The 106,350-nt window shown below is 44.0% G+C and overlaps 3 protein-coding genes across 3 annotated transcripts; 2 read left to right on the top strand and 1 right to left on the bottom strand.

Moving 5' to 3' along the window:
• Positions 1-1,083: 1,083 nt before the first annotated feature.
• Positions 1,084-15,249, top strand: klhl8 (kelch-like family member 8). Its single transcript, XM_061261901.1, has 10 exons — positions 1,084-1,163; positions 3,281-3,500; positions 3,632-4,180; positions 5,429-5,615; positions 6,008-6,151; positions 9,275-9,386; positions 9,719-9,887; positions 10,440-10,599; positions 11,483-11,684; positions 12,303-15,249. Exons 2-10 carry the CDS (start codon positions 3,303-3,305, stop codon positions 12,424-12,426), a joined length of 1,845 nt encoding a protein of 614 aa, XP_061117885.1. The 5' UTR covers positions 1,084-1,163; positions 3,281-3,302; the 3' UTR covers positions 12,427-15,249.
• Positions 15,250-19,722: 4,473 nt separating this feature from the next.
• Positions 19,723-50,785, top strand: LOC133141865 (macrophage mannose receptor 1). The gene is made up of 50 exons (XM_061262660.1): positions 19,723-19,765; positions 21,544-21,689; positions 21,992-22,104; positions 22,252-22,379; positions 22,920-23,143; positions 23,490-23,599; positions 23,701-23,819; positions 24,108-24,243; positions 24,979-25,061; positions 25,272-25,391; positions 25,745-25,846; positions 26,916-27,074; positions 27,342-27,421; positions 27,947-28,091; positions 28,886-28,927; positions 29,051-29,218; positions 30,079-30,198; positions 30,389-30,499; positions 30,616-30,648; positions 30,765-30,917; positions 31,345-31,491; positions 32,040-32,174; positions 32,982-33,136; positions 33,538-33,682; positions 34,246-34,300; positions 34,750-34,816; positions 34,898-35,031; positions 35,507-35,550; positions 35,739-35,912; positions 36,371-36,525; positions 36,642-36,755; positions 37,240-37,355; positions 37,846-38,000; positions 38,150-38,370; positions 38,947-39,121; positions 39,828-40,049; positions 40,669-40,838; positions 42,061-42,131; positions 42,248-42,348; positions 43,063-43,182; positions 43,594-43,749; positions 43,997-44,148; positions 44,379-44,478; positions 45,165-45,400; positions 46,328-46,508; positions 47,038-47,286; positions 48,221-48,391; positions 48,949-49,008; positions 49,442-49,563; positions 49,692-50,785. Exons 1-50 carry the CDS (start codon positions 19,723-19,725, stop codon positions 49,725-49,727), a joined length of 6,474 nt encoding a protein of 2,157 aa, XP_061118644.1. The 3' UTR covers positions 49,728-50,785.
• A 4,085-nt stretch (positions 50,786-54,870) lies between these two features.
• aff1 (AF4/FMR2 family, member 1) lies at positions 54,871-96,648 on the bottom strand. Its single transcript, XM_061262661.1, has 19 exons — positions 96,400-96,648; positions 83,808-83,925; positions 79,345-80,142; positions 70,969-71,010; positions 70,395-70,481; positions 68,850-68,886; positions 67,813-67,867; positions 64,214-64,379; positions 62,396-63,289; positions 61,198-61,292; positions 59,488-59,692; positions 59,162-59,253; positions 58,961-59,024; positions 58,716-58,852; positions 58,141-58,212; positions 57,865-57,958; positions 57,458-57,501; positions 56,291-56,505; positions 54,871-55,682 (listed from the first exon to the last, which is right to left on the bottom strand). The coding sequence occupies exons 1-19, from the start codon at positions 96,426-96,428 to the stop codon at positions 55,561-55,563; spliced, it is 3,366 nt and encodes a 1,121-aa protein (XP_061118645.1). The 5' UTR covers positions 96,429-96,648; the 3' UTR covers positions 54,871-55,560.
• Between the last annotated feature and the right edge of the window lie 9,702 nt (positions 96,649-106,350).

The following is a 106,350-nucleotide window of genomic DNA, read 5'->3' as shown; positions in this document are numbered from 1 at the left end:
AAAATCCTTTAAATTTACTAAACCTGTGGGCAGAGAAGGCCAATATAGTTAATGTGTAATAGGTTTTGTATCTTTAATGGCTGATACAGTTAACCCAAGTGCCTCATCATGTGAATCTAAAGGGTTGTTAGTGCACAGCAATGCACATTGCTACTTTACAGTCCTCATTGGTAGTAAATCATTTACAAATAAAAATGCCTGACATTTTCAGGTGATATAAAGAAATTGGAGAAAACCTGATACCTTTTTTTTTTTTTAACAGGGTATATTTACTTTTACTCCTTCGTATGCCATAAACATGCAATCAAGTTATCGCAACCTTTTTAACACTTGATGTCTTTGTGCATGTTTCATCATCTTACCAATATATTTTGTGACCTTGGAATTAAAATGTTCTATCTGCATTCTGAGTGGTTTTGAGACATTGAGCTTCAAAGATATATATAAGTCAGAAGGCTCAATATAGAAGTCAATAGGCTCAAATCGGACACAACCTTTTAAATGTAGCATTTTTGTTGTTGTTGTAATACTTCACACATATATTTAGTGCCCTATAAACAACAAATTAGTCATAAATGTCAGTTAGAACCTTGTAATTCTCAGGTCTTGATTCTTATCAGTAATTGAGTTTTTTTGAGCGTATACACTAGCTTTCAAGGAGCCTTGGGTGGTTGTGCAGTCATTTGACAGGAAATTTATGGATGTAGATTTCTATCAAAAATAAACTAATGCAAAAAGTATAATCCACAATTATTTTTACCATCCACATGCAAACACCTCTCAATTTGTCTTTTGGAAATAATTATCCACACACAAACACCATACACAGTTTTTTTTAAAGATTATATTTCTGTGCATGATCTAATAAATAATAAAATATGTCTGTAATCTCAATGCTATTATCTGAATTCAGTCATTTTATTTAAATTGTACTCTGTAACGGCTGTTTTCAATGCTGAGACAATAATGGAAACAAACATGAAACCACTGCTAACTGACTGAAGCCTTGGGAAATATGTATGGCTTGGCTGAACAACTTCATTTCCCATATGCCTGTGCAGTTTGCAAAGTACGTCCTAAGCGTGGTGACGCAATTAGTTATTTTTGTGCAGGCACAACTGGAATGGAAGGAGTAGCGGGATTGGAACCTTTAAAACAATGAGGTAATTTAGTGCATTGATTTATTGTATAGTAGTGTAACGTTAATTCATCTCAGTTCTCCAACTGACCTAAATTCAGTAAGAATCTGTGAAATGTTGAGCTAAGTGAGACCACTGTTATGAATCCGCTTCCTTTAGCTTTTCTGAGTTGCTATGTAACTTAGCTAGCGCTACGCTACCGTTTTGCTGAATGAAGTTTGGACTGGGGAGACGTCCGTCGTTCGCTAACTTGCGATACAAGTTTTGTGCTGTCAGGATTTGGTCAATACGCAGAAAACATGCAGGTAGCACGCAAGAAATGTGTCGTATTAGCTGTAGCATATGGTGAATCCAGAATTTCTGATTCGAAAGGTTTTCTGCCACTGAGTTAGCTAACCAGATGTAGCAAGCTATGCTAACATTTGTTTTTGGTAATCAACTGTAAGTTCCATGTTTGCTGGAGTCAAGTAGCAAACTGTAGAGAAAACCAAACTGAAAACAGACGAAAATTGGCTAATTTGCGTGTCGAATTATCGTCGCACTAGGTTTCAGAGAGGCTAGTTAGCCAACACATGCATTAACGTTATGGCCTCTAGCTGGCGCTAATGCTGATGTTGACACTGAGCCAGCTTATTGAAGTTAGCTAATGCTAACTCTTAAAGGATCAGTCTGTCGTGCAAACTACCTTTGGGTTCATTAGTGAATGGCCGGTCTGAAATTTCATGATGTTGTTATGACAGTTCAGTTGCGTTTATTAGCACTGTCATCAGCATTGCATGATAACGTCGCTTTAATCAAATATTAAAATATTGTGGGAGTGTGGTGGTGGTGGTGGTGGTGGGGGGGGGGGTCTTTATGGCAAGCTTCGTAGTTAGACTAGCGTTCACGTTCCTTCTATATTTAATACATGAATAACATGATGATGCAATTGCCAATATTGTTTTCCTTATTGGAATTGCCATTCAATGAAAATTGCCATGAAATTAAGCAAAATGGGGTGCAGAATTACGCTATTATAAACATGTAGTTTATGAGCAACTGTTAAACAGACGAGCCTATTCAAATGTAAAATTGGAAGTGTAGTACTGGGAGAACAGCTACATTTCTGTCTCGGCACGTTTGTGTTGCAAACGCGTATTAATCCAGTGCCGTGGTGGTTACAGTACACGGGTGCCATGTCACTGAAAGCTGATGATATGATTGTTCTACCCTTGGGGGTATTGGATAAAGCAATTAGGCATAACAAAAATAGGTTGCCATGGCCACGCACCAGCCAGCGGTACATCTCTTGATCGCTAATGCGGCATGACATTCATGCTGCGGTCCCTGATACTCTGGTGGGGGGGTGTTGGGAAGGCCTGGCACTTGTCCTTTACACAACCTCAAAAGGCAGTTAAACACAGACTGTAGGCAGTTTGAATTTTAATTACTTTCTGGCTGTATGTACCTGGCCGGATGTGCTATGCACAGTAAATTTTGCATTAACATAAAAAAGTATCCTTTATTACACCAAGACTGTAACATTTGCATGACTAGGAAAAATCTTCTATTGATTTAATGTTGGTTTATATTTCGGCAAGCCTAAATTAAGGTGCTGGCTTTGTCTTTTGGCTGTTGTTCACCTAACACAATGAATAGTTTTGTCTTCACTACTTCAAATAGCGTGGTATTTTTACTTTTGACTAATTTTCTGCATAAAAGGAAAAAAAACAAAAAAAACAAAACAAAGCACTGTAGCGAATTGCAAAATATTGGCATGAAAATAAAGGGTCTTTGACAGTGTGGAATATGAAATGTATGGATTCTGCCTACGAGGCTGAGGAGAATGCTAATGAAGGGCCCGGATCACATTGAGTCCATTCAGAGAGCCGGCTTGTACTTTCCATTGTATGGGCCTTGTTTTCATGCTGTGCCATACCATGTTGGCAAACGTCAAATGGGCTCCTTGCAGTTGTCAGTCCTGAGTAATGACGTCATTACTCTCCCCTCCCCACCAACACGTCCTTCGGACTGGATGGCTATAAACACGACCCCTCGCTTAGTTTTCGGCGGAGTTTGTTCGACGGGTGACGGCTCGCTCTCCGGCCTCTCGCGGCGGACGGGTTCTCATCACGGCCCCCCCCCCCCCCTCTCTCCCGCAGGTTCCAGCGTCTGTGAGCGGGAATGGCCCCGGGCGACATGGTGCCGGAGCACGCCAGGCAGCACAAGCCCCGGGAGAAGCAGCCCCAGCCCCGGCCCTCGGAGAGCGAGGGCGAGGCCGACGGCTCCTTTGTTTTCGAGGCCCACGAGGCCTGGAAGGAGTTCCACAATTCGCTGCGGCAGTTCTACGAGGCGGGCGAGCTGTGCGACGTCACGCTGAAGGTGGGCTCCCCCGGGGGGCTGGGGGGGGGGGGGGAGGGGCGTAACGCAGACGGAGCGAACACGGGCAGGGCTTCAGTTCGTAAATCTCCCCCCTCTCTCTCGCTCTCCCTCTCCTTCCCTCTCCTCCCCAGGTCGGGAGTCGGCTGATACCATGCCACAAGCTGGTGCTGGCGTGCGTGATCCCCTACTTCCGGGCCATGTTCCTGTCGGAGATGTCTGAGGCCAAGCAGGAGCTGATCGAGATCCGCGACTTCGACGGCGACGCCATCCGCGACCTGGTGAGCTTCGCGTACTCGTCGCGGCTGACGCTGACGGTGGACAACGTGCAGCCGCTGCTCTACGCCGCCTGCATCCTGCAGGTGGAGCTGGTGGCGCGGGCCTGCTGCGAGTACATGAAGGCGCACTTCCACCCCTCCAACTGCCTGGCGGTGCGCACCTTCGCCGAGAGCCACAACCGCGTGGACCTGATGGACATGGCCGACCGCTACGCCTGCGAGCACTTCCGCGAGGTGGTGGAGTGCGACGACTTCCCCTGCGTGTCGCCGCAGCACCTGTGCACTCTGCTGTCGTCCGCCGACCTCAACATCCTGTCCGAGGCGCAGGTGTACGGCGCCGCCGTCAAGTGGCTGAAGGCCAACCCGCAGCACCACGCCGCCTGGCTGCACCGCGTCGTGTCCCAGGTGAGCTCCGGGGGGGTACCCGCAGAGGTACCGGGCCGCTGGGGTCGCCCGACTGTTCCACGCTTTCTGCAGGGGAGCTCCTAAACTCTCCGCAGGATATGGGTTTTTTTTTTTTATTGCACTTTGTTGTGCGTGGCTCTGGATAAGAGCGTCTGCCTAAAGGTGTTGTTGCACGATGCAATTTCCACGGAACTTTGGTTGCAGCAACTGTTACATGGGGCAATTTAATCAATTTAAATTGCACGCAACGACCAATCAGACTCAAGTATGTATGGAGCGTTCGATATTAAGCTGGATCCGTTTATTCCGTTAGATACAAATATCAGGTCTTGATCGCAAAATTTTGCTAACGTTATTTGTTTTCTCTTGACGTTATATTTATTTATTTTCGCGATGTCTACAATACTACCAACAAGCAAACGCAAAGCCTTATGTGCGTTCATTTTATTGTACCACCTTAAGATCGTGTTGGAGGAGGAAACTGTCAAACGCCAAAAAAAGCACTTCTGGTTGCGCAGCCGGCTCCTCAACAGGCAGGAGAACTGGTGCTTTATTTAGTTGAGCCATTTCGTTGCGTTAACGTTACTAGCGTATATAGTTAGCCAGTTCGTTTAGCCAGTTATTGTTTATAATTTAGCTAGCTAGTAGCGTCATCGTAGCGTTCGCGTGTGATCAATATCTCACTTCTGATTGGTTATTGCATGCAGTCGGTTGCATGAAAGTTGGAACTGCTCCCAACTTGTTGCAACCAAGTTGCACAGAAATTGCAGGCAATGTTACACGAAGCAATCTATGACCAACTCAGCTGCAACTTAGCTGCTTCGTGTGACAACACCTTAATGTCTGTACATTGGCCTGTAATGTTTGTAACCCAATTTAATTGAGATACTTGCATGTAGCTGGAATTTTTTAAATGTAGTTATTTGCTGCTTTAAATATCTTTCTCATGAAGCAAGTTTTTTGCTGTGTCTGACTATGCACGTGTGTGTGTGCATGCATGTGTGTGTTTGTATGCGTGTCTGTGTGTGTGCATGCATTTGTTTGCGTGTGTGTGTGTGTGTGTGTGTATGCACGTGACTGTGTGTGTTTGCATGTGTATGTGTGTGCGTGTCTGTGACTATGCACGTGTTTGTGCATGCATGTGTGTGTTTTCATGCATGTGTGTCTGCTGTGCATCGTGAGTGTGTGTGTGAGTGTGTGAGTGTGCGCACGCACGCTCCTGCGTTCATGTGTCTGTCCCTCGTTCAGGTACGTCTGCCCCTGCTGCCGGTGGACTTCCTCACAGGGACGGTGGCCAAAGAGGAGATGATTAAGAGCAGCCTGAGCTGCAGAGACCTGCTGGACGAGGCACGGAACTACCACCTGCACCTGAGCAACAAGGAGGTGCCAGACTTCCAGTACTCCATCCGCACCACGCCCCGGAAGTACACCGCCGGTGAGAGGCACCGCTGCTCTCAGGAGCTTACTGTGTGAACTGCTGTGTGAAGCCTCAATCCGTTTGTGTTGGTATTAAATCATTTACCGTACAATTTAAGCATTATGTGTGCCATTAAGTCCTAATTTCATAGAGTAAATATTCCAAAAGTTCCGTTTTCTCTTCGTGTAAAGTTAATATTGCCTTTAGTGATGCAATTATCCATTGAAGCGGGGAATGGGATGTGTCTTGAAGCCCTGCGCATACACAGTATTTTACATTTATACGATGAGTGTGGATTAAAAGTGGCCTGGTTTTCGGCCTGGGGCAGGATCTTAACGCAGTGCGGAGTGGGTGGGGGTTTTCGCAGCGGGTCTTCTGCGTGATTGACGCGTCTGTCGGGCGATCCCCAGGCGTGCTGTTCTGCGTGGGCGGGCGCGGCGGGTCTGGGGACCCCTTCCGCAGCATCGAGTGCTACTCCATCACCAAGAACAGCTGGTTCTTCGGCCCCGAGATGAACAGCCGCCGCCGACATGTGGGAGTCATCTCTGTGGGAGGTGAGAACCGGGGAGCGACGGGGAGGAGAGGGGGAGGGGATGAGTGTAGCAGGGAGAGGGGGAGAGGATGAGTGTTGCAGGGAGAGGGGGAGAGGATGAGCGTAGCAGGGAGAGGGGGAGAGGATGAGTGTAGGGTCGAAAGTGTGAGCCTTGTAGCCTATTGGCTTGGGTACACAACTTGGACCTGGATGGTTGGTGATTCAAGTTTTGTCTTCTGCTTAGTCTAATCAACTGTAAGTCACTTTGGATGAAAAGCGTTGGCTAAGTAACTGTAAATAAGTACATTTGACTAGAGAAGCAGGGAGAGAGGGAGGGGGTGAGTGTAGCAGGGAGAGAGGGAGGGGTGAGAGGATGAGTGTAGCAGGGACAGAGAGAAGGGGTGAGTGTAGCAGGGAGAGAGGGAGGGGCGGAGCACAGTGGGCAAACGCTGGCTGGCAGGCAGCATTCCACACGCCCACCCTGGGTCCACTGGCACGCGAGTGCTTTCAAAATGGTGTCTTTTTTTTCTGCTGTTCGATTAAGCAACGTGCATTGTTTGTAGAATAGCTGTGTTGTGTGTGTGTTCTTTTAGATCAGTGGTTCCCAACCCTGTTCCTGGAGCTTTACTGTTCTGCAGGTTTTCACTCCAACCCCAATAAAACACACCACTGTAGATCTCATTGTGCTGCCCATTACTAGAATCAGGGTTGCCATATTAGGGTTGAAAACCTGCAGGATGGTTGGACTCCTGGAAAGGTTTTGGGATCCACAGAAAATGCACAAAACAAGAGATACAGCTTGAATTGAGTATATGGTTGCGTCTGGTTCAGCTGATGGCAGTGTTGTTTACGGGAGGGGAGAAATGACCTTTGCCTCCACACAAACACTGTTGTAAAGAAATTCCAGTGTAATAACAGTTCACTTTGTGGTCATGCTGCCGCCTGCCAAAGATGTGGGCAGACTGCTTTCTCCCAAGAATTTGATTTAATGTGCTGTCAGGGAAAGATCCATTCCTTTTAGCTGAACCCTCAGCAGTCAATACACTACGTTTATACCCATTTATACCTCGTCTTTTCAGCTCCTATCGCAGGGAAGCATGGTGTGGAGCAGGAGCAGCTAGGTAATGCTAGGTGTGTCTGGTGTGTTAGTGTCTTTCATGAGCCTGTCACAGGGTCTCATGAGATTACACTTACAGTTCTCAACATCGTACTCACCTGGTCGTAACTCTTAAAAACCTGGAAAATGAGAAGCTTGTAATTGGAAGACAAAAAATAGCACCTACTAGTTTTAAACAAATGTATGAATGAATCGAATGCAGTTAACCCCAGCATAACCACCTCCCACATAAGGGACCGGATTATCTGACCTGCTCATTGAAATGTCAATGTCTATTTCTTACTGGGATTGACTGCCAGGTGCCAACAGGTTATGTACTTGCATGACGGCAGTACATAACCGGTAGACCTGTACTTGTGCTCCTGGTGCATGCTGGGACTGCCGGACCTCCTGCTATGTGTGATTGATTGTGTATGCGCCCCATACTGAACCATCAAAGTAGTAACAAAGTGGATGTGTCCACCTCCCCACCTTTTGGTTATGCAACGGTTTACTGCGTCTCTATTTCTGATGTTTACTTTCCTATTTAATCCAACATATTTAACTTGCCAACATGGTTAACTTTCCATTAACGAGGAAGCAGAAATCAGGGTGGTCATGTCTCCACACCCTTGTGTGAACCCCCTTCCAGAAATAACACCACACCAGGGAGAGGTCATTGCCTTGTGTTCGGTCACATTACTGGAAGAAACTTTGATCTGGCACCTGACCAACCTGGAAATCCTTTTCCCAAACAGACTTTAACTGCGGTCAATTCAAGCGAGTGCGGTATCCTCCACTTGCTCTTTATGGCCAATTATATTTAATTGCAATGCTGCTGAACGTACCCTGAAATAACTAGGGTTCTACATCATCGCGAGGAGTGAATAAATACAGAATAGCAGAAATAAGTGTCATTCGATACGGATGTGGGAGCTGACACACTTTGGGAAAAGCTGCCCTCAGTGTTATTTCTGTCGCATTCGGTCATCATGCATTTCATAATGCGTCGAGATGGTGCTGCAGTGTACATTAGACAGGTTCTGGATGAGTCCTGACCTTTGTTTGAAGTCTGAGAAATGTAAAATGGGGCATATCCAGCTCCAACTGCCAGACCATCATGTAACCTGCTCCTGCCAAACGGCTGAAGCTAATTGGGTGTGGACTTGGTTTGCACTTCGATAGGAGCCTTCCTGGGAAAACTACGTCGCTGCTGGAAGTGAGGCCTGTCAGTTCGAGGTCCTGACTCAACCTGGCTCTTTCGGCCTGCTCCCGATTCAATTGGCAAATACATTTTTCTCTCCCTCTCCACCTCAGCAGGTGGGTGGTGGGCGTTCTGGTACAAAATGGCAGCCTTGAGTAACACGCAATGGGTGCTTGTTACGACCTCAAACATGACTTGCTTACCTTTGTGGCTCATAACGTTTAGACCAAGCTTAGGTGAGTTAGGAGGTGGTTGAGGCGAGTTTGTAATGCGTTTTGAGTGTCCAGAAAAGCGCTATATACATGCAGTAATCTATCTTGTGCCCTCATGTCCACTCTCCTAACGGCCTCATACCCGTTTAGCTGAACAGTGGCTACTGGCAGCCCCGGAGAATGAGGAGGTGGAAGCAGGATCGTATGTTATTTCCCACTTGCTTTTTTTTTAAGGTTTCCCTACACAGTTATTTATTCATTTTGCATTGTAGCTCTAACTAGTTAATTCAGTTGGCGATGCAAATGAATGGATGAGATCTGGTTAGTTTACTATTAGTTTATTATTCAGGGTGTTCTAGCTGCCAACTCTGGTATTGCTTTAAATATGTATATTGCTACTTGGACAGTTCTGATTATTCTACAAGGGTTTGAGTATCTACGGTATGTTATCGCTCTAGGACATGGAACCGTACTTTCCTCTAGGGCTTTCAGTGCACTTTTTCCCTGGTTATGGTTATGCACTTCATTGTACATCGCTCTGGATAATAGCATCTGCTAAATGACTATAATGGAATGGAATGGAATGTAATGTTAATGGTTCCTGGAGTCTGACCTGGAGTGCTCCTTCCGTAGGGAAAGTCTATGCAGTTGGAGGTCACGATGGGAGTGAACACTTGGGGAACATGGAGATGTTTGACCCTCTCACTAATAAATGGATGATGAAAGCGTCCATGAACACTAAAAGGTAGGCCGCAATCTTATTTCAATTTTAAAAATGACCTTTTCCTATAAGTATTTATCATAAGAATAATAATAATCTTTGGCTTTCTTTCACTCTAATTACCCGTTTTAATGAATAGGTTTTAAGAAAATTAATAATTTTGGAAAGGGATGTTCAAAGCCTCATTGAGGCAACACCTACCAAAAATGAATATAAGCCACACAGTTTTAAACCTTAGGTACATCAACAGATAGCGTTCATGGAAACGTTATGTGCTTCCGTTCCCTGTAGTTGATTTAAATGTGCCTGTAAGTGTGCTACACTGCGACTGTCACTGCTGTGTGTTCTCTCTGCAGGAGGGGCATCGCCCTCGCTGCCCTGGGAGGCCCCATATACGCTATCGGGGGCCTGGACGATAACTCCTGCTTCAACGACGTGGAGAGATACGACATCGAGTCCGACCGCTGGAGCGCCGTGGCCCCCATGAACACGCCTCGCGGGGGGGTCGGGTCTGTGGCCCTGGGGGTATGTACGGTGTCACGGGTCGTGGGGCTATACGCTTCCATTGCTACTAGGATGCATGCAGATTTCAAATGGAAATAATTCTAGGCAGCAAATTGTGCGTTTTTGAATTATCTATTGTCTATGCATTTTTTTTTGCTTTTCCTGTGTAAAGATGAACTATTTCATATCATTGTATTGTTGTAGATTTTTCATTATTTATCCATTGAGCTTGGCAGTGTTATGGCACTTTCTTATTTGTGGCTGTGGAATTTAACTGGATTCACATGGCTGTATGTCTTTATGTAAACTCGTCTTCTTTTGTGAATTAGGCCTCTAAATGATGTGTTATGTAATGTAGGCAGTACATACTAGATGTGTGTAAATATAGCAAATAGATGAGTATAATCATGATAATTATATAGATTCATGATATCGTACGTATTCGAACATCACTGGGAGTGAACATCTGAAACGCATAGCCTGCAGTACTTGGGGCGGAGATGAATGCGGTTGATGTTCCCGCTGTATATAGAGATGGCGTCTGACGGTGTTTGTTGCGTCCTGTCCGGTCAGAGCCACGTGTACGCGGTCGGGGGCAACGACGGCATCGCGTCCCTCTCCAGCGTGGAGCGGTTCGACCCCCACCTGAACAAGTGGAGCGACGTGAAGGAGATGGGCCAGAGACGGGCCGGCAACGGCGTCAGCGAGCTCAACGGCTGCCTCTACGTCGTGGGTGAGCGGCGTGCCTCAGGGGCCCGCGCTCGGGTCAATGTTCGCCCGGCTCCGCTGCTCCGGGCCGCTGTTCGAGCGTAGCAGTGGGATCACATGATTGCTGCCTTTTTACGGTTCTATGAAATGTGTTCGGGTGATTGGTGGCTGTAAACTCGTTTGGTATCTATTGCTCTTACGGAAGGTGTCATTTAAGGTTGCCTAAAGGCAGGATTGCATGAGTTGGCATATTTTTCCAAATGTTAAAACTTTGGTACGAGTCACGTACGTGATCCATTTCAGCATACTGTGACAGAGTAATTGTGCTCTACGGTGGCATTGTGGTGGGGAAGCTGTTGCTCACGAGAGACTACGAACCGGGCAGGCTTATACGGCGGTGTTCAGACTATCGTGAGCTAACATGGTCTTCCGAACACAGGGACGTTGTGCAGTTATTGTTGTTTTTTTCTATAATTATTGGACCAATTCACAGTCAGATAGTCAATAAGCAACCATAACCATAAACCACATTCCTCAGAAGAAAAACTACCATTGTACGGACGTTTACCGATTCCCTGTGTTGTGTTCGGAACACGTCGAGTCTAGGCCAGCGTTTTACACACACAAAACTGCATAATTTTCAATAGGCTTTGTCTTAGGGCATCTCATCAAGTTGTATCATTGCCTTCAGAGTCTATGAGCACACACCATGTCCTACTGTCTTAAGCTTGTCATGCTCTGAATGCTTTTGATGAGATGCTTTTTGAGAGGTGGCATCCTCTGCCCTGCTAAAGTCTGTGCTGTGAGGATGGTCACATCTGGGGAAGCAGGATCCGACGGGGGTTTTTTCCGGCCAGTTCCTTCCAGCATTTCTCATCTTCTCCGTGCTGTTTCCTCTCGTACCTCAGGGGGCTTCGACGACAACTCCCCCCTGAGCTCCGTGGAGCGCTTCGACCCGCGCTCACACCGCTGGGACTACATGTCGGAGCTGACCACGCCCAGAGGGGGCGTGGGCGTGGCCACCGTCATGGGCCGCGTGTTTGCGGTGGGCGGTCACAACGGCAACATCTACCTGAACACGGTGGAGGCCTTCGACCCGCGCATGAACCGGTAGGGCCGGGGGCGATGGGGGTAGGGGAGGTCACCACTACTTCATGACCAAGTGAATAAATTCCTACTGTTACAGTGTGAATTCTCCCTTTCAGTCCATATGACGCTCAAGCATAACTGCTGTAAAATCCAAAGGTACTCTCCACCGTATACCTTTTCAACTGATCAGAATGACTGCTGTACTATTGTTTTTGAGCCCCTAGTAAAACCCTACATAAGTTTCTCAGCTTTCTCACAATTCTCAACGAAAGTGTACAGCCCTTGGGTTTTGGGTGGAACCACTTCGTATTGGACTTGGGACTGAGAGGGTTAAGACTGGATAACATGATGTTGGTTGTAGGTAGACTGGATAACATGATGTGTTGGTTGTAGGTAGACTGGATAACATGTGTTGGTTGTAGGTAGACTGGATAACATGATGTTGGTTGTAGGTAGACTGGATAACATGATGTTGGTTGTAGGTAGACTGGATAACATGATGTTGGTTGTAGGCATCTCCGGTATCATGTTGTCCATATTGTTGCCATGTACAGGTGTTAAGACTGCAGGTATGGATTGGCTAGGTTTGTTCTGGCTGTGACGGTATGCCTGTTCCTAACGGGTGTGGCCTCTCCGCAGGTGGGAGCTGGTGGGGTCGGTGTCACACTGCCGGGCGGGGGCCGGGGTGGCCGTCTGCGCCTCCCACATCGGCCAGATCAGGGACGTGGGCCAGGGCTCCAGCAACGTGGTGGACTGCATGTGATCCCAGGAGCGGGGCTGCCCAGGCCGCGACCAAACACACACTCACACACTCACACACACACACACACACACACACACACACACACACACACACACACTCTCACTCACTCTCACTCACACTCACTCACTCACTCACTCACTCACTCACTCACTCACTCACTCACTCACTCACTCACTCACTCACTCACACACACTCACACACTCACTCACTCACTCACTCTCACTCACTCACTCACTCACTCACTCACTCACTCACACACACACACACACACACACACACACACACACACACACTCACTCACTCACTCACTCACTCACTCACTCACTCACTCACTCACTCACTCACTCACACACACTCTCACTCACACACTCTCACTCACACACACTCACTCACCCACGATTCACTCACATAAACACACAAACACACACACTCACACACTCACTCACATGCACACACACACACACTCATCCACGATTCAATCACATAAACACACACTCGCACACAAACACGTACACATGCACAGACAGGGCCACGTTGTATAAATCAAATGAGTTTTAGTGCTGCTTGCAGTAACCTGTGCCCTACTTGGGACGAAGTTTGACGGAGGACAATTCAGAAAATATACCACATTCCCACCTAATGTCTACTCTTGAACGATTGTTTGTTGTTGTGAATCAGTTGATGTTGTGGCCTGTTTGCTGGCTTTAAGAACTGTTTCATTTAAAAGCTACTGTGGAGAGGGAGTCTTTTTTGATGTCGGAGTGTAAGGAGTCACTTCTGACAAAACGCAGTCAGACAGATCTATACTTGTACTTAGGCAGGGCTGCTCAACGTTGTCCTTGGAGATCTACCACCCTGTCGGTGTTCACTCCAACACTAACAAAGCGCACCTTGCTCAACAGCTAGAGATGTTGTCAAGCGGCTCATTGGTAGAATCCGGTGTGCCAAATTTTGCTTGGAATGAACCCACGGGGGGAAGGTAGGTCTGCAGGAACAGAGTTTGCCAGCCCTGGACTGAGGTCTGAGCCTCAGTGCTGAACCTAATGAAGGCAGATGTTTAATCATCTCACAGATTAGTGCCGTGATCCTATAGATCATTTTCTGTAATATGAGAAAATACCCTTTAGGTAAGGTTAGTCGGTTGACAGACTAGCCAATCCTAACTAGGCACACGTCTGGATCGCGGTAGGCCCAATGGAACTGTCAGTCCTTTAAAGGAACACACTGACTTACTGTATGCTAGTTTGTTCTTGCGCGTGAACAATCATTCCCAAACATTAGGTAGCCACAGGACCATAAAGACTGGAGGCCTACAAGAAACATGTACCAAACATGCTAGACTTGAACTGACTGAAACGACCCTGTACATGTTGTTCACCTGCCTTAGCTGCTGCTGTGAGGCTCTTGTCTCTTTGTTTTCAAGGGCGGTATCCTGACGGTGTTTCTGCGCTTTTAGATGTACTTAAGCATTAAACATTTTTCTGCCAAAAGCCAACGGAGACTGCAGGGAAACAATGCTTCACCAGGCAGGATTTGTCCCGTTTTCTATAATTAGTCCAATATACAAGATGTTAGGTGTTATTCTTTAAGTTTCATTAAATATATATATCGATATATAGTTTACATTTATATAATAGATTATTGTGCACTATTTTCTTAGAGTCAAGTATATTTTTGTCTTTCGGGGGGGAAAAAGGTTTGAAGTGAATTAGATATTGATTATCGATGTATTGATATTTTCACAGTGACTACACTTTAATTGCTCATTGGGCTTCTGGCTGCTGTTTTATCTGTCAGTCATCACTGGTGCATGTGTTGGGGGGGGTTCACGTTATTGGGTATGAATGCAAATATCTAAAGAATTTGAATATTATGTTATTGTGTATTTATGAGTTGAGTTTGGTTCTGTACTGTATATAGGCTGATAGAGGATGAAAAATGTGCCGGATAGGTGTATGGTTTGTATTTGCATAACCAAAACATATTTTTGTACCCGTGTGTCCTTAAGGGAGACGTCCTATCACCCACATTTTGTACTGTACCTGTTTGTTTAATTAACAGTATCTTTATGTAATACTGTTGCAGGTGATTGTGAGTGTCAGTTATATTTTGCATATTCTACAGTGATGGAAATTCTTGACTTTTTAGAAAATTGCACTGTTTTGTGCCAGTCCTGTGCATGGCAGCACATGTGTACATGTATAATATTGATGCACTGTTCTGTCCCAGCACAGGAGTTTGCTGCTTGAGAACAGGACGTTTTCTGAAGTGGCTGTGTGTGTATTTATGGGGAGGGGGGGTTGGCAGTTTATTGGCAAAACATTAACCCTTACTGTCCATCCTGCCCTTTTCTCTGGGTAGTGATCGGACATATTTAAAGAGGAACTAATGCTGTAATCTGAGTCATTGGCTGAATAATTTTTCTAAATGTCTCCCAGGCTCCTAGAAACACTTTAATAGCATTAAGATGAATCTTGTTTCATGTTCTGACCGTAAATGTCTATGACCCGGCTCTACGCTGGTCACTGGTTTTAGTTTGTCCATGTGTAAGCCGGGTAAACTGTGTGTTATCACAGTTATAATGGAAATTATATTTGAATATTTGGGTATATTGGAATAAAGATACGAAAGAAGGTGGTAGAAGGCTTTAACATTTAAATTGTCTTGTAAATCAATTTCCCAGGGAAAATGTTTTTCTTTTTTCCTTTTTGGTGTAAAAATATTTGACTTGTCTTTACTTTCCCTTTTTACTACCAGACTGTTTCTTAAATCATACATTTAGTTTGTATTGTTAAAAAAATAAAATTCTCAATGTACAATTCACACTTGTTTTCTGTCAGTGCCTGTGTTGCTAGGAACTTAATTTCCCAGACTTAATTACATTTTTATGAAATTACAGTGATGTTTGGGACAAAGACATGATTTGGCATGATTTCTTGATTTGGCCCTCTACACAATTTTAGATTTGTAATCAAATGATTTCCAAAAGTCCACATTCTCACCCTTTATTTGAGGGCATTTTTATACCATGCAATTCACCATGTAGAAACCAACGGTTCGGATCATTACTAAGAAGAAAGAGCACAGTTGGTTTGGTTTGGCCCATGTTTCTGACTGTTTTTCCCACAGCGCACGTGTGCGGCAGAAAGCCACTCTCTTCAGCGTAGGTTCTGGATCCAGCATATCGGTGGAGAGAAAGGGTCCCGGAACTTCAATTTAGAGCCAAACCAGTTTAGATTAGCCGAGTACGTATTTGCGAGTGATATTAAAGTGATATTAGTCTGCGTTTTTATTCGTGTTTTTGTCACAATCGACGACATGGAAAAACCGATTATTGAACTTACTTCAAGTCAAAAATGTCCATCTTGTGAATTACTTTAAATGCCTAAAAAGCAGCTAGCGGAGTACGCGTATCTTATTTCAGGATCATTATCTTTTTTTTTGTTATGCAACGCTCAAATACATTGAAATGACCGACAATAAAACCAGAGTTGTGTTTTAAAACCATGCATACATTTCGCAAAATCTCGGCAGTTTCATCACCGGTAGTAGCCTACCAGCCAAAAGCGCAGAAAGAGCAGTCAGAACGCGACTCACTGGCGTGTAATTCTTCACAAACATGCATATAAGAAATCATTAGGAATGTAACTTCAGGCCATTCTATTAATGAGGATTATATTGCTGGAAGTGGAAGTAAAAGCGCACTTTCTGCTGATGAGACCTCTGTTTTCATGTGCTCAACGCAATTGCAGGACGGTCTGAATGCGGATGAATGCTACCTTCCATTTCGATTAGAATTAGCTTGCTACATAATTCACCTTATGCACAAGCCGGTCTTTTCTGTTATCTGATTTAAACCAGTGCACCCTGGGCCTCAACGTGTTTGTGCTTGTTTATTCTACGCCTCATAATGACTTGCTTGACTTTCATTTGACACTCAGGTCCCCATGTTGATTGTTATTAATGTTGTAAACCGGCTCCACCATGTAGAAATTAGAATGTGTGGGACAAATGGCTTCATGGGTGTGTTCAATTACTTCCTTAGGGCAGATATGAGGATGAGCTAATAAGCAAGCAAATTATTTATTTAATAATTCGACCTGCCTCTTCAATTGTAAGAATGGTGGCCCTCACTTCACGGGAGACAACCATGTGCATTTTTCCTCTGTTTTGTGGCCTTCTCGTAAGCATGCCACCATGCATCTTTACTCCTCTTCCTCTTCATCTTGGATAAGCAGGGTTGGACACCTGCCTCTGTTCAATGTTTCAATGATCAGGAAGTGTAGTGCTGTAATTGTGTTGCACCTGTGCCCTACAGTAATTTGTGACTGGGTGATTTGTGTCAAGATTCACCTGACAAGCAATTTAGTTGACATTACATCAATACCATGTCAATAACATTTAGGGAATATCTTCTTGACATATTATGATGGTTGGATGGAGCATTTTGCACATGATGCCATACATAAAGTGCAGTTGCATAGATGTGTTTGGGAGTAAAACTATTCAACAGAAAACAACATAATCTACTCTGATCAGCAAGATATGTGATTGATATTTGGGCCAATTGTTGACAATTATACTTAATCATTTGCATGAACGTGCATCACATTTGCAATTTATGAAAAGCAATGAGAAATGCTGTTCGGCTGTGAACAGGTGATGTTATGGTGTGGAGATTTTCATATGTTGTTTTGTCATTTGACAGTTGGGCCAAAGCGATGGAGGAAAACTGTCAAACCTTCAACATTTTAGGAACTTATCTGCGGCATTACATTCCAGTCCGATTCCAACAATTATCGGGAATTGGTAAAGAGTAAAAACTCATAAATTAATGTTTAATCCTCCTGTTATGTTCAACTCTAGGGAACAGCAATAATGTTCCCGGGTCAAATTGACCCGATGCATGTTTCACCATCTGAAAGTAGTTTAAAAATATATTTTTCTCCATAAACATTATCTTTAGCTCAATTAATATCTATTAAATTAATATTTAGTGTAATCACGTTTTTCACCTCTTACAAATCATGGTTTACTGATGGGAATTAATTTGCTTTCCATTAAAAAAAAAAAAAATTTCTGTACACTGGCAAAAATTTGTTTCAACACATTCTTATTTTATTTTGGGGTTTTTTCAACATTTTTGAAATAGTTTCTGTTATGGGGGCATGATTAATTCAAACAACACATCTCTTCTGTTAGGTGTGAAACTAACCCTTTAAATTCAAATATACATGTTGAAACTACATTTAATTTTTAACAATGTATACAATGTTTTATACAAAGAAGGAGAACATTTTGTTTGAGTGTGTGTGTGTGTGTTTGTGTGTGTGTCTATGAAGCACATGAGTGGCATTATGTCACCACATGTTTTGTGCAAATTAATTTAAATCTAATTTAAATAAAATAAAAAAGAAAACAATTCTATTTTTTGGTCTAATTTTGATAATTTGACACTTTGTATCCTGCATTATCACTGCCGGGTCAAATTGACCTGAACAGTATGTGTGCAATATAAACATGGGCAGGTTGTAAACATGTTAAATGAATCATTTTTCATTTTTCATTACCGTAATTAAGCCCAGCAGAAAAGGTTTCATGCTCCAAAAATGTTTTTTCTATGTTTTTCCTGGATTTTTAAACTTTGAAACAGGTCAATTTGACCCGCAACATAAACTGAAAGAGTAATTCATAATGAATAATAATTAAATGTTCACATCAAGATTTTCTATTTCCTCTTTGTCACGCAGCTTCATTATTACTTTATTCCGTTTATTGTATTGTTGGTGGTTTTGTAACATCATGTAAATCTCACCCTAAACCAGGTTAAAAAGTAACAATACATAATTCTGTGGGGTTTTATAGGACGTTTACAATGGCACAGATTCTGAGACCGTGAAAACTACTCCATTTTGTCTTTGTAGATTTTAGTGCTGTGCAATTTGACTTTGTTTTAGCTGAAAAACTAGGTTTTAGCTTAATCAGTGGCATAGTATGTACATTTTGTATAATATGTGTAAAAACGAAATATCTAAAATATTAGATATTAGATATTAATTAAATATAAAAATAAAATTTTACGTAAAAATGTTGGTGATGTGAACAAGTTGGTTGCATCTTGGAGTATCCACGTTTCCAAAAGTATTTCGATTCCACCTCCATGGCAAAAAGCGATTTAGAAAATATTTTTAAAAGAAGGCCTCCTGTTATCAAATCACAAATATAAGCGTTGGGAGGTCACTAAACACCACTGGAACTTTATTAGATGAGTATAGAATAAAGATTTTTGGCCACAGACACCTGCTTTAGACCAAAACCCGCCTGCCTTTGCAGGCTAAAACTGGGCCATCACTGGATCTTTCAGTAGGACACTAAAACCAAAGCATTGCTCCAAATCCACAAGACATGGCTAACTGACCACAAAATCTAGATTTCACAATGGCCATCCCAGTCCCCAGACCTAAACCCCGTTGAAAACCAGTCAGTTGTGCTGAAGAGGAGAGACCAATGATTGATGGTCTCGGATCCCTTGCTCTGTGGTTCTGTGTTCTCCCACCTCATTAATGGTGCTATTGTCCTGGCAATGGGAGGATGTCAGTGATTTTGGCCCACGTCATTATAATTGGTGTGCCCTGTAGTGTTTTACAGCAACCACTACTGTAAAATAATGCCCCAATATTCACTTGTTTCAAGTGACTGAAATACCCTTGTTTCATTTAATTTCGTTTATACACAAAATCCTACATAATAAACTTCACAGTACTAAGATCAAGGAACAGTATGTCTAATCTTGGTGTCAAAACGAATGATACAAAATGTGTAGTGGTAACGTTTTTATCTTTAACAAGATTTATCACATTTTTGTAGATGTGCTTCCTAGTTTCCTATATTGGTACTCCTGTTAGTAGTGCCATGTATATGGACACCCTTTTGGGGATACACTTTCTGATAATTAAATGATGTTTCATTGCACAAAGTTCCAGTAAAACAGGGCATGAGGTCCATGCCCCATGTTAACCTGTTTCTGAACATTCTCGCTTGCAGCTGCTTGCGTGTTGTTGATGGAGGCGCTTAGCTCAGCTCGTGGTGTCTTTTGGTTTTTACTGCCCTCAATCTTTGGACCTTGGTTTGTTGAAGAAAAGTCGGTGATTCACTCTGGTATTCTCAGAGCTCTACTGATTGACAGCTGGGTCAAAGCAAAGCTTGTGCTCTGGGAATTCAAGCAACAGCCACTGGAGGATGTACACAACTTGCCCCTGAGCAGAAAGGCTTTACCTGATGTACAGAAGACGCAGTATGCTGCTCGTACTTGTCATCTTGTCCGGGCTCTTAAGTTGTGGTAAGTCCAGGATAATGCATGGATCTGGTTTGGGCTGGTCGATGGGGAAGTTTGGATCTGTAAGATGTACTTTATTTTACCATCGTCTTTTACCTTTGTTTTCCTGGGCTCTAATATTCATAAATGTGATTTTAAGATGTCACTCTGCACTAGGACTTTTTTTCCAATCTGTCAAATACAAAACTTCAAATGGCAATGGAATTTTTTAATTCTACTAAAAATACATGAAGGTATGCAGAATTCTCTGGTAGAATAAAGCAAATTGATTTATTTATTTGTTTTCTCCTGTATCACGTTGTGCTTACTGTAAGAGTGTATTGTCATATAAAATATGCTGGATCCACAAATTGGGTAGTCTTTAGAGTCTTTGGACACAAATTAATTGGATATTGTTCTCAACATCCACATTGCATATTCCGATTTAGATTTATATGAACTATGGCAGTTTATGAAATGCCTGAAGTTATCCTTCTAGTCCAGGTAAAGCAGCCCCTGTCATTACTGCTGTGGAAGCAGGCATTTTTGCGGTGTTGTTGTGAGATATTTAGGACTATATATTTAGGAATAGGACCTGACACAATGGGACCACAATATTATTTTGTTAAGCAGCGTATTCATTTCCTGTGACCTTGCAGATAGCATGCACATTATTAAGTTCTTTGTTAGAGTGGACAAGCACTAATTCATACACACTGGGATCACATGACTTAATTTCGTTTAATGTTCCCAAAGTACGTATTGTCTTTGGTGACAAAGCTTTCAACTATGCTGCTCCCTCCAGCTTAATACGCTATATATACCTATATATAAATTTTATGATTTTATACATTTTAAACTGCTTATGGGCGACACATTGGACACTGTAGGAAACTTGTTTTACAGCCTAAATAGTTTGTATATTACCTATATTCTTCTGTGTCTTATTGTGTCTAAGGCGCAATATTTTTTTGTTTGTTAATTTTAAGCCATTTTGGCCAGGACTCCCTTGTAAAAGTGATCTAAATCTCAATGGGACTATTTCCTGGTAAAAATAAAGGTAAAATAAAATGGAATAAAATCAAGCAAAAGTTGAAATGTTGAAGTTCAATAACTTTGTGCCGGGGATTGAATAACTTGTGTATCTGAAGACTGCGGCACACTCTTAATGAAATGTAAATATCGCCGCGACAATATTGTCCAAGAGAAATGATTATACATTCCAAATTGGGAATACATAATAAATATATTTTATAGAAAAAAGGAAGGAAGCATAGGTAATAAAAATGTGTTTCTAGACAAGATTCCAGCACACCTGGGATCATATGTGCTATCACAAACAACAGACTGCACCAAATGGTCCACAGCAGCCATTAACCTGATTAATCCTGGAATACCCCAATTTCATTATGTCAATCACTGACACGCAAAGTCCTTTTCTCATAATATAAAATATTTACTGTACATCCACAAGTAATTACATTCCAGTACATTATTGGCACTTGGCAGACACTCTTATCCAGAGCGATGCACAGTTGATTAGACTAAGCAGGAGACAATCCTCCCCTGGAGCAATGCAGGGTTAAGGGCCTTGCTCAAGGGCCCAACGGCTGTGCGGATCTTATTGTGGCTACACCGGGATTAGAACCACCGACCTTGCGTGTCCCAGTCATTTACCTTAACCACTACGCTGCAGGCCACCTCACATATCTAGTTCAATGTTTCTGGAGAAAGTATTTTTTCTGAAATAAGGTATGTCGGTGTGACGGGTTATACTCTCCACTTCCCCCCCCTGTGTGCAGTGCTTAGCCAATGTGAGCCGGGATGGAGAGAGTATGAAAACAAATGCTATTTTTTCTCCACGGACGAGAAGACCTGGCATGATGCCCTCACAGAGTGTGAGCGTAAGGGTGCCAACCTCATGAGCATCCTCGACCTTCATGAGAGGGTAAGACCAGCGCTTATCACTGTACATAAAAGGAAATCTTCAGGGGGGTGTTAATTGGAAGGATAAGGAAGGACGATTTAACCTTTTTACTTCTGATTTGTGGAGGTTTTGGTTTTACTGAGTGCAGTTATCTGGCTAAGTCAGTAATCCTGCTTTGTGGGAAAAGGCCCCTGGCATACCTGTGCACCTCTGTCTCACAAAGTATAATTTCTGATCTGGAATACAGACATAAGTTTTGGGTAATGCACTATGTACTGCATAATATTTGGGCTATAATTGGCTGCATGTCTTTGGCTCTGTAGACGTGGGTGCGGACTCAGGTCGGTACAGGGACTTACTGGATCGGGCTGAATGACATCGCCACTGAGGGTGTCTGGGAGTGGTCAGATGGGAGTGTATACTACCCCTACCTCGAGTAAGTAGTGGAGCACCCCAAATGTGGATGACAGACTGACCCCGAATGGTCTCATTAACTGGCGTGCATTCATAAATGCTCCTATAGCCCCTTGCTTTTGTGTTGTACATTGGCAGCTGACATTCTTTTCTTGTTTGAACTTCTCAGATACTGGAGGCCAGGCCAGCCGGACAACTGGGATGACACTGAGGACTGTGGACAAGTAGGAGCAAACGGGCAGTGGAACGATGAGGCCTGCACCGTCCCACGCTTGTTCATCTGCAAGCGGCCCAACCGTAGGTTCACTTGCCCCTCGGCAAAGGCTCGATCAGTGGTCTTCACTCCTGGTCCCAGAGAGCCACTGGCTTTAGCTGTTACTCAGCACTTAATTGATCAATGAAAGCAGTTAATTACAGTTAACTCCTCTTGCCTGGTTTCTTGAGTCTGGCTTTGTTGTTGATATTAAGGTGAAAACAAACACCGCCACACCCTGCCACTCTCCAAGACCAGGTGTGAGGACCATTAGGCTAGACCAGGGGTCGGCAACCCTGGTCCTGGAAAGCCGCAGGGTGTGCTGGCTTTCGTCTCCACCTTAAAATAAGCAACCGATTCAGACCCAAGAAACCAGGTGAGGTGAGTTAACTCTTGCAATCAACGGCTTTCATTGATCAATTAATGCCAAGTAACAACGAAAGCCGGCACACCCTGCGGCTCTCCAGGACCAGGGTTGCCGACCCCCTGGGCTAGACCCTTCATCTGGAGAGTGCATGCGAACACATAATGGATCAGTGCAATGGATGAAAGGAAATGATTGGGTTCATGTTCACCTCTTTCAGCGAACCCGCCCATAATGTGTGACACGGCCAACGGGTGGGAGCAGTTCCAGTCGAACTGCTACAAGTTGAAAGCCGACACGCGAACGAACTGGGGCTCCGCGAGGATGGACTGCGTCAGAGAGGGGGGAGACTTGGTGTCCATCACGTCAGCCGGGGAGGAGCAATATGTGACAGGCCGCCTTGATCCCTCAAGCTACGACCTCTGGATCGGCTTTTCCACCCTGGTAATTGACTCACCGTAATTCAGTATATTCCCCATGAAAAATACCTTACTCACAAAGCAGTCTTAGACCTACACTGGTGCGTGCTGAATATACGGTGTGTTACGTCAACACAACGAATAAGCCAGTTGGTGTGCCCATCTTGTGTAAAATCATTCCTACAACTATCAAGTCCTTCACTTACTTTCCATACTTTCACTGTTTTACCACTTAAGTAATATTAAAATGGAAATTTGAATGAGACAAACAGACTGTACCTGTGTAACAGAAAGTAGAAAATCTCTTGTTGAACTGTTTTGCTCAAGCAGCAAGTCGCAAATGAGAACTAACTCTTGCGTTGATGTCACAGAGCTGTACAACATTTTCCTGCCAAGTTCAACCTGACAATGAGCTGTTTCGCTGGTCCGATGCCTCATCTTCAGACTACACCAACTGGGGAGCGGGAGAACCTGATGTCACGTAAGGCTGACTCATTTCAGCGACGGGAGCTGATGAAAAAATGGCTGTACGGCTGAGGTGAACAAGCGCATACGTGTGGTAAAGGCCCTGTTCTCCCGCAGGGCTAAGGCGAACGGCGTCTGTTCTGCAGTGATTAAAGAGGCGAATGCAGAATTTGGGAAGTGGAGGTCCCATGTCTGTCGTCATGAGCGCCCTTACATGTGCAAACGAGGAATGGAGAGTAAGACATTAACCGCCGGAAGAGCCACATTGTGACAATCCCGGAAGCCTTTTCCCCCCCAATATACGCAAACACCATTTACAGGACTTTTTTAAAGTGTAATATCTATTTGTATTGGACTTTATATCCCCAAGGGCTGACACTATATGATTCTCTTCCCTTGGGGGCAATTTGCAAATATACTTATTGCACTCGAAGTGAAAACCCATAAAGAGGGTTAATTTTTTCCTTTGAAGAATGTAGATTGTGGCGGAGAAAGTGAACTTCAGCTCTGTCTGATCGTTTCAGCGGTCTGTCCTGCGGGATGGCTCAGCTTCGGTGGTAACTGCTACTGGGTCGTCAGCAACCTCAACCTCCTCACCAGCTGGCACGAGGCTCACAGCAGATGTTCAGGCCGGGGAGCGAGCCTCGTGACGATCAAAAGGCGAGCGCCGCCTCACTGCTCAGGAAAACACATTACTGCTTAACACATTTACATTTTACATTTACATTTTTGAGGGCGGCACGGATGGTGCAGTGGGTAGCACTGCCGCCTCACAGCAAGGAGGTCCTGGGTTCGAATCCCCGTCGGCCGGGGCCTCTCTGTGCGGAGTTTGCTTGTTCTCCCCGTGTCTGCGTGGGTTTCCTCCGGGTACTCCGGTTTCCTCCCACAGTCCAAAGACATGCATGTTAGGCTGATTGGAGAGTCTAAATTGCCCATAGGTCTGAGTGTGTGAGTGAATGGTGTGTGTGCCCTGAGATGGACTGGCGACCTGTCCAGGGTGTATTCCTGCCTTTCGCCCAATGTATGCTGGGATAGGCTCCAGCCCCCCTGCGACCCTGATCAGGATAAGCGGGTTCAGATAATGGATGGATGGATGGATGGATTTACATTTTTGCCATTTGGCAGACGCTTTTAATCCAAAGCGACTTACAAGTGCATAGGTTCTACCATAAGTCAAAGCATCACGTCCAGAACTAGCAAAATACACATGAAATGCTGTTCTAAACGTAGTCGTCATCATAACATAGTCGTCATCATATCTGTAATTTATGCTCCTCAACATTTCCGTAGTGTCCGCCACAGTTTCACAGTTATTTCGCCAATTGCTGCACGTGTATATGATTCTTGTTCTTACTGCAGCACTGTACATATATTTTCATATATTGTCCTCCTCAGCCCGGAAGAGCAGTACTTCATCAATGCTCAGCTACCTGATCTGCACCAAGCTGATGTGCCTGATGTCTGGATTGGTATCTCAGGTAGAGATCTCTGAGCTTTGTTCATAGACTCTGGTAGGATAAGTTTTTTCAAATAGGAATACAGAATTCCTACATTTTTCCACTGTATTGATAACATGTAATATGATGTATTGCTATTGCTATGTACCTGGCCACATCAATTCTCTAGCATTTCTGTCATTTCTGTTCTTTAACTAGTTTGTTTCACTTGTTTCTTGGTCCTACTCCTAGATAAGAACCAGGACGGCACTTTCCAGTGGGTGGACAACACTGACATTTCTTTTGCAAACTGGAACCCCAATTTTCCCAGAAATACGCAGAACATGTGGGACTGTGGCCAAATTTACACAGGTGAGTAAGTGTGGGTATCTAATTCACAGCTGTGAGGAACACACAGGGCTTAATTCAGGACCATGAGGGTCACACAGAGCCTAATTCAGGACCATGAGGAGCACACAAGGCTTAATTCAGGACCATGAGGGTCACACAGGTCCTAATTCAGGACCATGAGGGGCACACATGGCTTAATTCAGGACCGTGAGGGACACACAGAGCCTAATTCAGGACCGTGCGGAACACACAGGGCTTAATTCAGGACCGTGATGTATAAAGCAGAACTGAGTTCAAAAGAAGCATAATATATTTTGAGTGATACCAGTGATAGTTTATTTCTCCTCTCATTCCTTGTTTTTAATATTTTGCAGGAAATTACAATGGAAAATGGGAAACAACCAACTGCTTCAAAAATCTGGGGTACATTTGTAAAATGATCGGGGGCCAAAACGTGAAACCAACTCAAGCTCCAGGTTAGAAGCAAACACTGGTCAACCTCTATTAACAATATGTGTGTGTATGTGTGTGTATGTGTATGTAGTGAGCCCCGTAATGTTTGACACATATACATATTTTTTTAAATGCGTCGTCAGCTTTTATTAAAGGGTATTTTTTAAAATATATTTTGCCCCACCATGTAGTCATTATGGCACGTTTTATACATTTCAGGGCCCCATAATATTTGGGGCATGTTAACATTATGTGAATGACTTTTGCTGTTGTGTTATGTTATGTAAATGAAAGTTGTTGTGTTTAGTACTTTGTAGTATAACCTTTGTACGTAATTACACAAATTTTATTATGGATACTCCAGCTCAATGACTTGAAATGAACCAATGAATATGAAGTTTCGGTGCAGACTGTCATATATGATTTATATGCATAGCCCCTCCATTTTAAGTAACCAAATGCACATTTCACACCTAGCGTGACCTCTAGACCTTTCAATAGCATTCTTGTGCTGTAGAACGATACGCCAATACAAAGCTTGCAAAGAAACAACTGAGCAGCCAAATGTACAATTACTTTTGGTCCTCCAAAATGACTGGACTGTGTATAAAAAGGGTTGTGTTTCCTACATGGTTCACCCAGTATGAATGTACCGTATATATACAAATTTAAGCTGACAGTCTGCACTTTAACCTTATATTCATTGGTATATACAGTATTCTACTGATATAGTACCATTATTTAGCACAAACTGCTCAACATGAATTACTGAGTGGTAAAATAAGTTGCCTCTTTAATTATGAATATTAAGGGACTCACCAGGTCACGTGGATTCTGTTGAAGTCATATAGTACATGCAAATACTGAGACAGGTCAGATTCCTTGAAGCTGGAAATGACCTTCCTGCCACCTTAAACAATGGTGGAGGCTCACTTAACCATCCACACCAGAGAATGACACCAGAGAACATGATTATTGCAAGCCCTGTTTTTAGTGAATCAACATTTAAGGCTTTATTTGTCATTTATGTAATTGTATTTATGACATATGGTATATAATACAACACCTTGTTTCCCGGTGGTTCTGGATCAGACTCAAACTGTGATACTGGATACATACTATTTGGAGAATACTGCTATCACTTTGAGAGTGAGTCAGTGAAAAAATGGCAGGATGCAGAGAACTTGTGTAAAAACCAAAATGGACACCTGGCTAGCTTTCATAGCCAGGAAGAGCTGAGTTTTCTGACCGGTGAGTCATTCAATCTTGATCTTACGCTCTTTGAAATAAAAGCAAACTGTGAGATGCAACATACTGTGAGAAGCAATATAAACACAATTGGATTTACTTGGAGATCAACTATGCGTGAGAATTGTTCTTAGTTGCAAAGCAGCAAGGCTTCATTCAGGTTATGGTGATCAGAATAGCAGTAATATTCAGAAAATGTTTCCACTTCTTATTGCTGTATATTATGCACAGATCTTTTTTTCTGGTGTCTAATGATGAATGTGTCTTCAGCTCATATGACACAATCATCGTGGATCGGTCTGAATGACATCACAGAGGAAGGGAGGTTTGAATGGTCTGACCAGACAACAGTGGAGCTGGTGAGTCTAGGCTTTGCACCTATTATATGCAGATATTTTCACACTTTGTGGATTATGAAACACATTAATGGACCACACACTAATACAGTACAACCAAGCAAACAAAGATTAGTTTAAGAATGTGGTCACATTTGAATGAAATACATGTATTGTATTTATCTAAGAATGTTGATAAGATCTCTTTTTCACTACTATGCAATTTCTTTATTAAGGCAGTTGAATTGTGGATTTGTTATATTTTACACCTCCACCTGCAGTTAGATAAAAATAGACAAAAACCCAACCCATTCAGGTGAATGTGATATAGACTAAATACAAAATATCAATGCTAATTAAAAGGCCTAAAGGTCAGATCAGTCAATAATATGCTGCCACAATTTTTTCAGATTGTGCAACCACGTAAACGCTGTAAAGGACATTCAGGGAAGTTCAGAGCAGTCTGCTCTGTTTTGAAAAGGAAAGGGTGCTTTACTGTTAACAAAATTGTTGTTATTTCTGCCTTGTGCTTGTGCACAGGATCTTCTTTTCTGGAGTGACGATCAGCCGGACAACTGGCAGGGAAATGAGGACTGTGTCCAGCTTCTGGGAGTGGATCATGGCCAAATAGGATATCTCAATGACCAGTTCTGTACCAGCAGCTTTCCTTTTGTCTGCAAAAAAGGTTGTCGTTTTAATCCTAGAAAAGTCATCTAGCACTCAGTGAGCACTTTATTAGGTCTTTTTTTTTAGACATAATGGTCTTCTGCTGCTGTAGCCCATCCACTTTTACGCATTGTGTCTTCAGAGATGCTCTTCTGCGTACCACTGTCGTAATGTGCGGTAATTTGTGTTACTGTCACCTCCGCAGTCTGTTATGCACGGAAATCCCAACAGATCAGCAGCTTCTGAGATACTCAAACGACCCTGTCTGGCACCAACAATCAGTTAGATCACATTTCTTCCCCATTCTGACATTTGGTCTGGAAAACGGTTGAACCTCTTGACCACGTCTGCATGCTTTTATAAATTTAGTTGCTGCCACATGATTGGCTGATTTAATATTTGCATTAACCGGCGGGTGTACAGGTCTACCTAATAAAGTGATCACTGAGTGTATAGTCAGAATGTTGTAGTCGACTTTTTACACTATTTGACTCCCATAAATTTGTGAAGTATTTACAGTACAATCACAATAATGTTTTTTTTTAATAAACCTTCATAGTGCTTTGTGTACCATGCGTCACATTTCTGACTTCCTTTTGGACCAGTGAAAACACTGAATCCCCTGTTTAATAAGTCTGTCTGTCGTGATGTTCACGTTCATTCCTCACTGTGGGTCACGTATGGGACACTTACACTCTTAATCCTCAGTATAATCATCATTAGGGCTCTGGATTCAGGCTTCACGCTTTTTCTTTCTCATCCTGTCCATGATGGTCCTTCACATCCTCATCTTACTCGTCTCTCTCTCTGTAGCAAAAGGCGAAGGCCCCCCGCCCCCTCCAACGTCTGGACCAGGTAAGCAGGATATTTCCACTTTGTCAGTCCGCTCTGAAAATTTAGATTGCCACGGGATACCATCTTGGGGGTTTCCTACTTCTCCCATCGGCTTATTTTAATTTTGGTTGTCCCCCCCTACAGGGTGGAATGAGAAGTGTGGCTCCTGGGTGCCTGATCCCTTCAATGACTACTGCTACCTGTTCAACTACCTGTCGATCAGAAACTGGGCGGACGCTCGGGCTGACTGTGTCAACCAGGGTGGCGATCTCATCAGTATCACGGAGCCCTTCGAGCAGGGCTTCATTCAAGGTTAGGCCTCGGAAAGACAATTGTGGATGGTATTTATGTAGCAGTGTGTCTCAATGTGCTATACCTTGAGGAGAAAATGCTCACCATACTTTAGTGGAGATGGAGAGGTAATTTATTAACCCATGTAAACTGGTTGGTCATTAGACTGGCAATTTGGCCGGGGTGCAGGGAAGCCTCTCACAGCAAGGAGGTCCCGGGTTCGAATCCCCGTCGGCCGGTGCCTCTCTGTGCGGAGTTTGCATGTTCTCCCCGTGTCTGCGTGGGTTTCCTCCGGGTACTCCGGTTTCCTCCCACAGTCCAAAGACATGCACGTTAGGCTGATTGGAGAGTCTAAATTGCCCGTAGGTATGAGTGTGTGAGTGAATGGTGTGTGTGCCCTGCGATGGACTGGCGACCTGTCCAGGGTGTATTCCTGCCTTTCGCCCAATGTATGCTGGGATAGGCTCCAGCCCCCCTGCGACCCTGTTCAGGATAAGCAGGTTCAGATAATGGATGGATGGACACTGATACAGGACCGTGCTTTAACATCTCACCTGAGAGATGTAGCCTCCTACAGCGCAGTCCCATCATTGCAATGGCATTCGGGAAAAGGCGTGCTCGTGTGGCCCTTACACGTTGATTGGGGGTAAGGCTGCCCTTTACAGACCTGCCAGCACCACTTAAAGCGGCAACACGGCTTTCTCTGGAGCCTGAGCCAAACTTAGCTTAGCCACAGCCGTCAGACAGGAGAAGTCTCGGCGTCAACAACCCGCAGCTCTTAGTGAATTGTCGACGTGTGTGCGGTTTGTAGGTTCAACTAATAACAGTATGCGCAACTTTGGGCGGGGCAATAGTTTGCTGTGTCTGTTTTTTGTTCCAAGCTCAAGTCCAACTGATCCCTACGGGGGTGGCTATGTGGATGGGCGGCCACGACTCCGTCGCTGAGGGAGGCTGGGAGTGGACTGACGGCTCTCCGTTCCGCTACATCAACTGGGCGGCAGGTGAGGGCTGGAAATGTGACTCTAATGAATTATTAAATAGGAATGCGATTGTATCGTGTCCAGCAATAATGTAAGTAGTCATTGATACGTACGTAGATTTGTAAGGATTACATTTTTATGCGTTGAAGTCATGACGCTTGTAATGGCTTGGTTGAATGACTTTTTGTAATTACCCGCTTTCTTTTCTCAGGCCAGCCAGATAACTACTATGGGGAAGACTGTCTCTCTATGCTGATTAACTCAGGCTACTGGAACGATGATAATTGTGCTAATCAAAGAGGCTATATCTGCGAAAGACGAGGTAAACTCAGCCAGTGGACTTTTATTACCAGAGTATGCAACCGAGTGAAAGATCATGAGATACTGCAAACTGTCATCAAAAGAAAACGATTGCTCTCATTTTCTTTTATATCACAGGAAATATGCCGGTACCCCCTCCACCTCACGACGGTACTGATGCCTTCACTATCCATTCAGTGTGTTTTATAGTGAGACCACATCATGTACATTTTTCTCTTACGTAAAGTCCCCGCTATTCAAGGTGATGATGGCCTTCATCTCCGCAGGCTTCTTCACCTCTTACACCTGTGAGATGTCGTCCGTAGCCCTTCACTGTCCGTTCAACAGCGTCATCAACATCCAGGCCGCATTCTTTGGACGCCTGAGTGACAAGATCTGCCCCTACGAGGATGGAGCCTCAGGTATGTTGAACAGGTGTGGTCTGCTTTCACACAGGCGCATCACCATTAGTCCCATGCCAGCTTCCGCGTTGACTTAAAAAGGGCTGCTTTTACAATAATGAGAAATAGCTGAAGCTTTCATCCAAAGCAGCTTCCAGTTGATTAGACTAAGCAGGGCACAATCCCCCCTGGAGCAATGCGGGGTTAATGGCCTTGCTCAAGGACCCAACAGCTTTGTGGATCTTATAGTAGCTATGCCAGGGCTTGAACCACCAACCTTCTAGGTCCCGGTCTTGTACCAGGCTGCACGCTGCCCACAGGGTTTTCAAAAGACTTGCACTTCCCATGTGCATGTTTAGCTATGCTGAAAGTAAGTGAACATATTGAATGATCATAATACGTGATATTTGTATTAATGTTTATGTTTTTTATTTCATTGTTAAGACCTCTGCTTTTCCCTCTCTAGAGACATGCACAGTGGAAGGTACTTTGCCATTGGTGCGAAAGGCCTGCGACAATCGCCCTTTCTGCTTCCTGTATGCTCACACCGATAAGGACACCTGTTCCCACATCTCCAAATACCTGGAGGTGGTATTCAGCTGTGAGCAAAATGGTACGTCTACCCTCGTGAATCACACAGCCCAGGAGGATTGCGCTGTGGTTTTTATATTGACAATTCAGTTCAGTTCAGTTCAGTTCAGTTCAGTTCAGTTCAGTTCAGTTCAGTTCAGTTCAAAGACGCTTTAAAAGTGTAATAGAAGGGAAATAAGTGAAATACCAGCCCTGAGTCCTCAGATATCACATGAGGTAAATAAACCCCCTACTGGGATGAAAAACCCTCAAACAGTGGCCAGAGAAAACTCCCCGATGGGAAGAAATCTCACGAGGAACCCGGCTATATGGGGGCGGCCTATCGTCCGCAGGTCAATAGGTTGAGTTGGTAACAGGTATTAACATCTACATTTTAATCATTTGGCAGACGCTTTTAATGCAAAGCGATTTACAAGTGTATAGGTTCTATTAAAGTCTTTTATTAAACGAACCACACATTTTTACGGTTCGTAAATTCTCGTATGGAGCCTGGGTTTGATATATTTTTGAATCACTGGGACGTTTTTTTTTTGGACGTACAGTATGCGGTGTGTTTGGTTTGGCTTTCAGTGTGCGTGAGAGGCGTGGGGGTGGAGGACGGCAACGTCACCGACGCACAGCTTTCAGCCTCCTCGTCCCGGAGCGGGATGGAGCCGCAGAAGGCCCGTCTGAACGGCAACTCCTGCTGGATGCCATCTACCCCGAGTACGACCCCCAGACAGACCTGTCCTCCCCGCTCTGCTTTCTGACCTCATTCGGCTACCCAAAGGCCCGTCCGCACCGAGAACTATAACCATAAACGATGTGAGCATCCACACTGCTGAACGATGACCTTCTGTATGAAGCCTTTCCGCTGTGTCACCAGATGGATTTTGATTGGCTGTCAGTGCTTATCGTTCACGCAGTTGGGAAAAAAAAGCTCTCTGGTTCTGAAATTGTCACTGTCGTTGTCGTTACAGTTGTGGTGTTGACTCCGCCATGTTAGAGCCTTTTTTTTAAATTACATGTTTATAGTTATTGTTATAGTTATCGTTCTTGGTGTGGATGGACCTTTGTTCTAGGATCTGTTTTCTGTAAAAAATTGTGCTGCATCAGTTTCCTCACTGAGGGTCACAAGCAAAACTGAATTTGATCAGGTTACTTGATCTTTTGAGTATAGAGTTTCTGCCCTCCCAGAGGCATATTAAAATAAATGGGAATTACTGATGCACCAAAATGAATAACTATTCTACCGTAAATATGATATGCATGACAGGTACCAAAATATTGACAAATAATAAATGTGTCTTTTTATTTTAACAATGGCCCAAATCAGAGTTTCTCTATAAAACCTCTCAGTCGACATTCTTCATAATAAACCAATGCTCCAAAATATAATGCATCAGCTGACAAACACAAAGTATAGTATAATGGTCTTTTCAGGATTGTCTATGTCAAAACCACGACATAGAATATACAGTGTAGTAATCTTTCATGTAATAGACCAAAACTTACTCTTTTCCCCAACTCAAGTGAACTCCTGGATCCAGGTGGACCTTGGTGAGGCCAAAAAGGTCACTGGTGTAACTATCCAAGGATGTCCGGGCACAGGAAATTGGGTGACGACCTTCAAAATCCAGAGCAGCATGGATGGGATCCAATGGACTGATTACACAACAGATGGAAAGGTAACTGTGAACATATGAATCTAGCTATCTCACAGTGCCTCATAGTAACATGGTACTAGTGTCCGTTAGCTAACTATCTAGCTATCTAGCTTACTAAAGGAGCATAGGCTTTTCAGCACACTGAAACCACAAAAGAGATTAAATGCATTTAACTAAATGTAACTATTCATGAAATTTTTAATTAAATATAAATCTATTTTCACCAATTAAGTCCAACTTGGGCAAAGTTGTTGCGTATAACATTTGAATGGAAAAAATAATATATGAGTTTGTTTTAAAGTTTTAGGTTTTAATGAATATCAGTACTATATTATATTAATCTACAGTTCATTTATTTTTGGTTCTCATATGTTTTCTGAAATAGTCTTCATGAGAAAGTGTTACTTCTTTCCCTCTAACAGACGTTCCCTGGAAGCACGGACAGCAGCACTCCAGAGATGCAGCTTTTTGGCACCCCTTTCTCCGCAAAGTACATCCGAGTTCTGCCTCTACAGTACAACGGGCAGGCAGGCCTTCGTCTGGACATCCTGGGGTGCAAGCCCGACTGTAAGCCAACCCAGACTATGACGGTGAAAGAAAACAGTTTAACCACACTATGACCGTGACAGCATTACATTCCATTATTGGCATTTGGCAGACTCAACGTACAGTTGATTAGCCTAGGCAGGAGACAATCCTCCCCTGGAGCAACGCATGGTTAAGGGCCTTGCTCAAGGGCCCAACGGCTGTGCGGATCCTATTGTGGCTACACCGGGATTAGAACCGCCGACCTTGCGTGTCCCAGTCATTTACCTTAACCACTACGCTACAGGCCGCCACTACATACCACACTATGACTGTGACAGCAAACCATTTAACCACACTATGACCGTAACAGCAAACCGTTTAACCACAGCCGACTGTGAAAGCAAACCCTTTAACCACACTATGACCATGAAAGAAAACCATTTAACCACACTATGACCATTAAAGCGAACCATTTAACCACACTATGACCATTTAAGCAAACCATTTAACCATAGCCGACTGTGACAGCAAAGCAAGGAGCTGGGTTACACGCCCTGCAGGGTTATTTGGCACTAATGGCGAGGATGTTATTTTATCTACAGACGCGGTTTCCTGTAATGCCAGGCCCTCCTTTAATGCCTTTAATGATAAAATGACGTAAGTTACCTACACCTGAAATTATTCATCATTTCCTGTGTTGAAAATGAATTCCTTCTTCGTACATTTTGTCAATGATTATTTAATGGTAAATCAGATGTTTAGGGCTAAACATTTGTCAAGGTTTTTGTGTTCATCAGTTAATCAAAATCCTAACTGTCTCTTAAGCAGTGGTATTGAGATTCACCGAATTGCGGACTTTCCCATCTAAAGATCTAGGGTTTTTCTGCCACAGAACTGGTTATACTGAAGAAACTAATCTAATATAAGTTTTTAAGAACCAAAATGTAATGTAAATTGAGGTTACACTTGGATGTTTTACACAGTTTCAATGTAGGCTGAATATAATAGGCTACTACACAAAAGCATATGGTTCCAGGTCACCCCTACAGAATAGGGTCATGGATTTCGATCATATCATTTTACTAACCTGTGCGCTTATATTTCAGAGTTCACTGCCCGGCTGGTTGTGCGTCTCAGCCGTACGGCGTCTACGGATTCGAAACGTACCGAGGGGTAAGCAAACAGATCGGATCGCTACGATTTGTTGCGTACCTAATTATTCCCGGGTACTTACTTACAGAAATGTTCTCGCAGGATTCCACGATTTGCGCGGCCGCGATCCATGCCGGGGCGCTCGTGGATGAAAACGGCGGGGACTGCACGCTGTTGAAGCGGCCGGGACAGTCCTTTTACCCGGGCTCAACCAGGAACGGCATCACCTCCAGGGAGTATGTACTGCACCAGGGAGAAACGCCTGCTCATTCGCGCTTTCTTACCCTGCAGCATGCGGCCCGCGTGATTACATTACGCAGGACAGCCAGTCTTCTTACCATTGTTGCTGATCCCGTTTCTGACAGGAAGATGTGTTAAAAGGTCAGAGGTGGAAAGTCTGGGGGGGTCAGAGACTGAAAGTCCTGCCGTGTGTTCCTTCCACCCATGAACTCGCCCAACTGATTATTCTACCTCCTCACTGAAGAACTGTGCTAATTAGCCGATCCAGGTGATTGGAACAAAATACTTGGGAGGACATTTAATTTCTGAACCTGGATTTTCCACCTCTGTAAAAGGTGTAGCGCTGGTCACACGCTTTGTGAGTTCACTTATGAACTGTACTGATGAATGGAATTTATACTGCCTTTCATTTCTACATTCCTGTCCCCGGTCAACACTATATTCCTGATTTTTCCTTCTCATCCTCCACAGATATAATCTGAATTATGCGTCATCTTACGTGTTTGCAGACGGAGGTATGAAGGATTGCGCTACATTGACCTGCATGTCAAAGCGACAAACAACACAAATAATATGGATAATCTTTTTCCCTTTTTTGATAATAGAAAATCAAAAGGTCATATTGGACCATATAATGGTTTAAATAATGTTTAAATGAGCTTTGTGTGGAGAGTGCTCACTGACTAATGCTGCCTTATTACAGAGTTGAGATGCTCAGGTCCTGACTGGTATGAATTCGGTGACTTCTGCTACAAGCCCTCCACTGACATGAAAACGTGGACTGATGCTCGAGTGGAGTGCAAGAAGCTGGGCGCAGACCTGGTGTCGATTCTGTCCCTGACGGAGCAAAGCTGGCTCGAGAGCTACCTTTACCTGGGTAATCATGTCGTCTGTATCCCTTGAGTCACTAGCCGTCCTTGGAAACGTTCATGGAGCCCTAAGAATAGGTGCATAAATTACCCACAAAGACCGGCAAAAGTGGAAGTACATCATTTGAGTTAGCATGACATCTTGCCATTAATGAACAGGTATCGGGGCTTCATTGTGAATATAGCTAGTTCTAACTGTATAGCAACAACTGTAACCCGGTTTTAATATTTCCTCAAAGTGTTGCGTAAGTAAAAGTCAAGTGTTTTATTGAGCCAAATAACTTATTTTATACATAGTTACTATACCCGTTCGGAAATTAACACAAATATTGTGTACTGAGTTCTATGAATGGACTATGGACACACTAATGGAAATGTGACTAGCCCGACTTTAAAGAGTACCTGTAGTCTCGAGCAGAGTGATTTTTTAATTCATCATTGATCGGTTAGTGATGTCGTTTTGTAGCCACCAGTGACGTATGGACCGGCCTGAACGATATGAGCTTCCAGGGCTTCTTCATCTGGTCCGATCATCACATGGTCCATTTCACTCACTGGGCACCAGGAGAGCCCAACAACCATGCAGGGTTCAGCGAGGACTGCGTAGAGATGTTACACCAGGTACGAACTTGGGTCTTTTTTTTAAGTTCGGTCTGAAACATTGCAGTGATTTTACATTTTCTGTCCTACAAAAGTTGACTTGAGGAAAATGCTGCACCGCGTTTGTTTTCTCCTAGACTGGTAGGTGGAATGACGTGCCGTGCACAGAACTGAACACGTATATTTGCAAGAAGCCCAAAGGCCACTATCCCGCACCATCAGTTCCTCCAACTGTCTATGGCTGCCCACTGGTGAGTTCAACCCAGCCACATGTATAAGAGCAGCCTCTAGCCTACTGTCTAAGTTACATAACTGGTACCTGGAAGGTTGGTGCTTCAATCCCCGGTGTAGCCACGTTACGATCAGTGCAGCTGTTGGGCCCTTGAGCAAGGCACTTAACCTCGCATTGCTCCTGTGGGGATTGTGCTCTGCTTGGTTTAATCAATCTGCGTTATTTTAACAATCTTTAGATGGAGGCTTCAAATATTTGGCTTTCTGCCTCTTCCTGCACTGTTTATTATTTTGTTATTTGTCATTTTTGTTGTATTTCTTTAAATTCTGCAAAATAAAACTGAATTAAACTAATCAAAATGTGAGTCGCTTTTGATGAAAGCGTCAGCTAAATAACTGTGATGTAATGTAATGTATGTCCGTGCCTGTAGCCGATTGAACCACCATAAAGGTAAACCATGGTGGCTGTAATCCCGTACCTGTTATTTTTGCTCCTCCATGCAGGGTTGGGATGCCTATGCCTACGCCTGCTACTGGATGGAGGAGACGCCAAAAAAACGGTCCGAGGCCAAGGCCTTCTGTGAACAGAGAGACAGCAAACTTCTGCACCTCATGGATATGTGAGTGCACCATGCTTCATACGCACCATGCTTCATGCGCACCATGCTTCATGCGCACTGTTTACCGGGCCAGGATAATCGGCAGGGGAAGTGTGAATTGGGAAAGGGGGACACCATTCAGGGGTACACAGTCAGAGCGGAGAACACTTTCTGGTATATTATACGTCCTGTCTAATCTTTACCCTCGCCTGGTTTGTTCTCAACCCTGCTGTAAAATCCAACTATGAGTATTTAGCTGGTCTAGCTGGGTATGAGCTGGTCAACCAGCATGGCCAAGCTGGTCATGAAGGTGGTCTAGCTGGGTATGAGCTGGTCAACCAAAACATCGCTTGAGCTGGTCATGAAGCTGGTCTAGCTGGGTATGTGCTGGTCAACCAAAACATAGCTTGAGTTATTGTAAAAAGCTTTGGCCTTGTCTGTTTGCTGAGAACTTTTGCAGCGCTGTCAGGCAGGCCTGTGACTTGTGATTTCCTTTGTGATGGGGTTCCAGATACGAGCAGTCCCACTTCACCGTGAAGCTGGCGGCCTACAGTGGGTTCTGGTGGATCGGGCTGAGGGCCCACGGGAGCATCTTTGGAGGGGTGGATTACGTCTGGGACAACGGAGAGCCCCTCACTTTTACTCACTGGGACCGGAACCAGCCAGGTACAAGCCGACGCACTTTTGCCTTTTCTTTAACATGAAGAAGATGCTGTGTTTTAGATATGAGCTGTAGCCAGGGAAGTGAGGACAGACCCCTTACTTTAACCGGAACATTGAATCTACCTCCTCTCTGTTGCCTCGGGTGTCTGCAGACAGTGGAGACGGATCCTGCGTTGCTATGACGACAGGTCCCGTAGGTGGCTTCTGGGATGACAAGCCCTGCGAGGAGTCCTTCCCTTTCGTGTGTGAGGGACAGCGGGACGGTCTTTCTCCCCCCACCCGTGCCCCCACGCCGGAGCCAGCGCATGGGTGCTCATCTCAGGAAGGCTGGTTATCCAAATCACATTTTAGGAACTGCTACAAGGTGCGTTTGGTGCAGCTGACCTGACCGCTCGGGTGAAAAGGGCTGTTATATACTTCATCTCAGAACTGCCATCCCATCCACCCAACCTACACCTGGCTGTGCAGTGGCCGGAGGAGGTTAAAGGTCACAGTGGCTCTAATTCAAACTGTAACTGCCCATATCAGAGGTTTCCACTGTTGCTGCTACCCCTGAATCTGAGCCGAATGGTCCCTGAAGTAAATAAAACTGCAAAGCAATACAAAAAATGGAAATGAAAAGGAGAAGAAGGGAAAAACAAAATGACTATTTTAAGTTTGCTGTTAATACTATAAATGTGTTAAGTGGCTGCCGAAGAAATGGCATCCTACCAATGTTGCCCACAGATGTCTTTAAGTTACAAATGCAGATACAAATACCAAGAGGGAATAATTATATGATCTTTCAGGATAAATACTGGACAAATACTTATATTTTAAATTAGAATCCATTTGCATTCATGTTAACGACTATGTTAATGTCATGTAATTCATGTACCCTTAAGTTGTGATCAGTCGGTTTTGTTTCACGGTCACTTTTATACGATGTCATGTGTGTATTCTCCTGCAGTTCTTCATGGTGGACTTCTCCGAGAAGAAGAGCTGGAATGCGGCTGGTGAGGACTGCAGAGCCAGGGGCGCGGAGCTGGTGAGCATCCACAACGCAGAGGAGGAGACCTTCCTGTCCACGTACTCCAAGGGCAAGACCAAATGGATCGGCCTGCAGCACAACGCCATAGAGGGAGGCATGTACAGGAGCTTTACTATCTTGTAAACGATTGGCCGTCTTTATTCTGCCCAAGGGCAGTTAGTTTGCACAGCAAGATTTATGTTCAAAGTCCCACGGAGGGGCCATCCCTCTGACAATAATTTCACATCACTTGGTGTTTACCTTCGGCTTAAAGCAAATCATGATTTGTTATGTTCACTGGTCTCCCACATATGGTTAATAAGGTTAGATTTCCTGCTAGAGAGAGAGAAAGCCAAGGCCACCTCCCATCTAAGCTACAAGGTAAAACAGGTCATTATGAACTATGGATAATATTGATGTACACCCATAAAGTATATAAAATAAAATGTAACATTTTAACTCCAACAATATGGAGTGTGTATAGGAGTCAAATGACCTTTAGAAATATATTGTGCATCATTCTATATGAGTAGCTTGTGCATCACATTCCTGTGCATTACATTTCGAACATGATTGATTTAAGTTGATAACATTGTCTGAAAAAAACTTTCAACTGTCATGTTGGATCAGCATACTGAGGCAGCATCTAGCCTAGTGGCTAAGGTGCTTTACTGAGACACAATAAGATCTGTGCAACAGTTGGACCTTTGACGAAAGTCCTTAACCCCACATTGCTCCAGTCTTGCTTAGTCTACTCAGCTGTCTACTCGACAGTAAAAGTCGTTTTGGATAAAAGTGTAAATGTAAATGTAATGGTCCAGGTTACCAGTGGACCGATGGATCGGCTGTCAGCCACACCAACTGGGGTCGCGGGGAACCAAACAACCACGAGGGCCGGGAGAACTGTGTGGAGATGGTGAGCACGGTCAACGGCTCGTCGTGGTGGAACGACCTCAACTGTGACGCCCATCAGGACTGGGTCTGCGAGATCGCCAAGGGGAAGACGCCCATCATTCCCCCGGGACCCCCTCCACCTGTGCCAGGTGAGCAACATGCTCTCCTGTTGTTTCAGTTCAATTCAATTCAATTTTATTTGCGTATAGTGCTTTCCACAGAGGACTGTCGCAAAGATGCTTCACAGAGTAACAGAAGGGAAGAAAAAAGTACCAGCCCTGAGTCCCCAGATAGCGCAAGGTAAAAAAACTCCCTAGTGGGGAGAAGAACCCTCAGACAGTTGCAAGGCAAAACTCCCTGATGGGAAGAAATCTCAGGAGGAGCCCGGCTGTAGGGGAGAAGCCCATGCTCTGCTGTCCTATGGGTTGAGTTTGTCATTGTTCCCGCTTTACTGACATTATCAGCTGTAGGTTAGTGCATGAGTGCTGATTGATCACTGTATGGCGGAAACGTATACATCCAAGTAAAAAATTTCCCATGGGTATGAGTGTGTGAGTGAATGGTGTGTGTGCCCTGCGATGGACTGGCGACCTGTCCAGGGTGTATTCCTGCCTTTCGCCCAATGTACGCTGGGATAGGATCCAGCCCCCCTGGGACCCTGTTCAGGATAAGCGGGTTAAGATAAAGGATGGATGGATGGATGGGTGTTTGGCAGGGCATTAAGATGAAGTGACAAACTCTCTTACATGGAGCATTATTTTCTCACAGCACCTGAGTGTGGCTCTGACCCTGGCTGGCGGAAAAACAATGGCATCTGCTACTACTACAATGACACCGACATCGTGGACTTCCACACCGCCATGCATAGATGCCGCGCGCTCCAAGCCTACCTAGTGTCCATCAATGACCAGGATGAGCAGGCATTTGTCAACAGTATGGTAAGCACAATGTTGCTAATGTACTGTGTACACTCAGTGAGCACTTTGCACTAGGTTATTATTACACTCATTACACAGTTTTTTAGTTTTTTCTGACTTGTTAAGTATTATGCTGCTGTAGCCTATCCACTTGCTAATTGGCAATATTAAGGAATTTGACATTCCATAATTTAAAAAATCCTCCACTATGGAATTCACAGCTGTGTACTTGGCCTTTGTGAATACACTGGACTGACTATAATGTTTTATTTTTTTAATAGTTTTTTTTTAATTTTGTTTATCCTAGTTTTACTTCTATATTTCATTTTAATCATTCATTTTTTTTGGGCTATAGTTCTTTTATTTGATTTGATTACTATAGGTTTGATTTTGGATTATGGTCAGGAAAGCAACTTGATGCTAAAAACAAAGTGTTTTGCGATGTTCAGGAGTAAGGAATGGGTACTTAGTGAGGAATGGGTACTTAGTGAGGAATGGGTACTTAAATGGAAAATCTAAGTTTTGTAAGCCAAAATCTATACTGAAATTGAAATGCATATATGAAATATATACAGTATATGGTGGATATTGACCATTTCATTTGCTACATAAAGGAGTACTACTCATAGTAGTATTTCTCATACAGCAGCACTGTATAAATATGTATTATATGCAAACATTTATTAAATTAATAATATTATTTATTATTTATTAATATAATTTAGGAAAGTGTAAGTATTATTCTTATTTTACTGTATGAAATGAATACCAGTTTGCCTTCAAGATTATGGTGGACTTTTGGATCTGACCGTATGTCTGGGTAATGCAGTTTTAGGATATCCTTGGCATGTTTAATATGTAATTCAGCGTTACATGCCAGAAAATACAATTGGCAATCGCATTACTTGAAATAGACGTACTGGACGGATCCGTGGATTTGACTGACAGATGTGAGTGGAGGTGTTGAGTGGGGCGGCCTGTAGCGTAGTGGTTAAGGTAAATGACTGGGACACGCAAGGTCGGTGGTTCTAATCCTGGTGTAGCCACAATAAGATCCGCACAGCCGTCGGGCCCTTGAGCAGGGCCCTTGAGCAAGGCCCTTAACCCTGCATTGCTCCAGGGGAGAATTGTCTCCTGCTTAGTCTAATCAACTGTACATCACTCTGGATAAAAGCGTCTGCCGAATGCTGTTAATGTAATGTAATGTAATGTAATGACTCTCTGGCCTGTCTTGTTGTTGCAGGTTGGGACAGGGCAGGTCAGCGCAGGATGGATCGGGATGATAATGGCTGGGGTCGCAGGAGGAGAATATATGTACGCTGTTGCTCATTTCCATGATGATTACTGGGTTACAGTTTTGTAATACGTGCCGTAGGTAGGCTACGGTGTTGTCGGCCTAAGCCACTAATTCCACCACTCCCCCTCCACAGCTGGGTGGACAATTCCCCGGTCACATATGTTCACTGGGCGGGAGGGGAGCCCAATAACGCCAATGGAGAGGAGCAGTGTGTGCAGATGAAGCAGTACCCAGGTACTTTCTCCACACTAACTATCCACATTTACACTACCATTCAAATGATGGAATTACTGAGAAATGTTTTTCTATTTTTTTATTTTATTTAATAATACAAAAACAAACATTTAACATTGTAATTTTGTGAGAGAGAGAATGTTTATGTTTTTGAAATACATTTATACTTCTATTCACCAAGGTAGCATTACATTTTGAACATACTCTATTGACAATTTTTATGGATTTATTAATGGCAGATTTAAGTCCCTCAAGCAGAAGCGACCGGCCATTAGTGAGATATACCATTACCATGTGCCACTTCTCCTGCAGCACTGTGTGACCTGGCGTGAGGTTCTTGCAGCCATGTGTGCCAGCCAAGTGTATAATCTTAAAATGTACTGCTCCTGGTGTATGTCCGTAAAATGTGGCCGTAAAAAAGGCACAATTTGGGGAAAAAAGGGGAAAACTTCTGAAAACAAATAATTGCTGTTGGTATTTTTATTGATGAAATGTTAATGATACAGAGACCTCGCACATAGTATTGGTGGGTTGGGTAACTTGCCAATAAAACATCTACACTATAAAGCTCATTCCCTGGCGAAGTCTTTGAAGACTTAAAAAATATAATTCTAATATATCACACATTATGCATTATTGTGCACAGTTATTTTCCTCATACGGTAAATGGCCCCACGTGGCACAAGGTGTGTAATGTCCCGTCTTGTTCTGCAGGCACTTGGAATGATGTGAACTGTGGCAGGGACAGTGCAGGTTATGTGTGCAAAAGGTACCCTGGACAAATTCCCCCTACCCCCGGACCCACACAGCCTTGGACAGGAAACTGCCCGGAAGGTGAGGAGACCTCACTGCATGCGACGTTGATGTTACCCCAATAAACAGTACACTGTTACAAATAACAGAAATGCCTTCGTGCATTCTAAATCTAAATCACCACTCACAAACGACATGGCTCAGGCAGTAAGAGCAGTCGTCTGGCAGTCGGAGGGTTGCCGGTTCGATCCCCCGCCCGGGCTGTGTCGTCGAAGTGTCCCTGAGCAAGACACCTAACCCCCAAATGCTCCTGACGAGCTGGTCGGCGCCTTGCATGGCAGTCAATCGCTGTCGGTGTGTGAGTGTGTGTATGAATGGGTGAATGAGAAGCATCAATTGTACAGCGCTTTGGATAAAGGCGCTATAAAAATGCCGACCACTTACCATTTACCATAAAAAGGCACGGTTCAATCGATTTACTGTTCTCCCTAGGGTGGAAGCCTTTCGAGAATAAGTGCTATATATTCAAAGGAGATCACAAGGATCAGAACGAGTTTAGAGCCAACTGGACCTTTGCACGAGACTGGTGCCGAAACCAACTGACACCGAAAGGCGAGCTGGCTGTCATCGACAGTCGGTATGAGAACGGTAAGCTGTCGTAGCTAATCCAAGAATAATTTGTTCAGAGCCGCCCCCACGTGTTCCTGGAGAACTACGGTCCTGTCGGTTTTTGTTTCAACTCCAGTTTGGCACACCTGATTCTACTAATTAGTAGCTCAATGAGATCTCTGGGTGTTGAATGAGTTGTGCTCCAAGAACATGATTTGGCATCCCTGAATTTAGTCCAATTCGGTAGCTGTGCATATTCAGCTCATTCCGCACGTCTCATTTACAGACTTTGTGGCCAGCTACCTTAAGGACCTGGTCATGCCCGTTTGGATCGGTCTGTCTGACAGTCTGCACGAGGGGAAATTCGCCTGGGTCGACGGGAGTCCGGTGAAGTACACCAACTGGGCCGACAAACAGCCAAGCAATGGAGACCAAGGGGTGAGGGGTGGGGTACATTGCTTGGCTCCTTAAAATGCATCTTCCCTCTGGCCTGACCTCAGCAGGTGCACACGTGATAAAATGTGTTAGAAACGGAGAAAGAAAAATCAACCACACAATCACAATGTTATTGGATCTTTGTGTAGCAGAATATTTACATTAAAGGTTCAAAGGCCAAAAAAGTATTGGAAGAATATTTATGAAGAAATTAATGACTTATTTCCCCCCAGGAACACTGCACGTCCGTGAACCATAACATCCTGGTCACTGGCCGCTGGAACGATGAGAAATGTCACGAAAGCAGAGGCTGGGTCTGTTACATGAAGAAATGTGAGTTTCGCCCTCAGGGGACCTACCGACAAACTCTTCCAGAGGAGTCCTTTGTTCCACCCTTTGGGTTGTACGGTAGTTTCCAATTTACTGTACAATAATGTAATGAAATGGTGTTTCCTTCCGAAACAACGTTGTGTGAAAAAGAGCACGCTGTAGCTTTGGAATACATGCTGCTCATACTTTGTGAACAATATCACATTATGCATGACCCCTTGAAGAGGAGTTTGCTTTCTTGTTGCATTAAAATCACAGAAGCAGTCCACATGCCTCAGACCAACGGCATAAATGGGTGATATTAGCTCAGGAGGTAAGAGCAGTCATCTGCCAGTCGGAATGTTATTGTGTCCCTGAGCAAGACACCTAACCCCCAATTTCTCCCGACGAGCTGATTGGCACCGTGCACGGCAGGCTATCGCTGTTGGTGTGTGAGTGTGAATGGATAAAACGCTATATAAATGCCGTCCATTTACCATTTAAAAGCTGAACTTAATTTAAACATTCCGTTATGAGCGAGGACACTCGGAGTAATGCCCTCCAAAAGCTGTGCTTGTAACTATTTTTTTTTACAGAATGTGGTTGACTACTGCTACGACGTGAAACAGTTTCAGAAAGTGAGCCTTGTCCATGAGCTCATCCAGGCTGTGAGTGTGTGTGTTCACTGCGCTCCATTCTGCCTCACCCAGCGAGCAGCATACCTGCACCGCCGCCCACGAGCAGCCACTGCCCCGCAGGCTACACTTCCTGGCAAAATAACTGCTACAAGCTGGCGGAGGAGGCTAAGACGTGGGAGGCAGCCCAAAGTGCGTGTGAAGAGGACAAAGGCAACCTGGCCAGCATCGACTCCAGCTACGACCAGGCTTTTGTGTCTGGGGCTGTACTTAAGGGCGAGACCGACGCCTGGATCGGACTCCGGCGAAAGGTACGACTAAAGTCGCAACTACGATTCCTCTAACAAAACATTACTAGCAGTACAATTTGTCATGAAATATTAAGCGTTTTGGAGCAAAAGAAAAGAAAATGTCCACATGTTGCACTTGTGTCCAAGAGTAAGAGTGCCCCCTGCTGGCCCAACAGCATTCATTTAGAAAATTGCTAACATTTTCAAATGTACACCAGGAAACTTTCTAAGCACTAAGCAGGAATCTGACTGGTGGTATTTCATGAAGTTAGTGACAAAGCTGTGCTGGCAATAGTCTTTTTTTTGTTGTCGTCTTTTTTTCATTATAATGTAGAATTTACTCGCCCACCCCTGGCACCCTTTTTTCTCCTATAAAAAAAACGAAAAGATGTTTAAATATGTATATTTTCTGAATCCATAGATGTGGAAACCAGGCACCTGGGGCCTGTTTCACAAAGCAGGATTACAGGGTTAGCTGGATAAGCACCGAGTAAAACCCAGCACCCCCCCCCCCCCAAAAAAAATAAATAAAATAAAAATAAATAAAAATAAAGAACTCTGGATTACGGACGTAGAAGTAAAAATATAGTGCAGTCCATAAGTATTTGGACAGTGACATATTTATTGATTTATTTTTGTTTTCGCTCTGTATTCCAGTACAGTGTTGAATGAAAACAATCATTCAATTATATAGTTACAGTGCAGACGTTCAGCGTTAATTTGACCGCTTGTTTGCTGGAGTACCGAATAAAAACAAAAAATGAGTCACTGTCCACATACTTGCAGACCGCACTGTAGTGGTTCCGGGCTTTACTCTGCGCAGTTGTCCGGGTAACCGAGTAACGCGTCTCTGCGGGAGAGGATATCCAGAACGGGGTGAGACAGCGTGGCAAGAGCAGAGTAGGCACGGTGTGTACGGCACTCTGAACGACTCTGGCGTTTTCGCAGGGGAACTCGTACACCTGGACGGACGGCTGGCCCGTGTACTTCACGCAGTGGGGCCCGGGCGAACCCAGCAACCGCGCGGACGAGGGCTGCGTGAGCATGCACGGCTCCGTGCGCCTGCACGGCCTGTGGAACGACACGGGCTGCAGCGCGCCCAAGCGCTACATCTGCAAGTACTCCACAGGTACCGGGCCCACCGCGCCCTCACGCCCAAGAGAGGACCCAGCTCTTGTTCACATAATATTTTGGGGATTTTGTTTGGCGAGAGTATGAATAATATGGAGCTGAGTGATGGACCGCAGCGGCCACTTTAGTCCACGGTGTCGTGTTGTACAGTTTGGATGACTATCGCAATCTCTGTCGGACTTATTTGAACGCTATTGAATGTATAGAAAATGACATTACGTTATTACATTATTGGCATTTGGCAGACACTTTTATCCAGAGCGACGTACAGTTGATTAGACTAAGCAGGAGACAATCCTCCCCTGGAGCAATGCAGGGTTAAGGGCCTTGCTCAAGGGCCCAGCGGCTGTGCGGATCTTATTGTGGCTACACCGGGATTAGAACCACCGACGTTGCGTGTCCCAGTCCTTTACCTTAACCACTACGCTACAGGCCGCCCGCATGGCATTATTGGCATTACTGTTGTTATTAGCACGGCGGTTATAGAGAGTCATTCCGGAGCATTCCGCCCATTCCTCCTTCCTCAGAGAAGCCTCCCGCGACCCCGGCTCCTGGGGACGGGAACTGCCGGGACGGCTGGTGGCCGTTCGGGGGAAACTGCTACTTCATCTACAACGGGCGGGAGGGCTTCTCCTGGCCCGACTCCAGGCACTTCTGCCAGCTGCTGCACGGAGACCTGGCTTCGGTCCACAGCAAGGCCGAGACGGAGTTCCTCAGGAACATCAACTACACCAAGTACCACAACGTCTGGATCGGACTCACCAGGGACCGTTGGTGTACGTCCCCCCCCCCCCGCCCTCCCCCTCCATGTCTTGTCTGGTGACGGCGCATTGTGGTTGCAGAAACGCCCTTACAGGATGAAACGGCCATTTGTTCTCACTTGAATCAGATGTTCTTCCCAGTACAGTCAGTGCACTGTAAAATGCTTAATTGGTGTACTGGAATAATGAGCCAGACACAGATGGTCCACAAGGGAGAACATAAGGAAAGCCTCAGAATGGATCAGCATATTCCGTCACATGGGCGTACCTCATGAATATTCATTGCTTCACACATCATATTAGACACACCATTCGTTCTGCTACCCCATAGACACGCATGTTCCAAACTGGCCAGGAATGACAGACAAGTAATAACTCATTGGTAAACTATTTGTATTTTAAAAGGTTAATATGTTATAGTCTCACACTGAAACAAAATTATTTGTTTAATGTTGGATAAAACATTTTTTTTTAAGTTAGCGAATAGCGTTATTGGCTTTCATTTATTTAATTGCTATTGATTTTTATTGATTTTTTTCAAATAAAAGAAATATGTTCTTATTATTTCCAGTAAAATATTTATGAAAACACTGAAAATAGAATAGGAAAAAATTGCCAACAGACAAAGGTGTGCCTTTTGTGGGATTAATAGTAGTAGTTGATTTTGGTTTTGAGTTACTGGGTCATGTGATCTAGAAGTTATTGGGAAAAAAAGACATTATTTTTCCATTAAAAAATTTGTTGAAACACTAGGAAGCACATATTGACAATGAAAAGAGGTGTTGTGCGGGAATCATAGTATATTTATTCCATATTGATTGAGAGTTATTAGGTCATGTGACCTAGAAAAAAAAAAAATCCAAACAGCATGGAATCAGCAATGTACAAATATAAGACTGTAGTCATTTAAAAAACAACAACAACAACATCATCTGTAATTGTGTTCCAGTTGGCTGGGCCTGGACTGACTTGACGAGCCTGGCCTATCAGAACTGGGCTCCTGGGGAACCTAACCAGGGCGACATGGGAAATGAGAAGTGTGTGGAGATGTATCCGGAAGGGACGTGGAACGACAACAACTGCATGCAGAAGAGAGGCTACGCCTGCCAGCACCGCAAATGTGAGACCCATTCCCCCTGGCAATAAAGCAAAATATACACATACATTTCATTTTCCATCCATCCATCCATCCATCCATCCATCCATCCATCCATCCATTATCTGAACCCGCTTATCCTGATCAGGGTCGCAGGGGGGCTGGAGCCTATCCCAGCATACATTGGGCGAAAGGCAGGAATACACCCTGGACAGGTCGCCAGTCCATCGCAGGGCGCACACACACCATTCACTCACACACTCATACCTACGGGCAATTTAGACTCTCCAATCAGCCTAACATGCATGTCTTTGGACTGTGGGAGGAAACCGGAGTACCCGGTGGAAACCCACGCAGACTCGGGGAGAACATGCAAACTCCGCACAGAGAGGCCCCGGCCGACGGGGATTCGAACCCAGGACCTCCTTGCTGTGAGGCGGCAGTGCTACCCACTGCACCATCCGTGCCGCCTATATTTCATTTTAAAGCTGCAAAATCTTAGCTTAAAAAGGGACAGGCCACAGCTGATCATCACTACAGTGTGTAGAAAATAACATGTCCGCATTACTTCTCTCCAACAGTCTTTAACACAAATGAAAATGGCGATCCAATTATCCCTACAGATCCACCTCCAGTAGATAGTAAGTAGAATGTCCATTTTATACTCAATTTTAACAGAAATGTCACACGAAAAAGATGGAGCGTGTGTACTTGTACTACAGATGACCCAAAACTAAAATGCAGATTACAATCATTATAGAACTAGAAACAGAGAATTATTACATTAAAATGATGGCTATATAATTTGTACAGTATAAACACCAAAAACATTTTGTGGCCAAAATTCACACCTGAAACTCAAAAAGTCATCCATTGAATTAGCTTAGTCCAGTTGAATTTCTGGATGGTCCAGATTCAGAAGAAATCAAACTGAAATATGTTATTCAAACCTATGAACAAAACCTATGTAAGTTTGTTTTTCACAAAATATTCTCACTTCTCATCTGAAAAAAAAAAAAAAAAAAAAGATAAAGGTATAGGTATAGGTCTCAACTTTGCCCTATTTTTTTTAAGATGGTGGAATAATTGCTGGAGCAATCATTGGGGCTGTGGTTTTGTGTGCTTTGGTACTTGGACTGAGTTACTACATAATTAAAATTTGGAGACCAAGCATGCTTCCAAAGAACATTGATGTGGTGAGTAGCACTGATTTTTATTTCATTTACCTGGCAGAGAAAGCTTCAATGTATGCTTTTACTAAATAATCAAATGATCATAGCCATTATTAACTCATTATTGACATTAATTTGTTTTTGAGTTGCAGGCTAATTTCAACAACCCCAACTTTGGACGGTCATAATCTTAAAAACTGGTACTGCAGGACCATTTCTTCTGTTCATTTAACCAAAGCACTGCTGCTGGAAAATGTATCGTCAACTTTTTGTAAGATCAGTATCTTTTAATGTTCTTGGTGTCCCAGAGGATGGCATGAATAAATATGAAGCTCATTTCTGAACTCCTCTAGGGGGAGAGTGGGGCTCTCTTCACACTTTGCTCCATCACACTTTTCACTCTCTTACATTTCTTTTCCAACAATACATCACAATGGAATTAATGTCACACAAATGAAAGAATGGAGGATCAGGCACATATCTTATTTCAGCAGTTATAGATGGTTAAGTAGAGGGTGTGCACTTCTGACGGCCTGCCCCATTAGTGCCAATCGGCTCTGAGCAGTGGATAGAAAAAGTGTAAAAGACGGGGAACCGTCACACAGAATGTCCTTGCCCTTTGAAACGATATTTCGAAGCCACGTCAGTTACAGATATACAGTTATAGCTACGTCACGGTTTCCCCAAACTATATGTATATATAATAATCAATTTACAAAAACATTAACATCCTCAACTAGTGATTTTGACCACATGTAAACAGGAAGTTGACCCGTTTACACAGCATGGCTATTCAATGTATATTTTTGAGGTAGTGCCTCGTTTTGGAGAAATTAACAGTGAGACAACTTGCTCATAGTCATTATCATTGCCCCACTCTCTCCGATCTCAGAAATGCAGTATTGTAATTTATTCAGAGATAAATTCATTATATAGTCTGAATGGCAGAATTCAGTGTTTCTGTTTTCAATCACAAGGTTTAAGTATGTAGATGCTGTACATTTACTTAATTTCAGAATATGCAGCAATTTTAGAAATGCTTGATATAGTTAAAAGGTTTATAAAAGTTTAGGTATTTTTGTTTCCCTGCTACATAGTTTTGTGAACAAAATAAAGACACTGCATGGTTTCCCAACTTTATTGCTTCTTTTGAAATATTTTATATTACAGTTTACTGGTCAAGGGGGTAGAAATGCACTGTTGAGCCATTTAACAGTTCTCTTCTCAGACCAGTTCATGATCTGTAGCGACCCAGCTACTAAACTTCTGCAAAATGTCTTCTTTGGGAAGAAAAAAAAAAAAAAAAAAATGCTGGGGTATCTTCAACTAAAATCTCTACCAAGTCTTTTTACACATCCCTGTAGAATGCAGCACAAACTATTTACACATCTTAAAGGCAAAAACATCTGAAACTTACAAAATAACTCTGCACACTTTCCACATAATCGAATAGGTTTGTGACCGCTGTTCTTTTTGTGTGTCTAGACCTGTAATCAATTTTTGAGCACAGTCTACTACCATTGCATATAGGGGGTATTCCCACATTTTGCACAGTAATATTATTAAACCTTAAAAAGCAAAATAATAACAGGACAAAGCAATGATTTTCATTTTGGTGCAAATACAGAATGCTCAGACCATACTGTACAGGGTTCTCTTAACATCCGATGTGCAGCATTGACATTTTCTACAAAGCTGAGAACGCAAAAATGGCAGAAAAAAAAAAAAAAAAAAAAAAAACTGAGTATACTTGAAATACATTTTAATCCATACATTTTACCAGAGAACTCCGTAAAAATGGTCAACCTAAAATCCACAGTACCAGTGTACTCATTTCATACCTTCCAAACTTGTACAGTAAAAATGACAAATACAAAAAATACCATATTTTGTGCTTCAATGCAGCCTCTGCATCTTCCAATTTAATAGCAAATGTTCTTTCCAGTCGACCCCAATAAATGAATATTCTGTTTTACTGTGCCATATCGTATTACAGCTACAACCGAACAGCCCTGACAGAACGTGTATATCAGGGGCCCTTACTTCAACCATCTTGTGCACCAGTTCAACACCACCATCAAAAACCATTCAGCAAACTGCACAAATTTCCCTTAAGTCACAAAAAATCTGATCTTTGAATTTCATTTACTCTTTGCTCAAAAAATTATTGCCGTGTCCCTTACTTTAATCCAGAGATACAGGAAACAGTTTTCAGGCATACTTTTTTTGTGACAACAGGGTTTGTACAATTTAACATTTTTGTATTAATTCTATAAGAATTTTTTAAAATTTACTCAACCAAAAAGTGCAACTGCAGCAACTGATATTGGCCAGCTCCAGTGTAGATGAACATTTCCATCCAGATATGTACACAGGCTGAATGGCAAAAAACTAAGGAGCCCATGGAAATAAAATGTAAGAATATTGAGGATACAATATGAAATCATGAACATTTCCATTTGGTCATAAAAAATAAACTGCATTACAATACGACTCAATCCATTACAATGCGAATGTTTGCACATTGATACAATACCTTCAGAATCCCATCACAACAGCGTCATGTGGCCAGCATGATTTGCTGATTTGCCCCTTTGTTAACAGTCACCCTGATGATTGATGTGAACTGTAATGTCATTTTACTTCATGTTACCAACAGAACAGGTTATTTCGCAAAGCTGTCTAGATGTCCCCTGGGTAAACAGGCACTCGTAACAAATGGGAGGAGTCAGCATTTTATCCAGCGTAGCAAATTCACTGAAAACCGATCATTCCAAATTTCCGCTTTCATTATTTTAAGTAGTTTTAAGTCCTGCTGCAACAGCCACAGTATTCTGATACAATCGATGTGAAAATGGAAAGGTTAAGACACTTAGATTAGACATCATTTTTTAATTGAAATGTTCTGCAGTAGCTACAGAAGGCTACCAGGACGTTCCCCAGCTCTGTCACTCTGCTGCACATCTGTAGGATGCGAGTACATCAGCATGGTGTTGCATACAATAATCCCATGGCTTCTCATCACCACTAAAACAGGCTCATCCAGCCCCACACCAGCCACCATCAGGCCAGTAAAATCGACGTATATTAAAGCCTATTCACAACAAAACGGAAGATAATGAATTTGATAAAAAATAAAATAGATATGTACACATTTCCAGCTTTCTTTGTCTGTGCTTTAATACATAGATGTCAAAATGATAATGCTTTGGGAAAAAAAAAAATTGTTTTTGCAATTCTATTTACAACATAAGAACAAGAAGAGAAATCCTGAATGTTGGCTTGAGTTTCCTTCAAAAGATCAAATGGGTTCCTACACTTATCACCCACCTGTTTGAATCAGGGGATTGTGCCAGGAATTATTTCATATCTGAATTACAGTGGCCGCCGAATATTTACAAAGTATTTTCAGGGTGTGTGTGTGTCTGTGTGAGAGAGGGGGGGGGGGTTGTTTCTCTAAGGCACACTTTTCATTTTCAGGAGAATGTAAAATGTCTGGCTACATATAAAAAATGGAAATCTACAGTTAATTGCACGCCTAATAACAGGTGTAAACTCATTGTACTCCCAAGAATTTTCTTAAAATGTTCAATTAATGGTCACGTGGCTAAGTGAGCTAATGGTGCTGTTGGAGACTGAACGTACCAGGTGCAGATTTAAGTGTGTTCGTAAGCACAGAAGCAATGTCCATGTTATCGAAACAACATTGAGAGCCACCTCGGTGTGCAGAAACAGATGGGGTAGACTAACTCCTGTCTGAACACTGGGTCCAGGGCAAGGCCTCCGTTTTATGCTACCTGATTTGTACGTCATTTTACAAAATATTACTTCCCAAGCACGACGGGATGATAGTTCAATAGTTGGCCTATTCAACTGAACTGGTGTTCACATCAGCAAAGTATAACAAGTCATTAATTTAAACCAATTATGAGTCAACACAAGAATGGACCCAGCTTACTGTGCAATGGCAAAATAAGATGCCAAAAAATGTTTCCATTACTGCCTAAATCCATATGGCTGTAAAAGAAATATGCCAATTAGAAATACCTAATAAAATATTGAATATACTTATTGTCCAGGGATCTACTTTACCAGTGACACGTCTAATATTCCTTAATAAAATACAAACTGATTGACTCACCAGTGCATAAGCAGGTTGGTTTATTACTTTTTTTTTTTGTTTGCAATCAGATGCAGGGCAGAATCAACGGACCACTGGGCTCAAACATTTTAATGCAAAACCTAGTTTACCAAGCTAAGGATTTCATTAAATAATAATCACAGTATAACAATAATAATAAAAATAATTATAATAAATAACCACAGGAGAAAACATTGGCACGCAAAATAGGTTTGAATAGGGATGTGACAAAAAGTTACCCACCATTTCACATGCCGTAGGGCCACATACTCATTCAGCCCACAGAGAAGCTGAGACACTGCGGCCCTCACCAGCCACGTAGAGAGGCCCTTATACAGGAGGAACCAGCTGTAGAGAGAGAGGCCCTTATACAGGGGGAACCAGCTGTAGAGAGAGGCCCTTATACAGGGGGAACCAGCTGTAGAGAGACCCTTATACAGGGGGAACCAGCTGTAGAGAGAGAGGCCCTTATACAGGGGGAACCAGCTGTAGAAAGGCCCTTATACAGGGGGAACCAGCTGTAGAGAGGCCCTTATACAGGGGGAACCAGCTGTAGAGAGAGAGGCCCTTATACAGGGGGAACCAGCGGTAGAGAGGCCCTTATACAGGAGGAACCAGCTGTAGAGAGAGAGGCCCTTATACAGGAGGAACCAGCTGTAGAAAGGCCCTTATACAGGGGGAACCAGCTGTAGAGAGAGAGGCCCTTATACAGGAGGAACCAGCTGTAGAGAGAGAGGCCCTTATACAGGAGGAACCAGCTGGAGAAAGGCCCTTATACAGGGGGAACCAGCTGTAGAGAGAGAGGCCCTTATACAGGAGGAACCAGCTGTAGAAAGGCCCTTATACAGGGGGAACCAGCTGTAGAGAGAGAGGCCCTTATACAGGAGGAACCAGCTGTAGAAAGGCCCTTATACAGGAGGAACCAGCTGTAGAAAGGCTCTTATACAGGGGGAACCAGCTGTAGAGAGAGGCCCTTATACAGGGGGAACCAGCTGTAGAGAGGCTCTTATACAGGAGGAACCAGCTGTAGAAAGGCCCTTATACAGGGGGAACCAGCTGTAGAGAGAGAGGCCCTTATACAGGAGGAACCAGCTGTAGAAAGGCCCTTATACAGGGGAAACCAGCTGTAGAGAGAGAGGCCCTTATACAGGAGGAACCAGCTGTAGAAAGGCCCTTATACAGGGGGAACCAGCTGTAGAGAGAGGCCCTTATACAGGGGGAACCAGCTGTAGAGAGATGCCCTTATACAGGGGGAACCAGCTGTAGAGAGGCTCTTATACAGGGGGAACCAGCTATAGAGAGAGAGGCTCTTATACAGGGGGAACCAGCTGTAGAGAGAGAGGCCCTTATACAGGGGGAACCAGCTGTAGAAAGGCCCTTATACAGGGGGAACCAGCTGTAGAGAGAGAGGCCCTTATACAGGGGGAACCAGCTGTAGAAAGGCCCTTATACAGGGGGAACCAGCTGTACAGAGGCTGTGCTGTGGGGAGCCGTGTGTTCTGCTTGCGGGAGACGATGCCAGCCGTGCAGGCAGCATCCACCCTGCCTGTGGCCCCAGGGCCCCTCTGAGGGCCAATCACAATCATCCCCCCCACTGAAGGGAGGTTCCACCTAACGCGAGAACTTGTGGATGGAAGGAGAACGCACGAGGACCGCTCTGTTATCGTGGACCCGGCGTTTCTTTTTGGCACAGAAAACACCTCATCCCTATCACTCTGCAGGTGGGCAACAACCCGAGAGTGGGCTTGTTTTCTATATGGACAAAGTGCGAATGGGGCAGGTTGCATGTTATCTTGGGGCAGCCAGGGAGATAATAATTAAACAGAAGGAGGAAAGGACAGGGATGGAGGCCCTGCTCAGGGCCGTCAGCAGGCCGGATGCTACGCCACATTGGAGTCCAGTCTCAGCCAGTGCAGGCCCTGCCGGGTGTGACGCACCAGCAGGCTCATGCTGGAGGCCAGGCTCAAAGGTCCCAGAGCAAAGTCCAGCTCAGGCAGCACGCCTAACAGACAGACACAGGCACAGTGTTCACTCACAGACACATACAGACACAGTGTTCAATCACACAGACAGACAGACAGACAGTCAGTGTTCATTTACAGGCACAGTCTTCATTCAGACAGTCACAGTATTCATTCACAGACACACACAATGTCAGTGTTCATTCACAGACACATAGTCATGGTGTTCATCCAGACACACATACAGGCACAGTGTTCATTCACAGACACAGGCACATTGTTCATTCACAGACACAAAGTCAGTGTTCATTCACAGACACAGGTTTGTTGTTCATTCACAGACACACATATACAGTCATGGTGTTCATGCACAAACAGTTACGCTGTTCATTCACAGATAAGCACACACACAGTCATTGTGTTCTGTCTATAAAACGGTGCCAAAATCTAAAACACCCGAAACACCCAAAAGCTGACAGTAACACAAATAACCTAAGAAATAAGTGTAAAATAACTAAAAGTGCTCACAGTGTAGATGCATTAAAAAATGTTTACACTGAAGCCTTCCACTTCCTGCCCGTGTGCGTTACACGTACAGTGTGGCCCTCTAGTGGCAGTAAGTAGAATAACGTCTGGCGCGTGTCCTTACCGCTGCCTCCCTGGGCGAGGGCCTCGGTCTGCTCCCAGGTGTCGTGTGCGCTGAGGAAGAGAGCGGTGATGTTGACGTAGGACGAGGCCATCTGCTGAACCACCTGGGGGATCACCACCGTGCCACCAGCAGCGCCGTGGCTGGATCCCAGCCCAGAGCTGGCTGAGCCGGCCGGGGACGGCATCGGCGACATGGGGGAAGGTGTGCCCGTGCTTCTGTGTGTGTGTGTGTGCGTGTGCAGGTGTGTGTGTGTGTGTGTGTGTGTGTGTGTGTGTGTGTGTGTGTGTGTGTGTGTGTGTGTGTGTGTGTGTGTGTGAGAGTGTGTGAGAGAGAGAGAGAGAGAGAGAGAGAGAGAGAGAGAGAGAGAGAGAGAGAGAGAGAGAGAGAGAGAGAGAGTGAGTGAGTGAGTGAGTGAGTGAGTGAGTGAGTGGGTGTGTGAGTGGGTGTGTGAGTGGGTGGGTGTGGGGGTGTTTGTGTGTGTGGTGCGTGTGGTGCGTGTGGTGCGTGTGGTGCGTGAGTGAGTGAGTGAGTGAGTGAGTGAGTGAGTGAGTGAGTGAGTGAGTGAGTGAGTGAGTGAGTGAGTGAGTGAGTGAGTGAGTGAGTGTGTGTGTGTGTGTGTGTGTGTGTGTGTGTGAGAGAGTGTGTGTGTGTGTGTGTGTGTGTGTGTGTGTGTGGGTGTGTGTGTGTGGGGGGGTGTGGGTGTGTGGGTGTGTGTGTGTGAGTGTGAGAGAGTGTGTGGGTGTGTGGGTGTGTGTGTGTGTGGGTGTGTGGGTGTGGGTGTGTGGGTGTGTGTGTGTATATGAGAGAGCGAGAGAGAGCGAGTGTGTGAGAGTGACACCATGTGAGTGAGTGTGTGAGCGAGTGAGAGGGAGGGAGGGGGAGAGAGAACAAGACAGGAGGTAAGCACACGTGAGCAACCTACTGCACAAAGACACATGGGTCCTCCTGTGGTTCAGCTTATCTGCACTGATATCAGTTTCCAGTGTTTACGGTTTCTTTGTCTTTTTCAGGGAGCAGAAGTGCCGATCCTGTGTTAATGCTGCAGATATTAATCATGCAGTGGGGAGGGCATGTGCTGTCAGGCCATGGCAGCTAACAGCACAGAGCCAAGTGAACGGGTTAGGGTTTCCTCTGTAGACACAACAAGAACGAACGAGGAACACTTACTTTGAAACGCAGGGCGAAGGGGCTCGCACTGACCTCGAGGAATTCTGGGAAAATAAAATACCCTCAATGTATTTCCATGTTAATGCAGACACAAAAAGATTTTACTCACTAAGTGCAACACAATCATAGCTTTAATGAGACCAAAACATAACCGCACTGTTTCACCTAAATGTATAAAATTAATCTCTCAATTTTGAATCCTGAACTCAATGTGTCCAAATCCATGTTTCTAAAAGCTTTTACTCTTTATTCTATTGCGCAATGCACTAAATATACATAATTTGGTAAACTTTTATTCTGGCACAATTTTTAACAACATTCATATTGTGTACATTTTCTTCGGAACATTTCGGATTACCAGTATTTCAGTGCAGTTCACACAAAAGCAGATCGCTCATGAAACGTACCTTGAAATGTTCTGATAATGTTCTGGAGTATTTAAGTGCCGTTTCTCGTTTGTAGCGAAACATGGCCATCTGCAACAGGGACTGGCATCGCATACTGAGGACCAACGTGAGGGAGTGAGGGACAGAGAGGGTTACTTCACCATAACACAATTATGGTACAGTGAGCAAATAAATGGGTTTACTGCATCTAGAAAGTATTCAAATTCACATGGACTGACAGGCGTTAATTTGAAAATTGACCTTAGGAAGCAAATAATTGGTACTGTTGGAACGTACCATAACACCACAAAGTCTTTGTCAGATGCTGGGGAAGATGGATCTATAGAGTTCTTCAGCTTCAGAATGAACCTACATGAGAGCAAACAAATATTTTTACATTTGATTGCCAATGTAATGAATCCATTGGAGAACATTCAGTTTAAAAAATTAATCTAAATATCTGCCATAACTCATTACATTCGGGCGACAGTGATGTTGGAGAGAGCCAAGCTTGTCCTAGCTAGGATGAGGTTCACGTACCATTGCCCTAGGCATTTCACGCGTAGAGGGCTGGTGGTATAAACGGTGGTGCAATGGTCCATGTCAGAAATACAAGAAATGGTTGTCCTCCTCAGGCATAAATATTTTCCAACATAACTTCTGATGTCGCCTTAGTCTGCAGCACTTACACACCTCCCTAACTACAGTCGGTCTCGGACCCTTCACGGATGACATCTGGATAGCTGTGATCCACGTCAACAGCAAAAATCATACGACTCACAGTTCTAAAGAACAGGCATTCAGGTAGAAACCAACAACCAGCAAGACTCCTTTCACCAAGCAGAGTGGCCCCGCCACCTTCGACCACTGACCTGATCAGATCCATCGTCTCGGAGAACATGGTATACGCCGACTTTGGGGTCTGAGGGTCGGTTTCCATGGCGATCCCACTCTCAACGAAGGACATGGCTGCATCCAGGTAGTCGAAAGCTTTACCGACCTTATCGGACTAAATGGGGGGGGGGGGGGGGGGGGACCAAAATGGATGCCCGGTCATTTGACAATTCACCTCTCTGGTCCGTAGAGGTCAGAGGAGTCTCTGAGGGGGGACACTTACGTTGGCATCTGCTTTGTGCTTCAGCTTTTTGGCTTCCTTCATGTGATACTCAACAGGATACTGCCTGTAAGGGAGATCGGACAGCCTTACAACCCCACGCACTCATGGTATTATTCTGAAATAATTAGTATGTATTCCCCATCTTCCTGCAGTGTTACTATAATAGATAGTTTTAGTTTAGTATTTTTATTTTTTTCCTACCGGTCTTCAAATTTGAGGAGCGGCCGAGAGGGAGCGGGGCCTTCGGCGGGCTGGACAGGAACAGGAAACGCGAAGCTGCCTTTCGGAGCTTTCTGTTGGGGATCACGCAGGACAGGGATGCTAACAGCACATACTCAAGACGCATCAAAGGGGTTCATTCATCTTTAACACGCTCAGCCGAATAACAGGACTTGTGTTACTCTTCAGGAATTTCTGCCGAAGAACTAAATACCTGTACCTCCGGTTTACACAGAGATGTGAACCACAGTTGGCCAAAAACCCAATCCCCCCCCAGCTACAGCGGTCCCAGGGCTCAGAGGACGCACCTTGCCAGTTTTGGGGCGGTCGGGGCATTTGGCGGAGCTCTTCTTGTGCTTGCCGGTCTGCCTGCCGTCCCGGGACTTGCTGGCCTCCGCGGCCTCCGCGGTGCGGCGCTTGTGTCCCGGCGCCTTGGGGAGGTCCTGAGCGAGCGGCTGACTCTTCTTCTCCTTCTTCTTCTTCTCCCGCTCCTTCCCCGTGCCGTTGGGTACCCTGCAGCAGACGGGACGTGAGCGTGGAGGGACATAGAGAGCCGAGTTCCACCCAGTCAGCTCTCAAGAGCTCTGGCCCAAAAAGACCTGCTACACCAGTGGTCCTCACTCCTGGTTCTGGAGAGCCGCAGGCTGTACTGGTATTCGTTTTCACCTCAATATCAGCAACCAATTCAGAGCCAAGAAACCCGGTGAAGTAACTTTGTAATAAACCACTTTAAATTGACCAATTGAGTGCCGAGTAAGAACAAAAGCCAGCACACCCTGCGGCTGTCCAGGACCAGGAGTGAGGACCCCTAGCACACCCTGCGGCTCTCCAGGACCAGGAGTGAGGACCCCAGCACACCCTGCGGCTGTGTCCAGGACCAGGAGTGAGGACCCCAGCACACCCTGCGGCTGTGTCCAGGACCAGGAGTGAGGACCCCAGCACACCCTGCGGCTCTCCAGGACCAGGAGTGAGGACCCCAGCACACCCTGCGGCTCTCCAGGACCAGGAGTGAGGACCCCAGCACACCCTGCGGCTCTCCAGGACCAGGAGTGAGGACCCCAGCACACCCTGTGGCTCTCCAGGACCAGGAGTGAGGACCCCAGCACGCCCTGCGGCTCTCCAGGACCAGGAGTGAGGACCCCAGCACACCCTGTGGCTCTCCAGGACCAGGAGTGAGGACCACTATGCTACACCTACCCTACCATCATTCAGGGTAATCATTTCACATTACGTCATAGTAATTAATAACAGGGTTAGAAGATCCTAATTCAACCTCAGGCCAATTCCACTTAAAATGGTACAACTTTAGGTCTGAACAGCTCTGTGGAGACTGGAAGCAACAAGCGGTTCTGTGCTCTAGCTTTACTAGTAGACGATACAAGAGAATAAATCAAATGCAGTTTCCAAGTGCCATCATAGTCACGTAGTTTGGAACAAACCCGTCTAGTGTCATCTGCAACTAGCGTGACACACTGGACAATACCATCCATCTGAGAGTTCATAACATTATTATAAGTACTGCGAAGAAGCGGTTCGGATAGGAGCACCGCAGTGGCATGCTTTGTTATAATTAAGACCAATCACAATGAAAATGAGTGTTGAAATCCTCTAGCCATTTTGGACAGATTTGAAGACGCTAAGCACACCATTTCGCTTCATAGATATTTAGTAGTTCTGCATACCTGAAATGTATAGTTTTACATGTTTTGCATTTGCTATTCTCAGTATTTCTTTGCAAAATAATGGAATTTTTGCATTTTCACTTTGTATTTGTGGCACTTTTACACCCAATTCATGAAAATAAACCAATCCGTGAATGGCGTCTTGATTACTTTAAGCCATGTTTAAGCCAAGTCTCACACCCAGATTAATAAATCGAACGCAACACGAACAGGTGAGGATCGACTAGATTTGGCATTTGCACAAAAGGGGTTTCATCTAACCGCAAGCAGACAGGTTTCAGGGTTGCTCGTCGAGTTTCACAAAGAAACCTGGCTCCCTGCGGTAAGTTTACTCACTTGTTTTTTCTGGAACTCTGATTGGTGCTGGTAGGCTTGGCTTCTTTGTCCAGTTTTGGCCATTTTCTGGGGAGAGTTTGTCCCTCCTTCTCAGCCTGTTAAACCACAAACACGACAACCCCTCCATTAATTTCCAGCGCACATCACCTGACCACCATTCAGACTCTTTGCCAAGCCAGACCGAAAAAACACCACTTATGATGGATTTAGGGAGCAGACGCATGCAAACATTACCTTCTGGGTTAGCACCTTGTCAGGAGGCATTTGCTCACAGCACAAAAACTGTGAGCATTCCAGTGCCCTGAGACTAATGCATAGCATGGCTGTGTTTTGTATAGATAAAACTATTTAAAGTTTGGCCGCTTTAAAGAACAGCAGGCTCTGATCATTTGACGAGCTGATTAATCCATCACACTGCCATGTACTTGACTCACAGTCCAGTGGGTAGTTACGTAACTGTCACCGAATCACTATGTCAACTGTCACCGCCAAGAAGCGATACGGACAGCTGGGGAACTACACCCTGGAGCAGTTGCACATTTCCCATGACCTGTGCTACTTCAAGATTGATGCTCAACTGGTTTTAGCTTTATTTTGGCAAGATTTAGGCACAGCTAATCAAATTTGGCTGGAGGAGCGGTAATGTGTGAAAAAACAAACAAGACCGGGCGAGCCTGGTTTAGCCAGCAATTGACACAGCGAAGAGGTAGAAACCATATGGGTGACATGCCTATCAGTGGGTAAGTGGAACTGGACCCTCTCTCACTTGTCTGGTTGCAGAAGAAGTTATTTCTGACTGATTGAGTGACTGATGAACTCAATCCCCTCATGGCCAGTTAAGTTTGTTTGCAATGCGCAGCTGATTATTGCATTATATCAGCGATAAAACATCTTTCCCATGAAACCTGCCCTATGGTCAGATGCGAATTGGAAGCAACGTTAAATACAACTCCCAATACAGGGTACATTTACTATCTAAAGAGAAGCCTAATTATTCAGTTTATCACCGCATGCACGTTTCAACAAGGTTAGTCCGTCAGTCCGTCAGGCCCTGCAGGGTCAAAGAGCACAGTTATGAATACAGTTGTTTTTAGTGTGTGAAAGAAAGGGACAGCTGATGGAAAGGAAAGCCCCCAAATCAGTTAGCGTTCAGAACCACAAAGCGCATCACTTCAGTGTCGAAGAAGAGAGGACCCACTTCTCTCTTTCGGCAGGTTTGGGAGGAGGGGGCCTTCCCGCCGTCTCCCCTCTCCGCCTCGGGCCTCTTCCCGTCCGCGGGGTCCTGGGGGGCGCCGGCAGGCTCCGCCGTCTGGGCCTGGAGCTGCGGGACGCGGGAGAGCAAGCTGAGCTTGACCTTCACCACCAGGGCGCCGGGCCGGCTCGGCTCCCCCTTCCTCGACGTGCGACGCTTCCCCTCGCCCGCGGGAGACTGCGCCCGGGGTTTCCTCCGCCTCTTCTCCGCAGACTTCTCCGACCCGACGGCGTGAGAGACGGGCAGGGCCGGCGGCGGGCGAACACGCCCCGGACTGGGTGCCGCGGCGACGGCCGCCGGCTCCTCCTCGGGCGCCGATTCCTTGGCCTTCTTCCCGCCGGAAGAGCCGCGCTTGCCGGACTTCTTGCCGTTGGTCTTGGAGCCGGCCTTCTCGCGCCCGGGTTTCGTTTTGACCTTCGGCCTCTCTGTGAACGTACGGTCCGCGTCGCGGGGCGCCACCTCCACGCTCTCCACCCTCAGGCCCGGCTTGGTCTCCTCGGTCCGAGGAGCCATGGCCGCCTTGGAGGGGTGCTTGCTACCCACAGTCTTTCTTTGGGCCCGGCTGTCAGCGCGTGTGGGGGACTTGCGGCAGCCCAGCTGGCCGTGCAAACCTTCCTGCACTGGCTTGGCCTCATTGTCACTGAACTTGGGTGGAAGCGTGGGGGTCTGGGATTTGTAGTTCTTTGCGGGACTGGCTTCCACTTCCTCCTCATGCGGTTGCTTGGGAACCGGGCTGAGAACCGGTCCCCTGTCAACCTGGCTGTCTGCATTCGAGTGCGGCTGGTTGATTTTTATCCAGTTATGTAGGTGCCACTTATTTTCTGTCGGTGCATCATCAGTCTGGATAAAGAAACAGACACAATCAAAAACTCAGATCTCAGAGACAAATCTCAGAGACAAATGTAATGAGAAATGACTTGCTTCTGCACCTGTTCTTCAAAACACAACCCTTTAATTCTGGATTTTTTATATTTATTTATTCTCCCCACTCCCAAGCTTTCATGGACTCCTTTCTCATGATGAAAAAAAAAACTTCACTCCGCAGTCTCAAAGCTACTAGGTGAATCTACACCAGTGAGTGTTATTCTACCAAATTCCCCCAGGGTTGTCTAAAGGGACTTCAGACCACAGGTGGTTTCAGTCATGGTCCCGTGAGGGAGGGGGTGTTGGGGGAGAGGGTGTTGGGGGCGGGGGGGTGTATATTGGGTGAGGGAGAGGCTGTTGGGGGCGGGTGTATATATTGGGTGAGGGAGAGGGTGTTGGGGGTGTTGGGGGAGAGGGTGTTGGGGGCGGGAGGGTATATATTGGGTGAGGGAGAGGGTGTTGGGGGAGGGAGGGTATATATTGGGTGAGGGAGAGGGTGTTGGGGGAGAGGGTGTTGGGGGCGAGGGGGGTGTATATTGGGTGAGGGAGAGGGTGTTGGGGCGGGGGGGGGTGTATATTGGGTGAGGGAGAGGGTGTTGGGGCGTTGGGGGCGGGAGGGTATATATTGGGTGAGGGAGAGGGTGTTGGGGGAGAGGGTGTATATATTGAGGTGAGGGTGTTGGGGGAGAGGGTGTTGGGGGCGGGAGGGTATATATTGGGTGGGGGAGAGGGTGTTGGGGCGGGAGGGTATATATTGGGTGGGGGAGAGGGTGTTGGGGCGGGAGGGTATATATTGGGTGGGGGAGAGGGTGTTGGTGGGCGTACCTGGGGTGCCGGGGGCTCGTTCCCGTGGGGGGGGAGAGGGTGTTGGGGGTGGGGGAGAGGGTGTTTGGGGCGTACCGTGGGTGGTGGGGGCTCGTTCCCGTGGGGGGGGGGCACTTCCGCGTTGGTGCTCCCCCCGCTCTCGCTGTCCGACTCCGACCCGGAGGTGCTCTCTGATTCGCTGGAGGTGCCGGACTCGCCCCCGCTGGAATTTGCCGACACGGCGTTGGTGCTCTGGACCGTCCTGCAGGAGCGGAGGAGTCAGGGGAGGGAGATTCAGCAGGGGGACGGACCGGCAGGTAAGAACAGAAGCACCCAAGCATGTAAACACTACATGTACTTGATTCTTTGCCCAAAATATGCCTTTAGTGAAGGCACTCCTACTGCCTCCTGTCCTCTTGTTTAAACAGCACGTTTAAACTTGCTTAAGGCTCATTCAGCATTGTTAACCCTTTAAGGTGTAAGATCACAAATATGCGAAACCGAATATTCTGAACAAAACTGTAAAATATAATTCTGAGGCAAGAATCACTACTAGTAATTGAAAGCAATGGAGTTCTAGAACACAGACTTTAAATTTTGAGGGCAAAAAAACATTAGGAAAAAGCCTACTGTTCACGTGACATTGATGGTACATGGCTGAGACTGCCAGCAGTAGCAATAACCGCTACCCAGGCCTATATACAAAACATGACATGAGAGCCATACTGCCATATATCAGTCACAAAAAATGGAGCTAATCTCTTTTACTGATTTACATAATCATTATCTAGTCATATAGAAACCTCAATTGCTTTAAAACAGGGATTTTCAAAATGACGGCTTATTCATAGTTCTCGTGGATTAGACTGGCCAAATTATCTATGTAACTTTATGCTGTCCATTTAGTGCATAAGCTTGCAAAATGTAAAATGTGAACGTGTAATGTACAAACATGATATTTTTCCATATGATATATGCAGCCGTTAAAAGATGCTTTTTTTCCCCCAGGGGGTCAGGGACCCTACTGTAATGCTCCAGTCGGATGAGTGCGCAGGAAGTTCCTGTGTGTAGCACCTACGGCAGGGTTACAGCCAATAAAATGGCTTTATCAATGTCAAAAATGCAAATGTTGTCACCATTATTGGTACAGTCATATGCGATCAGTGTTCCTAAAAATGCCTCAACTTTACAAAACGAGCATGGTTATTCTCAAATCACTGGGGAGTGCAGTAGATGTGTCTCGATTTTATTATTTTATTTTTTAATTGAATAAACTGAATAAATGCACTGAATAAAACCCTTCCCTGAGTAAACAGGACTACAAGAGGGGACTGCACAGGGACAATAGTCCAAGCAGGAGATGTTTATATGCCCATTTTTCAGGACTGATGTAAGGGGAGCAAACTTAACATATTCCCATTGGGAGGCAAAAGAATACTTCCCCCAAGAAAAGCAGCTCCTGAATGCAGAAATTATACTTGAAAAGGGCTATCAGAATACATCCTGACAACAATACATACACAATGACGATAGCTTTACTTAATAGTCTCTTCAAGAGAGGTACGGCTGGAAATTAAAACCTCAGCCTACAATATCTACAGGGCCATCTTCCAACACAAACAAAAAAGGCCTGATCTCTGCGTTTTCTACTGAAACTTTTACCGACTAACACGACTCCGATCTTTTCACCTCTCTCCTAGCAGAGTCCAAACTGTGCCAACAAAAACTATAAAAAAAAAACGGTTTTGTGCAACATCACCAGCACTCCTAAACATACAATGTAATTTTATCAACAGAAAAAAGACACACAATTGCTTAACAACTAACCCTGCAGAGAAGCTTAAAGGATTCAGGTCTATTTGGATGTGCCTTGAGACTGTCAACAGCTTTTTCTAACATTTTTCAGACAAATAATTATACTTGTGGATGTGTACCTACTTCACGCGGGTGCTTCTGTGCAAACAAGTCTGAATATATTGTATTATTTTCTGTATGGTATTTTCTGTATGGTATATTCAAGATGACGAATGTTGGCAGGAACAACATTTCATAACTTTTTTCTAGGCAAGTAAACATCTATGTATACAAGGATAAAAAAAATATATATAAAATTTTCAAGAAACCATCCAGAAGTTCCCAACACAAACTCAACACAATATTGAGTTTAGCCGTGCTAAAAAGGTACAAAATTCCTCAAATCTGCATTTCAGCTGTTTGGGCGTTAAACCACTCTTGTGCCCACACTCACTCAAAGGCTGTCATTGGCTCTAGTACATACATTATACGTTACATAGATTACATGCATTACCTCAAAAAGGATTAAAAGACAGATTGTATCAGGGCTACCGAACATTTAAAAAAAAAAGGGGCAAGGCGGCAGTTCAGAATAAAACATTCCAACCACATCACAGTAAATAAAAACTTTTAAATCCGTCAGCACTAGTTGGATGCCCTGGAGAGGTAGTATCTTAGAACTTTAGACCGGTTCTTCCACAGCTGAACATCAGTCTAAAACAAAATGAGCACTGAGAATTGACATTGAAGAGATGGAAAAACCCAATAGGGAAATCCAATGTAACCTATGGTTACAAAATTGACTCTTTGGAGCTCTTTGCCAAAGTGACTACAGGTCTTTATTATTTTACAATCCTCACATCATAATTATGTACATTTAATCAACTATCATTATCATTCGTATTATTATTAGTATTATTATTATTATCATTATTATTATTTCAGAACAATAAGATGGTACTTGCCTCCCTTATAATAGGAGGAAGCTGCTATGGGACAGCGTCTCTGGAGGTGTGAGCTCAATATAGCAGGGTGCCCCCTGAGAGTGACTCTCATCTTTAACTGTCTGGCCCTGCTATAAATAAACTGGCCACTCCCCACACCCCGACACTCGAAGGGAACCTAGAAGGCTCTTTCCAGGAAAGAATTATGCAGACAAGCGGGCAATCCACTAATGACGTGCAAAGAGTTAAACTTCTTGAATACGGTCACAGTGGAGCTCTGATGACTGAAATCCTAACTCATCTTACGCACTTCTAAAAGATCCCCCTTCAAACGACGTACAATTTCTTCAGTGAAAATAATACGATGATATATTCAGACAAATTCAGAACACTGGATTCTTTGAAACGGAAATACATCACACAGACCGCATGAAGGGTCACACAATGTTGCAGCCAGCATGAGAGAGAACACGTCTAATGAAGAACAGCCATTACGGCTCTTCAGCTTGGGCTAGCAACTAAACATGCAGATATGTGCAATGAGTACTGGAAATAATACAGGAAATGTGTACTGGAAATACAGGAAATGAGTACTGGAAATAATGTTGATGGCTGTACAACTGACTCTTTGTGAATTGTAGCTTATCCGACCTGTTCTGTAGTCTGTTCTAATGACGTTGTTGTGTATGATTTTGTCGGTCTGCTAAATAAAAGGTAAGGTAATGTAACGATTTGACCTCGAAGCTCTGGGCCCACAGCACCCCAGGCCTGGCAGGCTTAATGAGGAGGGGTACGGGACCCCCCCCCCCCCTTGTGACCGGTGTGGGCCGGCGGGGCTCCCGGCGGCTCTCGGAGGAAACCCCAATCGCTCCGGCGCCCAATGAGCAGCCGCTTCCTCCCGCCCCGCGGCCCCCCCGGACGCTCTGAGCGGTGACGGCGGCAGGAGGCGATACTCACGAGGATCCCTGCGGGCCGGTCGGCTGTGGCACCTTCGGAGACGATCCGTAGCATCCTGGAGCAGAGGAGAGAGAGAGAGACAACCGACTAAAGCAAACGGTAAATGGTAAATGGTTGGCATTTATATAGCGCCTTTATCCAAAGCGCTGTACAATTGATGCTTCTCCATTCACCCGTTCATACACGCGCTCGCACACCGACGGCGATTGGCTGCCATGCAAGGCACCGACCAGCTCGTCAGGAGCATTCGGGGGTTCGGTGTCTTGCTCAGGGACACTTCGACACAGCCCGGGCGGGGGATCGAACCGGCAACCCTCCGACTGCCAGACGACTGCTCTTACTGCCTGAGCCAATGAGACGACTGCTCTTACTGCCTGAGCCATGTCGCCCAAGTACTGTGTGCTATCATTTCTAGGCTGACATCCCATCTCCTAAAATCTTTCAGGTGTTGAGCAAATTGAAAGGAGTACATCATTAAAATGTTCTAAAGCAACGTTATTGTCCTGGAGGAATGGAATCAATTTAGTTTTATTATAGACAAGGTAGCTAGACTCAATATGTGCGAGATGCACAATGTGGTAGTGATAGATTCAAGTTGAACTATTTGCTGTGTTTTAAACTGATTTAAATTCTGGGAGACAGAAGTAAATAAAAAGTAATAGCAACCATGAAATGGCCCAAGCTTTGCGGTTACTTTGATGTTGAAAGCTCACACGAGTGTTTTTAAGTGAACTCACTCAAGTATGATACGAAGTGACACCAGTGGACTCTTTATTATGAGTTCTGCAGCAAATCAGGCAGAGAGAGAGTTACCAGCTGGCATTTACAGCCCACCGACAGAAAAAAACAAAAAAAAAAACAACAATAAATAAAACCTGATACAGAGAGAAGCTTCTGCCAACTGCCAAGAGTGCCGATAAAGTTTGCCTTCAGAAGGGTGTGTTTGTTTTCAGGAGAACGTCGCTGGGGCAGAACGTATGTAAAACTTAAAGTACAATACACCCATTGTACACACCAAATCCCTGGACTTTACTTACTTTGTCCTGAAAGGCTCGAATGAACGTGCTGCGTTTCCTGAATTCAAAAGAAAAGAAATATGACGTGTCACACATACATTTCTGATTTTAGATATAATTCAAGACCTAGGCTTAAAATTTTCATTTTAAAACAAATAGTTTTTGCCCCCATCTCATGGTCTTTGTAGAAAGGAGAACAGAAGACTAAACACTAATGCTGCATAATTCATGGACGTCAGTTAAATAGATTTTATTTTACGTAGGAACACTATGTATTTGTATACCTCTTCAGTATGTATGTACAACATTAATTTGGGTACATACTGTACACACTGGGTCTAGACACCTCAGTGTCATTGAATCAGCAAGTAGATTTGTAGTAAATTCATGAAGTATTGTTACAACTTTTGAGAAAACAAATCTATGTGGACAATATACATGAAGTATTTAATGCTCTCAAAAGAAGTGAAATATTTGTTATTTTACTTTAATTCCACTTTCCATCGGCCTAAATAATAGGATTTCGTTTAGATAAAATGAGCTCCATACACAACCTGACGGGAAATATTATCAAAGGTGTAATTTACAGCAACTAAAACAGAAAGCCAGACAAAGTTATTAGGATGACACCAGACTGATTTAAAACAGGCAGCAGGGTTTGGAAGACTGTTTGAGGACCACAGGGCGATCAGATGCTTGAAGAAGGAAAGCCCAATGATTAAAGAAAAATAATGAACTGTCAATGGAGAGGCAGTGAACACATAAGGCAGACAATGACGTGGGAGATAAACAGTCACCAAAAGCACTCATAAATGCCATAGAATAGTGAAACCCCTTTGTGCCGACTTAGTTCTGGCAGTTCTTCCAGCAGAAATGGTCTATATATTTTTAAGTATAATTGGTTTATCATTGTGTTGAACAGGTTCCCAGTGCATTACTACATTAACGACCTTATGGGCAATGGGCCATTCTGGAATATTTCTCCATTGTGATAAATAAAGACCTTTTTAGTAGGCAGATTTTCTTTAAGGGATTCAATAACACAATCTGCCTGCATTTGTTCTGCAGTCCGATGCCATTTAAAGCTCTTCTTTGCTTTGTTTATTGCCAGCTAATTTGTTCCGTCATGGACAGTTGTGGTTTCAACACTCGTCCCCTGGAGGAAACCCTCCTCTCCACCTCCATCTTCACACCAAAAAGTCAGCCTGTGTGTAAGCAACCTGCCAGTTTCTATGGCAAAGCAGGAACTAGATACTGAAAAAGGCCTATGCACAACATAATGTGAAAGTTTTGTATACAAGTCAGGTGCATAGCCTGAAGAAAATTAGTTTATGAATGTCATTGAAGGAGCTTTGTGTGGTTCTTTGTTTCCAGCATAAAAAAAATGTACTGAAGAGAAACCGCACACCTCCCCACCGGCAGTACGTCAGTAAACGAGGGCAGCCATGGCGAAATATAATTTCAGACTATAAATGTTTAAATGTAAAATAAGAATAAACCTTTTCATTATCAAAACGAGGCTTGATCAAAAGTGAGAATGTTAGGGCTGCGGAAATGGGCGTTCACCTTAGAGGGGAAGGAGAATTTGGAGGGCTCCGTAGTGCTAGGCGTGTGAATGGCCGTCAACGGGGGCGGCCAAGAGTGGGTCATTTCCTGGAAGAGAAGCAACCGGAAGGAAAGCCGACGTTAGCCTCGCAGGAACACGACATTAAAACGTCAGGTCATCACTGCTCCTCTCCACCATCTCCTCCTGTTGTGCCATCAGGATTCATGGATGACCTTTTCCCACAGCGTCTGGGGACTGGATCTTTATGGCCTCATAAAAGAGCCGCTCTCCAAGCAGTGGCATGAGGACACAGGCAATGAAAAACAGCCTTCCCTTTTTCCTAAACTCTGCCTCTCAAGTCAATAATCGTCCTTAATCGTCCGCCCCCCCCCCCCCCCCCCAAACAGACATTCGGCATTGCGTTGGGAATATGATGATCATCTCATCAACTTTCCAACGTAGTGATTAAAATGAGTTTACTGCAACCAACACAGCGAGTCCCAGGGTATCGGCCTGCTGTCATAGGGTCATTTGTTTCGGGAGATTATTCCAGTGTGCTGAAACTCGGAGGCCAAAATCCAACAGTCTACTTACCCTCAGAATTTCCTCCACACAGTGGGCTTCATTTGACAAAGCCTAGAACAGAGAGAATTGAAAGTGTACGTTTAAAAAAGAAAGAGTTTATTGGGGAGCCAGCTGGCAGAATACAGACACAGGTAGGATACAAATAGTAGAGACAAAACTTATCTGCCAGATAGGTACGAACTCAGAGGATGTTAGCATTGCAAAATAGGTCCCCACGAGACACCCTGAAGCTTACCTAGAGCTAGAGCAAGACAGGACTAACAAGTTCGGGAGCTGTGAGCCCACACTGGATACTGACAGAGAAATGAGCTACGGAGATGGACGCATTCGGCTTCTACAGGGGCAAGAGAGTGGACTATCCGTGTGGGCCAGTATAAAATGGCCACCACAGCTTCTGCCTTACAGTGAGAACTTCACTTTCAATAACACCCAGAGGAATGGGTGTTTGAAGTCACCAAAAAAATTTCTCTGGGAGGAAAATATAAATAAAGTGCATTTGCTTGAACAAACCAGCCATTGTTGAACGGTGGAGATCGCCTTTTCCTAAAAAAAAAAAAATAAAACACTAGGGGCTCAAGCACTCGTGTTGGGCGCTGAACTTTGTTGAAATATTGTGTACAATAATCCACTGTTCACACTGATAATTGACTTGTGCTGTATTCCCCTGTAGTAGATTGCCCACCACCACAATCTCAGGCTGCTTTAAAATGCAAAATGTTGAGCCACCTAAACGCTCAATGAACTGAATGATCTATACTGTAGATTTACTGTAGGGCTGTTTCCACTAGCTACCAGCAGCAGTTTCATTGCCTCCTGCTGCTAGTAGTAAAACAATAAATCTGGAGGCAAGGGAACAACCATCCCCAGAGTATATTTGCACAATATCTCATTTGCCTTTTAAATACAGTAAAGACAGGAAAAGATTACCTCGCTGCACACAAACACCTCCCACACTGAAATCATGCAGGGCTTGACTAGAAACATACTTTTCCAGGTGTTGGGCCTGCCACACCTGAAGATATATTGGGCCATTCCGTGCCAACTCCAGGAGGTTGCACAACAGCACCTCTTGGATCTTTCTTTTTCTGTGTGTTGGTAGTGATGAGACACTATACAGAACACCTGAAATCTTGAACTTCATATCTAGTTTTGTTGTGCCGGTAATGCGATTTCTAACGAGAGGTCTAACTTTGTAAGAATAAGACTGAAATCGTTGAAATTCTGGAGGGAGCTTGTACGTATAATTCTGGGCATGTAGAATCATGGGGAAGGTACATGACTGGGACCTGGAAGGTTGGTGGTTCAAGCCCTGGTGGAGCCATGAGAAGACCTAGGCAGCAGCTGGGCCCTTGAGCAAGGCCTTTAACCCCACAATGCTCCAGGGGGATTATCCCCTGCTTAATGTCTAATCAACTGTCACTTTTGGTCAGCCAAATAACAAATTATTACGATTATCATTATTATTCATTCTTATCTGGCCTCAGACAGAACATGCATTTACTTAGGGAACTACTTTTTTTGGGCAGGGTCATACCTCCAAAAGTAAAACAGATTTTTTGTGTCATTTTATTTGTACGTGAGAGCCATCTGATAGCACTTTGTCGTTGTGAAAAGATAAACATCTTACTAATAACATTAGAGGAAATAATAGAGGAAAACTCAATTTGGCCATTTTTGCCACATTAAGATCTGCCAGGAAACCAATGTCATCTGACCGTTCGCTTCAGATAATTTACATCCTTTACAAGTTACAGCTTGTCTAGAAATATTTAGCTTTAGTACTCGGTGGGTAAATGGCCCTACCAACAAAAAAAGAATGGGGTATGAAGCTCAGGTTCTCAGGAATTTCTCTCATCTCATGGTCTACTAGCACACAGAAAAGGTGTGTGTGGTGCAACCTCCTGGAGTCGGTCCCATTTTCAAATATTCAAAATGCCAAAAAAGCAAAGTTTCAGCAGTCAACAGTTCTGGACAGGAGAACTACGGAGATGCAGAGGGAATGAGAGGCTTTAGATGCAGCAGGTGAGTGAGCTCAGCAGGCCCCTCTATCGATCAGCTGATCACAATTTGATTACTTGGTAACATTAGTATGGTGCTTTTTTTAATCACATGGGAGATACTGACAATTGTTTTTCTGCCCCCAAAAGAAGACTCGTCGGGTTATTGTGTATTTTCGGAGAGAAGTTGAAGTTCAAATTAAATCTCAACATTCAGCCCTAGTATTGAGACCCTAGTCAGGCCCTAGTAGCTGTTGTCATTTCACGAACAATGCTCAGTGTTTGATGTCATAACGCACACATGGCTGCGTTAATACTGACTGCAGGTTAAGAGTATTCAAAAACAGAAACAGAGTTCAAGAATGAGACGGCCTGCACCACCACTCAATCACTCTTTTAGAAGAGCTCTCCACGCACACAGCTTATCACAAGCCGATCCACATCTCAGGCTTTTTCCCCCACCACAGAGAAATGCAGGCTCTGCCCTGCAATTGCCCTCACGGCTTCAACAACAACAATTTAACCGCTACTATAATTTAAAATGAAACGCCATTTAGTTTTTATTTCGTCCCCTTCAGACATGCAAGTCGTACGCCCTTAACAGTTACCAGATGCTACTGTGAGATATATTAAAAGCAGAAATGTTCTTGAGTGCAGTCATCATTTAAATTCAGCTATTCAAAAATAATTTGCTTACCAATCTGTATGCTTCTGCCGATATAAGTCATGGAAGGTTAGCTTTGCAAATGCAAAAAAGGGTGACTCAGATGAGAACCGACACAAGCCTGGCAGGTTGTGATATTTGGAGGCGAGAAGCTACGCCTCAGATCTAAGCACACTGCGCGCTTCCTTGGAACTTGTGCATAGTGACTGCACACCTCCGTGTGCGGGCTGTTAGCGGAGGCCGCACTACTGGCCACCCTACACTGCATTACATTACATTACATTACATGGCATTTAGCAGACGCTCTTATCCAGAGCGACGTACAACAAAGTGCAAATCAAACACAAGAACAAGTGCAAAGAGGACCTGAGAGGACAGTACAGTTCCGAGTCCTAGTGATGCTGGAGGACTGCACCATAGGGCTGCAGAGGCCGCAGGGGACGTTCAGGACTTCTAACGCAGAGCCGACAGCCATCAAGCAGTGGTGGTGCGACTGGGCCGTTTTAACCCATCATGGACTAAGGCGCCCTGTAGAAAACCCGTAAGACAGGCCTAGGAATCACAATGCATTTCAACGGTCACGTGTCCTGAAATACGGTCGTATGATCAAATACAACGCTTGCGTCGCATCGGTCTGTTAATGGAGATGTAACATGCAGGTCACATCCGTCTGTTAATGGAGATGTAACATGCAGGTCACATCCGTGTGTTAAGGGAGATGCAACGTGCAGAGGTTAAACAGGGCACTAAAGTTTGGTGTAAGGCCTGAGAGTATGGCGTTATGGACGCTCCGGTTCGAGACGCTGCAGTTTCAGGGGGCTGCATGTCAGAACCCAAACTCTCCCAATTAATCCTTCAGGAACATCGTCTCCCTTTGACCTTTGACCTACGCCGACCCGGCAGCATATGGGGACGGGGAAAGGTGCGATGTGGGTGGGGGTGCATCGATTCCTGTGACCGCATGGCCTCCCTGACCCGCTCTCACTGTGGTGGAGAATCAGGGCAATCGGATTAATTTCCTCTCTATACAACTGGGACAGTCAAGGCATGGCACATGCGGTTAGACTGCAGACCAGGGACACAGGAGGACACGTACCAGAGCACCTTCTGACCTGGCCAACCCTGGGCAGGCAGGCTGAACAGCAGAGTAGCTATTGGCTGAGACTGCCAATACTGAATTAAAAAATTAAAAACATTTGCTATGTTAACTATTACAGGATGTTAAACTGCCATTTTTCACTACTGGCAGACAATGCAGTGAAAGAGCACCAAGAGAAAGTCATGTGAAGAGAGTAGTCTTTTTAATGCCTGTACCAAAACCAGTAAATTTGATTCATAATATAGCATAGGCTACCAGTCTCAGTGACACAGCAACATGATAGCTACACAGTGTTGTTCTTATATTATTCACAGCAGGGCTTCAGGACTAGGACCAAATATGCAAGTTCCCAACTGTGATGAACTGACAACTGACAACTGAATAAGCCAGACAACACTCTCACGGAGTGAGATACCAAGTGCCAGTGGAGAATAACAGTATTTTTTTGTATTATTTGATCGCTATTATTTTTATAAGTCATAACTGATGCGGTAGTAAACAACCAAATGCAAGAGGCCATCTGAAATGCTGCCAGAATAACAACATCACCGACATCTGCGCTGATAAGACGGCAAGGTCTTCCAGCTTATGATTGAAAGCACAAATCACATGATCACGACCTTGCTGCCGATTGGCCGTCTTATCAACACCCAGGAGATATCAGTGATGTTTTTTCCCCCAGAAGCATTCATCATGGCCGTTGAAGGTTGTTTATTACCACATTCTGTATGATTAAAGAAATGACAAAAGATTGGCTATTCGCTCCATCGTGGTGCTTATTCCTATCGCACATTAAAAAAACGTGTTTGGATTAATCGGTTCCAGCCTTAAATAACATCCAATATATTTTTTTAGAGATAACCTGCAAATCAACTGGACCAGCTGTCAGGCAACCACTGCATTCATTTGGGTAAGGCACTGTGCAGAAAGGCTTTCAGAAAAAGGACACAGATTATAGCATTATATACAGTGGCTTCAGAAAGTATTCAGACCCCTTCACTTCCTACATACCTTGTGTTGTAGACTTAATTTTAAATGGATAAAATTGCCATTTTGGCCCATCAACCAGCAGTCAATAACCCATAATGACAAATGAAACCGGGTTTAGAAATTTTGCCAAATTTATTAAAAATCTAAAACTCAATTGAATAAGTATTCAGACCCTTTGCTGTGGCACTCAACGGCCCAACAGCCACTCTAACAGAGCTTCAGACGACCAACACAGCAGTACTCCTTCAATCAGGCCTTTATGGGAGAGTAGCTAGACGGAAGCTACTCTTGACAGCCCGCTTGGACTCATGAGCATGAGGAAATATATTATCTGGTCTGATAACTCTGGGCAGAACTCCAAGCACTACGTCCGGCAAACGGGTACCGAACATCATCTGGCTAATTCTGACAAAGGGGCTTCTACAAAGTACTGAATTAAGAGTCTGAATACTTATAAATGAGAGATGTCAGTTTGACTTTTAATAAATATGCATACATTTCTAAAAACACGTTTTCAAAACATGGCAAAATGGCATCAATCTATTTAAAATGACATTGACAACACAATAAAGTATGCAAAAAGTGGTCTGAATACTTTCTGAAGTCACTACATAATATACTGTATACACTGCCATATTTTGTTTTATTTTACATATTTTTATTGAGTATATTTTATATACTTCTCTATACTTTATTCTTACATTTGCTCTATAATTATTTCTGTATTGTTATGTTCTTATGTCTTTGTTTCTTACTTTCATACTAATCTGCACCTAAGAAACATTCATATTTTATACTTGATACTCTAAACTACGACATGGCAATAAAATTGATCAAGAAACTGGCAGGGGGAAAAGGCCCCGTTTGCAAAAGGTATGGATTTGTTTAGGTAGGCTAGCTGTGCGCTTCGCACATGTCCAGACACACCAGGCGTAGAGCCTCAGACTGTTATTATTCCTCTCAGCAGCCAATCAGCGGAAAGCCTTCGCGACACACCCTTCGGTGGAAACCGATAGCAAAAACCCAAGTAAAACGACGGCTGGAGAACTTCAAGGTGACGTTTCCAAATGAAGCAGCCCATCCCTGAGGCCAGAGCAAATGACAGAATACGCTGCTCTTACTGGTACTGCTCTTTCGAAAGGGCACAAGGCGGATAAAAGCCGTAGCTGCACTTCATTACGTCTAGCTTTACAGGCACTGTGGCTTCTTTCCCGTTCACGCAACTTCATCGTAAAAACATAGACCCCCATAACTGCCCCCTCTAGGAGCCAAACAGCCTTGCATGCAAGCCAGCAAAAATGACCGCAATAAGAAAAAAAAAAAAGAAAAAAAAATTCTATGGCGTAAGAATCCATAAGCAATAGAAAATGTCTCCCTTGCGCCCATAATAACATGGGTGTTTCCCTGAGTGGTGACCACACACACACACACACACACACACACACACACACACACACTTCAGAGCAGCTGAGGCAGTTCCCTAGCGCTGTAGACTCAAGGCCAGGCCACAGTGCTGTGGTGGTCACACAGAGCCCCATACCCTCTGTGCGGCTTTGAACACAGAAGCCAAACGGGTTTCACAGACCGTCATTCACACACGCTGTTCACTTTCCCAGCATGGCAACACACAGCGCCCAGGTCAGGCGGACATGAGACAGCCAGGAAACCGGGGAGGGGGTGGGGTTAGGCCGAGGCCCACATTTAGAAAAGCCGTCCAACTGTGTAATTCCATTTTGCTCAAGTTTCAGAGACCCATAAAAACGTAAACAAAGATTTCCTTTGTAGCTACATGCATTCTAACCTAATATTACAGTGTTCCCACAGTAGCCTTCATTCAGTTAAATAAAAAAAGACAAGACTTCATCGTCTACCAAAACATGAGTAGGCATTTTGTCAAATGGCAAAACATTTTGGGGTAAGTATACTGAACCCTCCTCCCAGAGGGCCAGAGTCCTGCCAGCTTTTCCTCATTTGCTGTTGCCATGGAGACGGGTGCAGATATAATTAAGAGCCATTTTGTGAAACGGGGCCTCAGGAACGTGCCGATGCAGGGGGGGTGAGTCACTGCCCAGATATCCCATCCTGGATTAGGCCTTCCTGCAGTGGAAACGGCTGCCTATTCAGCACTGCCGGGCTTGGCCTTCCAGCGCTGGCAACAATGAGCCCCAACATAGCGCAGGTGCAGGGAGCAGGCAGCAACTGAAGCGTGCCGAGGCGCAGATCAGGGCAAGGGTATAAAACCATTTCTAAAAGGTTTTGAGTGTTCCCAGGAGCACAGTGGCTTCCATAGTTGTGTACCGGAAGACGTTTGGAACCACCAGGACTCTGTCGGGCCAAACTGAGTAACCGTGCAAGAAGGGCCTTGGTCAGGGAAGTGACCGGGAACCCAACGGTCACTCTAACAGAGCTTTGGAAGTCCTCTGCAGAGATGGGAGAACCTGCCGAGATGGATGACCATCTTAGCAGCGCCACATCAATCAGGCCTTTAGGGTAGAGTGGCTAGAGGGAAGCCACTGGCAAGTAAAAGGCACCCGGTTCGCCAAATGACATTTAAAAGAACTCCGAGCACTATGCGTCAACATAAACAAACTGTTCAGCTTTTGTTTATTCAGTTCGAAGCTTTCTTATCCAATCAGATCACTCTCTCTGCATACCCAACAACAGATTGCATCAAGGTTCATTCGGTCTCAAGTAAACATGTTCCAGATTGGATCCGTATTCCAGCGACAACACTTGAAAATCCTGAACAGAAGGCGGCCACATTGGCTGAACCCACTCGAGAACACAACAGGATCAGGTAGGATTTTTATTCTCTTCTGTGTACCTCCCCTTTATTATTTGCATTATTTAATTAAGCAAGAAGGGCAAGGAACCCAATGTGTTAATCAGAACTACACTTTCACAGTAACTAGATAAGGTGGGAAGAACACACCTTGCAGAAAAAGAGAGGCAAGGGTTAAAAAATGTCACAACATGACCACAGTGGTAATTCCCAAACGTTCAGCAGGCTGCACCTCTTACAACTTTTCAAATCAAGCCAAGAAAATGTGTGCCAACCTGTAAGCTCCCCAATTCAAAACACCAGGACTTTGCACTTCAAACAGTATAAAATTGTAATATAATACCATCTTTCTAATGCCTAAGTGTATAGGGACCTGTACAGTGAGCAATACATACGCTTAACACAGAACACAGAAAGGGAAGCGACCTGTAGCGTAGTGGTTAAGGTAAATGACGGGGACCCACAAGGTCGGTGGTTCTAATCCCGGCGTAGCCCCAGTAAGATCCAAACAGCGTTGGGCCCTTGAGCAAGGCCCATAACCCTGCATTGCTCCAGGGGAGGATTGTCTCCAGCTTAGTCTAATTAACTGTATGTCGCTCTGGATAAGAGAGTCTGCCAATAATGTAAGGTAATGGGTGACTGAAAAACTGTGTAACAATCATAATCTTATTTGCTGGGCCACTCTCCTCACTCTGAACTCAAAGTCCACTTTCTCCCCTGATACTGTGCCCACAGCTGTTCAGCAAAGTTTATTTAGCATCCATTTTCCACTCGCATAGACTCCAGGCCTGCAAATAAGGAAAGCGAGGCCCCTGAATAACTCTCCGCAGCAGGGATACCGCAGTGCACTTACCTCAATAGGCTGGGGTGGCATCTTCAGCTTGGACAGACTGGGCTTGTTGTTGCTCTTCAGGTCAGGGAGGCTTTCGTAGGACTGCCCATGGAAGCCCTCGGGGGAGGGCTTAAGGTCCGGGGACTCGCTGGGCACCTGGTCCTGGCCGTCCAGGGGCCTGACGTAGGCAGTGGGCTTCTGGGGCATGACGAGGTTGGGCTTGGAGGGCAGGGGCGGGGGGAAGGTCAGAGACGGGAGCGGGGGGCCCTCATTGGGCAGAGGGGGGACGTCCTGGGCCTCCGGGCGGGGCGCGCCCCCGTCGCCGCGGGGGGAGTCCGCGTCGTCGGGTTCCTGGGGCTCAGAATCACTGTTATTGCTGGAATGTAGGGGGGACAGGGGTTCAGTCGGCGGGGAGAGGGTGGGCAGGACGGGGGGAGGGCTGCCTCCGCCCTCCTCCTCCTCCTCCATGTCCGGCCACGCCTGGCTCCTCTCCCGGCGGGGGCCGGGGCTCCCGGGACGGTCGGACGGGGACGGGCTGCGGCCGGGCGGGAGCGGGTCGTACCCCAGGCCCGACTGCTTCTTCGGGGCCGGGGCGGAGGCGGCGCTGGGAAGGTCCGGGCGGGGGGGGTTCTGGAATGGGGCTTGCGTACCGTCCGCGTGCGGGGGTCGGCCGGGCCTGCTGTAGGACCCGGGCGGAGGAAGGGTCTTGAGCCGGCCGAACAGGGTCTGGTGGGGGTTGTTCCCGATCAGCTCCTTCACCTCCTCGTAGTTACCCAGCATCCTCTGGATTCGACTGGACAGCTCATCGCCTTTATTTGTCTGAAAACACAAAAAAATGCGATTGCAAATCCTGTCAGATCGGAAACGTTTTTACTGGTCAACGTATTCTACTTCAATCTAGTCAGTTTTAACACATTTTTTGTTATGAACATTAAGTCTGGTTAACTCCCTAACACACTTAAAATACGTTTAGGATTGCCCTTTGTCTTAGATACAGTCACCTTTAAATTTGAAAGCAAAAAGCCTACAAAGCCAATCATGGTCATCATTTGAAAGAGATAACATCATTTACCCTCCTTTGTCTACAACTGGCTACTCATCAACTAGGGCCATCTAAAAACAACAAAAGGTCCCTCTGACAAGACACGAAGTACTTTCAGAAAGTTATTTACTAGTCCCCAAAATAGGTCAGAAAATCGTAAAGCTAGACAGTAACACCCGCACACAGCTGTCCATGCTCCCTGTGAATATATGTATTAGTTAGCATGACAGCATTTCAGCCAGTTTGGTCTTTGTCGGGTGTATGAAGTTAAACGGTCATATGCTTGAATGTTTTTCTCATTCAAAAATGGAACAAAGGAAATCAGTTTCAGGTGTAGTCTATTCTGAGCTTGGTCTTGTAACACTGGTGATATGAAGAAAAAAATGCAGGGAAATATGTTTTTTCACACAGTAACAGCACGACAGCGTGAAAAAGTATTGCTCCTTGTTCACAGGTTGATCTGCATTTCATTTTGCATTCAGTTTTGTTTTGTCTGATTTAGATATCACCCAAGACTTAGAATTGAGTCTTAGCAGAATATCCAAAAACCAGTCGAAGGGAAAACGAAAACAAAACAACAAAAAATGGTGCACTGCATATGACCAGATTTATTTCTTAAACCTTATCTTCAGATGACAGGACAAAGATTACAATAAGGCAGCACTACGACACAGAGAAAAAAAACAACAGTCTGAGTATTGGACACGGTGAAAAACGTGAGAGGCAGCAGAACTTCCTTTACGACTGACCAGCAGCATTGAGCGCCATTCCTACGCAAAATGTGGGCAACCCAAAAAAAATGGCATTTTGCAAGAACCATATGGTAACCGCAGTACAATATTGTTTGAGCAGGACAATAAGGTTCACAGAGCATGTAGGCGATCAAGCGCACGTTTATACTCTACTAGGGCGGCCTGTAGCGTAGTGGTTAAGGTAAAATGACTGGAACATGCAAGGTCAGTGGTTCTAATCCCACTGTAGCCACAATAAGATCCGCACAGCCGTTGGGCCCTTGAGCAAGGCCCTTAACCCTGCATTGCTCCAGGGGAGGATTGTCTCCTGCTTAGTCTAATCAACTGTACGTCGCTCTGGATAAGAGCGTCTGCCAAATGCCAATAATGTAATGTAATGTACTGATCAGACTCCCTGCTGGGCTAAGGACAACAAGCTGGCACTCTACTGCAGCTCACCATTCAAAATGAATCAGGCCTTATTCAATGGGCGGTGGAGATGGCGGTGGACATTATATGCGTGTAGGGCGCAATTGCAGGATACACTTATGCACAGCACACATCAGGGACTTCATGCTTAGCTGGAGAGACATTTGTACAAAGGTCACGGTGGGGTTTAGTATTTTTATGACAACAATCAAATATGTCTTACAAACATGACCTTTCAGTGGAGGAGATGAGAGGAGAGACTAGATTAATAGAGCAGTTTTCACTATCTGAGGTCTGAGTATATGCCTAGAACGGTGAAAGAAATAAACCCTATGGGGAAGGGGGCTGCCGGCAGTGATAATGAGGGTGTTTCATAACCATGGAGGAGTCATTATAAACACAGACACGCTGTTAGGAGCACCTGAGGACAAGACGCGTCATGGCTTCCCTGTGATGGCTGCAGTCGCATTAAAATATCGGACTGCCAAATATTACCGGGGATATTGTTATGCCCCTGTGAAAAAAAAATCCTTTTTATTATAAAGTTTAAAAGTTTATTATATCCTCCTCCATGGAGGATGGCTTATTTAGACAGAAGATGCACCTTAAAAAGAGTGCACTTAACGAGGCGAGACACCTTGCAGAACAAGCTTTACTAGACTGGATGCACAAAGAGGGCCTTCCTGTGCCTTCGCGCTTGGATTGCACCACTCCAAAAAAAACACAGGTGTCACACCGTGTCGGAAAAAGGATGGGTATTTTTTTTTTTTTCCCATCCCCACAGATAAAGCAACTACATCGCTTCTGTTCAAACGGAACGGCATTTCACAATACGATTGGACCAAAAAAAAAAAAGATAAACATAACATTGAGAAACCAGCTTCCGGTTGACGCCATTCGCCCCCACAGAGCCGTCTTTGTTTGCCGTCGATCATCTTTTTCCGACGACTAGGAGGACCCGGGCAGGGCGGCTATAGGAGTGCCTGCGCAGCTAACCGCGGAGAGATGGGAGGGAGCTATATGCACAAGGCGGTATCGATACCGCAGCGAAAGCTCGGTCTGAGCCCGCTCACCTCCGACCTCGCCTCCTCTAGAGGCCCAGAGGAGGACCCGGCTCTCCTCGTGACCCGACAGGTCACCCGCCCGCCCGCGTTTCAGGCATCGCGACCGGCGCGGAGACGCACCGTCTCGCCGCGCGCCGCTTAAGCCTCCATCGAGCCTAATTATCCGCCGATCACAGATAACAAGCAGCGGGGAAATCACAAGCTCTGGTGGGAGCATGCGAGGACAGGCTTCGGGGGTCCCGGGGGGGAACCCCTGTGACAGGGGCTCCAGGAGGCCTCATTAAAACCCAGACAGCTCCCCGAGCCGGGGCGCGACTCCACCCCGACCGCAGCGAAGGAATCCAGACCCCGCTCGGAGGGCCGTCTGACCAACTGCCATTAGCGCCGCTCCTGCGGGGCTTTCTGCACTCAGGCCATCAGCGCAGGATCGAAAAAAAAACAAGAACAGGTTCTTAAAATGAGCCGAGCAATTACTGCTAGTCTCTAAACCTTGAGATAAGAGCATGCTGTGACAGAAAGCAAATACATGGCTTAATAAATTAATGGTCATAAAGAAATGAAAATCAGATTGGGATTTTATGATGCTAAAATGGCTGAAAACATGACGCAGTAGAGAATGAATATCAGTGTATCAGCAGTTTAAACCGCAGACATGAAATCATTTAGACCGTTTATATCGTATATAAATTCATTTAGAGACTTGTAAGGAGTCGTCTGGTTTGCAGCCACGCCCTGACCACAGCAAGGGCGCAAAACAATCCCATCCAAACATCCGCGAGTATGGATATATGGATGGATATATGGATGGATATACGAGACCACGTGAAACCACTTCCCACCGCAGGGAACCAGGAAGAGGTCTGGTGTTCGATTGCCGACCACCTGACCAAAACTTCAGTACCTGTGCATTTTAAACGGCCGCTCTCTTCATCAGGGTTTAGGTACTCTGGATAATCATTACATTACATTACATGGCGTTTAGCAGACGCTCTTATCCAGAGCCACGTACAACAAAGTGCAAATCAAACACAAGAACAAGTGCAAAGAGGACCTGAGAGGACGGTATAGTTCCGAGTCCTAGTGTAAACATGCAGAAAATCAGAACCATTTAAGAGTACAATCAACAGTGAAAATGTTATTAGGGGTGAACACTTGGATTTCCGTTCTGAAGGCTGTACGCTCAGGATCTGGATGAGGATGAATACGGCCCAGGCTCACCTTGTAGGGCTCCCCAAAGAGGGGGGTGATCTTCAGGTAGAACTCCTTCTCCTGGTGGGCCTCCTGGTTCCTCCTCTCACGTTCCCGGAGGCGCTGCAGATTTCGGTCTTCATGGTGGCTGCAGAGGAGGCACGCAGACAGGAACGTCAAGCGGCCGCAGGCTAACGGCGTGACCCGACCGGCTGCGACTCAACGACAACCAGCCAGGTCCCAGGGTGTTTTAGCATCAACACCTCCACTACGCAGATTATTCTACGGACTGACGAAACCGTCGAAAACAAATTCAAATATTTCTAAACATTTGTACAGAGAACAGTCTGAAAGGGATAAATGTACAGCCTCAGCGCCCACTCATTTTTACACCAGCGGGAATTTTCACCCAAAGTGTTTAGCGATCAACAAACACGTCTGTCCGCCACTGCTACGACTACTGCTGTAGAATGGTTTTTACCCTTCATTGGGGCACAATGGGTTTTTTTTTTTTTTGTCTCCTTACATATGTCAAATCGTACAACTTCACGTACACAATTCTGTAACCTGAAACAATGATTACGCAGCCAACAAACAGACAATCATAGTTTCAGGTTACAAAATTGTGTATGTAAAGTTGTAGGATTTGACATATGTAAGGAGACCAAAAAAAAAAAAAAAAAGTTCAGCATCCCATTAAGGAATGCGTCTCTAATTCAATGCAACAGAATTACACTCGAGCTAAGTGAGTTCTGAAATCATTTCCACCCGCCGTTGTGCGAGCAGATGAACACTTCTATTGTACATGACAAATGCCAACCAAAGCCACTCATTGAGAATCAGGGTTCGTGTAAAGTGCACTGCATTCAGCCTCCAATCTGGCAATTCACATTTCTGGAATTCTTACACATTTTCAACACTTGTTGCGCAAATATAATATGAACTGAGCATCTGCGTCCTGGCGCAAGTCCCACACACACAGAAAAGATAAATCATCTCAGAGCAGGGCGCACGGATAGCAAATAAGCATGATTAATTCAGATTTGCTAAACAAATTTCTCGACCCATGTTCAGCCCACATATCAAGCCGTGCTTACACGCGTCGACAAGGCTGCCATCGAGACAGGCATCACCTCAGCGAGGTCACTCTAGAACTAGCTCCATGACACCTCACTGCAGGAACTTAAAACCTCACATTCTCAGTTTTTTGAGAAAACAAGGCAGGACACTTATTTAGGAAATTCAAACTCTGACACCAAGGCGGGCACGTTATATCCGTTCGGTCTAGGCGAAAACAAACAAAATAAGTTGGCCTGAAAGGGAGTCTTTTTCGGGGGGTTTTAAAAACCAAACCGCGACGATAAGTCACCTTCACAAACGCAGGGTCCCCAAGCGTGCCACCGTGACCTCGCCCTGCCGTTATTCGTAAGTAAGTGGGGACATCGAACGATCGGTTCTCCGTCCGAACGGAGGACCGCCCCAACGCGACTACGGCAACATCTCTTATTCATTTCTATCCCAGGGCATGGGTAGCTATCGTGGCAGGAAAGTTAATTAGCCGGCTCCCTCAGAGGCTATCAGTCAGCGCCACACACAACCACAGGTTCCAAAAATGCCCACTGGTATCAAAATGGATAATTAGCATCAACAAAACAACTCTCATGGCTGCATGGCTTCCGACACAATGCAGCAAATATAGCACTACTGCCACGGACAAAGGAACTCTAATACTCCTTTAATATTATCGAGCCCAAGACTCTTTTACCACAAGTCTGCGTAATCATTTAAAGTGCTCATTCCTAAGCTGAAGTTAAAATAGGTTCACAAATAGACCACAATGGACCCATAACAAGTGAAATCATTAAAGAAATCTTTAGTACATTTTGAAGCAGGTTACCGATCACCGAGAGTGCACATAAAAATGAACCAAATTCGGTTATGCACATTAGAGAACGGCTGTTGAAATAAACAGAATGAAATCTACGCACGGTGTTCAACATACTTTGTTCACTGCTGAATACAGAATCCGATTATGTATAGTAAAATACATGCAGGGATCTGTTCTGCAGAAACAAAGATTTAAATAGTTTCACACCTGCAGAAATGCATGGTTTCAATGCATTATGAGAATTCTCACTTTAAGAATAGTGGAATTTCAATGAAATTTGGTAACTTTGAGGGTGAAATGGAACGGCATTTGTGTACATGTAAAAGGAGTCGGCTGAGCAATTATTTTCTGTAGCAAACTTAACGTGCATGATAGCAGTGTACCGACTCTGCTCTGCAACAAACAAAGTAAACAGCTGGATGCGATTTCATTTACTGAAAATTAAAATGCAATATATCCATCTTCAAGGACAGTGAGATATAACTGGTCACCTTCAAAGTCGGTAGTCCTTGACAAGTCCTTGTCATAAGTTGGTCAGTTCCAACTTTTGATGGAGTAATGCACAGTTATATAAACACCACATGCAACACGGGTATTGTTGGGAGTATTGCAACAAATAGCCTGATGCTTCCAGCCACAGATGGAGCCAAAACAGGACGTGTGCACTGAAGCTGTCTTTCTCCGATTCACTCTTAAATTATATTATTTTGACATTTTTCAAATATTGAGGGGGGGGGGGGGGCAATATTGGGAGTATTAAATCAAATATTTTCTCCCGTTGAGAGTATTATCAACATATTAAATCCAGAGGTATGAACTGTATGATATAGTGGGTAGTACACTAGATTACAGCACTAAAGTGCATATTATCTTTTCAGGAATTGCATGAATTTAAAAGTAGACCAAAAGGCTTCTTAAAGAGTACCAGTTAAATAATAATGAAAAGTAGAAAGGTAGCAGCAAATCATCAGATCTACCATCGTACAAAAGCATGAATGGAATTGCATACATTTTCAATAAAGCAATTGAAAATGTTAGCAGAAATGCTGGGAAAAGCGATCTGTAAAAACAAACAGGTGTCTCGTTTCTAAGAGCATGAATGGGTTTCAAAACCCAGGGAGAATTAGGCTAAAGCATTTTTAATTGTTCGCAACATTGTTTACGGTCTGATGCTATACTGACTGATATCTCACTGTGAAAGATGACGTCTGAAGGCTTCTCTGAGGCAGAACCACTGAGCCCAGCGCCATAAGGTTACTGTGCATTAGGAAAATGCCAATAAAAGTGCCCCTAATGCTTCCATGGTAACAAGTGAGTTGGCCTAGATGGTAGACAATATGCAGCGAAACTGAGTGTTCATTAATCACACAATACTGAAGTCCCGAGTTAGTTTCTGCTAAATGCATTAAGTGTTTCTGACTAAATATTTGCATTAGTTGCTGCCACGTTTGCCACGGTTTAAATATTTGCATTAACACGCTGGTGTACAGGTCTACCTAATAATGTGCTCACTGAGTGTATATTGAGTGTGATTTTCTAAAATGAGCATTTTCCTTTGCCTAATATTTACAAATTAAATATTTACACAGTCACCTCAAAAGGCAACCTAATCTGCCATTATGGAATTTACACTACATTCTCTCCTGTGGTCCAAAACCTGCGATCGGCCCCCTCAGTCAGACATTTTACAGCCCCATCAACATCTGCACACTGTTAGAGCAGACGCACGGGAGACTAACCGCGCAGGACGCAGTGTGCTGGCTTCCTTTAAGGGCTGAAGGGGAGGAAAAGCCAGAGCCTCCAGGCACTGCCCGGGGAAAGGCCGCATCAGTGAAGAGTCCGCACGGACTGGAGGAAGCCTACGCTATGAAAAATGCCATTCTCTCCATGACCTACGGATAGGGACAAGGGACATTTCCCTTGGGCCAGAGTCAGCCCCTGATCCAGTCCAGAGACGGGGGCAAAGAGAGACGGGGTCAAAGAGAGACGGGGTCAAAGAGAGACGGGGTCAAAGAGAGACGGGGTCAAAGAGAGACGGGGTCAAAGAGAGACGGGGTCAAAGAGAGACGGGGTCAAAGAGAGACGGGGTCAAAGAGAGACCGAGTCAAAGAGAGACGGGGTCAAAGAGAGACGGGGTCAAAGAGAGACCGAGTCAAAGAGAGACGGAGTCAAAGAGAGACGGAGTCAAAGGCACATGACAGTGTTTATATTTATAAAAAATAAATAAATAAATAAAAAATAAAAACACTGCCTCCTCTGCCAAAACAATGAGTCCTGCAGAATGACAGGTCCAAGCGCACAGTTAATTAAATTCAGCGAGCAGATCAAAGCCCTGGATTGGCCATCTCCATCCGCAGCCCGAGTCTATTAAGACCTCAGGAAATGGCTTTTTCGGCCTGGCTGTGTTAAACCAAACTGTATTAATACGAATTATATTTAAAAGCTTTTCCAAATAAAAGCACAAGCCTCTCCAAAAAATATCACGTAGCACATGCATTCGCCCGACATTTTCTTTAATCATCATCTGAGCTCGGCGAGCAAGCAAACAACAGTCCCTGAACGTCCTTAACCAGCTGACCAGCGCTGGGCCACCACCCCCCCAACGTGAGGCTCCGCTCAAAGCCAAGTCTGTCACACTCTGGGCATTCAGCGACGCGGTCGACACGCTTAAAACCATGGAAACACGGGCACGGCAAAGGCCTGGTTCAACGACAGTTATTCCAGGGTTAAGCACGGCACGGAACAGATCACGGAGACCGGAAGATAACAATTTACCGTTCAGACCGGTCCACTGAAGGCCAGGCTGAGCGGATTCCGCTCACTGCGACTGTCATTGCCACTCCCCGGCACGCCTCGTCTGACTGCTCCTACCCAGACCGGCATCGGTTTCATAACTATACGCTTACGCTAAAAAAACAACTGCACAGCAAAAGGTCAAGCTCCCATAACATTCTCACAGCCGCTGGGCCCTTTGGGCATTTCTCCAGGGGGAGACTGTCTTCTGCTTAGTTTAATCAACTGTAAGTCGCTAAATAACAAATTATTAAAAAATTATTAAATAAATGTAAGTAAAACACCTGCAAATTACACACTTCCACAACATTTAATTTTTCTAAGAACAGTCAAGGAGCGTAGAAGACAACTTTCACAGGATGTATTTTTAAATGGCGTAGTAGCCATTTCATCATTGAAAATCCTTGCCTTAAACTACAGCCACTAAATCAGGAAGTTGAAAGGCCTAGGTTTTGGAAAACAATGCTGATGTCATTAAATTCATGACCATCTGTCTGTTTCACAGATATGCAGACAACTACAGAAGGATTTCATAATAATATATCAATCAAGAGCCTTATCCCCACACCGTACCTGCGCAAATCCTTAGCTTTAATTTTTTTAAATCAAGAGCCTTAAAGCAGTGTTTCTCAACTCCAGTCCCTAGGTTGCGAGAAGGTTTTTGTTGTAGCTAACCCAACAACTCACACACCGGATTTAACTAATCAAGGGCATTTTAGGTAGTATGATTGGTTCAGTCATTAAATCAGGTGTGTAATTTCCTGGTTACTACATAAAACCTTCTGGCGAGGACTCGAGTTGAGAAACACTGCCTTAAAGGACCTGTGAAAACACAGCAATAGACTGTATGTTAGAGGACCATGTTCAGTTAACCTTCTGTCCATCCGGTAGTACAGAGCGGCCCTGCACAGCCCCTGGTCTGATGTGCTCTGGTCGCGGTGTACCCTCCTCAGCTTTACCGCTCCGGGGCTGGAGCTCCGCTAATCTGTGACCACCGACTACGCCCCCAGCACGTAACGGAAGACTAGGATCAATGATGCACCGGATCGAATTCACCTTGCCCTACTTTCACGCTGCCAGCGCGAGGGGGAAGAAAGATACTGCCGCGTTCAATAATGAAGAGATTGTCATTGCCGTTACGGAACTGGACTTGTAAACTCAAAGGTTGTGGAAGCCACTGCTGTATCCTTGAGGAAGGTGCTTAATATGAATCGTTTAAAATATCCAACTGTTTAAATGGATTGTATGTAAAAAAAAAAAATAAAATAAAAAAATAAACAACATTTTTTAAAAGGCTGTAAATGCTCAAATCCAAGGTGTCTTTTGATCACTTGCCTTTGAGGTATCCTGCAAAGGTGGCTTAATTTCGGATGATTAATGTTATCTGCACCGAGAAGGTATGTGACTCACAGACAGATCACATTCTTCATGCCTTAAAACAGACAGACTATATTACACATACACTGCACTTAAAATGACCCACCCGAGTTGAAGGTTGGCCAGATGAAGAAAAAGCCAGAGGCATTTCCACAGAAAAATGATACTCACCTGCCCGCATCAGCCAAGCCCAGATACCGTACAAAACCGCAACTGAGAGTCAAGTAGAAGACAAGCCGTGTGTCATATGACAGACATTACGTTTATTTAGCCGTTTTTACCCAAAGCAACTTACAGCTAATTACACTGCTCCAGGGGGATCGTCCCCTGCTTAATGTGGAGTTAAGGGCCCTGCACAAGGGCCCAACAGCTGTGGAGATCCTATCATGGCCACACCGAGGCTTGAACCAACAACCTTCCGGGTCCCAGTCAAGCATGTGAGCCGCTAGGCTGCAGGCTGCCCCCGGCGTTAGCGGCACGGATCCAACATGCACACAAAGTTCGTCTTTGCAAAGGCAATGGCATGAAATGGCACAACCGGCCAGTCCTTCAATAAAGCAGACCCACGGGCTGGTTTAAATATTTATATAGGTTTACATATTACCAGCACGCGAGCATAAGAAAATACGATCTTAAGTTTCGCAATCGTGTTACAACAGGAAAGCCCAGAAGCATCAGGACTCCTTCGTCGATAACGAGTGAGTAAGAATCCGAGAATTGTGCGGAGTGACAGGTGAAGTCACCGGGTGAATGAAACGCGTGCGGGGTGCAGGCAGGACCAGACACGAAGGCCAACCTGTCTGAGCGTTAGGCAGCAGCGCTCCAGCAGTTCAGCCCAAACCCTTAACACAGAATGCCATTAAAAGACCCAAACAAACCGCCCTAATGTGTCGCATTAGCGTCTCGCTAAAAACATGACAGGTGTAATCTCTCATACTCATTTAGTTACAACGTGTCATGGAAAACAATACAGGGTTGTTAATCAGCGTCATTGTACTCCTGGATTAATAGCGTTTGGTATGGCGTTTGACATTGGGTTTACTCTCCTGCACCCACGTGTGGTCTCTGCTTGGTTTCTCATCTTAACCAAGATCTCTACACAACTGTGCCATCATCTTCTGTCCTTCATTCCACAGTCGCCCTGCAGACGAGCTTTTGAGCATATCTAATTAACAAACTGAAGTGGGAACAGCAGCTGACCCATTACACCCTGCCGATGGCAGAGAGGGGGCGGTTCAGGACGGTGGATTCCTCCCGACAGCACTCAAAGATCACCGCGTAGGTCACCAAAATAATGACTCACAGACTGCGGCCTCTACGAAGTGAAGCAATCCTAAAGCCAGCCTTCTCCCCTTTTTCCTGCCTGCTCTCTCAGTCATGTTCGGTAAATCACGACGGAGGGGACGGACATTTGAGAAGCAGCGTGGAAAAATCACATGAAGTACAAGAATTTAAAAAATGCGAGTGTGCACATACACAGGGCACAGTGTTCCCTCAAGGAGGAGCGATCGTTATTAAACTCACTTTTAGAACACTTGGTCGGATTTAACAGCCGATTAGGCAAACACAGTAAAGGCAGATGTATTGGGACAGTTGTATATATTTTTTTTTTTTCTTCTGCAGTAATTAAATCTGCTGGTTCAACTTTCACAGGTTTACCCAATATAATCCCATTTAAAAAGGAAAGCCGTGAGTGTCAGGGAATGTCATTTGGAGGCATTTGCAGAGTCTACTTTACAAGCTAAAAGACGCACATCTGCTGAAGGGTCTGCCAGACCTAGAACTAGATCCACAGGGTCAGGGGACACTCCTAGTGTCCAGCCCGATAAGACGCACAGTCGTCAGCCGGTGTGTTAACAGAGAAGATGATGCGTGCGTGAAAGCCGGAACATCCACGGCAGTGGACGTCACGATCACTACACCGGTTGAAATAAAACCTCCCCCGTCACACAGAGCACAGGCAGGCGATGCTCGCCGCGAACGGTGCACATTTCTCAGTTTAACATCCCACGTCACATTTCATACACTGAAAATACATTCCTCCCATTTTACCATTTGGAGAGGAAAAACATGAGCGTGAACAGAAAACAACTGCCAACCTTTATGCGTTACCGTAGGCAAACGAGACCAAAACTTTATTCTGTGCGAGTGCGTAATATTCTGACCCACAAACACAGGGAGTGTTTCACCCGCTGGCACGGACACTCCCCTCCCTGGAGAAGGGCCAACTAAAGAGGAGTTCCTCTCCTTCTCTCCTCCTCCTGGCTGGTGGAAGGAGGCCAGGTCGGTAAACTTGAACAGGAAATAATTAATAAAATAAAAATGCAGAAGTACCACTGCTGCATGGCTCAGAGTATTCTGCTACAGCACCGAAAGTGTTCCGCAGTGATTTCAGCCGTTTCTCCAGCTCAGAACTGCCCTGACCGCAGCACAATGCAGGCAGCACTGCAAACCACATTCCAAACACCTGCTCCATTCCTTTCAAATCCGCACCCTCCCTGTTCATTTTTCAAAAGCCGCTTGGAGAGTTGTATTTTCATTCAGTATTGCCCCAGAGTGGGGCAATTTTTCACAAACTCTGAAATAATTATTTTGATGATGTCGACAGATATTTTACCACAAAATGACTTCCAAGATGGCCCACTAGCCTTGGTGGAAGCATTGCAAACGGCATACTTAAAAATAAATAAATAAATAAATAAATAAATAAATAAATAAATAAATAAATAAATAAATAAATAAATAAATAAATTCCTTTTTGACATAATTGTTCTTTGGATGGACCAGCAACGTTCTCCATCAGGATGAAGCACTTGAGTTCATCCCTCCAACGATCCGGTAGGCCTCCTGCACAGGGCCAGTCCTCCCTGCCCTTCCATCAGGCGGTCTGTAGGGCAGCCTGTAGCGTAGTGGTTAAGGTCAATGACTGGGACACGCAAGGTCGGTGGTTCTAATCCCGGTGTAGCCACAATAAGATCCGCACAGCCGTTGGGGCCCTTGAGCAAGGCCCTTAACCCTGCATTGCTCCAGGGGAGGATTGTCTCCTGCTTAGTCTATGATGAACTTACCACTCTACTGCTGAGAAAAAGACAATCACATATCGTAGCTGTAATTAGCTATACACCTGGAGTGGAACGGTAGCATAATTATAATACCAGCTTCACGCTGGATATGGCGTAACAAAAATTGTACTATAGCGAACATTAGCCGACTGGGAAGAAGGGAAAATAAATAAATAACTTTCCTGCATATGCATTACTTACATGCTATATTTCTGGTGCTCGCCCTTATATAGGCTATAAGGGACGCAACTATTTAAACTGTCAGCAATTGTACGTCGCTCTGGATAAGAGCGTCTGCCAAAAATACCAATAATGTAATCAGCCGTGTGCCTATGCACTTCAATCTTCTCCACCACTTCAGTGTTTCGGTTCTGTAATTGTATGATGTAAAAAAAAGAAAAAAAAAAAGCCCCACCCCCCTCACCCAAAACTCTGTTCCGCAAGCACATTGCTGCTTTTAAGCAGTACAAAAAGCTTAATGATTCAATGGAAAAATATATTTAAATGGAGCTACCCATGTAAGCAGAAAAACATGCAGGATTTGACTGCATCCTACAATGCCCTCGGTATGCTCCTGTACTCTCCGTGATTAATATCACACAATCTTTCAACTAGATGTGCAATACAAGACGTTGGCTTTGTTGCAACTGCCAGACAACGAAACGAGTGCAAAAGGCTTCATTAAAGGTCCACTTCTACTTACTTTTACCTCATTTCATCAAGGGTTTCTGTCTTAGATTTTCAAAATCACCCCACCTAGCTCCACAAAATCTGATTTCCCAAAAGTTTTACTTTTATTCAGTTTTATGTTAATTTTATGCACAACGGTTTGTCAAATCAGAATTCGGCCACAGCTACTTACAGCCTACCGTACGATCTGTAGTTAAGTCTTCTATTCGTGCAAGAGAACACTAGGGAGACACGTGTATACAGCAATATGAAAGAATGCAATATAAATCAGATAATATAGGCTATAATCGGGACTAAAATAAATAATGTAAAAAATGAAATGTTCTGCACAGACAATAAGTGTAAAACTACAGTCAGTTTTTGCTACAGCAGAGAAACTGTTGCTTCCTGCACTTCCATTTTAACAGTATTTTGGCAGTGCTTCACTTTTTGGATGAAGGACATGTACAGTTTGCACATCCCCACAGCTTCTAATAAAATCCATTTGGGTTCACGGACAACTAAAAGCATTTCAGAGATCATGGTAAATAGGCTAAATATTAGTTGCATAAAAATCTTAATGGAATGAAATACTTTTTTCAGTTTTCTGTTGTGTCACTCATTCCAATTATTTTAAGTTTATTTTTCAGTTGAATAAACTTAAAACCCATTATGAAATGACACCCCTATATGGGGCTTGTTTTCATGCCAGGTTTATTTTTATTTCATCATTTCTTACTAGCTGAAGCAATAGCCTAGCAAGACAGCCTTCAGTCTGATAAAAGCCCTGTTCATTCACCCCAATTTTTATGCATATGATGTGACTTACAGTTAGGCTAGTAGTAAAATCAATACAGTTATGTTTGTTTAACCAACATCATATTTACAGATTTTGTAATCAACTACGGGAGCATGAGGTAAGCTCATACATTTCTGCCTAGTGAATGTTTAAAGATCTCCTGGACATACGACTGATTTTGAAATCACCAAGATACCAAATCACTGAACATGAATGCTCACATTTACCTTACATTAAACAGAGACACAGTATCACTCCAAGTACCCTACGTCACCAGTTCATTCAAATCCGAGAAGCACCAAGCTATAAAGCAGGGCATTGCATGTATCCTGCACAGTTCACTATATCCTCAAAATACAGTCAAAATATACTTTTGTAGTTTCACTTTACAGTAGTTTGTTTACAGTTGCAGTGGGAAGCAGCGGAACCATAAGGCAGGCCTAACCACAAAACTAACTAACACAAAAAAAATGTAAACAACCTTTTTTTGGGGCATGCGCTTTTCAAAGTAATATTCAAGCAGGGTACGCCTGGCATAAAAAGCTATCGCCAGGAACTACAGAAGTCAAGATTCTGATTCCTAAAAATGTTCTGATGCAGTTGTCAATCCATATGCATATGTATACGTGACATGGCTTATAAGGAACAATGTTTAAATGGCAAAGTAAACCGAGCCACATCATATAATGTCATCTGTGAGGCCATTGGGTCGCGAAGATGCATCTGTGACCTGAAACCTGCCGTAGCGGAGTAGGTTTCACCTCCAGATTCAGTATCATGTTCGGATGATTGTTCTTGCAAATGATCTACGAAGCCATTTCACAACTTTGCATTGCCGTAAACAATACTATGGGCAAAAAACGACCCTTTTCTACCAGATCGCTCTAATTGGACATCAACCTATTTTCCGATTTAAAAAACTCCCAACACCAAAAATATCTGATAATTACTAAATCGATAATGTGATCTGTATGCACGTTGGTGAGAGTGCAAGGTCCAAACGCGTAGGGTGACCCATATGTCTGTGATTTTCACTGAACATTCTAAAGGTGATGTAACAATCATTACCGGTAATTTAAAGCAACAGAGTACTAGAACACCGACTTTGAATTATGAATAAACATTCCCAAAAAGCCGAATCCTCAAAGGGTTGCATCAGTTGAAATGCTCATGGTTTTGATGAACTTACCACTCTACTGCTGAGAAAAAGACAATCACATATCGTAGCTGTAATTAGCTATACACCCACTGTCATCAGTGGAACTGTAGCATAATTATAATACCAGCTTCACGCTGGATATGGCGTAACGAAAACTTGTACTATAGCGAACATTAGGCTACTGGGAAGAAGGGAAAATAAATAAATAAATAACTTTCCTGCATATGCATTACTTACACGCTATATTTCTGGTGCTCGCCCTTATATAGGCTATAAGGGACGCAACTATTTAAACGCTAGCCACCGGATCATATCCCATAATAAAATAGGCGACAAGCTTGCCAATTTTTTATCTCTCCTGCAACGTAAATAACAATCTCCATATGAAGTTGGAAGTGTTTCCAATATGTCACTACAAATTTGTTATTTTTGCAAATACAATACAAACATGCACGCAACGTCATTTTGGCATCCTTTTAATTACCCTTTAAATGAGCCTTTCTGCTTCTAATACAATCGACCAAGTTCAATAAACCAAACCAGATATCTAACGTTAGCGTACAGTTCCTAACTAAATCAAACCGCGTCACAGCTGGAAACGTAGCTAGCAAGCTAACTGCCTAGCAAGCTTCCAGGTGCTTCTATATATCCAAGCTAACTAGCTTGCTAGCTAAGAAGCCAATCAAACGATTCGTTTCAGCAATGGTTTTATCCATGAAAGCTTAGCGTCGACACTGACTTAAAATATTTTGACCACTTTCATCGAAATTAATATAGAAACGCTTGTTTGTTTGTGCAAACACAACTTCATGGATGTAATCAATTAGCTAGTTGCTGACTGAATTGATTTATTAGCTAGCTAGCTTGCTACTTACCTTGATCGAGCAGCCATGGTACGCTTCATAAACGAAATTTACAGCTGCTTGCCATGGGCTTCTGACAGTCCGTTTAAAGATGGCCCTTTCTGTTATCACATCGTTTCTGAGACGAATATCAAATTAAATAAGTACGTCCTCATTGCAAACTATTTTTGATCTCACATAGGTCGCTACTTTTTGTAGGTTCTTGATCTCAATCCTAGGACAGAGAGGGGTGTTCTATTCAGACATCCATCCGGGGTTCCGGCTGTTTCTAATCTGCTGCCTATATCAGCTATAAAAACAGACTGGGGCCAGCAATAAACAAATAGCGAAGACTATACAAAATGGGAAATCGTATTCCGCGAGCACAAAACGCATTTTCTCATCATATTTTCTCATATCAATGTCCGGGACGTCAAATGAATAGACCTATAATAAGTTTGAAAACAAAGTTTTGTCCTGTAACACCCCTGCAAGTAAAAATGGTACGCTCACTGTGTTCCTATTATGGACATGTTATTCTGTCTAAGCAAGCAAAACTATTGCCGGGGACGGGGAGTATAGCCTTGCAGGCTACAGAGCGCTCTGCGAATCCACCGAAATAAGGAGCTTTGAGAAGTCTCTTACCCTTTCTGGCAAAAAAAAGATGGATAACTTGAGGCCAATTTTCTTTGCAGAATAATAGACAATTAGGGTGTCTTGGGAGCATAGTGGCCGTCAACTGCAACACTACACATAATTAAAATTGCGCAGTCAGAATAGTCAAAATGCAGAGGATTTTCGCACAGGCTATGTCGCATTAGATTAGCACACACCTTAAATGTTTCTTATTCTTATTATGGACCTAATAGGCCTACGCATTTGAGACCCAGGTGGGACAAACATACTGTATAGCCTTTTAGCTACAACGCAGTTGACAACGTTTGATTTTGAATTGTGTAGCCTACTAATTCTGCCTGAGTAATATTTATTCGATTGGTTGCAAACACCGTTTGTAAAGTAAGAGTGACTCATTTCTAAGCACGTGTGTGCGTGTCTGTGTGTAGCCTATATATAGGCTATTCACGGAATAGATTTTACTCCCTATACGGAGTGAAATTCTCAGTTAAATTTACACTGACAATTTTACTTCGTATATTCCATTTATCTTTGATAACCTTAGCATTTTTCCATCCTTTCTATTGTATTTGCATTTTGTGCTTTTACTGCTCCGGTATATAAGCTTATCTGAGCATTCAACAAATCCATGCTGCAGTAGGCTATGGTGGGCTGGAAGAAAAATTTATTTATTTTTTAAAACGAAATTTTAATCTGCACAGCATCTCTTAATGTATTTCCACCACATGTGCAACTGTGGGTTTTTTCATTTTCAGAATTTATCTAACTGGTCAACCACCAAGTTGGAAACTTCCCTACAGCATCCATTACATAGCACACTGTAGTCAGCGTGCCACCAAATGCATAATGTAAAAATGTCAATCATCCATCCAGTCCCACAGAAGTCTGCATAATGTATGGTAAATTATTTATGCACATTGTTCAACAATCAAAAATCTGCAAAAGCAAAAATGGTCGTCCTATTTAAGCTATGAACTGATGGTTGCAGCGCAATGCCGTGAAAGGAGAGATTCAAATGTACAGTGGACAGTAAATAAAGTATTTAAATGGACAGTAAATACATACTGTGCACTCATGTACAGGCTACATACAGTACGAGTGGCTTTTTAAGCCTTGTGCCCCTTTACCTTTGTAAGTTCTGGGATAAGGTTCTGACTGGGTGTAATATGGAAGTGAAGTGATAACTAACCACTTTCACTCCTGCAAGGAAAGTAAGTGGTTGACCTCCTTCCCAATATACAGTGCAACATTGCCACTGACCATTTGGAACAGGATTGTAGTGGCCTATGTGGTAGAGGCGTGAGGCCCATCTAATGTGTATTCTAGATGCAATGCAATGGAAAACACATTAGATGCACAGGACCTCAAACTCATCTTTGTAAAGTAATATTATTATTATATAGAGTCAAAATAACTTTAAGGATCAACCATGAATGAAGAGAAATTGCTTCGGCATTCACACTAAACATTTAATACAGACTATATACATGAGTATAATACATTGATCTTTATACACCCATGCATCATAGTGGCATCATAGTGGCACAGCGTATCCCAGCAGCACGGTATGACACGTTGGTAATACAGTACACTAGGTGAGTCAGGTGCGAGCTGTAAATACACAAACATCCATGCGTGAACAGTCCTGTTACAGATGCATTTGTATCATATTGTCTTGGTTCCAGACAGAATATAAAAGTCTGGGAGAAATGCCAAGTATTTGACGGTGCGATATGCTGCATTAGGCTTTTTAATGTGAGCTTTGGTTTCCAAGAACTGCTTCTTAAACATTCACACCTAATTATAATTATGTATAATTATAAAATTACATTACATTGTACATTACAATTATAAAAGACAACACTTCAGCCAAATATCTGTTGTTTTTAATATTATTTATTTATTATTATACACATATATTATTTACACTGGTTCAACAATGGGGATGTTTTCCTGGTTAGGTCCACAGCCTGTGTGTTGCACTTACGTTTTATGTTAACTTCTTTCATAATAAGTGCAACAGCCTGCCCTAAACAGCAACAGCTTGCTCACAAATTGCTGTAAGAAAAATGTTTGTTAGCAAAGTGCCTCATGGTTTCTGTGGACAGCTTGGTTGCTATTTTTATGTTGAGTCAGTTGTCCACAACTTTGTGAATTACATTTTATTTTCAATGGAGTATTTTAATCTGCTCTTTTCTGTTGTTTTTATTTCATAATATTTTGTAGTTAGTTATTTTTTGGTTACAAAAATATAGAAAGTACTGTGCAAAAGACTCAAGAACTCAAGATGTTTTTATTTTATTTATTAGTGTGTCAGTAGAAAATCAAAATTTTCATTTTCCAAAACAATTAAATGTTACAGAGACGTTCTGTATTTCATTCAATTAAATAGCATAAGCAATAGACCACTATTGACTAAAGTAATAGACCACCTTTGGTCTATTAGGCAAATGGAGGTTTGTTTTAAATGGGTTACTACTCTTTATAGACTCTTAATTTAATTGTTTTTGAAGGCATCTTGGCTTTTAGGGATTGTGCCCAGATATTGCACAGTACTGTATATATTTTTTTATATCAGTAGTTGCGAAGTCAACAACATTGTCACCATTCCAAATTCGCTTTTTACTTTTAATTTTGAAGTAGCAACAGGACATACAGTATCAAGTGAATGGACAGAGTGGATTGCATCCACCATACTCACCAACTAAGGCCCTGTAACCTGTTTGTGAAACAAGTTGTAATTTTGAGTTGTTTCCTATTCAGATATTTTTGACATTTTCTACCATTCGAAGGAAATATTGTAATCATCTTATCTGCACAGACACACACACACACACACACAAATATTTACTATAAGCGTTTCACCACCAGCCATCTCCTGGCTATCAGCTGTCAGTAGCCCAGCTAGTGCACTATATGCTGTTGAAATCTCAGCGTCTCTGGAGTGGTTTCCAGCTGCAGGCATTGAAGAAAGAGAACATACCTCTTCACAGCAGTAGCAGCAGGTAATGTCCACAGATAAAGACCACCCCCCTCTCTCTGGTTCTCCCTCTCAGGCATTTTATTTAATTTAATCTCTGACCCTTCTCTTTCTTTAAAAAAAATATGTATTTAATGTTGACATCTTAATTTAGAGTTAATGATTTGTGTAGGATTGACCTGTCAGCGGTCTATAAAAATAACTAAGGAAATACTGTCATGGCGTATCTTATAGAATGGCAAAACCAAAAGCCAAAAGGTAAACCAAGCTGGGAGCTGAGAAAATGACACACTCAATAAAGTGTGGTCTGAGGAAACGAAAGAGACGAAGGCAAGCTGAACGGGTCCATTAAGAGAAGCCGCTAAGGGGTGCCAAAATCTCAGAGAGGACAGTCACGGTATCTTTTGTGGCTCCGCAGACCCTTAACACACAAGTACGAAACCACAGGCTAGTGCTTTGCGGGGAAATGGCAATGAGTCTTCACCGAGCCTAGGAAACAGGGAACTTAATATAGAGCGCACACAGCTGAAACCCATCAGGGGTAATTACGCTCAGAGAAACCAATGAGTGGGCGGCCCCCCAGTGGCCCAGAGCAGAACCGCACTGAGCCACCAGCTCATAGTCTGACAAAACGCCTGAGATGGCAGAGACATGTCAGCTCCACAAAATAATTTTGTTTATGCTTTTAATCCAACATAGCAAAATTCCCTGAGTAGAGTACATATGTTTTTTTACGACTCACTTAAATCTTGTGCAGGATAGCAGCACATAATTTATATTATAATTATTTTTTCCTTTTCTCCAAAGCAACTTACAATTGATAAGCCTAACCAGGGGCCAATCCCCCTGGGGCAATGTGGGGTTAAGGGCCTTGCTCAAGGGCCCCAGAGTTGTACAGATCTTATTGTGGCTACATTGAGGCTTGAACCACCAACCGTTTAGGTCCCAGTCATTCACCTTAGCCGCTAGGCTACAGGCTACCCCACTTTTGTATAAACCAGGCTTGTCATACTGTGTGTCCTTACCTGTCTGCGTGCATCCTCCTCCTTTGGGTTTTTATTAAGGCTCAGGTGTAGCAGTGTTCCCCTTGTTACACTAGCCTAGATCCTGGAACACCTGTCCAGGTAGGACACCAGGCCTAGCAATCGTATAAGCACATTTTACAAGTGAGGATGTTCCTGAACTGCAGCACGAATGTCACCTCCATATGGTTATTGAGATTATCTTATTGTATTGCATAATTACTCAGTAGTTACCTGTTTAGTTTAGTTATGTTTTTTTAAATTCCCATGTGGGTTTTATTTCAACCCTGTAAAAGGTATTCTCATTTTTTGTAATTATTTATTCAATACATACGCCCGAATTAAGAAGTTCAACATTTGCATGTGGGCTGAATTGTTTGAAAAAATGTTAGATAAAGGTAAAGATTGTGTTGGGCAAAAATTGCAGTCTTAGGCGTTTGTTTTTCTTCTTCATGTATAATTAGTTTCAGTCTCTGCTGATATGCGTAGGAGGGATATGTAAAAGAAGCCTACTGAGGAAAGCTTGGTGCAGAAACGTGCCACCGTTAATACCCGGTGACTCAGCCAAGGAGAAAGGCAAGACACAGGGCACCCCCCTGCTCTGGCACCTGCCCAAGTCTGCAGAACTAACTTCTAACTAAGCCACTGAAGAATAAGGGTCCTTCGTGGCCTTTCTAGTGGCGCTGTGTCACAAATAGAACCCCTGTAACCCTAACTTTGCCAGTGCGGCAGGGAGCAGGGTCACGACATTCAGAGTTCATCTAACTCGGTATACTCTTAGATTTATATCCCCATCTCCCTGTGGCATTTCGTTTCAAAAGTGAGAGCCTTGGCCTGCGGTTTATATCAGAAAAACCAGATGCTTTCACGGTGTTATTTTATTTTAAAGGCCAATATGAGGCAGACCAGGCTCAGGGGTTGACCTGCTGTTTACAGTCCCTGCATGATCATATAAAACCTGGGTAGATTAAATGAAAGGACCAAAGCAATGAACCTCCATGAACCTCCATGTTTGGATTTGCTGACAGAATCAGTGTTCTGTGAACCTTCAGCTGGCCCTTAATTACATAACTGTTTACATTACTTTGATTGCTTACTTTGAATTGCTGCGATTCCACTGCCTACGGAGATACCCCTCGGATACGGACTGAGCACAGGTTAAATGTTCCCTGGGTCTAATGTTAAGGTGAAGCCTATCGCCCAAATATTAACATATGAAGTACCATTAAGCAGCTCAGATTTCAGTAAATTAATCTGTTAACACATGCCAATCATAATGAATGAATCTGCTTGAATTTATTCCCACAAGTGCACATCTAAGAGGATCTACAGATATGTAAGGGTAGCGAGTAAATACTGACCAATTCCATATTCCTTCTGATCCAGCAACATTTTATTACTTTTAAAATGCTTTCTGTGGAAAAAATCCAATATGAAAAAAGTATCTATTTTTGTTCAATGTCTAAAACTATTTAAGCTTGATCGGCAAGGGTCTTGAAACACGCACGCACGCACGCACGCACACACACACTGTTTGGCACTGAAATGAAAATACATGAATATGTATTACATCACAAAATGGAAACATGGCCATATACTGTATGTCGCCATCTTGTGACAAGTAATAAAATTACCCTTGCTGTTGCAAATGAGATGGAGTTCACAAGAGGGCTCAATAGTCCATTTTAGAGTGTTTTTGAAGTGTTATATATATAAAATGCAAATGGCTTCCTGCACACTAAATTAACCTTAGATTACATTAGACGATGCAATTCTAAAAGATCACTCTGAAAGACTTAAGATATTTTTAACATTTCAACAAAAACATTTAAATGTTTTGTCAAAAATAAACTCCATGCATGTGTAAAAACACTTTCTGAAAATATGTCTGCATTCCAGTTGAAAAAGAAAAAGAAATACTGACAGCATTTTCAGTGTGTTTTACAAAAACACTCGTCTTATTTCCCTATATTTGTTCATGTAATTTTAGGTCCTGGTTTCATACTGGCTGGTTGAGCCTGTGGAGTAAAACAACCTGCATTATTGAGAAATGCCACGCACAGTTTTTCAGGATAAAAAGGGAACCATAACATGGACTTCATATTCTTAAAAAAATATTTTTAAACTATTTTAGATGTATTCAAAAAACGTAAAAACTATGAAAGCTTTATCTTTACACAGATGACACAAGTCTGACAACTGTAGGAACCCCCCAAATACACCAAAAAGCAAAAGGGTTACTTAGATGTTTTCTTGTTTATCTGACTCCAAAAAAACAAGTTTAACTGCTCCTCTGCTCTAACAGTTCAACAAAGGAACTGCAAATGTCCGGCAATAGTGTGGCTCTATATGACCGCTATCTATCTGTGTAGACCTGGACGTGCCTCTGGCCTGTATAGCCTACAATGATACAATTATGTGTCTTGTGACGGCACTAGTGTATAGGTGAGTGACTACGGGGTGCAGGTATTCTATGTTGACTATGTCTGTTAGGACTCTAAACTGCTAAGTGTGCAGTGGTGCGAGTCAAGAGGATGCAGGTTCAAATGACGACAATGTATTTCACAATGTGCAGTGCAGAAGTAGAATGACACTGGGGATAGGTGTCCTATGAATGGCTATACGCGGCGGGAGGTCGTATTAGCGAGTCTCCTCAAACCATTCCACATTTCGGTCTATATACCCAGGGTTGACAGGAAAACAACAAATCATCAAATAAAGAGTTACAAGACGACAGTAACCACAATGGTCATGCTGATGTTATCTCTATTTGTCAAACAAACCTGGTTTACCTTATTTACCTTGTTTACCTCCCCCTATTAAAAACACACATTTTCAAACTGTACCTTAGTCCTACCTCCTGATTTCCCCTGCCCCCCTTTCTGATATCTCTATCCCTCTTGTCTAACCCCCCAAAAAAAGAAAAAAAAGAATTGCACTTATGATGACTGTATGTTTAGAACAACACTTCATGTGTATTTTATTATGGATGTGATGCTTTAACTTGTGGAAGAACCTATGCACTTGTAAGTCTGCCAAATGACAAAAATCTAAAAATGTAACCTTTGTAGTACAGCTGGATGCTGAATGCTGATGCTGTAGTACTTGCATTACCTGTGGTTTATTTCTAAATGGTATTTCAAGATCTTTATTCAGCAACCCGTGTACTACCCCACCAATGACACCAAACTATTTCCCACAGCATTGGCTATCTAAAGACACCATTTACATTTACATTTACATCTTTGTCATTTGGCAGACGCTTTTAATCCAAAGCGACTTACAAACCTTTTTTTCATTTTGATAGTGTATTAAATCGTACACATGCAATAAACATAATTAAGTCCTGTACCAACTTTGCATGTATTGTTTGGGCTTATTTTGACCCTCTATAACTGTATAAAATGTCAGAAAATATACAACCACTTTTAGTTTTTTCTCAGATTTATTTGTGGATGATTCTGGTTGCACTTTTGCATACAGGTGCCAAACTTTCACTTCCTTTACCTCAGGCTCTAAAATTAGATGTTTCCCACAGATTTTTCATATTTATGGATAAAATAAAAGGGCGACACACAAAGTGTCAACATTTTCCTTTTGCAATAATTTTGCGTTTATTTAAACAGTTAGGGTAAATATGACCCCAAGAATAAAAGTGGTCATAAACAAAAATAGGAGGGTTAAATCATGTGAACCAATGTTTTTCTGAATTTGATATTTGTTTTGCATCTGAATTCATGTCTGTAGGTATTTGATGTCATATAATATGTCACAGTGAACTGCCAACATTCAAAAGTATAAAACACACTGATTAACAAAACAAACTTAATTTATTTTAAGTATGCTTTCATTATACTGATATTTCAATTGCTTGAAATTATATACAGAAAAATGACTCTTGCTCGTGAGAACCCACGTTTTGTTTGTGTGTACAGTAGCAATCCTCGTTACAATATATCACAGTCGCAATCTGACTTCAACTACAAATGACTTGCAATACGCTGAATATCCACTAAGGGGCCCAGTGCATTATTCTTTCTCGGGGCCAGTACATCCAGGATACTCCCCTGGATAATATTTATTACTCTAGCAGCCCTGTCATATCACAGTGATACAGATGTATATGTTTATTATGACCTCCCCACTTTTTTTTTATCATAGTAGTTTTGTAATTACAACACAACTTTTACTGTACCATACTGTAAATGACATTACAACATTCATACTGAATCTGAAAGAAGCTTCCACGTTACATGTAAATGGTTTTTAGTTTAGATAGTGGGGTCACACTATATTCTACATGAACGTTAGTGAACATCTATATCTATTAAAAAATATTAATCATTGCAACATAACAATCTCTTTTCTCTTTATGGCATAAATCAGTAGGCAAATACACATGTGTAAGCTTTGTTAATTTAAAGGACATACTATAGGCCTGCCTAACGCATAGACATAGCAATCGTAGTCAAAGCCTTGCACCGTATACGAAATCTAAGCAGAAAACATTGGTATTTTATCAGAAATAAATCTTCGTCAAACTGTCCCGTCTGCTGTAAATCCATGTTCTCCTTGAGCCTTTACAGATTTAGATTCTCTTCCATGTCACATTTCATGACGGCGATGAAGGCAAATGTTACTGATATCAGTCTATCCAGCTACAAAGCAACACGATACAGTATTTCTCTTCATTTCAGTGCCAGCAGCAATTTGTATGATTGTCCATCACCAAAGACAAATAGGCTACATGTAGGCTAGGCTAGTATGTGCATTAGAATTTAAAAATAAATCTCCAGGAATTTTCTACAGTAGCGTACAGCCTACAAGTTACACTGTTATAGCTTACCATAAGGGCTATTTACAAAATAAACGAGCAAAAAATGCATAAATGCACAAACTTTCAATATCACGTAGATGAAACCGGTATTTTTAAACGCCATACTTTTTCTCTTTGTGACATATGCTTCACAGTTGGCTATTCAGCATAGTTGTAGGGTATGTTTTCAGCATCAACGTTCTGAACGCTACAGTCCAGTCAACGGTATGTGGTTAATAATGTGTTTAAGCGGACGAGTGGTGCGCCCTTAGCCAAACAGTGACTAGGAACGGTGAACACTTCAGATCATTCACAAAACTGTTTCGCAGGGGCATAATCTTCACGCAAAACTTGGGCCAGGTCATGCTTGCGGCGAAGGGTCCGGTAACATCGAAGCGGAGGCCGCAGTTTTCACTGACTACTGTCAAACCGCGGTGCGCCTTCAGTTCGTCGTGCTGGTTTGGGAAGGTGGGCTGCAATCGCAGTGATGCCTCCAAATCACTTGCCTTATCGACAGGTAGCACAATGTA

Source organism: Conger conger, chromosome 12 (genome assembly GCF_963514075.1).
Source record: "Conger conger chromosome 12, fConCon1.1, whole genome shotgun sequence".
Classification (NCBI taxonomy): Eukaryota; Metazoa; Chordata; class Actinopteri; order Anguilliformes; family Congridae; genus Conger; species Conger conger.
The sequence above is the reverse complement of the archived record's forward strand: the minus strand, read 5'-3'. Positions and strand labels throughout refer to the sequence as shown.

Coding starts and splice junctions, on each gene's coding strand:
- aff1 (XM_061262661.1), bottom strand. CDS start 96,428: ATGAAGCGTACCATGGCTGCTCGATCAAG. Junction 59,693..61,197: donor CAGAGTTCCAGAAAAAACAA/GTGAGTAAACTT, acceptor CGTCTGCTGCAG/GGTACCCAACGGCACGGGGA. Junction 59,025..59,161: donor CTCCTCAAATTTGAAGACCG/GTAGGAAAAAAA, acceptor TCTCCCTTACAG/GCAGTATCCTGTTGAGTATC.
- LOC133141865 (XM_061262660.1), top strand. CDS start 19,723: ATGCTGCTCGTACTTGTCATCTTGTCCGGGCTCTTAAGTTGTG. Junction 23,600..23,700: donor GCGGGAGAACCTGATGTCAC/GTAAGGCTGACT, acceptor GTTCTCCCGCAG/GGCTAAGGCGAACGGCGTCT. Junction 38,371..38,946: donor ACTGCTACAAGGTGCGTTTG/GTGCAGCTGACC, acceptor ATTCTCCTGCAG/TTCTTCATGGTGGACTTCTC.
- klhl8 (XM_061261901.1), top strand. CDS start 3,303: ATGGCCCCGGGCGACATGGTGCCGGAGCACGCCAGGCAGCACAAGCCC. Junction 6,152..9,274: donor GGGAGTCATCTCTGTGGGAG/GTGAGAACCGGG, acceptor CTCCTTCCGTAG/GGAAAGTCTATGCAGTTGGA. Junction 9,387..9,718: donor GCGTCCATGAACACTAAAAG/GTAGGCCGCAAT, acceptor TTCTCTCTGCAG/GAGGGGCATCGCCCTCGCTG.